This window comes from Xenopus tropicalis, chromosome 7 (assembly GCF_000004195.4).
Source record: "Xenopus tropicalis strain Nigerian chromosome 7, UCB_Xtro_10.0, whole genome shotgun sequence".
Lineage (NCBI taxonomy): Eukaryota > Metazoa > Chordata > Amphibia > Anura > Pipidae > Xenopus > Xenopus tropicalis.
In genome coordinates this window covers 112,162,772-112,295,130 of record NC_030683.2, presented here as the reverse complement: position 1 = coordinate 112,295,130, position 132,359 = coordinate 112,162,772, and the positions used below count along the sequence as shown (strand labels likewise).

The 132,359-nt window shown below is 41.2% G+C and overlaps 1 protein-coding gene across 3 annotated transcripts; it reads left to right on the top strand.

The window, feature by feature from the left end:
* The first annotated feature begins 41,130 nt into the window (after positions 1–41,130).
* Positions 41,131–101,771, top strand: mybpc2 (myosin binding protein C2). Of its 3 annotated transcripts, none has more exons than XM_031905793.1 (30): positions 41,131–41,258; positions 57,352–57,441; positions 62,211–62,240; positions 63,585–63,662; positions 65,287–65,435; positions 67,465–67,582; positions 68,623–68,668; positions 68,751–68,816; positions 69,220–69,416; positions 70,512–70,644; positions 71,807–71,931; positions 72,599–72,704; positions 72,939–73,105; positions 73,701–73,866; positions 75,712–75,818; positions 76,758–76,787; positions 77,578–77,717; positions 78,057–78,216; positions 78,734–78,838; positions 79,490–79,678; positions 80,708–80,842; positions 81,686–81,853; positions 82,257–82,345; positions 82,732–82,927; positions 87,213–87,352; positions 87,901–88,060; positions 89,269–89,405; positions 92,764–92,950; positions 99,766–99,809; positions 100,008–101,771. In XM_031905793.1, exons 1-29 carry the CDS (start codon positions 41,237–41,239, stop codon positions 99,774–99,776), a joined length of 3,447 nt encoding a protein of 1,148 aa, XP_031761653.1. In that variant the 5' UTR covers positions 41,131–41,236; the 3' UTR covers positions 99,777–99,809; positions 100,008–101,771. The 3 variants fall into 3 exon arrangements, with proteins under 3 accessions (XP_031761653.1, XP_031761652.1, XP_031761651.1); XM_031905791.1 differs by having other exon boundaries at positions 41,162–41,258; positions 57,355–57,441; XM_031905792.1 differs by lacking the exon at positions 62,211–62,240 and having other exon boundaries at positions 41,153–41,258.
* The last annotated feature ends 30,588 nt before the right edge of the window (positions 101,772–132,359 follow it).

The window sequence follows — 132,359 nt, the reverse complement described above, 5'->3', positions numbered from 1 at the left end:
CCTTCAGAAATCCATTTTATTTGCCTGTACCCAGGGCAATGCGGTGCAGGAGCAAGGGGAGGCCAGCGGATTGGCTGGTTTAAATGCAGGCTGAGAATCAGCCCCATGTGGCAGTGCTTGAATGGCAATTACCTGTCAACAGGAACTTTAGGAAGGGGTGTTTTGGTGGTAAGTGCCAATCTTAGGTGGCCTAGTGTATGTCTTCCCCCCTGCAATTAGATATTTGTTTGTCAGAACAGGTCAAAAACATTGCCAGAAAATGCACACAAACAGTATGGGGCTGATTCATTTTTAGCCCAAAGTGAAACCAGCACCATATATTATTCATAATTACCTACAAAATTAGGGTTTTTTCCATTTATTCAATATGTCTATGAACCACGAGTAGTCGATATTTATTAAGAAGAAAAATCACCATAAAAAACTCAGAAAGTAAAAGGTGGCAAGAATTAAGGGACGTTGAGAATTGTCTCATAAATAGCTTTATTTATTTTTCCAGTTAGCAAAACATTTGGGGTTTTTAGCCTCATTGAAAATGAATGGCACAATGGGATTCTCATCAGTGTGAGACAAAATGCCCAACGGGAATTTGTTTTGCTTTTTTCTTAAATAAGCTAGCATTCGAGAAGAAAAGTTGTTTTTCTGCATTTTTTGGGGGGGAATTTTGATAGATCTGCCCCTTATATACACTTACATGCTTTATGCCATCACTGGTTTCCAGTCATGTTGCACGTCATGACTATAGGAGCCCACTCTGGGAGCAGTAGGGTTGGGTTTTATTAATGTGACACAGTATGGGATCAATCACTTGGAAATGACCTTGGATCACAGTGGGTTGCTAGAGGTCCATTAGAATAGACAGCAGAATGTTAGTCCAATAAACAGGCCAGAGGTCGGGCAAGGGGGTAGGTAGCTGGGCAGGCAATCCAACAAATCAGGCGGGGCATTAAGGCAAGCAGCAAACCAGAAGAAGCCTGAACATGAGAATCTAGAAAATAACTTTAGGACCAAGGTTGGGGGTTTGGGCCTGACCTCTAGTGGCAGACACAATAGAGACAAAGGAGGTGGAGGATGATAGCAGCAAAAGCAACATAAAAACCCCTCTGTTGACCATCTTGACATGTTCCAGGATTGTATCCCAGGCCTTACACGGTGCAACTTCCTACCAGGGGCGGGCCGAGCCAACCTAGGCAACCTGGTCGGCTACCTCGCCCCTGCACCTACATCGCGCACACCCTGCCCCCCAACCCCCACGTGTTTTGACAAGCATGCACAGTCTGAGCGTGTGGGAGGGGGGGTGCGCGGCGCAACGCACAACTGATCGCGTACTAGGGGTAGGCAGGAGGGGCTCCTGCCTGGCGCCCCCCAATCGTTGCACCCTAGGCAGCTGCCTCTTCTGCCTACCCCTAGTTCCTACTGACTGTTCTTTACATGGTTTGAAAGCGCAGGAACTGGAGGTTATCGAAAACTAGGTTAGGTATTTGCTTGTAATATTTGGAAATTATTTAGGGATATTCCTTATTGGTGCATATATGGTTGATGCTTCATATTTCCTAAAGTATTCACACAGTGATGGAAAAGGGCAGTTCTAGTTATTAACAAGAAATCTCCACTTCAAAACCTCACATAATAGGCAACATGCCCTAAAACCTCCTGTCTGTATTCAGTAATGTCCTAGTCTTTAGGTCACTTCTTTATTGCTCGTAAATAAAGCTCAATTATGGTGGCCTATCCCAAAAATGAAAGCAGCCCATATGTAAAGGACAGTTTCATAAATACAGACTTTTCATATTTAATATATCTTTTAATGCCATATAGAAAAACAGTCATTTTGAGTACTAAGGTCTGCCCCTCTGGCTGGTATGAGGCACTGGGCTCACTCACTTAGATTGTAAGCTCTACGGGGCAGGGACCTCCTTCCTACTGTGTCTCATACCACATGGCACTTATATATATATACAGACAGTTATTAAGCTGCACACCAAAAGTTTTGGACGCTACCTGGGTGCCTGGACGATGTAGCAAAATGTAGGTAAGCAGAGGAGAACAGCACTCACAGGAAATTTCACACCGGAGACATCAAATGGCTTTTAAAAAATGAGGTTCTTTATTAGTCCGTTCTCCTCTGCTTACCTATATATATATATATTTATTGTATTTATTTATTATATCACTTGTCCTCCCTGTGTGTAATTTTGTATATTGTAAGATTGTACAGCGCTGCGTACCCTTGTGGCGATTATCTTTTGGCTAAGTATTTGTTGTATAGCGCAACAGAAGTACCAGAAAGCAGAGACAAGATCAAATTGCCTTTCTTCCTCTGTGTGTGTGTGTTTGTCCATTCAGTCTTATTGTCCCCTCGTGAAATGGTGTTGACTGATGAAACCATCACACTTTCATGCCTGCCCATTGATCAGGTCAGTGCTATCTGATCATAGACCCATTAAAGCTATATAAATATAGATAGTGGGAAGATTCCCTCCTGGGGAGCTGGCCCAGTAATTGCTTTACAGGGCGGTCTGTGTATTAAACTAGAGGACTACTTGTTACTCATCAATGAAAGGAGAACATGTCATGTAACTGCATATGTTCTGAGCCTGCAGACACAGCAAAGACTGGGATAAACACAAAGGGATTTGATTACTGTTTAGTCCCCAAACCATCAAACATGGCAAGTGACGATAAAAAGATAATGGATTGTGACTGAGTCACAGAGAGGGCCCTAGAGATATTTCCTGCCCCTGGTAGTGAGTATTTTATTAACACTAATCCCTCTCTTTCCTGGTCCTTAAACTTGACAGCTCAATTTCCACAGATTTTAACCCTTTCTGTCTCTCTTCTAGAATGCTGTCAAGTAACATGAAAGTTGCTTGTGTAAACATATATATATATATATATCGAGCCAAGGGTGGCACACCGCTTCAATCCTTGTCCCGGGTGCACGGTAAAAGAGTTTAAATATTGAAAAAAGGTCCCAACGGGGACCGAAATGTAATGTTGGCTGTTCATGATTTTTTTTAATACATAATTAATTGTTTGCAATAGCTCCGGTGTTGCTGGTCTTTTTTTCAATATATATATACAGTATATATATATATATATATATACTGTATATATATATATATATATATATATATATATATATATATAAAGTCCAGAATGGGAAGCACACCATATAAAGTTACTATACCTTGGTGCTAGAGCAAAAAATCTTTAAGCAGGAAAAGTGTCAGCACTCTGAGGGTTTTCATGAACGATCAAAAAGGCCATCAAGGCTTATATAATGCAAATGGTGACGTTTATTACCAACGTTTCAGTCCTCACTTGGGACTTTCGTCAGGGAATTCCCTGACTTGTATAGGGTGTGTTCCTCCCTGTGTACTATGTATATATATATATATATTGCTGGAGTAATGCCAGCACACCCAGGGTTTCATACAAGCGTTGAGGCTTGCTATGTTTATTTTGCTACTTTTTTCTCAATAAATTTTATATACACTTGTATGAAACCCTGTGTGTGCTGGCATTACTCCTGCAATATTTTATTTTATATGGCTCTTGCACCCAGGTTTTATTTTTTGTTAGTGGCGTGCACCATTATGATCTCTGTATATATATAGGGAGGTGTACTAGAGCCGCCATATGGGATTTGTGCAGTGTATTCAATATCTATGGCTAAACCACATAAGTGTGGTTATTTAGTCCATGGGCAGGTGACTGCAGAAAATGCTGATTTCCCTCTGGTGGCAAAACTTCCTCCTGTGCCATTACTCAAATACCGTTGCACTGACAATCTCTAAAGTTTTAGGAAGGTGAATAGGGTAATCTGTCGCATGGAAATTATATTCCAGCCTGTAGGGTCCATACAGAATGGGCTTGCTGAAATGGGAGTAGAAGAACCTTAGTGGCCTGCACAGAGCCCTGATCTCAACCCAACTAAACCCCCTAAGGGATGATCTGGAATGCCAGCTATAAGCCATGCCTGATTCCCAGCATCAGTACGCAATTTAGGGTTGACAAATCTTTCCTATATTTTAACCTTCTTTCCTATTAGTGAAGTATCACTTTTACCAGCAAGGTTAGTAAAATACTGTCAAGGTGGCAAACCTAGCCCAGCACTGTTTATGCTTATATGACCAAATGGAAGCAAAACACACCACCAATGGTCCAAATCCAGTGGAAAGTCTTCCCAGAAGAGTAGAGGCTGTTATAGTAGTAAAGGCCAGGGGCAACTTCATATAAATGCCCATAGTTTGGGAATGAGATGTTGTCCAGACAGGTTTACGGATACTTTAGGCCATTAATGCATATCTAATACACAACAAAAAATACAAGTCATATACAAAGTCAGACAGTCAGTCTCAAATGAAATATTTCAGCTGCTGCTGGAAACCCTAGCATAAAGAATGGGTTTATACAGAAATTAAATATTAACTTAAAACGAAACCATATCTGTTACTTCCAAAATTGTTTATGGCAAAAGCATGAGAGGTTGCTCCATTTCCTCAGGGATGCCATTTGGGTATTATTTTAGTTTAAGCCAGGAAGATCACAACTTTTATCAGTTGGCTAATTCTGCAGAAAGAAGAGCTGAATTTTGTTGTCGCAGAGTGACCTCTAGTGTTTATGTTTGAGAAAACAGATTTAGTTTGGACTGGATTGTTGATATGTCCCGGCTCTTTTGCAATGGATTCATTTAAATGTTCCAGCTGATTTGCTAATGTAACACTATTTATAAATGCACTGCTGTGACGCTGTATTACCTGCCCTTAACCCTGCTGGGTGAGGAGAAACTCCCAGCAATTCTAAGCAGAGCAGGCATCACAAGTGACTCTGGCACTCAGAATGGCCCCTCATTTTATTGGTAGATGGCTGCTTGCTCAGTTCAGGTATTAATGAAAACCTTCAGAATAGTACTCACTTGAAAGTGTCCAAACCCATGTACAAGGCCCTCCAAGTGGAGCTTCTGTGGGATGTACCTCTATCCCAAAGTATGTACCAGTGTCGGACTGGTATGTCCTGGACCCAGCCAGCTTTTGTTTGTGTTTCTGAAAAACAGATTTCAGTACAGGATTCTGAGAGACTTTATGAACTGATGCATTTTGAAAAAAACATGTTATCCCATGACAGTATTCCTTTAACCCCAGGGCCGGACTTCCAGTCTTGGCGCCCCGAGGCCCGTGAACAGCGGGTCACCGCGCGCATGCACGGAAGGCCACACTTGCATACAGAGCAGTGGAGAGAAGTCCCCATTGCTCCGTATGGGAGCAAAATTTTAAGATTTTGGTGCGGCGGGGCGGCATGTCGCCCCCAAATTTGTGCGCCCTAGGCCCGGGCCTTTGTGGCCTCTCCACAAATCCGGGCCTGTTTAACCCTACAGTAATACAAGTGTAAAGTGCAAAAATATATGCCTGGTGTTACTTTGTGTGTTGTGCCTGCACCCAACAAACTGCACACTAAAGCTGTTTCCTGTGTCACAATAATTGCATGAATCATAATTTATTGTTCAGTATTGTTAATAAATGTGTTTAATTGTGTTAAATATAGCATTACATTGGTAATGTAAACCCCCCAATATATGAGGGGGCGCAACACTGCACTGGAGTATAACTCATGTTCTTTAAGGCAGCCTACAAGAGCATTTGTGGGCCAAAATCCTGTTACACCGTGTGTGATATTACTTTTATACATACAAGCTAGCTCATCATGTATTTGTATCATTTAAATGGTTGTGATTACTTCTGAGTAAGGAAATGATGTCACATGGGGTGGGGGATTGTGTGGAATAGGCGGGGGAATGGGCAGACTGGGCAGGGAAATAGGTAGACTGGGCAGGGAAATGGGTAGACTGGGCAGGGAAATGGGTAGACTGGGTAGGGAAATGGGTAGACTGGGTAGGGAAATGGGTAGACTGGGTAGGGAAATGGGTAGACTGGGCAGGGAAATGGGTAGACTGGGTAGGGAAATGGGTAGACTGGGCAGGGAAATAGGTAGACTGGGCAGGGAAATGGGTAGACTGGGTAGGGAAATGGGTAGACTGGGCAGGGAAATGGGTAGACTGGGCAGGGAAATGGGTAGACTGGGTAGGGAAATGGGTAGACTGGGTAGGGAAATGGGTAGACTGGGCAGGGAATTGGGTAGACTGGGTAGGGAAATGGGTAGACTGGGTAGGGAAATGGGTAGACTGGGTAGGGAAATGGGTAGACTGGGTAGGGAAATGGGTAGACTGGGTAGGGAAATGGGCAGGGCATAGGCAGGACTATCCTTATAAGGAGGATTCTGGCAGTGGAGAGGGTCAGGGAAGGATTTATAGGGTATTACAAATTTATCAGCAATTACATTGACTGTAAATTTGTAATTTCAGCTCTGATCCTAGCTGGTAATTTACAGACTGGGCTGGTCAAATACCGGCCAGTTAACAGCCCTACCTCTGAGCTAGATCCCGAGGCAGCTTGATGTTTTTTGCTATTCATCTGGTGTATTATTACATGCATTTTCTCTCATTATGGGAGCTTGGGGGTTCCAAAGATCCATTCAAACCAATAGCCATATTATTTGGGTTTTACTTAAAATAATGTAATCATTATTATTATTATCATTAGAACTCACAAGGGTTCTAAAGGATTGGTGTTGCAAATTCCCTGTCATTTTGCTTTGCCCAAGTTAACCTGACCTTTTGCCTGTCCTTAATAGCTATGCTGTCTCTCCCTAGTTTGTCCTAGAGTGCCAGTCTGAGCTCACAGAAAATTCCAGGTGCTATCAGGAGTTCTGCTGTTTCATGGAAATGGAAATAGAGGATCCCCCATGTTCCTCTATGAGGGGGCTGCCATATTTGTGTAGCAAAAGTCCGTTAGCATTAGAAGGTATAACTGACAGTTTGAGAAGGGACAGTCAGGCAGGGCTGGATTTATAAGTCGGGCGCCCCGAGGCCGCCCCCTGTCCATCGTCCTCCCCAACCCCCTCCCGCCCCGCGTGCATGCGCAACCGGTGCGCGCACCCCCCGCGCATGCGCGAACTCGCGATCACGCATGCGCGGCCTATTCAATCGCATACGGAGCAATGGGAGAGAGGTCCCCATTGCGTCGTATACGACAAAAAACTTTAATATTTTGGTGCGGCAGGGCGGCATGCCGCCCCCCAGTTTGTGCCGCCCTAGGCCCGGGCCTTTGTGGCCTTTCCACAAATCCGGGCCTGCAGTCAGGTAGCTATTATAATCAGGTTTAGGAACTTCAAGTAACAATTACTTACAACAGCAGCCCAATCAGTGTTGGAGAGAGAGGAAGTGCTCAGAAAGCTAAAGGGGACGGGACAAGGAAGTCAGTAAAAGAGCTGTATTTCAACTGGCTGTAATAGAGAGACAAAATAAATCTAGATGCAGGGAGAAAGGTATGTTATTCTGGGGGCTATACAGAGTAATTTTTGAGAATTAAAAATTATATATATTTGCTTATTCTTTAATATATATTAAAAGGGGTGTTTACCTCAAATCTAACAGTTGACCTCAGAATCATCCCTCTGCTGATCCTTCACTTCTGCGCTGGGAGGGGGGTCAATATATTCTTCACACTTGAATAATGGGGAGATGACTCTGCTGAGATGATAATAATTATGTTGTAATATGCTTATTGAAATTATTTTATACATTGGTGCCATTTCTATATGTTTTTCTTCACAGATCCTTCATATTTCCAGAGTAGAGAATTTTACAGACTGAATATGTTGGCATATTGCCCTGGCACCAGAAGAGTGAGCATATGGCAAAGTAATTGCATTTATCATCACCCTTATCGAGACAGATCTATTTTTTACTAAGGGCCCATGATGACATAAGGCTGTTCTGCCTTTTGCTATACCCCCTGTTGATATGTATGCTAATGTGAGTCCTCAGAGCTCTGGGCTTTTTATAGCAGAAACCCAAACCCTGACCACAGGGTTCCAAAGAGAAATGTTGTTGGCTTCACTCCATGATGTCTCTTCTTTCACCAGGACCGCTAGTCAGATGAACTCCATTTCTATTGCAATAAAGAGAGTATTCAGCAGGAAAGGCAAAGTTCTGCATAGAGAAAAGAGTGCAGGACCTGTATGACAGGGTTAATGGAAGCAAGATAATCTTCCTTACACTATTTAGCTTCCAGGCCAACCTGTGTGTGATGGTGCAATGCTGAGCAGATAAGCCTTTATTTCAAGTTGTTTCCACTAAACACAGCATGTGGCCAGGCTGGGGTAGGCAGGCAGCTATGCAAGGGGGCAGGAGTGGTGGTGGTCAGTGTCAGATTAATGACATGTGAGGCGCCGGTGATGTCACTGGCGCTCGCCAAACCTGACCCGGCATAGAGAGCTTGGGTTCACATGCGTTGCGTGCATAGATGACCTGTACTCCTTCCTTGCTTAAAGGAGAACTATACCCCCAGGCGCTAAAAGCCCACTTAACTATCACTGCCTTGACTCCCCTCATCTCACCGTTATCGCTTAGTTCCTAAGTTTAAACACTGTCCCTATCGCTAACCCCTAGCTAAAAATGCAGAATAGCGCAGCAGCGTACTTGGCCGACATCTTCTTAGCAACTGAAGACTCTTCACCGAAGCAGAAAATCCACTTCAACTGCACACGTGCAAGCAGGGTCTGTGTCGGCGGTGAGACCCGAAGTGTATTCAGTTGCTAGGAAGGTGTCGGCCAGGTACGCTGCTGCGCTACTTTAGCCCATAAAGCATACATTCTAAATGTTTGGTAACATACAGGCACAAATTGGAGGGTAAAAGTGCACAAGGCTTGGGGGTTGGCTCTTAAGTGCGGGACTAGACAAAATTATTACATAATTCTATAGTCCTCCAGATGGTAGATTCTAAGATTTTGAGAGACTGAAAGATTGTTCCTTACAGAGGAAATTAGGGATGGAATTCCAGAGGTAAGAAACAGCAAGGTAGAGGGGTTAATGATGAGAAATGGCAGCGGGAGTGGATGATGTAAAAAGACGGTGGTTCTAGTTTAGCCATGAATGAATTGTTTTTACACCTCCCTGGATCCTAAGGGTAGAGTTAACCTACAAGAATGTTTTCCAGTAGCATGGGGGCTAACTTGTGGTAGTATTTCAGTTGGGGATGGTTATCATATATGGTATTGGGCTACTGAATGGGGAAGTGGTAAGCAGCCCTCTGCTATAAAATAAATAAATAAGCAAATGAAAGCAGATCTATCTCTAAAACCAACTTTTGGATGAGAAGTTGGGTTCCATCCAAGAAATATTAAGAAACCCCAACAGGTCCATAACAAAACATAGCAAAGGGAATACAAACCATAAAGTCAATCCAGATCCTGGAAGCCATTTGTCAGCTCTTCAGGCAGCCAATGAAACAATTTCCAAATGTGCAAGCATACTCTTTGTGCCAGGCATGAGTAACTCACTAGAGGCAAGCTAGATGGATTGGGAAAAGGAATATATAGCTTTACACAATAATGGGGGCCTGCATCTTTATATGTAGAGTTTTATACGGCACTGGCCACTAATGTATTTATATATAAAGCCTCCTGGTGGCGCTTCTGCTGGGTCCTAGTGCCTACATCCCTACCTGACTCTAAACTTTGCCTACTACTATATTATACTTTAATTCAGTCCTAAAAGATGATGCTATTTCCAGTTACTATACACTCTTTTTCTACCCCAGTCCTTTGTTTCTTTGATCTTTGGATCCTTGTTGCTAAGAAAAGTACATTTAAAACAAATTCTGAAATCAGAGGAGTGTTATGCCAATGTAACTGGCCTGAGAGTTTATGTTCCCAAGGATAGTTGTAATTGGAGGACATTGGTACCATATGTGCTTTCTCTAGAACCAGCACACTGTGTTTCTATTGTTTCCTTTGGGAATGTTTGGGGAATGTTCTTACTCCTCCTGTGAATGGATTGTCTAGCAATGTTATAGAATAAATAAATATTCATGCAGGGCCATCTATGTATAATGGCAGTGTTTAAATATTTATTTTCTGAGAAGCTCACACTTTTCTTTTTATAAAGTAAATCAGAAAAACTTGGGATACATCAGCCAAATTCATGTCCAGTTCTAGCATTGCAGTAAAAGGGAAATAAAATCCCCAAATGGCCTAAATATTGTTAATTAACATGAGAACGTGTTCTACTTGGCCACACTTTGTGATGCAGCATAGTATTAGGAATCTAGCATGGATCTAGTATGGATAAAGTCAAGTGCATATGTAGGTAAGATCTTCCTAGCCTTACCTTATTCTTATTCTTCCTAATCTTACCTTATTGTTATGCTTCCTAACCCTACCTTATTCTTATTCTTCCTAACCTTACCTTATTCTTATTCTATCTAACCTTACCTTATTCTTATTCTTCCTAACCTTACCTTATTCTTATTCTTCCTAACCTTACCTTATTCTTATTCTTCCTAGCCTTACCTTATTCTTATTCTATCTAACCTTACCTTATTCTTATTCTTCCTAACCTTACCTTATTCTTATTCTTCCTAACCTTACCTTATTCTTATTCTTCCTAACCTTACCTTATTCTTATTCTATCTAACCTTACCTTATTCTTATTCTTCCTAACCTTACCTTATTCTTATTCTTCCTAACACAGGGATCCCCAACCTTTTTTACCTGTGAGCAACATTTAAATATAAAAATCTTGAGGGGCCATGCAAGCATAAAATTGTTCATGTAGAATGACAGACTACAGGAGACTCTGTTTGGCAGTACACATAGTATTAAGAATCTAGTATGGATAAAGTCAAGTGCAAGCAAGTCCTTCCCTCATCTGAAGGTAAGATCTTCCTAACTGTACGTTATTATTATTGGTAACCTTACCTAACTATTCAATGACCCTCCAGCATTAGCCATAAGGCAGAAGACAAATCAAATACTGATGAGCATCAATCTATGGTGGAGCAGAAAAATCAAATTTTTGGTGTTTTTTTTTACCCACATTTAAAACATAGTTCTAGGTCTTGGGCTTTTGTGAAATGAAATATCTGTTCTTATCATCATGAGGTAGCATCCAAGCCCCAACTGGTGATGCAGTGCTCGTTTGATCCTCTTGCCAAAGGGCTGATAGCTATGAGGCCTGAGAAGCTTTGCGCCCTGGGTGAGTGGCCATTAGGCTCCTTCCCCCTTTTAACCTGGAAACTATGACCCTCCCCCCCTAGCTGTGAGGTGAAAAAGGGTCAGAATATACTCCCTACCCTGGCTTGTAGGCCTTTTGGCTGGAGGGTTGGGGGCAAAGAAACCCTCACTAGTATTTATTTTATTTAGTATAATTCTTTTCCTCCATGTGTACATTTCTACCTGGCAAGATTGTACAGCATTGCGTATTCATGTAGCAATTTATAAATAAAGTTATAGATACCATACATTAAACATAAGTGGGTTCTGAGCTTACTAAGCTCCTGCTACTCCTGTCCATTATGGCTGGCCAGGGGTCAGCAAATACAGGGTTTATTGCTTTGAATTTCCCAACTGCCCCAATGGCATTTGCACCACATTTAAGTAAACGTGCAGATGTAAAATATTTATTCTCATAGCAGTAATTTGTATGTTATAAAAATGAAGCAGGGGGAAGAAAAAAATATATTAGATAGATATTGGGCTTAAGGAGTCTGCAGGAGAAATGGGACCGGGGCAAAGAACACTGGTCAGTTCCCTTAATTGTAGCTAATTTTGCTAGATCAGATGCACTTCCATTGTACCTGCACTGCATTTGGCCTTGGATTGCTCCAACAACTCATTTTTTTGTGTATACACAGGTATGGGATCTGTTATCTGAAAACCCTTTATCCAAAAAATTTTGCATTAGTGAAGGCCATCTCTTTTAGACTCCATTTTAAAAAATTCATCTGGATTTTTAAAATATATTCATTTTTCTCTGTAATAATAAAAAAATACCTTGTACTTAATCCCATTTAAGATTTAATTATTTTGTATTAAATCCTTTCTGTTTTTTTAATGTTTAAATTATTTTTTAACAGACTTAATATATGGTGATCCAAATTACAGAAAGATCCCTGAAAACCACAGGTCCTGTGCATTCTGGATAACAGGTCCCATACCTGTATTTCCTTGCTGGCTGGGCAAAGCACTAAAGGCAAATGACTCTACAACTGCTCAGTATTGTACATCACTCTAAGAGTAAAGGAAAAGTAAAGGACCGGAATAGCAAAACACAATATGGTTTGTACATGAATAGAATATTACAGTTACACTATATAAATATGTGTAGGGACCCATAGGGTTAAGCTCCCTATGGTGTTATCCCTTATTCTTATCTTATCTGTATTGTTATAGGGCAGAGCCCTCTGATATCAGGTTACTGTTATTAGGCTGCCCTCTATAGGTTTAGCCAGGTTGACCACTCCCCTTGGCAGACTATATAGTGTCTTGCACAAGGAAGTGGCTTCCTCTTTTGGCTGCATGCTGTGTTCTGGACAGATCCCAACTGAGCCTGGACCAGAACATAGGCCCAGAAGCCATTTGTACCCTAGGGGACCACCTACCCTAGTGCTAAGTCGGGGACAGGGCCCCGTGAACGAGGTAAAGCCAGCACAGACAGATTTGTTAATAGCACCCTCTAGGAGAGGTGATTGTAGTCAGTCTATTTAGTAAGGGCAGTCTATAGCACCAACCAGGAGTTGTAAAAGGGTTTAGTCCACCCCGGCTCTGTAGTCGTTCTTTAGGGACCGGTTTTATTAGATGCCAGGTACCAGTGTTAGGAGCTCTCCCCTGGACCACAGTCGGCTGGAACATTCCCTTCTGAAAGGTCTATATCTCAGGTGTCAACTAATCCTCTGTGCATCCTCCAAGTGGGTTATTCTGTGCCTAAAGTGTCACATCTGCTGTACTATCTGTGACCATCATACACTGCTGTGTCTGTGAGTATAACCCTGCTGCACTATTCAGTTGTGCCTTTCAATAAACTGTACTATAGTTGATCAGCAAGAATCCTCTGGCGTCCATCTTTTACTATCTGCACACCACACCTCAGTTAGTTGTAGTTCCACTACACCCTCGCTCCATCCTGATTCTCCCATATAGCGGAGGCTCACCCCTTTGTATTAAGTGTCGCAAATGTAACCCATGCTCTCTATTTACTACTAGCCTGGGTTTATTCCAAATTGGGTCAGAAAAGCGTTACATTTATGGCGCCCAACGTGGGGCCCGAAGGGTTAAATTCATTTTGAAATTATCGGAGCCATTACCTGAGGGGCTGAGTAAAAGTGTGCGTGTTGCTTTAAAACTTGCTGACAGGTACTGCCGGACGCGTTAGGCAAAAGGCGCCTGCAGTCCTGATCGTAATCTTAGATAACTAATTGGCCGTGGGTTCGGGCTTGAGGATTCCTCCCGTTACTCCCATTGGCTGGCGGAGCTGTCAATCACCGCCCTTATAATTTTGGCGCTCTTTTGCTACGAAATCCCGCGAGAGGTGGGTTGTTTGTGAGATTTGGCGGCCATTTTCCGTGACACTGACGTCACGGCGGCCATATTGTGCCTCTCATTTGAGCAGAAGAGACGCATGTGGGTGAGCTCCCTCAAAAGCTGCTGAGTTAACGTGTTGCGCGGCTGCCAACACACTAGAATTACCTGCGCTACCTTTGCCAAAAATTATCTGCCACTGCGGCTGCAGTTGGAACGGATACCTGCGCACACCAGGACCTGCGGCTGCGGCCTGGGTGACATCGCGCAGAACAGCGTACAAAGAACAGTGAGTACCCCACGGCTGTGGGTTACCCCATATCTGCATAAAGAGTCGGATCGCGGCTGCGACCGACATATACAGCAGAAAATCTATACATACCAGTGTCACAGCCTACGCTACTGGGACTGTGCCTGTGCTTAAACCGGATCGCGGCTGCATCCGGATCTACCCAATAATAAATATCTTGCCAAACCCTGTACATTAGACTGGCCAGTGATCCCCGAGCACGCCTACAGGAGGCTCTTGCAGTGTGGGATATTTTACAACAGGGGTTTGCATTACATTGCTGCGGCTGCAGCCATAACTTCATTGGTCCTAAGATGGCGACCCGAGCTGATAGCCCACCGCCACAGAAAAGATACATGTGGCTGGGTACTTTTGGAGTGGAGTATGGAGATGAAGGGGAGGAAGTGGTAGTGCCATACTGTGGGTGCTGTGGACAGGAGGTCTGTACGGCGTTGCAGGATGTGAGAGCCAGCTGCCCTGCCTGCACCAACAAATGCTGGACCGACCCCATAGTGAGGGTGGAGACCCCCCTCAGAGTCAGCACAAGCCCCATGAGGCCCACTACCCCAATTCCTATCCCAGAGCCAAAGGAAATTGTGTCACCACCCCAGGGCGAATCATCTGGGGATATATTACTGTCCTCTTCTGGCCATTCAGGAGAGGTTCTGGACAGTGTGTCTGAGGCCATATGGCCATACAACAGGAAGGCAAAATCTACTGCCAGTTCTGTGGGGGCTGAAATCACCCCTGTGGAGAAACAGCTACAATTGCTGGGGCTCTCTGCCAGGCTAGGCAGAGGCCGTTCTACCATGCCAGATGGGGCTAGTGGAGGTTTATCACCGGGTGGTATCCCAGTACCTGGACAATCCAGGCGCAAATACCCCAAACCCAATTGGAGTGCCATGGAGTTCGGGCGCCCCATAGAGAGAGATCCTCAGGGAGAGGAAGCCACTCCTCCACAGCTGCCCCCACAGGAATCTGAGGCTGCCATTGGGATGCCGGATACCCCGCCACCTCCCTACAGTTTCAGTAAGGATGAGACCTGCTGGGTGGCTCCGGGCCGTGCAGACCCTGAAAAGTACCGGGCTGTTTCCCGGGTACAGAGACTAATAAACTCTAAAGTTTATGAACTCTGGCAATTTTATATGCCTTATGCCCCCGAGTGGGTATACGATGAGGTGGACAAGCACCTTGATGAGTGGATCTACGGGGAGCTGACCCGTAGAGAGAAGATTGGCTTTGGGGGCTTGCTTACCACCAATCCACAGCGACGCCACCAGGATGTGGACTATCTTGCAAACATCGCCCGAGAGTGGTGGTTTGGCCGGACCGTCCTCAAACACCGGGTTCGTTCCTGTGGCAAGTATCAAGAGGACCGAAATTTCTCTTTGTTATCCGACCTCCCCAGTGGAGGCAAGATCGACAAGCCCCATCCGGGCTACTACATCTCTTACGAGGCTACAAAGGCAAGGTTTGACCGCAACCTCCATTAGGTGGGTGGAAAACCCCATGCGGTTCTGGATACCCCCCCCTGATGGGATTTTCCCCCGGGTGGGAGGTGGGTAGAGTTTCCCTAGCTGTTAAAGGGATTACCCACCATATTTGGGCACCCCTAAAGAGACTGCCGTATTTTTGCTGCCATAGGGTGACCCAGTTCTTCCAGTTATGTCCACAGTGGTGGACTTGTTTTCTATTAAGTTGGAACTCTCTCAAGGAGAGACTGTAAAGTTACCAGTTGGGTGAACAATCAAAAGACTGCTGCGCCCCATCCCACTTCAACTTCTATTTTCATCTACCTCATCTAAGGGTGGAACCCACTGCCTGATCCACACCTACGGAGTGCATGTCGGGAGATTCATGAACACTGGGTTAGGGTGGAAGGCCTGGACTTAATAAAGTTGATGGGTGGGGATGTATTACAGTTTAAATTGTGCCCAATAACAGTTTCTTTACAGCCAAGCATGTGCATGGGGACCCCTGAGTGAAGGCAGGATCGTCCTCATGTGTAAGTGTATCTGTCATGCCCCTGTTGCAGGTTACAGGTGGTATATCTAGGATACCTAAGTGTGTGCCTGAGCACCCCTGTTTAGTGGTCAGGAAGGTGACTCAAGATTTATAAGTATTGTGCCTGTTATACCTCTGTTGCAGAGCCAGAAGGTATCTCAAGGATCTATATAAGTAAGTGCCTGAGTGATCCATAGTGACACTCATGTATTGTAAATGGTTTACAGAAACGAAACTAGTAACGAAACAGTTAAAATTTTCTGTGCCTTAAAATTTTCATTTTTTCAGCTATCCATTGTACCGGATACTCCTCAGGAGAGGGTATCAGAAACGGATGTAAGGGTACTGTATTTTTGCACTAAATCAATGCACTACTGTTATTGCTTGAAAAGTGTACTTATTTTTCTATTTACCATTGCCGGGTCGGAATGGATTTTTCCCCCGGGTGAATGTAGGGACCCATAGGGTTAAGCTCCCTATGGTGTTATCCCTTATTCTTATCTTATCTGTATTGTTATAGGGCAGAGCCCTCTGATATCAGGTTACTGTTATTAGGCTGCCCTCTATAGGTTTAGCCCAGGTTGACCACTCCCCTTGGCAGACTATATAGTGTCTTGCACAAGGAAGTGGCTTCCTCTTTTGGCTGCATGCTGTGTTCTGGACAGATCCCAACTGAGCCTGGACCAGAACATAGGCCCAGAAGCCATTTGTACCCTAGGGGACCACCTACCCTAGTGCTAAGTCGGGGACAGGGCCCCGTGAACGAGGTAAAGCCAGCACAGACAGATTTGTTAATAGCACCCTCTAGGAGAGGTGATTGTAGTCAGTCTATTTAGTAAGGGCAGTCTATAGCCCCAACCAGGAGTTGTAAAAGGGTTTAGTCCACCCCGGCTCTGTAGTCGTTCTTTAGGGACCGGTTTTATTAGACGCCAGGTACCAGTGTTAGGAGCTCTCCCCTGGACCACAGTCGGCCGGAACACTCCCTTCTGAAAGGTCTATATCTCAGGTGTCAACTAATCCTCTGTGCATCCTCCAAGTGGGTTATTCTGTGCCTAAAGTGTCACATCTGCTGTACTATCTGTGACCATCATACACTGCTGTGTCTGTGAGTATAACCCTGCTGCACTATTCAGTTGTGCCTTTCAATAAACTGTACTATAGTTGATCAGCAAGAATCCTCTGGCGTCCATCTTTTACCATCTGCACACCACACCTCAGCTAGTTGTAGTTCCACTACACCCTCGCTCCATCCTGATTCTCCCATATAGCGGAGGCTCACCCCTTTGTATTAAGTGTCGCAAATGTAACCCATGCTCTCTATTTACTACTACCCTGGGTTTATTCCTAATTGGGTCAGAAAAGCGTTACATATGTGTTTTCTTTTTCTTCTTTAATTAGTGTTTAATGTAAGTGCTGTTCTTTTGGAAAAGTTTGAGCTTATGGCCATTAAGACAAATTGCCTTTGGCAGATCCCTGGCAGGAGCGCCTAGACCTTTTACAAATGTTACGTGCCTTCCTGAGCATGATCCGCCTGGGAGGCAGCACTCAAATATAGCACATTTTTAGGGCTTAGGGATAATAAACAGTGTTGTTTTAACTGAAAACATGGGTTTCTTAGCATTCAACTAGAAAATTCCCATCATTTGCTAGTGCCCCCAATGTAAGGGGAACTCTTGTACAAAGATCCTTAAAGTGGATTATTAAAACAAATATCAGCCGGCCAAAGTTAGATGCCTTACACTTAATCTGTTTGATGCATGATTTTCCATTTAGTAATGTTCTGTTTAGGTGTTCATCTCTTGGTACAGGTCATGAATAAATATATATTATTCACTCATTTATAATTATGATCTTTATACATCTGAACAGTTAATTCATGACGTTCTTCATTATCTCATTGGACTCAAACCTGGCTCCAGCTTAGGTAGGTATTTCTGGTTACATTCTGATATATTGATGACATATTCATGTTGTACAATAGTATTATCAGCAGTTGCCATGCAGAATGCATTTCCATTTACACATTTTGGACACCTACTCTTTGTTATGTAAGGCCCTGTGTTTGAACAATCTAATTTTACAGGGGAGCCAGCTACCACACTGCCAATATTTATATTGTACCACAAACTATAAAAGGAGGACTGTCCTGCATTCTGACCAAGGGCATGACAATGCTCACACACAGGATGATCTGAAACTGCTCAGGAACGATCCTAAAAACTTGAGGAACAGGCTGATCTATACATCTGTCCATACTGGACCATACTGAGTAACACTGTTAAGGATCGTGGAACATTATAGCACAAAAAAAGTCTAGCCACTGGTAATAGAATCTGTACATAATATAGGAGGGTGAGGAATTTGTGGGATATTGTTGTCCGTACAGATCCTTCACACTGCTATTTGAGACAGCAGGAGACATGGCTTGTGAATCAGATGGGTGGCTGCTTTATATGCACGTTCTGTGGCTCATGTGGAACACTTCAGACTCCTTGTGATGTCAGCATCTCGGGATGCAGCTTTTTTCTTAACAGAAGCTCACTTGTGCATCCACTACTCTCTTTACTTCAGTGACACTGCAGCCTCATTTGTTGTTAAGGTGGCTAGCTCCAAAGGAATTTGAAACAAAGAGCCTATAATGCAGTGATCCCCAACCAGTGGCTAGTGCAAAAGTTTGCTCACCAACCCCTTGGATGTTGCTCCCTGTGGCCTCAAAGAAGGTGCTTATTTTTGAATTCCTGACTTGGGGGCAAGTTTTGGTTCCATAAAAACTAGGTTTACTGACAAACAGAACCTTCTGTAGGCTGCCAGTCCACATAGGGGCTACCAAATAGCCAATCTTAGCCCATATGTTACACCTTCATGATTGAGTTGTTCCCCAGTCTTTTTATATTTCATAGTGGCTCGAGGTTGAAACAAGATTGGGGACCCCTGCTATAATGGATGATAAAGGATTATGATGGAATCCTACTAAGAACAAGTACATGGACACTTCATGCATTGTAAAGGATTATGATGGAATCCCACTGAGAACAAGTATCTGGACACCCAATAGATGGTAAAGGATTATGATGGAATACCACTGAGAATGATTATCTGGAAGCTTCTACTCAAGCTTTAATTAATTACTCTCCATTTTATCAATAGATAAAAGCTAATTTTAACCTATAGGGTACAACATATTTCTTTCACCTCACCAATAAATGTAAAAAAAATTATTATTTTTTCATGGATTATAAATGATGCTATACAGTGACTTAAACGAAAACTTATTCGTCTTGTATAATGTACCTACGTTACCAAGGCTTCATTAGGAACCAGTGCCTTATAGGATGTATGCTTCTTATAACTATGGGATACTTTCATTTTGGATCATACATAAGCTTTTGATTTAGGAGCTCAACATGTGGACCAGTGGAGTATGGTGTTGTACAGTTGCTTTCTGCAGAGCTGGGGGGTGCTGTAGGACTTTGGTTATCAAAAATACTTCTGCTGGTCTCTTCATATGCTCTCTTCTCTTTCATCCTTATAGTTATTCTATGGTAGCAGTCATATGTATCTGATAAGCAGACATAGGAATCTGAATCTTTGTGTTTTCCTGCAGAAGAAATTTGCTTTGATAAAAAATGATTGGAGATGTTTATTTCTGCATCTTCCACCCTTTTTGTTTTAAACAGTTTTAGGGGAAAGGTTGTAAGGTAAGTGTATCTTTAACCTCTGTTCTTTTTTAATAGGCCGTTAGGGTACACTTTGTCTAAGAAACTGCAAATCAGCATGACATACTCTGATTGCCTGGAGAACTCTGTAAATTGTTTACATTCTACCACAGACATTTGTTACCTCTTGTGATTTATTACAGACACATATAGTGAGTTAAAAAGATATGGCACCAGCGAGCTATGTGAGCTTTACTTTAAGTGTAGACCATTACATACTGAAGGCTAGACACAGATACTGTGTTAATTAACCTATACAGGCTGTAGGGTTCTATGGCAGTGTTGGTAGGCCACACCCCACTTTCAGAATCCTTAAAAAGTTGAAGGCAAATATTTATATTCTAATGGTCAGTCTGGAAGAGGATATTTAATAGCAATTAAATATCGCAATTATAGTTTACCTTAAGTATAGTTTGGTGTTCATATGATGTTTGCTTTTGCTTGTTACGCACTAGTCTGCAGTGCCTATTGACACAGCCCTAACCACCAAGTTCAGGGTGGCAGTAGCTTTAGGGTTCCCCTTTGTTAATAGGCACACTTGTGTGTGATTCATTATAGAAGATTGAGCAGGTACTTAGGTGCTTAGTGCAAATACATGGAAATGCAAAAAGCCTTTTCGGACGCAAGTACCCTTAACGAATAGCGTCAATATGTGCAACAGTTGCATCCATTTTAGAGCAATGGCACTTAAGGCTGTGTGTGGCTGTTATAGAAACATCTCTAGTGGTCATTAATAAAAGTATACCACTAAAACAGCATGGAATATTGCCCCTTCATCCCTTTGCTCAACCTTTCAGCCTATTGTGTCAGAGCTATCTGAAATAGAGATATATGTTGCCTCTTTAAATGATAATTCCCTAGAATCCAACTCATTATTTGTCAAACACAGATGTTTTCCCATAGCTCTGCATCCCTTAAATCACTTCATAACCTTCTGTTTGGCGCTCTGTCAACTGCTTTTTCAAAGTCTATATAGAATACATGTTCTTTATTTTCCTAGTCTAAATCCATTCATCTTCTTTCATAGAAATCAGGCAGATTGCTTTAGCTTGCATGGATACTCCTAAATCCCCTTGTCTCTTCCATTGTTGAATCCATCCCCTTAGTAACCTTAAGTAGGCTTCTTTTAAACTATTAAATCTCTAATTTCCAGGTTCAGGTCATGTTCCCATTTAATGACTACACATCTGCTTCCGCCAATCTTGGGCACCATGTCAAAGGCAAATTAAAATAATACTCTGTCTGTTTAAACTATACTTTGGGGCTGATTTACTTACCCACGAACGGGTCGAATGGAGTCCGATTGCGTTTTTTTCGTAATGATCGGTACTTTGCGATTTTTTCGTCGCAAAATGTTCGTTTTCAAGTCGGAACTTTTCCAATTCGGGTCGGATTCGTGGGTTAGTAAATCAGCCCCTTTGTGTGTATGCATGAAATCTAGCTCTGCGGCTCTATTTGTCTTAAAATGATAGTTATCAGAATGTTGTGATTGTGGTTTAAACCACTGTCACATACAAATTAGGGTATATACCTGCTTATGTCTGATTCTTTAAGGGAAGAGGGGCTAGTCTCATCAAGTGATTGCTATTATGGCTCAGTTGGAAAGGGGATTATATTCCCTTAGTTGGATATGTGGCACTCAATATGTGGCAGTGTGCAAAGTGCAATATTGGATGCAATTGCCATTTTTTAACCTATAATGAAGCATTTTTCTATTATTCTAATGTCATTGGGGTCAATGTGCCTAATGCAATAGTGCCCACTGAGTTGAAACAAGTGCATGTGTGCTTTAATACATATACATACATATACATATTTATGTACCATGGAAAAACAGTAGATCAATATCCCTTTACTAAATATTTTGTTGGTGGCATAGAAGTGAAAAATAATCCTAGAATTGTTGATTGTACATCTGCCCATTTTGTTTTGATCATGGGGATAGAAACCTTTTCAGACATTGCTTGATTTCTAATGACTTCTCCCCTGTGCACTTTGCTAACCCTGCGCATTGGGTTGAGGCGTAATGCAACTGACTTGTAGTTATTTCACAAATAGGTAGGTGACTTGTCCCAGTACAACATGGGCACTAATTCAGGTACTGCGATAAAAATCCAGCTTAGTATGGTTTTAATTTCCACCTTTTCTCTCCTTTATATATAGGCCTGAAGAGAAAACAATGTCATCATCATTCCCTCTCTCATTTCTAAGTAATGATGTTGGTCACAGAGTTGCATCAAAGGATCCTTTTGTTGCGTTATTTTCCAAGAGTCTTATGGAAGGGAAAAAGTCACAATGCTGAGTGCCAGCCAAAGGACAGGGCGGCTTAAAGAAGGAGCTCATAGCTCTTACATCATCATGGCTGATCTGATTTAGGGGATGTCAGATACTTGGATACATGAGCATAAGGTGCTTTCTTAAGGGAAAGGAACTAAACAAAGGGTAAGTTCTTTGCGGCCTCCACGTTCTTAGTAATCACTGAGATAGAAACACCACAGGGAGGTGCTATCCAGGTATATCTATAAATCTGTAATGTAAAAGAATGAACCTAAAGGATCCACCAGGATTGTGCTGGCTTCTTTCCAAGGCTGCATTCTTGTCAGGCTTTATAACAGAATGATGAGAGATGCTAGAATGTCAGATTATCCTGGGAGACACACACAGTGTACCAGTTGTGTTATTTGACCCCATCTTGTTTATATTATTTAAAGGATGACTAAGCATTCATTTTAAGATATGCTTAAATCAAATGTCTAGCCTCTGGGGTGGGGCGGGGTCAATGTATTTGCAAATATACATATCTCCCATAAGGAGCTAAAGCATTGTAATGATTGACTGATGTTGCAACATGGTTCGATTTTTGTCCCAGTAAAGTGTAGCAACCAGTAATTCATTTCAGATGGCATTTAGAATCATGAAAGTAAATTTTGTAAATAGATGGGGGCAATTTGCACTTAAAGGAACAGTAACATCAAAAGTGTATCAAAGTAATTAGTATATAATGTACTATTGCCCTGCACTGGTAAAAGGTGTGGGTTTGTTTTAGAAACCCAATTAAAGTTTATATAAACAAAGCTGCTGTGTAGCCATGGGGGCAGCCATTCAAACTGAAAAAAGAGCTTATTAGGTATCTGCTATGTAACATGGGCCTTTTCTCCAGCTTTAATCACTGCCCCCATGGCTACACAGCAATTTATTTACATAAACTACAGTAGGGTTTCCTTTCTTTTAATAATTTTAGAAGCTCAGTGGAGATAAGCTAGGACAATTACCTTGGCATATATTTGAGAAAGGTAGGTACCACTATGAATAGATATTGGTGGCTTCTCCTGCTTCCCCTATTGTTACACCCCATGGATACTAGAAATAGGTTGGTAGCCCAAATCTATGCTTATAGACCCATTAGGTTTTTAATATACATGATGGTTGTTGCCCTCAGTTATGGTGAACCACATTACTAAGCCCTTATCCTAAGTGATCTGCATAAAACACCCCATATCCATGTATCATATAGATATCCAGTATAGGCAGAAAATGTATGTGGGTGAGTGTAGATCACCAGGTCTATAGCCTGTGCAGTAGTCCATTTGTAACCTATGCTGACTAAGGGCTTCATTCTAAAAATAAGGCAAAAAGCTTTCTCCTGTTACATCCCTTTACAAGCAGTGTATTTAATTGGAGAAAACAACCAGATCTAATTTTCCCCCTGTGTTTTAAAAGGCTCTAAATCTCCTGTTGACGTAAATGTGGCATTTGTTTGTATGAATGTGACACGAGAGGCTGCATCTGAGACTCTAAGATTTCACTGCTGGAAAGGGGCCTTAGACGGCTGGTACAGGGAGTAATGTGATGCAATCGGACAGGGCCGGGTACCATGATGTGGTTATTAACCAATGGCAATATGACATTTCCATTACTTGGAGGTTTTACAGTCTATAACAAACACAGTTATAGTGCCAACTGCACAGATGAGAAGGTTAAAGTAAATGAAGTCAGGTTTCCATTCTGCTGATGTAGCTGAACAGAGGGGTCTTATACTGGAGGCTACATGTGCAGGCACATGTAGCCGAGATCTGCCGAAGATAAGAAGTCTCGCGGATATCGGCTACATGTGCCTGCACCAAAGTGTATTTCATTCATTCGGGTGCAGGCACAGGTAGAATCGATTTTCGGCTTGCTGAAAATATACGCCAAACGCCATGTCTGGCATTAGCCTAAAGGAGTTCAGCCCAACTGTCAGTGGAAAAGTGGAAAAAGCTTGTGACTCTTCCCTATACCTGGTCAAGAAATCTTATTGGAGCAATCTTATTGGAGCTATTGGAGCAAATAATATCTGGAACGTTCTGTATTTTTGAACCCCTGGTCTTTCTATAAAAGCACCACGCCTCTAGATAGGCAGTGCCAACTAAAATAGACTGCCCCTGGCCTGTGGCACCAGAAGAGATGCAGAAATTGCTGCTTATTCTATATATAACACTGCTTAGATATAGCTAGAAACCCATCAGTGTTTGAAAACAATGATATATACAATGATATGTTTATGCTTCCACATTTCCTTTCATTGAACAATAAATTACTGTTAATAAATTAGTACAGTGCTGTCCAACTGGCGGCCCGCGGGCCGCATGCGGCCCGCGACCCCCCTCTGTGTGGCCCCCCACCTGTCTGACTGCTTTGATGGCTTACTCTTGTGTAAGCTTTAAATGGTATCAGTACTGTGATTAACTGCCCCCCCTGCATGGTTCTCACCTCAGATTCAGGCTGTAATCAGGCTGTATTGTTTAAATATGTAATCCCCTGTGTTGTTCACACCTTTTAATCTCTGCATTGTTCACCCCTACAGTGTTCACACCTCAGGCTCAGGCTGTAATCACCCCCATTGTTCCCCTGTTCACACCTCAGGAGCAGTAGAAACCCACAAATAATCCCTGCACACTACAAAAAGAACATATACTGAGGTGGTACTTCAATTAAAAAGTTTTTTAATATATAGTTATTGTGCAGACTGTAGGAGCAGTGCCAGCATTGTGTCACTGTAGGCTGCCTGTGTGTGCCATACACACAGGCAGCATAGGGCAAGCCGAGTATGGCACACACAGGCAGGGTAGGGAAGGCAGATTATGGCACACACAGGCCAAGTATGGCACAAACCAGCCAAGAATGGCAAACATAATGAAAGTATGGCACACGCAGGCAGGGTAGGGAAGGCAGAGTATGGCACACACAGGCCAAGTATGGCACAAACCAGCCAAGAATGGCACACACAGTGAAAGTATGGCACACACAGGCAGGGTAGGGAAGGCAGAGTATGGCACACACAGGCAGGGTAGGGAAGGCAGAGTATGGCACACACAGGCAGGGTAGGGCAGGCAGAGTATGGCAGGTTTTTGCTGTACTACAACCATTAATATGGGTATGGTCATGTGATAACATGGGTGTGGTTTCAAGTGGGTGCGGTTTCAAAAAGGGGAGTGGTCAAAACTGGCTTCCATTATTGGCCCTCCACCACGTAGGTCGGAAAAATTCCGGCCCTCAGTACAACAGAAGTTGGACAGCACTGAATTAGTATATATTTTCTAGCCACGCTCATTTATTAATTAATGTTTGCAGTACCTTTCTTTACTCTGTTTTTAGGGCACCCCTGCTCTTCAAATTATTTACTTCATGTGTAATTACCCTGGTGCCAAAAAAATACACACATAAATAAATCATATTCATTAGCTATTTATGTATTATTAGGAATTTTGAAAATGCAAAGGCATGCCAGTAAAAAGACATAAATGTGTAAATATTTATTTTGGCCAGGGTTAATGTTTTTCCCATGTACATGGTGAAGACATCTTGAACATACATCTCGTGGGCTCAATGACAAACTGCTCTGCACCTATTTTATGTCACTCCCATGTGGCTGGCATTTGTGTGCGAGTCAATGTCTCTTCCAGGTGGTGAGTTAGACGGCTCATACCACTTTCGAAGGATGGAAATTGATCTCATAAAATAAAAGTATCATAGTAGATAGAAGCAAGTTGGCCTCTAAAATAGTGAGTATATATATACAGGTATAGGACCCCTTATCCAGAATGCACGGGACCAATGGTATTCCAGATAAGGGGTCTTTCCGTAATTTGGATCTCCATACCTTAAGTCTACTTACAAATCAATAAAACATTAATTAAACCCAATAGGATTGTTTTGCATCCAGTAAGGATTATTTATATGTTAGTTGGGATAAAGTACAAGGCACTGTTTTATTATTACAGAGAAAAAGGAAATCAGTTTTAAAATTCTGAATTATTTGATTAAAATGGAGTCTATGGGAGACAGGCTTTCCGTAATTCGGAGCTTTCTGGATAATGGGTTTCCAGATAAGGGATCCCATACCTATATATACTGTATATATATATATATATACAGTATATATATATATATATATACACAGACAGTGAGCCGCACACACAGGGACTTGCAAAAAAATCACAAATTTATTAGAACAAAGAAAAAGTCCAACGTTTCGAGCACCAACTGTGCTCTTCCTCAGGGACAAACCAACAATATATATATATATATATATAGAAAAAGGCTGAGGCACACACTTATAGGGATTACAACCTGGGTGCAAATCAGATAAACAATGATGCACACCAGGAAAATGTGATAAAAAAAAGATACTTATTTTATTTAGATCAACGTTTCCGTCCTCACCCGGGACCTTTATCAAGATATGTATATATATATATATATATATATATAAAAACTCCCAGACAGACAGAAGTTGAAATAATTTGTTTACTTTTGTACAAATGTTTATTGTGTATTACTATAAGGGGGAATTGAAAAAAAAAAAAAGAATTGAAGACTGAAAGCAATATGTTAATTCTATATTCAGGACTATACCCAGGTAAGTTGTAGAAAAGGCTATGCAATGTAAGTAATAATCCATTGGATCCATTGGCAGTGTGATGCACTCTCAGCCCAGTTACAGGACAATAAAACAAACCCCTGTAGATTTACAAATGTTTAATTGCTAAGACAAACGCACTTATCCCTGATGGAAGGAATGAATGGATTTGTTCCCTTGGGGTTTCAAGTATTTGATCAATGACAATAACTTTGAATGGCAGGGGGGGTTGTAAGTGTTGTTGTAATTTAGAAATGTCAAATAGGTCTGTCTTTCAGCAGAGGGAGCTGATTGTAATATATGTGTGTTTATTATTTGGGCTGCCAGATGCAGTAAGCTGAGAGTTTAATAGGTTTGTTTGCGAGGAGCTAGCACCAACTGTCTGGCAAGGTTGCTAAAATAAATACAAAGCACACAGAGTATACGCACTTGTTAAACATAGTAGCATATCTATGTATCTTTATCTATGTATATATATATATATATATATATTGATATATACAGGCATATATATTTTTAATATATCGGGAGAGAGATACAGATAGATATCTTTGCAATTATATTTTACTACTTATTAAAATATATTCCTAAAAAATCTTTAAAGAAGACCTATAGCATAACTGAAAAGCCCCCTCAGTCTTGTCGGAAATAATGAATAATATATGGTGGTGGTTTTACTTTGGGGTAAATATGATCATAAGAAATGGCTCCTTTATTGGAGCCCCCTGTTAACCTGTTATGTTCCCTGTCTGTGTTTCAAATGAAGGGTGGGTGTGTCCTAATGGTCTCTGCCAGAAGCACAGTAGGAGGGGGATAGCCAATCACAGCCCTGCAGCCAGAAACCCAAAGAAAGCTTCAGTTCCCTATCAGGTCAGATTAGCTGCTGATTGGTTCCTATCCTACAGTGCTGAGTGCTCCTGGAACCCCTACACAGCCTGGGAAAGGAGGCAGCAGGAAGGGGAACAGGTGGAGAAAGTTTTCATTAAACACAAAGTTTTAAAGCGCATTCATTCTATATTTAGTATAGTTTTTTTTTACACTATATGGCTCCTTAAATTAAAAATAAGAGAAAGCTTGGCCTTCTTAGCTAATTACCTTATTTTGCAGGGTGACAGCAGTTTGGCTATACTCATATATCACCTATAGATGTGTCACCACCGATGGCAAACTTGATGGCCCCCTACTCAGAAGGCAAGCAGGCCTGTGGCATCTAGACTAAGGGAATCAGACTTGGTTTAAAGGTAAACGGATTTTGCAGGTGATCAGACAATAGGTTGGTCATTTTTGGAAGTTAGTCAATGAAAGAAATTATTTAATTGCAGATATAATTTTCCTTCTGCAGAACAACACATAGCAGGTAGTGCTGTTCTGTTGCTTTCTATGGAATAGATCTAGTAGTTACTAAGAACAGATGTGCATGCAAGAAACAAAACAGATACAACAGAAACAATCCTTTCCTCTTACAGCACCAAATAACACAGAATATCCCCTATGAGACTCCACCTGTACTCACCCAGGTGGAAACATTATGTTCTTGTACCCGGATAGTCTTGCTCTGTGTAGAGTCAGTCAACACTCCTCTTTGTGTCAACAAAAAGCAGCACTTCATCAGGGAAGCGTCTTTTAATGCTTATGGTGGCTTCATCTATCCTCTCGGGTTTCTGTATGAATGAGAAACTGTTAGCAAACACGGGTTTCTGTGCAATTTCTTTCCTTGCAAGATGGACAAGAGAACTTCATATACAACATTCATGTATTTAAGTAAGGATTGTGCCCAGTTCAGTATTTAGATTCTATCACACTTACATATTTTAAAAATCATAGGACCTTTTTGTTTAAAGCTCCCCTGTGAAATCCATCATTTGTTTTATATAGATATAAATATATATGAGCATTCTCCACAAAATTTCACCATAACTGGCCTTACTAGGCACTGCTCAGAGCCCCAGCTCCATAGTTTGGGAACCACTGTATTAATACTTATATGTTATTATAGGTACCGTATATACACGAGTATAAGCCGATCCGAATATAAGCCGAGGTACCTAATTTTACCTAAGAAAACTGGAAAAATGTATTGACTCGAGTATAAGCCTAGGGTGGTAGTGAGCTGTTTTTTTTTTTTGTTCTATACCATACTGTATGTGTATAACTTTAAATTATGGTAATTAATAATAATAAACAGTATTCACGTGTATTAGCAATGCTGATAATACTGGTAAATACTGTACTTAGAAAACCAATAAAGGCATATTTCAAATAAATACTGTACTTAGTACTGTACTAATTATAGGTAATTATTGATTGAAGTTAAACACACATGATATGTGTTTAACTTCAATCAATTATGATTAACTATAATTAGGATATATACATATCTATACATACCAGTATCTAGCACTAGGACCCTGGAAGTCGAGGCTGGGATTATCTGCAGGGGCGCGGGATGTCACTTCCGCCCCAGGCACTACTGGTACGCGCAGAAGAGCGCAAACAGGCTGTGGGGTTGGAGAGACTTGGCAGCGGGAGCAGGAACAGGAACCAGCGCCGGGACCCCTGTTCCCAGAAGAGTAGCGGGGTAGGGGATGGGTTTTGCATAGAGCGGCTGGCTTCTTCCAGCAAGGAGAACCAGCCGCTTTGTGTGTCCTAAAAACTTATACTCGAGTATAAGCCGAGGGGGCCTTTTTCAGCACATTTTGGGTGCTGAAAAACTCAGCTTATACTCGAGTATATACAGTATGTCTCATGTAGCAACTATAATGAATGGCCACGAAACTTGTCTCCAAGCCAGAGATTTAAAATTGGGACATAAGGAGCAACATCTTAAGGGGTGGTGATAAACATGTTGCTCATAAGCCACTGGTTAGGGATCACTAACCTACGCTAGCCTGCCTACTTGGATACTCTTGGGTATTCTCATATTTAGGTACCTTAGTTTTAACTTTTTTCCTTTCCACTTGTACTGCATTATGCCTGATGTTTAGAACTAAGTGTGAGAACATGTAGGTAGAATTGGATCCAGGATGGCCACTAACTATCTCACTACAAAATGTTTTATATTTCCCAATCCTGAACTACTCACCCTTACTCCATTACAGTAAAGAGTTCCTCCTTGCAGTAATACATATTTGTCTATGAGTCAGACTGTGCTTATCCATAACCATTTCAGCCCTTGCTGAATCACTTAGTCACGTAATCTGTGGTTTAGTGGAGCCTCTTGCATCATTTTTCCCTCTTGAAAACACCTTCCTCCAACCTCTAAGTGATGTTCCTCTCTTAGTTTCCTGCCTGCTGATGAATAAATTGCCACCAACTACCATCTCACAATACATAATCTGTCAGCCCTTATGTTCTACTTGTCCATTCTATTCCCCTCTACAGCAGATTCCCATATATTCCATCTTCCCCAGACATTCTGTTTTGCCCTGGACATCCAATCCACTTTCCGAAAAGGACTTTCCAGTAACTCATAGCAAATGCTATCCCCAGGTGTCCCGGCCAAAAAGTGGACTTTTTAGAGATTTACCTCTGTGCATTATTTAACACTTAAATATTTTAACTGTATCCACAGAAAGCCTGTGTTAAAAATATGCTGCCATATCTATGGAATAGCCATCAGAGCCTACAGATCTTGTTTTATTAAGAACAAGACTCAATTATAAGAGTGCAATAAAAAACAAACAGATACATATACTAAAAGAAACAATACAGTCCTACGTATGTCACCGGAATACTCCAGAAGTCACTGTGGTGCTGGTAGTGCAATAGTAATTAGAGATTGCCCATGACTAATGTACATATGCTTAAAGGAATACTGTAATGGGAAACCATGTTTTTTTCAAAACCCATCAGTTAATAGAGCTTTTCCAGCAGAATCCTGCAATGTAATTTGTTTTTCAAAAACACAAACAGATTTTTTTATATTTAATTTTGAAATTTCACATGGGGCCATATTCTTCATTTCCCAGTGTGCCACAGCCATGTGACCTGTGCTCTGATAAACTTCAGTCACACTTTACTGCTGTGCTGCAAGTTGGAGTGATATCACCCACCCCCAGCAGCCGATCAGCAGAACAATGGGAAGGGAGCAAGATAGCAGCTCCCAGTAGGTATCAGAATAGCACTCAATAGTAAGAAATCCAAGTCCGGCTTGGGACTCCTGCAGTTATATGGGAGTAGGAGAAACAATAGGTTAACTGAAAGCAGTTCTAATGTGTATCGCTGGCTCCTTCTGAAAGCTCAGACTCAGGCACAATGCACTGAGATGGCGCCTACACACCAATATTACAGCTACAAATACATTTACATTTTAAATGGAGAATAAATTATTTGCTATGTTAACAGTGTAATTTACAAATAAAAAGTACACCATAAAAATCATGATAGTATCTCTTTAATGCATGACCATATTTTCATAGGGGCTGTGTTCATTTTGTCTTTATATTTGGGAGCCCCTAGGACCTAGGGTATAGAATAGATTCTCCCACCCTTGGTCACAAAAGATCTACCAACATAGGCAGAGGCTAATGTTATTTTGTTTGCAGAGGCTAAGGGTTAGAACACATGGTATGATTTGTTCCTTCCTTCGCACTGTCCCACAATTAAGCAGAATTGTTGAGAATAATGTAATTTACAAACAGTGATTTTCGGATTAGTGAGGGGGATGGCAGTTTCAGGAGCTTTATTGCAATGGCCTTGCAGATTTAACTGCGGGTGACAAATCTTACCGTTTGCCATCACCCTAAAGGTAACCACACACAGGCTCCCTTAAAGAGATACTGACACCAGAAATTAAACCTTTTTTTACATCTATCATAACATTGTCTTTGTATGACCTTCATTTTTACCATAAAAAGAATTTGCCCAATGCTTTTATATTACCTGTCTGATCCCCCATGTTCCCCTATAAGGGGGCTGCCATATTTGTCCAGCAGGAGGCCGTTGGCATTAGAAGCTATAACTGACAGGCTGAGAAGGGACAGTCAGGTTGGCAAAACAGTCAGGTTTAAGAACTTCAAGTAACAATTATTTACAAAAGCAAATCTCTCAGTGAAAATCAATCAACATGACCTACAGGGAACTTTTTATGTACATTCATATTTTGAGGAGTCATTTTTTAGTGTCAGTATCACTTTAAAGCTAATTTTTAGTCCTAAAATGTGAAATGACTTTGAAGCATGAAGTCCTGGATAATTTAGCATTATTAGTTTATTAATAAATCAGTTGACACTGATATGTATGTATGAACTTGCACCCATCTATGTTATACAGTAACAAACATATTGAAAGACAGCAGCTACTGACATTATATATATATATATATATATATATATAGGCTTATTCTATACAGTGAGAGACAAGGGGTACTGGCAACCAAACACATTGGGTACAATAGGTACTACACACATTTTATGCAGTAAGTTTTAGTGGGTACTGCCCCAAGCAGATTAAACATAATAATAGTTATTAGGTACTGGTACCCCAAGTATTACACACTTGGAACAGCAGACTGTGGCACCACAAGCATGTTAAACAGCATATCCAATGTTGTTGCTTAGTACTTTCTACCTTTCCTTCCTTTTCTACTTCCAGCATTCTTTGTTCTTTCCTGTGCTCTTACATATACTCTTATATACTCCGGTTTGTTCTCCAATTCTCCATAACTTTGTCTGATGCTTTTTTGTGTAACACTTTTCTACTCGGTCCTACCATGTCTCTGCACCCAATTATGCTCTGTTTTCAAACAAAAAATCTGCTCCCTTACTGACCCAGAGCTGTCAACTTACTGTCATAAGGGAATATTGTGGAACATTTCACTCTAGAGAAGCAGATAGGGTGTCAGAGTCTCTTTATTGGCATCACCTTGACAATATCAAGCGTCAAGCCCCAACTTTTTCCTTCTGGATGTGAAGTCCAATTCAGTTGGCAACTGGTAGATCAAGGGTTCTGATCTTGTGAATAGGTAGCTCAACTATTCTTCTAGGATTTTTACTCATTTTTGATGTTCTCACATTACCCCTTTAAAACCAATAGGGATGCAGCGAACCTCAAAAAAAAAGTTCGCGAACCTGTTCGCGAACTTCCGCCGAAAATTGCGAATATTCGCGAACTTTGCGAACCCCATAGACTTCAATGGGAAGGCGAACTTTAAAACCTAGAAAACCCATTTCTGCCCAGAAAAGTGATTTTAAAGTTGTTTAAAGGGTGCCACGACCTGGACAGTGGCATGCAGGAGGGGGATCAAGGGCAAAAACCTCTGAAAAATTGACACACGCCGTTTTTCGAAATGATCGGTAATTTTGCGACTTTTTCGTATTTTCCGGCGCTTTCGTAAAGTTATCGTAAGTTTTGCGACTTTTTCGGAGCTTTCGTACCGTTATCGTAAGTTTTGCGACTTTTTCGGATCTTTCGTAACGTTATCGTAAGTTTTGCGACTTTTTCGGAGCATTCGTACCGTTATCGTAAGTTTTGCGACTTTTTCGGAGCATTCGTACCGTTATCGTAAGTTTTGCGACTTTTTCGGAGCTTTCGTAACGTTATCGTAAGTTTTGCGACTTTTTCGGAGCTTTCGTAACGTTATCGTAAGTTTTGCGACTTTTTCGGAGCATTCGTACCGTTATCGTAAGTTTTGCGACTTTTTCGGAGCATTCGTACCGTTATCGTAAGTTTTGCGATTTTTCCGGTGCCGGCGAACCCAAATTGCGAACATCACGAAAAGTTCGCGAATTTGCGGACTTGCGAACACCCGATGTTCGCGCGAATTAGTTCGCCGGCGAACAGTTCGCTACATCTCTAAAAACCAACCCTATATAAAATTCACATGCTGAATAGTGAAGTAACAATGGTTTAATCTGTAAAGCAACTTGCTTGGGTGATCTGAGTGTGTATGTTTATTCTTGAAATTGGTTAAATCCCCTAAGTTGTAGCAATGGTCAGGGTTGTTACTGACACCTTTTGTATAACCTGCAAGCCCTCTGCGCCAACAGCATGGCATAAGTCCTTATATTACTTTCTGGCACCATAACTGTTTATCTCTAACTAAAGAATTAGATCTGCACAGCCTGAGCAATGAAAGGATACAGGGTGTGAGTTCCTCAGAGGTGACCTATTAGCCAGAGAATGCCAAGGGTTATGAGACCTGGCAACTACTGCATTTAGCCATCAGCTTTGTGCCATCTGTTACCCACTTTCTTCCTGTAAATAATATAACATTTGCCATCTTTATAAAGCATGGCAGAGATGTTAGTTTGTATTTAGTCTTTTTCTTATAATGGTTTAGTGATATATATATACCGGCAGTATTGGAAACCATAAAAATACAACTTATGCACCCCAGGCACAGCTGTGCCTGATTCGCAACAAAACTTACACACACGACTTCCATTTTGGCGAATAGGAAACTGTGAAATATTGAATAATTAACTTATTCAAAAGTAAGACTGCTCCTATTTAAAAGTTTTGTCTTTGTCCTTTTAACCCACACAGTACAATAAGATGGCATGGCTAAATCCCAGCCCTATGTTAAGTGTTTGCCACTGTACCCAAGTTATGGGTACATCGCACGAACCTCCTCATAAGCTCATACAGTGCTTATAATATTTCCTTATGTCAGGACTGTTACAGGTAAAACCAAAACCTATTTGTTCTTTTTTCTTTAAAACATTGATATTTCTCAATTAAAACTAATATGCAATAAAAAAAACATTGTCCTAGTTCTATTGAAAATGGATATTTATTTGTGCCTTTAAATAGAGAGTAACAGTGAGGCAGTAGTTTACGAAGTTTTATAGAAAATTCTGCACATTTCCAAGTGAGAGAAAGCCATTATTGTGGATGTGAGTAAATCAACTAGTAAGGATCTCCACTAGATGGCAGACAAATCAATTTAGAATAAGTAGTGCTTGGGGTAGACCACTAGCGGGAGGTTATGGCGGCCATTGTCCAGGAAGCTTTAAAAGGTTAGTGGTCCTGCAAGTGGGTGGGGCAGCCACAAGTAAATAAAAGGGGGAAAGCACATTCTAGCAATCTCTTTGGACTCATAGCACATCTGGGGAATGTCAAACGTGTGCACTGTGTCACCAATAAAACCTGCCTAGTTCATAAACAGTTGATATTAGAGAGAAGTGTAGGATAGTGAATAACTGCTGCCTTGGGTCCCACTGAGGTAAGTTACATGGATGTCACCCTGCCAGCTAAGTAAGTACCCTTAGTGCTCAGTGTGTGGGGAGTTGGGGTTGGAGACCATGGGAAATAAAGGCCCCTGGAACTGGTGACTAGGGTCCTACTACCACTTAATCCTTTACAGTCAGGTAATGATACTTGCATTATCTTGTGGGAGAACTTTTTCTTAAAGTGGTGTACTTATGTACATACTTACCTACTCTTAGAGCAGATTCTTAAAATGCCAGTGACACCAAGAGATCAAAATGTCCTACAAGAATTTTCCAAAATATGGCAGCACTTTTACAAAGCATGATATTTTCATTACTGCTTTTTGGGGGCAAGCCAAGAATCTGTATTACATAAGGATCCACTGAGCACAGCAGAAGATGGCGAAACAGAGATAAAAGATGGTAGAACACAGCACAGCAGATATTGGGGGCAAGTGCAGGCTAGAAGTACATTCATTCAAACAATGCCATTAGCACCCAAGAACCTGAAATCTTTTGATACCAGGAACCAGGACTGCTTGCTATGGATTATTGGCCCTTTTGGGCAGGGCTCTCTTCACCTCTTGTATCGGTAATTGATTGCTTTATATGTTACTCTGTATGCCCAATGTATGAAACCCACTTATTGTACAGCGCTGCGGAATATGTTGGTGCTTTATAAATAAATGTTAATAATAATAACTGTTGGCCAGATGTTTAGAAGTGGAAGTGTCCTCCCTAGGATACTAAATTCTGGGGTGGACATTGGCATAGTTTTTAAAAGGGAATATAAACCATCTAAATGACTTAAAGTTCTTTTCTGATTGTCCTTGCCTGGATAAAACTAAGCAGGAACACTGGATCAGTTTCAGATTGCTAAAAGAATCTTATACAAGGAGGCAGAGCTGTTTTGGGTTGATGAGAGGCTGCTTTATCTTTCAACAACTTATTCAAATGTCTCTCATTAAGAAAGCCTCCTGCATATTCGGTTTCCCACTGGGCAGCTAATGACAGTCATGGAAAGACTTGTATGTGTGCAGTGATCTAAAATGGAATAATAACTTAATTAAGGGTCCCCCAGAAGTGGCAGAACTTTATATTTGATGGCATAAAAGTGCTTTACAACATATAATGTTGATGGTGTCAGGGGCAGGGTTATTGCATCTGCTGGATTTCTGCCAGTTTTCAGAATGAGGAAAACTGGGCAGAAGGTTTTGGCCTGGACAGCCCCTTAAAAACTAGGCTGTCTGGGTCCTTGCGGACTTGGCTACCTAGGGCAGACCAGTCGCGCAGTACGTGTGTGACTGAATGAACATAAATCTATGATTCGGAATTATAAACTCCCTGAGAAAGTGAAGGAAAAAGAAAAACAATTGGTTAAAAAACCTGGCAAAGAAAAGAGACAAACAACATTGGCCAAAGTTTTTTTGAATGCGGGCATCAGGTTTCGCAACTTAGATGGCAAATATTGGAACATGTTAAAATAAGGGAGGGTCAGGACACTAAGAGAATTCTATTACAAAAAGATCAAAGATGTTATTGGATCTGGGCCTTAAAAACTAAACATCCTAGAGGTCTGAATGAAGAATGCATTATGTCATGCTTTTTACGACTTTATGATGGGATTATGCTCGTTAATTATGTATATCCTTTTCTGCAGATATAAAACATTTTGAATAAGGAATTGTGCAGTATTTCAGGGACAGGTAACCCTTCTTTTCATTGTCTAGAGTTAGTTCATTTGGTAACATTTGTTGACTTTAGACCCTGGGGATTGGTTGTTGTGTACAATAATATGTGCTAAATGTTGTATAGTACCTTTTGGGAAAATGCTTCAAGTTAATGTAAATAGGTGATGTATATAAGGACATATTTTTAAGATTTTTCACATTTTTTACAGACTTGATTGTTACCATGGATTTGATTTTTTCATGGATTTTTGTCTTATGGACTATTGCTCTTGCCTATTGAAAAATGTCATTATGAATCACGTTTTTGCACATTTTAGGGCTGTGACAGATGGGTAGATTAGTCGCCAGCGACAAATCTCCCTTGTCCCGGGTGACTAATCTCACCGAAATGCCATCCCACCGACTGACGAAGGGATACGCCCCCAAAATGTTGCTGTTTTTGCTTGAACAAACACGCAGGGGCTCAGCCCCGCTTGCTGGACTCTCTGGGTCAAAACCAGACAGGTGGCAACTCTCAGTTAAAAGCCTGTCTTTCACAAGACCCTCAAATTCAACTTCAAGGTAAGTTTTGTTTTTGTATGGTTTTTATGTTAAAATATTCCAATATAATAATAATTAATATATTTCCAGTAGGATACACCCTCCAAATTTCCTGCTTCCCAGTAGAGATGTTTCTTATGAGACACAGCAAAGCTGCTGAACAAGCTAAGGAGGCATGGTAGCCTTTCCCAATCAGTTCTGGCCCTTATGTTTTCAAGAACCCTTAGGCATAGGGCAGGCACCTCTGGGTGGTGCTGAATTAAATTCAAGATGCTGTGTTGAATCTAGATCAAAACAATCTTTTCAATCTGGACCTGCCTTCTACTTGGATGACCAACAATACCTAAATTATTATTCTGTAGATACTCTGAAGTTGTTGGTGCCACACATTCAAAGCCCTACTTAATTTGGTGGCTGACCATTACATGGGCATCGAAGATTTCAGAATTAGTTTTGAACAGGGCATGAATTTAACAAGCAGAAAAGATGGTGGATGTATCATCTTCAAGTGGTGGGATAGAAGATAGTTAGTTCCAAGTCTTTGCTAGTTATGGTACTGATAGTCTTCCTGCTCTTTCAAATCTCTTTTTTCTGTTTTTTCTTACTGCCAATTTATTTTTCTTAAATAATTTTGTGGATATACTAATATGTCTCTTAAAACATGCAACCAGTAAATAGCTGATACACGATGGATGAAAATTATCCTCACTCAGGGGGCCTGGGATAGCATTGCAGTCTGGCAGTACTTTGGATTTAATGGTGATTGTATATCCATAGATCTTATCGGATATGTAAATAGCCATGATATTTGAGAAAGACTGATGAGAAAATGGCAGCAGGGTCACAAAGTTGATGTTTGGGGTACATTAATATGGGTTGAAATATGAGGAGCTGATAGAGAAAGACATGCTAAAAATATGCTGGAAAGAGATAAGCAAACATTGAAGAGTGATTTGTCTTGGACGCCAAGAATGCCGTGGGTATGTATGGAGAAAGTGAGAGCCTCACTGGAACAGCAACAAAAAGGTCTAATCACTTAAAGTAGTATAACAAACTAGCTCTTTAGTCATTTTGTTAATCTCTGAGTCCTGTATTCACTATCACTAAGCATCCCTTGGGTTACCATAAACTGGAACTATGTCATGTCAGCTAGCTGGGATTGGTTAGTATATAACATTAACACATGAAAGACATAAACTCCTGCCACATCAGCCACTTCATATGCTACTTCTTTCAGTGTTTCCATTAGTTATTGCCTTTTCTATGCAAATTGGATGTTTATGGAATTATGTTACCATGATTATCCTGTCAGCTAGTGATTATCACCAATGCCCGCCTAGTTATGCTTCAATGATCCAAACATGACTTTCCTATTACTTCCTGGTAGAATGAATTTATTTGAGAGCCTAGGAGCCACAGAGGTCTATTTCTCCAAAATGGAACTACTGTGGGGAATTGGGGCAGCTGTTCTGCATGCTGGGAAGTTTGGGGACACTTAAACAACTCTCTAAAGAAAGCAGAGATTCAAAATCATTATGTGATAGTAATGAGGAGGAAAAGCAGTGACATGCCCTTTTTACAGGTCTTTGGTGCACTTTTGTGGGAGGCTTATGGGCATTGAGCATATTGTCATCCAGGAGTTGAGAAAGGGGCAAGTGCTCAAAGCTGCCTCTCCATCTGTTTTCAAGCAATAAATATCAGTCAAGAACAGGAGCTTTCAGATGATTGTCGTTCAAATATTTTGAGGATCAATTTTGAGTGCTTTGTCCTCCATCCATGAGCTACAAAACCATGAGTTCTAAATGGGTGACTAAATGAGCAAAATCTCTATATGTACCATTGCCCTAATAGAAGACAACATAAGTTAGAAAATACAGAAAAAAATTCTTTGCAAGGACAGTCTTCAAGTAACCAAGTCTTCAAGTGCCATCAAGTAACCAGTGCCCATATAAAAGAGATTAAATGGACAAGAGATTTATGAAAACTGCCAAGGACTGGTGCATTATTGCATCCATGCTTTTTCTTAACACCAATAAAACCAAACAAATATGCTTGTCAAGGGGGTTAAAGACAAGACAAACCTACTCTTGTGTATAGGAGAATTATCTTGCTAGGTGCTCTCATCATCTCTCACCAGGATGTCTCAAGTCAACACTCAAGCCTCACCCATATGAACTATTTCTACTGAACCTGTAGGTGCCTGTAAATATTACTGATTTATACATTTTTCCTCATCATTCCTCATCCTCAACTTTTTTTCTCATCATTCCAAGGTTAATATGGCCAAGTGAAGGAGTTGTGCTTGACACAATTAATTCAGATTGGGCTTGTTCTTTGACAGAATGCTGCAATTTCCAGTGTGTGATGGCAAATTTACCCCTGTGCCCAACTCATTAGGTCTCACATCCTCAGTTCGTATTGATGCTGGCCACAGTGGGAACCCTGGAGCTACTGGTACCTTTGGTGGTGCTAATGGTGGTAGATCCAGGGATCCACTACATCATCAGGCACAATCCATTGGCTTCATCAGACTTCAACAGACTTACTGGATACAATGGAGCTTGGTTTCAAAACACACAAGTGCAAGAAGCGTGTTTGGACACAATTAGTCCATGTTGCTTTACAGATATGCTCAACACTAACAGCATAAAAATGCTTTATTTTTAATGTAAAAATAAGCTTTTGTAATGTAATATATAGAACTTACAGTTACTAAAATTAATGTTGGGTTTAGGCTTGTTGTTTGTTATTGTAAACAATCAAACAAACAAGAAAAATAAGAGATACCTTCTATCTATACTTACTGAAAGAGGGCAGACCTAACTGCTATCTTCTGAGGAGACGGGAGGCTTTAGGTGTGGATCTGGAGCATAACTGCATATATGTGGGTTGGCTGAACCAAGAATGTTATGGGATATGGAGCCTATCACTAAACTAGTCTTTCAAAAAAAAAAATATTTCTGTATGACACTAAAGTTCCAGAAGGTGCCTGTGACTCAAACACCTTTAGTAACTAATAGAGTGCGACAATTAAAGGGGGGGCATTAAATAATGCTCGTTTTTTTAAGTTTGGGTTTTTTGACGCCAAAACCCGTTTTTGTCTCTGAAATTTTTTTTACGTGTCTTATGTGACAAAACTGCAATAAATACGAAAATATAAAATACGCCATCTAAAATCTGACAACATCATGTAGAAGTCAATGGCACATTGCCCATTTTAAAACTGGAAGATTTTTCTTTGCTTTCTGGTTTTAGAAGTTTTTGAGTGTTTTTTGATGCTGGCTTTTGTGCGACAATACGAAAAAGTTGCTTTTTTGTGCGACTAAAAAAAGTTGCTGTTTCCGGTGGTTGGGGGGGGGGGGGGGGATGTGCGATGCAAAGCGACACGAAACAAATCTCAGGCTAGGGGTAGGCAGGAGAGGTTCCTGCCTGGCGCCCCCCAATCATTGCACCCTAGGCAGCTTCCTCTTATGCCTACCCCTAGTTCCAGCCCTGGTCAGTGTGATCCCAAGCCAATAACAGGATAACATAAAATAATAATAAGGTTGCATGAGTGCTAAGTGTTATTTATGGCTCTATCACTATCAAGCACCAGAGGATTGGGTCTAGACTTTCAGTTGCTGCTTCTGCTTCTCTATACCCTGTTGTAGAGTAAAAATATGGGACAAAGTTTAAAATGGTCATGGATGGTCATGTAATAAAGTTATGAACTTAATCTCTGTTATGTGGGATGCCCATGGGGCCACCAACCTCCAGAAACTTCTACAGTACATACAGGGTGGCACAATTCTATGCTGTGTTCTATAGGCACAAAGAGGTGCAAGGTGCAAGGAGTAAATGCATTTATGGCATTTGCACCCATTTTTGCTCTTTGTACCCAGATTTTCTTTCCAGGAAACCCTTCCCCTTGGACAAGGTCTAGAAACAGCAATTATTTTAGCTAATAATTTCATATTATCTTGTGCACGTTGTCCTAAAACAGAATGCGTTTCTAATTCTAGGAGTCCATGCTATAGTTCATTGTGCCATGGGCAATGCAACAGCGTGTCCTGCCATGTATTTCTGGAATGATTTATTAAATCAATTTGAAAGGGAAGGTTAAACCCTTGATTCCTGGATGGGGAATATGTTTATCTTTTCATAAACTCATTCCGAAAGAGATCAGCTGCAGCGACTGCATCCCCCCCTGTCTTTTTCAGTCTCTTCATGCCTATACATACAAGAGCAGCTGGTGCTTCTGTCTTATTTACAGATTATAAATTCGGCTGCAAAGCTCTTAATAACTTTTTCATGGGCAAAATGAGATCCCATCCCCTCCACTGCCTATTACTATTAAGGCATGAAGTCTCCCCCTCTAAGAGTTTTAGGGAAGTTTATGGAACGGTTTAGGAATTTGGCAACCAGTCCCTGGGGTCAGGTGACATTTGTCAACGTCTCCCAAGAGAGGAGAGGCTGTCTTTAAAGAGACAAGGAGACCACTCAAGAAGGAGTTTGTGCCTGGACCCAAGGAGAGGGCGACACAGACAATCATGCCTGAGCCAGCGAAAGCGGGTAGGACAGTTTATCCTGTATGCTCTCTTATTGGAGGATAGTTAGAAGATGGTATCATCATTAAGCTTTAAGTGAAGGAAATGTCTATAGGATTTTACTCTTCATGCAAAAGGAAAACACTGTGTAGATTTTGACTGCATAACTGGAAGACAGGCAACAGGTTTTCAGTACCTTCCACCAGTATTAATTATGACATTTATTGTAGATCCTGCCAATAACATGTATTTGCTGTATGCCTGTGCTGGTGGGATTATATTCTACTGGCATCTCATATCATTCAGTGGCTTCCTGGGGATGCTGGGGCTAGTAGTTCAATTCAAGCTGAAGACCTCTGACACTACAGATTGTGCTGCTTTAAACTTGAGGCTGGTAACTCAGCAGGATGGATAGATTTCAAAGTTATCTTCTCGGCACAGGCTTGACGTGTGCTGTAACCTGCTTTGAGGATTGTCTCAAAATAACTGTTGGGGACTGGTAGAACTTGCTGATTTTTTACTTTAATAGGACATTAATGGGACAGACTAACCATATACACAACAGAATTAAATCTACATGGCTGGTCACCTTTAATTCATGCACTTAACTCTCTTATCCACAAATCTTAATAAGCATGAATGTTAGGTTGGCTTACACTTTAACTTTCAATGAGTTTATCAAAACATATTTATACAGCATACTGCCCCGGCATAGTACTCTCTCTGCTGAAGTTGATGCCAGTCATTCTAGCTGAACATGACCTCAAAGGTCCATATGTAAGAAATATTGGTTTCACATTTCTGGTCTTTAACTCTTGAATAAAGCATCTCCCAAGTATAAGAAATGTATAAATAATAATTTAATGATCAGTATTCAGATCCTTAAAACAAACAGATAATATTTTTTATTATCAGACGGTCATTATCAATATCCTTATTATTATAAGAGACAGACATAACATATTCACTAGATTAAACTTATTTTGATTGCTTTGCTGTTTCTTGTAATAACAGCAGGTATTTTAAGACAGGGTGTAAGAATAATTACTGATTAAAAAAAGATGAATGTTAACAAAAAAGATTTAACTTATAAATGAAGACATTTGATAGAAAATGTATTTTTAATCTAAAATGAGACATCTGGTTTATTATCATGTCATCCTACAGTAATAATATATTTGATTTTACTGGTTATATAGATAGATGCAGTAAGACCAATGAAACATGAATTCTGGTTGGTTGCCACTGATTACTACTACAAGTAAAATGTTTGCGAGTTTGTTAATTCTGAGTTTCTCCTCAAAGGAAGTGGGATAATTACAACTGCGAAGTACTACAAACGCCATGAAACATTATCTTCACTTCCTAGGTCTTTAGAAGCAATGGGAGTCATTGGCTGTGTGAGTTCCATATAGGTAGAAGCAATATTTTGTATAGTGATAGCTTACCCAGTGGCACCATAGAGCTAAATTACAGGGTCCCTCTGCCAAATGTAAGCTGCAATAAAGTATTGTCCTTGGTAACATCTAGATCTCTTCTACATACATTTTCTTGGGAACAGACATTTATAGATATCTATCTATTTAATGCTAGGGATGTGTGAGAAGTTGAGTAGCAATGGAATCTCATATTCAGCAATGTATTACCTTCGGAGAGTGATATATTCATTGTAATATAATTTACTAACAAGTGCATAGTTTGCTCCAAGTCTAGAATCAATCTCAGGGTGGCCAGTCAGATGCTTCCTTTCAAACAGGTATTCAATAATTGCAGCCTAGTGGTCGGTTGTTTATATATTACTAGAACTGGAGCAAACTGTGCAGTTATTATCAGGAATTCTTACCAGTGGAAACCTGCTAAATCAAGGTGTTAAAAACAAAGTACACCTGTTCCTTGCGCTGCTTCATCTGGCAGTAACTGTGTTTGGCAATAGCTCTGGATGCCATGTTTGGTATTATGGAAAGTATTTGTTGTGCGTTTGTAAGGGGATCATACTGCAGTGGTTTGGCATCAGCCTAAATCAAGGAGGTGCTTGTGCATTATACCCCATAGAAAGCCTTATAAAATAAACCCCCCATTGTATTGTTCCATTAAAACATAACAATAGGTTGTCCATGACTTGTATAAAATACCCCTATGAAGTTAGTACAGACATGGGATGCGTTATCCAGAATATTGTGATTTTCTAGATAAAGGTCTGATAAACATTGTCTTTAAACAACTAAATAATTCCTATACAATGCACCTCACTTGAGTAGACTAAGTTGCCAACCTCTCTGGCTTACTACAAGTGCACCCAACCACACCCATTTACAACCAGTTATGCCTCCAGTTTCTCTGACCCCTGTATATACAGTAAATCTGGGGGTCCCCTGGAAAATATAGAAGGGTTGGGAGCTCTGGTAGACTCAGTCCTATCTCAGGTACATCTAACCCAGAATACTCATATTAAGACCATAAACAAGGTGCAAAGGATTTAGCAAATGTACCATTAACATCATAAAATAACTGCCCCCAACAAGCCATATCAAAACAGTTGTTAACCACAGTGGTAAAAACCCGAGTATATGGACAATGGCACATTGGGGAAAGTGACCTGATGTTTTATTGAATTTGTGTCTAGTAACTTATAGTAACCAGTTTAATTGCTGGCTTTCATTAGCTGTCGATTGGTTATCCGTACGTTATCCCGGAGTTTGCCTTCTGCTGGGACAGTTTCTTACTTACATTCCTTTCTTTCAAAAATGTAAACTTTCCATTCTTCCAAAAGAATTCCATATTGACAGAATGCATGCTGTAACATTGTTTATCACTACTATGTATAAAGAAAGGTGCCCATGTAACATAGCTAATCACTACTATGCATTAAAGAAAGGTGTTCATTACTAGAACCACTGGTGGGGCAGTGGGGAAAGACACATACCCTATAGGGTTTGTGCATTGGGATATTGGAGTAACATGGAGTGATGTTGCTCCCAGTGGCCTCAAAATATGTACCCATTTTTACATTTCTGACTTGGAGACAAGTTTTTAAAGCAGGGACACAGTTTTATTCCAAGCAGAGCCTCCTGCAGAGCAGCAGTCCACATGGGGCTACCTATGAACTTTTTTGTGTGGCTCCCCAACACTTTTTACATCTGATTGTGGCAAACATGTAAAAAAGGTTGGGGTCCCTGCTATAAGACACAAACAGCTAATGACATCCATTTGTGTTATGATACCCACTAGAATATTGTAGTCACCGTTGGCACAGATTGCAATATGCTGTAAAAGGTGGCAAAACATTCAAAACAATTCATTGCATAGATATTGCTAGATATTGCTGGAAATGTTGCTTGAAGTTTCTGCATTTAACATGGCTTCTTTAATTAAACCTCTTTGTGCCTACGGGCCTTAATGGCCCTACATTTACCCTACACTGCATTGCCGGCGCGGCTCAAATCCGCGGCGAATCGTATCTCCTGCTTGGGATATCACATGGACATTACGGCACAACAGTTGTCTGTCAGCGAACTGACAAATTATCTTTTATGTTCCACCAATTGTGCAGGAAAACATTGATTAAGAAAACTTTGTCCTCTCAAGAAATAAGCGCGACAAATTAGCGCCGCATTCCCGGCATGATATTTAATTTGCAGAAATACATTGCAAATTGTTGCTCTACGGTAATTAGGTCATGTCATCTGTCATATTCATAGGGCCTGCTCCTCTTTGGCTATAAAAGGGCTGATGTGGTTTTAAAAATAATTAGCTACTATTGATAGTATAAGAGCTGTATAGATGGTTATCATCCTTCCTGTTATAGGATATGGATGACATTATCTCTAGAGGCTGGCATTCCAAGCAGCACAAGAGAAGGCTGCAGCGTGCAGCAAAGGGTGCTCCGAGAGCCTGAAAAGAGCTTGGCAGGAGGATTAGAGAGAAATCAAATATGCCCAAGGTATTAAGGGGTCATAAATCAGAAAGATGGGATTTCAGCTTGACCTGTTTTTAAGACCATTAGGAATATACGCTTGCTCAGCATGTGCAGAATGAACTGCTTTGCAAAGTATACAGCAGTCTGCAGCAGTTTCATTGTAGAAAGAATGTAGATTATTATGATTTTCTGAGTCTAAGTTCAGCAACCCATTGACTAGTATGCCAGTTTATAGAAATATAATTCCAACCCAGCTGGAACAATATAGCTGATAGGTGGTGGTAGGAAGATGAAATATCTGTTGGCCATGACACTATGGAATAACTCTATTGAGCAGGTTCTTTTTCTATTGCTGTTTTGCTTTATTCAGTACCCCCACCCGTATATTCAGGTGCCCCGCAAACTTTACCCAGGGGGAGGCACAATACCCTCAAATTTTTCAGAATTGTGCACAGAGTACAGAGGAATGCCTCTGCTACCAATGGCTTATGGTACTCATTGGTTTTCGCCATGGCCTGCATTGTTGGCAACAATCTGACATTTGAACACTTTAAGAGGATTCACATAGTACCCAATGGGTCAATTTGGGGCAATTCAGTGGTGTTTTACATTTTAGTTTGGGCTACTAAATAAACCCCAATAGGAAAAACACCCCTAAATTGCCCTGCATGGCATTGCCATGGCTGGTTGTATTTATACCATGTTAAAACAAGCAGTCCATAAATACCACTACTCCTTTCTGCAGCCGTTTGTGATCAGAACCCTACTCTCAGAAACTGGACTACAATTGGGAGCCATATAGTAGTGTTTTGGGTCACTGAAACATCAATAAAATCCTATTTGATAAGAATGAATCCCTCTGTGAGAGAAATGGGTTATAGCATGACTTATATTCAGTTCATGTCACCAACTCTTTTCCCCCACATGCACCATTTTACCAACTAAATAAAATAACTATGTATTGAGACAACAGACCATATTACTACTGTATTAAATGTCATGTTTTTAGCATGGTTCTGTTCATTGTTATGTAGGAAAACACAAGCAGAATGCAGCTGTTGCACACTCAGCCTGGGAATATCATATACTGCCAGTATCTGTCAGGTGCACAAAGCCTCACAGCATACACCTCCATATCTCCATATATGACAAATCCATAGTCAGCTTCCACCCCGGACCACCGTAAACACTCCATTATCTACAGCCTAGCCCTAAGCTACAACTGTGTCTGTTCTGACAACCTTGAAAGAGATAGGTACCTATGAACCCTCATTAAAGACTTTTTTCAGAAGAGGCTACAACCCAATAACTGTAGATCACAACCACACAGAGCCACCAAAATCACCCAAACCATATCCTCCAATACAAATAGAAAAAAAGAGATAAACCAAATACCACTTGTAACAACATTTAACCCACTGCCAAATGCCCTCAATCAAATAGGCAGAGGGTAACAGATCCTACTGCATAAAGATAAGAGACTAAAACCCATATTTCCACCATTCCTGGTGGCCATACTTATTTTATTAAGTTCTCTTTCACAGCCCAGCAGTAATGGAACATACTCATTTGAATCAAGAAATGTAATATGTGCCCAAGCATCTCATCAGATAAAATACCTATTCCAGGCACATTAGAGGAATTTACTATCCATGGCTGCTACCATCCAACAATGTGGTCTACGCAATAGGATGCATGAAGGAGGTATTTTGACACGAGGAACTGGGCAAAGCCTTAGAAAAAGGACTAATCACCCTTGGTTCACTATAAACAATAAAAAACTGGACATGCCAATAGGAAAACAAAAGTGGGATTTATATGTTCATATAAATAAATATAGATAGTAATATATAATCTCTATAGCTAAAGGCCTTCATTGATAACCTCTACTTGCATGGCTTAATACATTTTGAAAGAATTTATAGGGATAAAGTGAAGATTGTACTCACAACTTTGCTGCCTCCACTCTGTATAACTCTGATTATGTTCCAGAGTTCAGAGAGCTTGTTGGTTCTATGCAAACAACTCAGTGCCCACCCCACCACCAGGGGTTCCCATTAAATGTGCTCTTGACCCCTTTTTTCTTCTTGTGTCCAATGGGGTGGAAAGTACTAAGCAAAAATCAGAAAAGGGGGCCTGTGCTCCCAGGTATAGCCACACGATGTATGTGTTCAGTTGGAGGGGTTCCACTACTGCAATCTTTGGCGCATCTCATGGTGGAGTAGAGAACAAAATAATAACTGACCATCTACTCTTTAGCTAGGGTGCTTGGCACTGGGGAGCCATATACATTGATTTCAATTACTCAAACCTTGGCTCTTGGGGGTGAGGAGCAAGATACAACCAAAAACAAAATAGGCCTCCTTCCCATGAACCTACAAAACCTGGATAGAGGGGATGCCCCATATCTACTTAAGACACCCTTACTTTTTTTGGGCTGGGTGCATTTTGATGTAGAAGTTACAGAGGTGGCCAACTTTGTATATTATGGGGTGAAGTTGCAGGATTGGACAGTTATTTTATAGGGTTGGACATTCTGGTGTATATTCTGCTTGGAATGATTCAGGGTTATGCAGTTTTCTTTATTGCTCCGGAAAGTGAAAAGGTTGCACATTTTTGTATGTTATGGGGCAAGATGCAGATTTGTGTGTTACTGGGGAAGTTGCAGGGTTGGGCAGGTTTGTGTAGAATAAACACAGATGACAATCAAGCAATGAAAGACAGATTTTTCCAAAGCAATTGCCATTGAGAGTACGGTAACTGCAGTCATTTTTTATGGTCTCTGCTGGTTGTGCAATCTCATAAACGTGCAAACAGACTTGTTACAAGCCATTAGCAGTCCCTGTACAACTGTAAGGATTTAATATGGTGTAGACATGACCTCTCACTTCTGCAGTGTTTCATTTTAACGTGGAGGTGAGTGGTGAAAAGTGGGGGATGGGGAGGACAGGCAGATCTACCTTCAAAAATGAACAGCTCCCTTCTGAATAAAGCTTACGAATGTGAGGATAATACAATTGCAGATGTTCCCTGAAACAGATATAAATATTTACATTATTCCATATGTTTCTGTATTTCAGACATTTGGCCTGCTGAGTAGGGAGACCATGGTCTTCATTTGTTCTGCTTGCTTCCAACATTTGACCATTAATTGCCCATTCATTGTGATGCCTTGGAAACAAAAGCAGAAATCCTATATGTTGTACAAATGGGAGGTGGGGTAAAATGAAGGGTGTGGGGGAGGGATAGAGGAAACATTGTCTTAGACCCAATATTAATTCATTAAGAGCACAAGGAAGCAAGAAAGTTTCAAAGAGAATATGGGGGACCAGTGGTGTAACTATAGAGGAAGCAGACCCTGCAGCCATGGGGGGGGGGGGGGGCTGTGGGGTCACGGGGGGCCCAGTTAGCTTCCTCTATACCCATTCTCTTACAGAAATACTTAAAAAAGAGAATTTTTTGATTAAATTGGTGTCTATGGGAGATGGCCTTCCCATAATTTTAAGCTTTCTGAGAATTTTCTGAGAATTTGGAGATGATAAATAATGATGATAGACACTAACTACCTTTTTATATGAATATAATTATATCCGGCAGGACATTTAGTGGAATTTAGGATGATGCATGTTGATAGTAAGTTAAGAGGCTGTTGAAACCAGAGGTTAAGTGTCAGAACATTTGGATTACCAAGGAAATATGCACTTTGCTGTGAGAAGTGCCTGCAGTGTGGGGGGCATCTCTGATTACTATGGGAAACCATCCCAGGGCAAACTTCACACGCCAGCTGCTGCTGTTGAACTACAACTCTCAGGGTTGCTGGCAGGGGGTGATCCTGGGAACTGTAATATATACAGCAGCTAGGGTATCAAAGGCCAAAGGATTACTTGCACAGACACCACATACACAAAAATATGAACAAGCCCCGCCCCATTGATTATACAACATACACATTTTTGTCAGTTATACAGTGTTTGAAGTAAATAAGTATGTAACATAGGCCAATACCCAGTGAGCAATATCAGTAGCACTATCAGTTCATGTGGTCACTTTGGGATACAGTTGGTCACCTATGGAAAACATATGCTCATTTTTTTACTTTGCAACCCGCCCTTGGGGGCATGTTAACATTGAGACAAACATCATTGTTTTCTAATTTGTAGGTGATCGTTTAAATCTAATTACTGTTTGGTTGCTATGGGCAACATCAGTGGTGAAGTTTGTCTCCAGTGTTAATAAATACGCCCCTTAATGTAATAAATGCCCCCTAGTACATTAAAGACTTAGCACCACAGTAATAAAATATAAACTGAATAGTGGTTCTCACACTGTGTATTGGTGCAAAAAAGGACACACCGGGGTTTCATCTCTACCCTTCCTCAGTACATGGAAATTATTTTCTGTGTACAATCTCTAACATTTATTCAGTAAAATATATAATATATAACTGGGTCTCACAATAGGGTGGTCTCTCATTGGCCACTACATTTTATTCTTGGCTTTCATTCTTCTTCAATGATTCCAGTGGAGTTATCCTTGCTTTTTCCTTGTTCTTCTCTCCTCATATCCAATCAATAACTAAATCAAAATCATGTCACTTTCACCTTAAGAATATTTAAATAATACAATCATTCATTACCCAAAAGCCACCAATATTTAAGGTTGCCTCCGGGCTGGTATTTCACTAGCTGGTAAAATACAAACATACCAGTACTTGTCCCCTTGTCCTCCCAAGATCGCCCCACCAACATCCAAATCCCTTTCCCAGCTTGTCCCTCTACTCTGCACTACTACTGGCCGGTGACATCACAACTTCACCCCCATTGCGTCATGACCCTGCCCTTGACGTCATCAACCCCCCTCTTGTAGACACACCCCCACCCTGGCAGGTATTAGAAGCTACAAATGGTTGCAATCCTACCAATATTTCCATTTACATCATATCATGTATTGCCTATTGTTACTCTCCATTGATTGACCTTCCCCTCCAAAGACTCCAGTCCATAATGGTGTTGCTGCCAGGTTCATACACCTCAACAACCGCTTCTCCCCTGCCATGCTAGGTAGCATCCAACTCTTTCCTAATCTTATACTCATGTAACCTAGAATTCCTTCAGTATACACTATTTGCCACTGACACCTGCTAAGCAGGGCCACCATCAGGTGGGGGGAAAGGGGGTACTCCAGTCTAGGACCCCATGGTAGAGTGGGAGCCGAGAGACAATAAAGCACAATTTTTAGGTCAATATAAGGATAGGATTTATGGAGGTGGGTGGATTTTGTGCATAATAGTGTGTGGTAGGGGTGGATGGGGGTTTGTGACCATGCATAACCAGGAGAATTTCTTCTCATTGTAGCTTTATTCTAACTGTCATCAGCGCCCATAGCCTAGAGGGCCCAGGTGACTGGTGGGCTCCTCCTGGGGGGAAGGACCTGCTAATGTAGTAGTATTTGGCCCTCTGATTACCGATGGCAGCCCTTCTGCTAAGTGTCATATCTCTCACTTTGCTAACTCATGATTTTGCCCAAACCTTGTGCCTTATACTGCCTTATCCTTTAGGACTGTAAGCTCTATTAAACAGGGCACTCTTTAGCTCTTGTATCAATCAATATTTGTATGATATTTGTATGTTTGAGAGATATATATATATATACACCCATCCATTGTACAGCACTGCGGAACATGTTGGCACTTTATAAATACATATCAATACAGGCATGGGATCCACAATATGGAAACCTGTTGTACAGAAAGCTCTGAATTATGAGAAAGCCATCTCCCTCAGAGTGCAATTTCAGCAAATAATTTAAGTTTTTTACAAATTACACTTTCCTTCTCCTTTGAAAAACCCAATGGGTCCATAAGCATGGATTTTTGGTTCTAAATTAATATAATGTACAGGTATCCATTATCTAGAAAGCTCTGAATTATGGAAGGCTATTTCCCATTTTAAGATGATAATTCTAATTTTTTTTAAAATGATTTCTTTATTCTCTGCAATAATAAAACAGTAGCTTGTGTTTGATGGTAACTAATCTGCATGAATCCATATTGGTGGCAAAACAATCCTATTGGGTTTATTCATGTTAAATTGTGTTTTAGCATACTTAAAGGATGGTGATCCAAATTACTGAAAGATCTCTCACCCAGGCATTCCTATCCAATATTCTGGATAATAGATCTTTACCTCATAATAATTGTTGGACTTGTTTACCAACACTTGACAAGTTCGCCCCAGAGCAGTAATCCAAAGCAACCAGAAAACAATTTCCTTTTATCTGCCTACTTTAGTCACAGTAATGAGAATATATTTCAGATTTTCACAGCCCAGTAACTTAGTGAGAATGAATGGAAAAGTCTCATGCTTTTGGAGGGGCACAGACGTCCTATTTTTATGCTTTTGCATAAATATGGTTAAAACTAAAAAAAAAATTATTATAAAATGAGTCAATATTGGACTTGAGACAAGAGTAAAGACGTTTGTTTATCCCCTCAAATGCTGTATAGTATTTTTCTCCGTCATGTGCATGGCCTGACCGATTTTTCATGACTGTTTACCCTCACTCAGTGGCAACAACCAATGTGCAACTAGAAGTGAATGTATCAGGATCTCTATTGGGCCTTTCATACAGTAATGTTAGATCTGCTGCTGGGTCTGCTATAGCGCTGGGCCAAGGTGTACTATTATCTTAGGCAAGTATCTTGTCCCCACTTCTGCTCATTACATGTACCCCCTCGTCACCCCCAGTACCCTCTCTCTCACTCTCACTTCCAAGAACTTAGAGTAAGCCAGGGTGCCTTTAGTGGAGTTTAATATGTAATCATTTTTTAAAGGGTTGGGTAGGGGGTTATAGTGCTGATTAAATGGTTTCGGTCTATGGATCTCAATAAGATTTCATTGGCAGGGCCCTCTGACCTCTCATCATGATTTTGCACTGATGTCAACTGCCCATTCAATACCCCACGTTTTTTTAAGGGTGCTCATCTGCTCTAAGGTGGCATAAACATTTTGTTCTGTAGCGAATTTGTAGCAAATATGGGTAAAATAATTTTTTTCCTCAGAGGAAAATACAAGAATTTTGGTCAGTTTGCCATATGTGTATATATATATATATATATATATATATATGTATATCTATTAGATAACAGACAGATAAATGAAAGGCAAACGAATTGCCAGGCAGGTTCTGCTCTTGGCACCGTCCTGTATAAGACGTGATGAAACTGTGTATACCATTCCCCAAGGCCTCAGTGTTGCTGAATGCGCATTCGTTTAATTGGCCAAGGCCAAGAGCTAATTATATCCCGGCCGCATGTTTAATAAACAGACTGTTGCTCAGCTCCCTGCCCCAATTAGGTGAGAACCCAGAAGGGGCTGTGGCTGAGGGGAGGACACTTCCAGGTGTGGGGACTTTAATTAGTAATGGGCAGATTAGCAAAATATTTCACACATGAGCCTCTCCATCGTGTGACTGGAAATAGAAGAAAGAAGCCACATGACAGTTAGTAAATACTTATGAGACCAAAGCATCACATTGGGGAAAGGGTTTTATGAAGAGATAACAGGTCACACTCTTGGAATGCAAGAGGGAGAGTCACATTTGCACAATGGCTTGTAGCCATGGCAGAAAAGGCTATAAATCCCATGATTTGCACCTCTGCTTCTGAATGTGTCTTCTTTTGGGGTTCTTCCATTTGCTCATCCGTGTTCGTCCAGGCCTAGTTTTATTGTAGGGCAGAAAGGAAATTTGCTCTGGGTCCCTTGACAAATACAGTACATGTTATTTCAATACATATATTAGGTTGGTTAAAGGGGAACTCTGGCTTTCAAACCAAAATTTGTTAGAGACCCACGCAACACAGACACCCCTAATATACCTATCACTGTAATCTGTTCCTTTAAAAAGTATGAATAAATACCATTTTATATGCTGAAATCCAGCTGCAAAACAGTTCTGCAGTTCTCTTTCTGCATCATTTGAAATCCTTCCGGGGGAGGAGGGACTAAAACATTGATGTTACAAATTGTAACAACTTCTCCACAGCTCACAGACAGCATGCAGGAACTACATAACCCACAATGCACTGCACTGTGACGTTCCTTCCTTGACATTGACATCACGTGTGCAGGGAATTGTGGGATTGGGAGGATGCAGGCTGAAGGCAGTCCGAGGACAGTCGACTACTGTTACATTTTTTTTTTAGTATCAAAGCAGTCAGCCAGATCAGCAGGGGAACAGGGGGCGGGGCTTAGGGAACTGTTCCAAACCATATTATTACATTAAAAATCATGGAAAGGCTGCATATTTTTAAATTGATGAATATTGGAAAATTGCTTGAAATTATGTTTACTTTTTATAAAGCTTAAGTTGTGTTTGGTTGAAGTTCCCCTTTAAGCTTATAGCCCTATATTAGTTTTTATAGAATCCTTCAATTCCCATAATATAGTGCTCTCAGGGGGTGGGGGGGGGGACCTTGCTTAGCAAGGACATCTTTTTCTTTAATATAAGCCATTTCAGATCTCAGGCTGCTTCAAAATAAAGCTTTTATGGGAGTACTCCCATGCCTACCTACTATCTCTATTTAGGTGGGAGAGTGGAAGCCAAAAGGTATGGGCCTTCTCAAAAGTGGATGGGGCTTTGGTGGATCAGGATGAACCCTAACAAAAGTTGCAGTGTCTCGGGTGAATCAGGACGTGATCTAAAACATCCTGATTAGAAGATATCTAAAGCTGTATATTTATTTCAGAGATTATTTCAATTATTTTATTATGTGTTTGGGCCCAGTACATACCTGCATTTAGTGCATGATTCACTTGGTACATGTCAGCAGAGGCTACTATAGCAACCTGCTAAGGGAACCTAGAACTACTTCCAGATCTAGGCTGCTGGGTTCCCTTGGGCTAATGTGTACAGTACAATGTGTGTAGTTCATCAAAGCAGGCAAAGGGATGTACAGACTTTTGTTGCAGGTTGCAAAGGAGCATGTATGGATGCAATTTTGAGTCCATTGATCCTTTGCATTTGTATTTGTGCTTGTAAATGTGTCCTTCTAACTACTATGAGGGAGTACATTGCATTTGGCTGCTCACTGCCATGTAACTGCTGAGAGGTTTCCTGTTGTAAAGCAACAAATGATTGTAAGCTATCTGGGTCAGGGACTGCCTTCCTCTTATCTCTGTAACACGTAGCACTTGAGCTTAATTGTATTTTTTATCTATTTGTATTTTATTAACCAATGTCTATTGATTTGATGTATTGTACTAGGTTTCCCTAGTGTCAATGTGTAAACTGCTGATTTTCAGTGCTCTTTGAGAAGAAAAATGCACAAACAATGGGAAAAGAGTACCATTGTGGTGCCATCTTACTTTCTCAGGCATGCCTAGTGCAGGCTTAAGCTGGCCATACACGTGGCGATCTCACGATGTTTCGTACGACCGTCGGTCGCACGAAACATCGTCAGATCCGCCACACACCATTCAGGGCTGAATCGGCAGGTAAGGAGGTAGAAACAATAGGATTTCTACCTCCTTCTGCCGATTCAGCTCTGAAGGGAGAATTTTGGTCAGGCGCCTTCTATGGCGCCCGATCAAAATTTTCTAACTTGGCCGATCGGCGAGCCGACCGATTTCAGCAGCTTCCTGCGATATCGGTCGGCTCGCTGACATGCCATACACGCACCGATTATCGTACGAAACGAGGTTTCGTACGATAATATCGGTGCGTGTATGGCCACCTTTAGACTTGCACATGCCCAGTTTAGTTCCTTCAGAGATCAGCTGACAGGAAACAATGCAGCTCTATCTGTAACAGGAAGTAGTGTGGGAGTAAAAGACTGAACTCTGTCCATTAATTGGCTGATGGGAATGTCAATCGTATGATCCCAGGAGGCGGCCCTTAGTACTTATAATTGCAGTTTTCTAGTTAGGATTACCCAACAGCACATTCTGCTAAAAAAATGTACATTATTATGAAAATGGTTTATTTAGATGAAGCAGGGCTTTACATATAAGCTGTTTATGCAATATATTGTTATAGAGACCGACATTGTTTGGGGGTCGAGTTTTCCTTTAAAGGTATAATAATATTTTGGAGCAAACAAAGCTTTTTCAGTAAAAAGTTTTATTACATACACTGTGCACTGGCACAAACTATAAAATTCACAATCTTTCTTCCACTGTCGAAGTGGCCGCTAAACAGTTTCCATGGCGGCAGTAACCATATGAATTTGTGCAAAGGAAAATTTCTTCTTCATTTTTGCATTGAGAATATTTTTTCCATTACCATAGCCATACTGATGGACACCTGAGAAGCATAAGAAACATGGTGGCAGAGCACTGCGTTACTTTTGTCTCACTGTTGGCTTTTGGGTTCTGTACGAATGTGGTAGATGGCATCCTCTTTCCTTCCAAACATAATATGCCCCAGGGGCCTTTAATCTCTGGTTATGAAATTAGAAGCATCTGGGGTATGATAAAGTGTCATCTCAAAAATGTAAGTCTGAATCCAGGAGGCAAACACAGACACACAAACGCCAACAGCTGCCTGTGGGCTTGGATATCTCTACAAGAAAGGAGGCTCAGAGGGAGAGATGAGAAGGCCTGCAAGGGAATAGATCTTCTCCTTACTGTATGCCGAGTTTCTGGAAGCAGAATCCTAGCACGCATACCAGATCTTATTTAAGCACTGTACAAGGGTGTGAGGCAAAGTGTGGGTGTCTTATGAGAAGCGAGTAGCGTTAATACATCCCTCTATCTGATGGCTCAGCGTTATGTTAGATTGGAGAAGCTATATTAGGCACAGGGCTATTTTATGTGGATATTCCAGTCATTATACGTCTCCCAAGACAAGTAAGGTCAGTGCCTAAAAGGAGGGGTACAAATAAAGTGTGGTTAAAAAAAAAGTGCACATCTTCAGCCATAAAAAATACTAGAATGATACAAATTGCCAGTACAGGTATGGGACCCGTTATCCAGAATGCTCGGGACTTGGGGTTTTCCAGATAATTCAGATCTCCTACCTTAAGTCTACTAAAAAAAACTATTTAAACAGTAATTAAATCCAATAGGATTATTTTGCCTCCAATAAGGGGTAATTAAATCTTAGTTGGGATCAAGTACAGGTACTGTTTTATTATTACAGAGAAAAGGGAATCATTTAACCATTAAATAAACCCAATAGGGCTGTTCTGCCCCCAATAAGGGGTAATTATATCTTAGTTGGGATCAAGTACAGGTACTGTTTTATTATTACAGAGAAAAGGGAATCATTTAACCATTAAATAAACCCAATAGGGCTGTTCTGCCCCCAATAAGGGGTAATTATATCTTAGTTGGGATCAAGTACAGGTACTGTTTTATTATTACAGAGAAAAGGGAATCATTTAACCATTAAATAAACCCAATAGGGCTGTTCTGCCCCAATAAGGGGTAATTATATCTTAGTTGGGATCAAGTACAGGTACTGTTTTATTATTACAGAGAAAAGGGAATCATTTAACCATTAAATAAACCCAATAGGACTGTTCTGCCCCCAATAAGGGATAATTATATCTTAGTTGGGATCAAGTACAGGTACTGTTTTATTATTACAGAGAAAAGGGAATCATTTAACCATTAAATAAACCCAATAGGGCTGTTCTGCCCCCAATAAGGGGTAATTATATCTTAGTTGGGATCAAGTACAGGTACTGTTTTATTATTACAGAGAAAAGGGAATCATTTAACCATTAAATAAACCCAATAGGGCTGTTCTGCCCCCAATAAGGGGTAATTATTTCTTAGTTGGGATCAAGTACAGGTACTGTTTTATTATTACAGAGAAAAAGTAAATCTTTTTTTAAAATGTGAATAATTTGATGAAATCTATGGGAGATGACCTTTGCGTAGTTCAGAACTTTCTGGATAATAGGTTTCCGGATAAGGCGTCCGATACCTGTACTATAATATCTTTTAATATCTAGTATTTATTTCAATATGGTACAGAATTGGCCAGTTCCCCCAGCTTTCTCAGGTACATAGAGGCCTTTGAGATTTTGAAAGTGCATATCCCAACTCCCAAGAGTTCCATTACCAGGATATTACCTTGTGCATTCTTTAGTCATATTTCAGTATGGAATGTTCTGTTATGGACTGGTACATAAATAAATATGAATTAAAATGTATAACAAGTACAAAAAAAATCTAAAATTCATCCTTTCCTTTAGCAGGTAAAAAGGGGGTAGCAGCCCCAAAGCAAGCTGCTAAGCCAGCAGCAAAAGAGGCCCCAGCACCACCGCCACCAGAAGCACCTCAGGGTAAGGCTGTCACTATATATTTACTTGCTGTAACTATCATTTTTCTTTATATTTATCTAGCTAAATCTTTCTATAAGAATAGATTAAAACCTTCTGTAATGAAACTGCTCATTTTTTATATGCATTAATTGTGCTGATTCTTTCATAGGGTAACCTCCAGCTGTTGCACCGTGCAGCAATTACTGTACATGTCTGTCTTGTGTCTGTCTGTGTATATTATTACTATGTATTATGTGATTTATGTGTATCAGTGCTTTATGCAGTCTGTATGTATAATGTCTGTGTGTCTCCATCTTGTTTTTTTGTTAAAAATGTGATTTAGAGTTATAAGTTGGCATGAATCGGCAATCAGTATAGTATTCTGTACTTGTTAAGTCTGGCAGCAGGCCACTTATTGATAAGATATGAAGGCCTTTTCCATTTCAAATCCTGTCCTCTGCTGTCCTGGGTAGGAGGTTACTGGGCAACAAGGACATGTCGGTAGGCTCAGCTCTTCCACTCTTCTGTGTAATTCAAGTACTGTGTTTGCCACATTATTATTTATTAACATTTATTTATAAAGCGCCAACATATTCCGCAGCGCTGTACATTAAGTGGGTTTCATACATTGGACATACAGAGTAACATATAAAGCAATCAATAACCGATACAAGAGGTGAAGAGGGCCCTGCCCAAAAGAGCTTACACTCTACAAGGAGAAAGGGTTGAGACACAAGGTGTGGGATTGTACATAATTCATTCAATTGCCCACCAAGTGGGCAGAGTAATTGCACTGTATGGGATTTTGTTAACAACGAGTCTTGTTGCAGAATAATCCAGTCAATCCAGTAAATGAACCCATTTCCAAAAGTTGTTAAAGGGCAACTCCACCCTAGCACAACTTAAGCTTTTTGTAACAAATGCAACAGTAGTCTCCTGCCTGCCTTCAGCCTTCACCCTCCAAATCCCACAATTCCCTGCACAGGTTATGTCAATAGAGTAAGGAACATCACAGTGCAATGCATTGTGGGTTATGTAGTTCCTGCATGCTGTCTGTAAACTGTGGGGAAGTTGTTACAGTTTGTAACATCAATGTTTTAGTCTCTCCTCCCCTGCCAGGATATTAAATGATGCAAAAAAAGAAGAAGCTGTTTTGCAGCTGGATTTCAGCATATAAAAATGGTATTTATTCACTTTTTGAAGGAACAGAACACAGTGAAAGTTTATTAAGGGGTTTCTGTGTTGTGTGGGGCTCTTTAACAAATTTTGGTTCAGAAGCTGGAGTTCCCCTTAAGGAACAATGTATCTACCAGGTAAATACACAGATTTATGTACTTCATTATCACATAAACACACATCACAAAAAAAACCATGAAAATTAGGTAAGCCAAGGTTAGTCAGTGTGAGGCCTCCCTTGAGGCCAAGCTTCAGTCAGGGCCCCCTTAGGGTGAGGGCAAACTTGATCTGAAGATCCGCTCCTATACTCTCCTGTGTGTAGCTGCACAGACAGGCACAATGCTGCCCTGAGTGCAGCTACAGGGAGTAGAGATCAGCCAGAAGTGCGTAAAAACTGATCTGATCACCACTCTGTGTAGATGCACTCAGGTCAACACTGTGCCTGTTGGTGCAGCTACATACAGAAGCCTACAATAATCAGGCAGAGAGAAGCACACATGCAACCAGTGTGCCCTCACCCTTAAGGTGGCCATACATAGTAAGATCCGCTCACTTGGCGAGGCCATCAAGCAAGCAGATCTTCTCCTGATATCCCCACCTCCGGTTGGGTGATATCGGGCTAATTCGGTTCAAATTAAAATGGCGGGCATGTGGTTCGGGGACCACATCAACAAGCTGATTCCGTACCTAATCCGACAGAAAAATCAAACCCGCCCAAACGAGACCTGCCCAATTTCAAGCCAGATGTTGGTCGCGGAGGCCCATCGTTCGTGCCCATACATATATATATATATATAGATATATAAAAACATAGGTGTTTCAGCAATTCAGTCATTGTTCCAAGAATAACTGGGACATTAAATAAGGGTCCATCTTTCCCTAATTGCCCTTCAAGCTGGATTTACAGATGTGAATAGGAAAGGAAACAGACTTTCTTCCCAGTGGTGTAACTCAATGTTACTGAGTTACCCCACAGCAAATTCAATTTACAATTAGAAATGTGTGATTTCAGCACAGGTCAAAAGAAGACTTTAAGAACCCTCAGTTTCTCTATATTCCTTTGGCGTAACCCTCAAGGGTAATAAACATTGTGATACCAACTGTTTCAGAGATACAACTACAGTCATTCCCAAACTTGGGAGGTTCTGTCAACAGCTGCTGCAGCTAATGTAGCCTTGAATATCAAAAGTTTGAAAATCAATGTCCTGCTGACATCCTAGTTATCGTTATCCTAAGCTCAGAGGAATGTGTTAGTAAATCTATAGTTATGAAATCAGATTCATGTCTTCCCCTTAGGCCAGGAAAATAAAATCAAGTTTTTAGCTGCTCTTCAAGGTCCACTGCAACTTTTCCATCATTTTTTGTGTGTATTTTTTTTTAAAAAAGGGAATGAAATAATCATTTTCCCAATTCTCTGTTTTCCTGAACTTCCTTGAAAGTCTTACTGGCTCTACTTGCAGCTTCAGACTACAAGAGTTCATTGTTTTCTGTCTGCCTACAGATTTCTTGAATGTCACTTGCTCCTTGCATAAGTGTCCGTTGTTTTCTATCTGGTTATACATTTTCTTACTTTGGCAATAGCCCTCCTGTACCATGAAAATCCCTTTACAAAAATACATTACCTTTCCACTAATAAGCTGTCGCCTGACACCAGCCGGGTTTGGCCAACTAGTGTGGTCATAGCAGCTAGAATAACACCTAATACGGCTTACAATATGTATTATCTTTATAAATCTAGCCCTGAATATCCTATATTATTTGTTTGTTGGTTTGTTGGTTTGTTTTATCAAATGTTGTTGTCTACACAGTACATTGTAAAACTGTAATGAATAAGGAAAGAACACATAAAGCGGATTAAACATATATACAGCTTTATATTCAATACAAAGGGACTCTTCCAGCCTTACTTTTTCTTCTCCTTTGTAGTAGTCAGATATATACAAGTACAGGTATGGGATCCCTTATCCGGAAACCCTTTTCCAGAAAGTTCCGAATTAAGGAAAGTCCATTTTCCATAGACTTCATTATAAGCAAATAATTCTAATTTTTAAAAATGATTTCCTTTTTCTCTGTAATAATAAAACACTATCTTGCACTTGATCCCAACTAAGGTATAAATAATCCTTATTGGAGGCAAAACAAGCCTATTGGGTTTATTCAATATTTAAATGATTTATAGGAAACTTAAGTCCCGGAGATCCAAATTACAGAAAGATCCCTTATCCGGAAAACCCCAGGTCCCAAGCATTCTGGATAACAGGTCCCATACCTGTATATATATATATTTTTTTCTTTTTAATTTTTTGTTAATCGTGCATTGTTTCCCTAGCTTCTATGAAGGCATGACTGACGTAACTTAAAGGAACAGTAACATCAAAAAAATCAAGGTGTTTTTGCTACAGAAAAGCTACTATATAAATAAGCTGCTGTGTAGCCACGAGGGCAGCCATTTAAGCTGGAAAAAAGGAGAAAAGGCACAGGTTACATAGCAGATAACTAGTAGATAAGCCCCATATAATGGGGGTTTATCTGTTATCTGCTAAGTAACCTGTGCCTTTTCTCCTTTGAATGGCTGCCCCCATGGCTACACAGCAGCTTATTTATATAAACTATAGTAGTCTTTCTGAGGCAAACACCCCAGTTGTAGCAATGCAGGGCAACAGTACATTATATTGTTATTACTTTTATACACTTTCATTTTTTGGTGTTACTGTTCCTTTAACAACCAACCCCATGGTGTAAAAAAATCCCTTTACAAGAAACCAAATAGCCAGATGCAAACACATAGTAATGGATTCCAGGCATACTTTGCTTTTAGCCTCAACAAGAAGAGAGTTTGGCTAAGAGATTAAACTATGTCAACATAGTTATTCCCCTCCACTAAGCACAATTCTTCATGGAAGCTTTTAGAGCAGCGGCAGCATTTATTGGTCACCTGTTTTAAGGCAAATATCTTATTGGTTGCAATGGGTTACTAGGCCTGGCCTAACTTAGAACCTTTTATTACATTAAATGACTCCCCTTCATAAAATGGCATATGATATAAAAACATTCAATTACAACATTAAAGTTATGCTCTAAAGGGAAACTATACTGCATTTATAATAAAGCTTCAGGTTTTTATCAATTGTACATTACATCTATAAACTTTATCAACAGCATTGTTCCTGGTGTGAGTTTGGATGTTCTTTGTCATTTCATACTTATCAGTTTGTCTTGGTTTAGTCCTGTTTCTACATTGTTTGCGTTTTCCATGTCAAGTTATGTGCGTGTCTGTTTTGTCTTGTTTATTTGTGTGTAAAACTAGTGGAACAGTCACCGTGCGAGTGATCGAAGTTCCAAAAAATGGACGGTTTGGGAGTGGCGGTTGAAGAGCCATTTTGCTGCGGCTATGAATGGCATCTGGTGTCTTTCTCAAGGACATTGAAAGAAAGCCTCAGCATGCCAGAGAGTCTGTGGTCCCTCAGCGTGACACCGCTGAACATTCACACCGTCCGTCATGTAATACGAAATAAAATAAGATAAAATAATGGAACGTGGTAGAAAATGCATTGAATAAATCTTTACTTTCTGTACTTATTTATCTGTGTCCATTTTCATTTTCTGATTTACAGACGCCCTGGATGGGGAATTGCCACCAGACGGTAAGTTTGATGGAATCAGATCAAAAAAGGGCAAGTCTCCTGGATGGAAAATGATATTTCCAACAAAATGTAAACACAAGAAATCCATAAAACAAGGAAAAAAGAAAGTCAACAGACTGAAATGAGGACACAGGAAGAAAATGTTTGGAGAACATCAAGCGGTCAAGATACAGATAAATCCAAAATACATTTTTGTGGTGAAGGAGAAGATGATCCAACTCCAACCACAAAAAAAGCTACATTACAACTGATGTCGGAATTCAGCAGTGGACTGGTCTATCAATTTATAACAGAAGAAGGAGTCAAACTCAAGTTCAACCAAAGCCAATTTCAAAAGTTGATGGCTTCCTCATTAAGGACCATTTGTTTTTTTTTTGTTTTTTTAAAACATGGCAACCAAACCTACCTCCTCCATATTGGCTACATTCTAAGAAGAGAACCTCCAGTCACGGTCTATACTGTGGTTAATAGAAACTTATTCGGCAACGTCAAGACTTAAAATAACAGCACTAGCAAGAATCACACATTTCATATATGAACAATATTGCCACTTACTAACAAGTCATTATGAAGATTTTTTTTTATCCAAAACGAATTACCCTAACTGTGCTGCTTGCATTGTGTGTTTCATTTACTGGAAAAATATATTCGACTGAATCTTTTCAACCTATAGAATGTGCATATATTTTAGCATATCCCCCAAATATCCAAAAATGATATCTTTCAAATGGCCCACTTATTTTGCTGTGGACCTATGGATAGCAGGATAGGACGGGATGTTTCTAAAATACTTTGAGAGCCCACCATCACAATTCCTTGCTGAGTTTATCATTGGTATATATTATTGCTATAGCTTCTGCTAAAGCATTCTAGAAAATTCATTTTTACAAATTCAACTCGAAAACTCAAAAAAGTAAGTAGCTTTGATGTTGAATATAAACCTCCAATTGAGTTCTATGGAAGCCTGCAAGGCTTTAGTTTCAAATTTTCAAGATTTATTCAGGTGATACATTTTGGAAACTTCACTTATGGAAAACATGATGTAAGATTTGGTTTTGCCCACAATAACCCAATTTGCAGATCTTGTTGTTGTGGTCCTCTGTTAATCCACAATTGGCCTTGTGTTGACCACATCCTGGAGATGAGTAAATAGACTTTATCATGTATTGGGTGTCAGGCTACAGATGTACCACAGGACTTTGGTTTCAAACTATAGAGACCAATATTGCACATAACTGAACTTATGACAGTTGTTCCAAAATTTCCAGTAAATGAAATAACACATCTATATAATGTTTTGTTGTTTAAAGGAAATAATCTTTCCTTGTCTTGTTTTCATTCCAGATACCAATCCTGAAGATCGTACTCCTGAACTAACAGGGCTGTTTATAATAAAGCCAGACAATGTCACAATAGAAGCAGGTATATATATCACCTGATTTGATAATGTCACCTTTTGGAAATAGAATTAAGAGCTAATGACATTACTAAGCAGCATAGTAAAAAAGTAATACAACATTGGCCACACTCAGGGCGACGTTGGCATACTTTACATATGGCATTAACTGATCCCTAACAAAATAGTACACCTAAGTTATAGAGTTAGTTATAAAATACATGTATACAGCATTTTAGGATCTCTGCAGATTTGACAGTTCTTTATGCAGCGAGTGCATTCTGTTGGGCAGTGTGTTATGGGGTTGGACAGCAGGGGACTGGTAGGGAATGTTAAAGAGAGTGCAATAAGTTAGCAGGGGCTCAGAAGAGAGCCTAAAGGAAAATGAGTTCCTTACCCACCATAAATGAGCAGCACACTTATTTAGACTCAGTTATACTGTATAAATCTCTCTTAAGATTTTTAGTTGTTCTTCTAAAATCCTCATATACAAATTGAGTTCATGGATAACATTTGTCTCTTTCCTGCTAACCTAAACCATTCAACTAGCATGCAATGCTTAGCAACTGCCCACTCCTTGTATAAACCCTGAAATAGCAGGCCAAGGATACTTGTATATAATATCTGATTGCTAGGGTCCAATTTAACATAGAAACCAGATAGTGGCTTGAATGAGAGACAGGAATATGAATAGGAGGGGGCCTGAATAGAAAGATAAATAATAAAAAGCAACAATTAAGTTGTAGCCTCACAGAGCAATCCTTTTTGGCAGCTGAGGTCAATGACCCATATGTAAAAGCTGGGAAGAGGTAGAACAGGAAGGCCAATAATTCAGAACCTATAAAAAATGAAGACCAATTGAAAAGCTGCAAATAATAGGTCATTGTATGATACACATAGGGGCACATTTACTAATCCACGAATTCGAATCCCGAACGGCAAAAATTTGGATTAGAATCGAAAATTTCTGAATTTTTTTCGTCGCCATTGCGACTTTTCGTATTTTTCACGACGTTTCGTATTTTGCGCGACTATTTCATCGCAAATTTTTTGTATTGAACGATCGTAAACGCTGGGAAAACCTTTCTGACTTTGATCCTTCAGTGCATGTCCGCATGGGCTCGATTGTGCAATGAACGTTCTTTCGTTCAATCCGATAATTTCGCTAAGGTGACGAAAAGTCGGTGAGAATACAAAAAATTTGTGACGTCGACGAAAAAGTCGCAAAAATGCCGATCATTACGAAAAAAAACGCATTCAGCGCATTCGTGGATTAGTAAATGTGCCCCTTAGAGTTAACTTAAAGGTGAAAAACCCCTAACTATCAATTTAAAACAGAAGTAATCAAATGGTGTAAATAAAACCACAGAAGGTAAATATTGTTACGAAAGGCTTAGCTACCTTAATATGTATTAACTAAAGAAAAGAAAGTAGGTGTGGGGTGTGACTGAAACCTCTCTATAAAGAATCACTTAGAATAAGGAAATAAATCAATAATAGAGACAGTACTTATAACATATAACAGGCAAATCCCAATATAAATATATTTTTCATACATGTTAAAGCATGTGTCAGCCTGTCATCCAATGGGCTGTTTCATTTCACATTGTATAATAATTCTTCCAACTGTCTAATGTTTTCTTTTTCCAGGTAAAGACATTGTTTTACTAGCTAGTGTTGATTCCAGTCAGCTGACCGTGAAACCCAATATTAAATGGTTCAAAGGGAAATGGTTGGAACTGGGAGCCAAGAGTGGAGCACGGTTCCAGTTCAAGGAAACGTTTGACAAAGAGAAGAAGGTGAGAGTGGATGGCTTTGAAAAACCTAAGGAGGACTTTACACATCATGTGGCTCATATACATGTGCTGATACTGCCTCCAAAATAGCAAAGTATGAGAACAATTTGCCTATAACAGACAAAGGTGGTGCCATTTTGGTGAGCATTGGCAATGCATTGCAATGGATAGCACTGACAGGTAGTTGGGCATTTTGATCATTCTTGATGTTTGCAAGAACACAATGGCAGTCAAATGGCTCCATGTACCTTAGTCCTTAGAACAGAGTGAATATAGAAAATGAAGTGAGGTATGTAGTGCCTTAATGGGAGAATCATTTAAATTAAGTTGTTAAGGGACACTGTCAATTTTATTTACACTAGTTAAGATTCCTTTAAACCATTAGCATCCTTTTTATAATACTGTACATAGTTAAATTTAACATTATTTAGGGCAGGTATAATGACAGGCAGGCCTGGACTAGCAATCTGGGGTTTCTGGCAAATCCCAGAGGGGCTGCTGTAAAATGCCATAGACAGTCACTATTTATTGGGCTGGTGGGGGCTGTTTGGGCCTCTGTGTACTTGAAATGCCAGGGCCTATTATGAATCTCCAGTCTGGACCTGATGACAGGGTTCTGGTGTGGCCTGTGCCTAGAAGCACAAGTTAGCTTATGGGTAAGAGGCAGGAGGGGCCTTTCCCCTGTTTAAAAAATGACACTGAGTGATCCTGTGGTTGCAGTGAAATGATACTATTAACAGTTATGGATACCCTGGCACAGGGATGGTGCCCAATGACAAAATATTATCACCTCAGTATGTTATTCAGAAATGTTATTCATTCTCTAAGTATTTGAAGCCAAGGCATGGCTAGGGGCTAGGAGAACTCTCTAGCTTGGTAGTTAAATAAGAAGGAGCCTAGTGTATAAATGGTATAAATGTGGGTGAAAATGGTTGAATCAGTTGAAAGTATAATCTCGGGGGCCAGTTGTGAGGTGGGAAAGAGAGAAACCTGCCAAACATGTTCCCTTTGTAGGGCTGCTAAGAAAACCACATTGGATGGTGGAGGGAAGGGAACAATTCATGCACTACAGTAGTCCAGCACTCGCCTACTATCCCCACCCTTTGCCTCTCTGTATCTGGGACTCATTCACCATGAAATTCAACTCCAAGTGTGAATCTTGGGGTGCATTTCAAGATGGTTTTCATGGCTTAGAGACAATGCTTCTATTGCAAAGGTGCAGAGCAGGGGCGCGAGGTGCAGAGCAGGGGCGCGAGGTGCAGAGCAGGGGCGCGAGGTGCAGAGCAGGGGCACGAGGTGCAGAGCAGGGGCGCGAGGTGCAGGGGCACGAGGTGCAGGGGCACGAGGTGCAGAGCAGGGGCACGAGGTGCAGAGCAGGGGCGCGAGGTCCAGAGCAGGGGCGCGAGGTGCAGAGCAGGGGCACGAGGTGCAGAGCAGGGGCGCGAGGTGCAGAGCAGGGGCGCGAGGTGCAGAGCAGGGGCGCGAGGTACAGAGCAGGGGCACGAGGTGCAAAGCAGGGGCACAAGGGATCCCTCTAAGTTACACCTGCTATTGACCAGGATTTAAGTACAACGCTCCTGTTGCACATTGCCCCAGAATGCAGTATTTTGATTTGTTGTGCCCACAATATTATGCCCAACTGAGGGGAAAGTACACAAACATGGCCTACCTACATGACTTCCATTTTGGAGCAAATGCATCACAATGTGCAATTTACAGTGACATTTTGGATGCAAATATGCTGTCCCTCCCCAGTGCTCCACTGATTATGCACTCTCCACAAATTGCTAAATAAGGTCCTTTATCACAAAGCTCATGTTTGCAATAAGGCTAAATCTGCCAATGGTATTGTGATTGTCTCCTACGGCCAAAAGTTAAATCATGTTCATGCCCCAAGCCCAAATAGAATGCAGCTCTATACATTAATAATAAGTATGGTTCCAGTATGTGTAGGACCTGGTTACTGCAGCCAAGGTGCCACAGAAAGCTGACCCAGTCATTAATGTATAAATAAACATGTATTCCCTGTTAGGTGTACAATTTTGAACTGAGGATTAACAAAGCAACGGTAGCAGACAATGGCGGCTACAGGTGTGAAGTCATCTCCAAAGACAAGTGTGACAGCAGCATGTTCAATATTGAAGTGGAAGGTAAGAGAAAGACAAACCGAAATGTGAGAAACGTTACCAAAAAAATGTGTGAAAAATTATTTCTTTCTTTCAACTATCCCACAGCCACAGTCCCTTCCAAGAGGCTATTATCCCACTGCTACTATAGGCACCATCTCTCCCTACTATACCTGCTATCCCACAGCCACAGTCCCTTCCCAGAGGCTATTATCCCACTGCTACTATAGGCACCATCTCTCCCTACTATACCTGCTATCCCACAGTCCCAGTACCTTCCCAGAGGCTATTATCCCACTGCTACTATAGGCACCATCTCTCCCTACTATACCTGCTATCCCACAGCGCCAGTCCCTTCCCAGAGGCTATTATCCCACTGCTACTATAGGCACCATCTCTCCCTACTATACCTGCTATCCCACAGCCCCAGTCCCTTCCCAGAGGCTATTATCCCCCCACTGCTACTATAGGCACCATCTCTCCCTACTATACCTGCTATCCCACAGCCCCAGTCCCTTCCCAGAGGCTATTATCCCCCCACTGCTACTATAGGCACCATCTCTCCCTACTATACCTGCTATCCCTCAGCCCCAGTCCCTTCCCAGAGGCTATTATCCCCCCACTGCTACTATAGGCACCATCTCTCCCTACTATACCTGCTATCCCTCAGCCCCAGTCCCTTCCCAGAGGCTATTATCCCCCCACTGCTACTATAGGCACCATCTCTCCCTACTATACCTGCTATCCCACAGCCCCAGTCCCTTCCCAGAGGCTATTATCACCACTTTTGCTGGCCATTCTGCACTGCCTGCACAGTCAAGAGATACATTTTACTGCATTCTTGAGTCTAAAAGTAATCCTTAAACTTGAGTGTGGTATATAACACTAACATTGCTTCCTTAGTTCATATCCTCCTACATATTTGCCTTTCATGAGACTGATGTACTAGATTGTATAAATGTAAATGTAAGGCTGCTAGATTGTTCTGATTCCATGTCAAAAATAAAGGTAAAGCCAAGTGAATATTCTGAGATGGACGAATTAATTTGTACTATTCTTTACAGCGGCTGGTAAAGAGGATGGAAACCTTTTGCATTCTTTCAAACGAGTGTAAGCAATCACTTTCATTCCAACTTTAAAAACTAGTGTGTAGAGTTTTACAGAAAACAAAAATGTTTTTGCCTTATTCTAGTGGGGGAGAAGGAAAGAAAGATGAAGATGCTGGGGAGCTTGACTTCAGTGGTTTGCTTAAAAAAAGGTAATGGTTTTGGTCTTTAATGAAAAGTATACAATAATTGGATAAAACACAAACTTTGAGGTAGGAACCAATCACATTTATGCTTTCAGGTGGCCAGTAAGTTGTACATGCTAACTGGCTGATGTGTGCATACTCATGTTTTCTTTGTAACTTTTATTTTACATTTTTAAATATTTTATACATACACTTGATTAGAGGGCCCCAGTTCGCCCCAAATGTCTGGACCAATACACATCCTTAAATGGCATCATATTTCTAATATTATCCAAGGTCCCAGATAGTTGATTGCCCTACTACATCGAACTGGTCTCTCAAGAACTTTATAGTAGATCTAATTGTTTTAAAATTGCAATACTGTTGATTTTAAAATGGCAATTCTTTTTTCAAAATGTGACCCCCATAGAGTGGAAGATAAGCAGAAGGAACAGAAGAAAAAAAAGGATGATGATGACTGTGGCATTCCTCCAGATGTCTGGGAACTTCTGAAGAACGCCAAGCCAAGTGATTTTGAACGCATTGCCTTTGAACACGGCATCACTGACCTTCGAGGCATGCTTAAACGTCTCAAGAAGGTGAAAAAGGAAGTGAAAAAGAGTGAAGGTAAATGTAACAGGGAGAAAACCCTAAAGAAGATGTTTTAAGGGGTGCTTTCTCCTACATTTTACACATTACACTCATATATTTGGCTTTTCACTCTGCTGTGCATATGCACCCAGTGCAAAGAAGCAGCAAGTGCATTGCTCTTTCCAGCAAGCACCACGGAGTGATCCTCTTCTTTAATGCCCCAGGGCAGATCCATGCACGATATCATAGCCTAAAGTGTACCAGGGCAGTTTTCAATCCGGGGTATCATGTAAATGATCACAATCACTGGGGGTACCTAACATTTGGCACCCCCTAGTGATTAAACCTTTCCTTCTTCTTCAGGCTCATTTATGTCTAGTGCAGTTGGGGTCCCCACACTTTTCCTGCAGTCAGTTGCACATAAAACCACTTTCATTAATGGTACTTTCCCTTCTGTATAGCTAAGCTTTGCACCGCTCGGTCCTTCCTGCCTTCTATTCTGAACTGAGCACTACTGTGCCTATTGATGCAGGGGAACCCTGGTTCCCTTCCTTTGCACCCAGGGTCAATAGCACACTTGCATCTAAAGAGTCAGGCATATGTTACTCGTATGCAGAAATGACACCAGGCAGACCTGTGACATTGCATCTAATTTGTGACAAAATGTGAGTGCAGTTGAGGACACAATTGTGGAAGTACATATACTTTATTATTTTTTATGATATTAAATACAATACAATACAATTTTTCAAAACTGGGTGCTTTATCCAGTTTATCACTTAATACTCTATATACAATAGTACAGAAAAAGTTGATTGACCTGTAGAAAAGAAATCATACAATAAAGCCCCAAGAAGATACACTGTTTTAGACCAGGTTTGGACTAGGTTCCCCTATAAATAGAAAAATATCTATATATTCTGTATATTTACAGGGAGAGAGGTACAGAGTCATCAAGCCTTTTACCCCCCTAGTGTCAGTGAGTGATACTGGATACAGTAAAGGGTTGATGGTCCTTTATTAAATCAAGCAAAAATATAAGCATTTATTTCCCCTCTCTAGGTAAATTATGTAATACAAGCTCATTATTAGAAAGAAAAAATACAATTACTTTTTTTACCCTATCAACAGCATTTGGAAAGAAATTGGATCCTTGCTACTCAGTAGACAAAGGCAATAAAATTAAAATGCAAGTGGAAGTCACCAATCCCGATGTTCAAATCAAGTGGTTCAAGAATGGGCAAGAAATAAAACCCAGTGCTAAGTAAGTGACAGCACTTCCTTCCCGAGACTTTTGTTCTGGGTTGGAATTTCTAATGGTCAGTTTGGAAAAGTATCTTCACACAAGGGCACGGTACCAACAGTGATATTATTGCACCAGGTATGGATTATTGGCTTATACCTTTAGAAGTAGCTACAGTTGAACAGTGATCCCCAACAAGTGGCTCGTGAGCGACATGTTGCTCCCCAACCCTTTGGATGTTGCTCCCAGTGGCATAAAAACCAGGTGTACAGCCAAACAGAGTCAGAGTCAAACAAGTTGACATTTTTTTATGCTTGCATTGCTCCCCAACTCAATTACAATTAAATGTGGCTCACAGGTGAACTAGAGGAACAAGGTACTCGGTTCAAAATTAGGTTCCTCCTCACCCCCTGTCCTCCAAAGATTCATTACTGTTTAATCCCAATCCTCAATAATTAGTTAAATCTATCAACCATGCATGAAATGGACATATAGTCAGAACTTGGATCTAAACCCCAAGTATATCTGTTCTGCAGGGACAAATATAGCATTTTGCAAATGTCTGATATAAATCCTTATCAGGACCTACTGAAAGCTGCTCTATTGATCGGTGTGAGACCCCAGTAAGGGTTTGGAGCTCCCCATATTTACATACTGTGTAAATACACTCTTTTCCCCCTGTATTTACAGCCGTTGCAAATGGTTTGTTTTCAGTATTGCAATTTATTGCTCCCAGTGGCCTCAAAGCAGGTGCCAACTTTTGAATTTCTGACTTGGGGGCATAAAGACCATCTGTACTGCCAAACAGAGACTCCTATAGTCTGCCTGTCCACAATGGGCCACCAAATAGCCAATTACAGTCCTTACTGGTCACCCCTAGGAAGTTGCTTCCCAACTTTCTTATATTTAAATGTTGCTCATGAGTAAAAAAAAGGCTGGGGACCCAAGGTATAAATGAAGTGGCAACAATAGTGTCCCATTTCTAAAAGACTATGCTCATAGACGTTGCTTAAACTGCTGCCTTGGGTCAACAGAAGCAGTCTATTGAGAACCTGCCCTGACATGAGTTCCCTGAGGCAGCCGGAGCTTGGAAGTAAGGAGGACGCCTGAGCAGGGGACCACTGCTAAATGATGGTTTGCGTATAATACTACTTTTTATTGCTTTCTTATTTTTGTTTTGTAGGTTTGTATTTGAAAACATTGGCCTTAGAAGAGTCCTGACCATCAATAAATGCACTTTGGCAGATGATGCAGCATACGAGTGTATTATTGGTGATGAGAAATGCTACACTGAACTCTTTGTTAAAGGTGAACTTATTAGAATACATGTAACTGCTTTTTATTATTTACTATAGGGCGTTGGAAATGTATTGGGCTGTATTTGCTTTCCTTATGTTATGAGTGAAAAAAGATTATAAAAACAATTTAAACCATCTAACAATCCAACTTTGCAGTAACTATGCTTAAATGTTTGTACTTAGAGGTCCATGTGTTGCCTTTCACATGTTTCCTTTTTTATTGCCATTTAATACAAGCCCTACACGCATAGGCCTGCTCATTTGGCAAGGTGGCTAAGCGAGCATATCTTCTAATTTGGCTGAAGGTTTTGTTAAGGGCTAAACCAGGATGATTTAGTCATTTTGTCTTCAAGCCAATGAACAAATCACAACTGGGGCCTATGCAGACTTCTCTTGAAAGCCCAATATCTACATCTTAATGTGATCCTCAACCAAAGAGGTTTTCATACCTTTCTAATAAATATTTCATATCCATGGCCAGGCTGTTGAGCCCCTTACACAGGCCAACAAACTCACAAATTGGTCTGGGTATAAAAGCAAGGTTCCGTAAGTCAAACTCATTGCTTCTCAGTCTATGATTTTGAGTACATTTGATATTTCTTAAATACATTCCTCTTTAAAATGAACTCTACTTATGCCTTAGTCAATCATCCTTCTTTATTCCTGTGTTCATCTAGAACCACCTGTTTTAATTACCAAGCCACTGGATGACACACAAGCATTTGTCGGAGACAAAGTTGAATTAGAAGTTGAGGTTTCAGAGGAAGGGGCACAAGTAATTTGGTGAGTCTTTCCTGCTATAATCTATGAACTTTGCAAGAAAGCAGTGGTTTCCAATCAGTGGGGCTAACCTCCTCCTTGGGGGACAAAAGTGGTGGAAAGACGGGTCCAGTTTAAAAGGTTAGAACTGTCAACAATAGGGGGTGACTGCTACAGTGATATTTTGCAAAACTTTAGGCTAAGGGGGCTGCTCAGCAGATATTGAACTGAAATGTGCATTTTTCATTCTGTGCCTAGGATGAAAGATGGAACTGAGTTGACTCGTGAGGAGACCTTCAAGTACCGCTTCAAAAAGGATGGCAAAAAACACATTTTGATCATTAATGAAGCAACATTAGAGGATACTGGACGCTATCAAGTTATGACTAATGGTGGAAAGTGCGAGGCTGATCTTCAAGTTGAAGGTAATACACTGCATTCATCCCATATCATATTACTGGCACCCCTGCTCTACCATAAACAGAAAAATATACTTGGACGGAAATAATAAAGAGGCTGCAATATGAACTCAATACAGTAAGAGGCAGTTGGCACCTTAGGTGGGTACCTGCTGCCCCTTTCTGCTCCATAGTTTTAGACTAGGGACACAATTGGTGTGTCCTCTGCTGCCATTTTTACTCCGATCTGTTGCCTTCCTTCCTGTGGAAGGGTGGAGGGGATTTTGGAGTGTTATGCAGATTGTCATAAAACCAGAAAAGAAAATCAGTTGTCTTGTAAAGTCTAAAGGTGCAAATCTTCCCTTCCAGAGACAGTAAATTGTATACCAGCAGGTGCAAGTTATACCTACCATGTAATGCATGCCATTGGGATAGGCTATCTGTTTTCCAGGTAATTCACTATGCACAAGCAGGAACATTTAAAGCCCTGACTAAGCCATGCATTAATAATTTTGCCACAACAGTGCCACCTGCTGGTCAGGTTTCGACCGTGATCCAGTCGAGGAAGTTGTCACTTTATTCTCTTATCAGATATGAACTCTCATTCTGTTCTTTCTCACAGAGAAACAACTAGAGGTGCTCCAGGGCATTGCTGACCTGACAGTGAAAGCAACAGACCAAGCTGTATTTAAATGCGAGGTGTCTGATGAAAAAGTGACTGGCAAGTGGTATAAGAATGGAGTGGAGATTAAACCCAGCAAACGCATCACAATGACACACAAGGGCAGGTAAGGAAAATGCTACACCCCAAGCGGTATAATATGGACTGTTATAACAAGGGCTGATAACAGAAGAGCCTTGCACAACATGCTGCCCTCCAAATGCTGTTTCTTTAAAGGAACAGTAACACCAAAAAGTGAAAGTGTATCAATGTAATTAAAATATAATATACCGCTGCCCTGCACTGGTAAAAGTTGTGTATTTGCTTCAGAAACAGTACTATAGTTTATATCAGTAAGCTGCTGTGTAGTCACGGGGGCAGGCATTTAAACTGAAATAGGGTTAGTGGCAAAAGGTTACATTGCAGATAACAGATAAGCTCTGTAACACACCATTGTACTCTACAGAGCTGATCTTTTTCCTGCTGTGCTACCTGGGCTTTTTCTACTTTTTTTTTCTAGCTTGAATGGCTGCCCCCATGGCTACCCAGCAGCTTTGTTTATATAAACCCCAGTAATGTCCCTGAAGCCAACACACAATTACAGGAATGGGATCCGTTATCAGGAAACCCATTATCCAGAAATCTCCGAATTATGGAATGTCCGTCTTCCATAGACTCCATTTTAATCAAATAATTAAGAATTTTAAAATTGATTTCCTTTTTCTCTGTAATAATAAAACAGTACCTGTACTTGATCCCAACTAAGATATAATTACCCCTTATTGGGGGCAGAACAGTCCTTTTGGGTTTAATGGTTAAATGATTCCTTTTTCTCTGTAATAATAAAACAGTACCTGTACTTGATCCAAACTAAGATATAAATAATCCTTATTGGGGCAGAACAGCCCTATTGGGTTTATTTAATGGTTAAATGATTCCCTTTTCTCTGTAATAATAAAACAGTACCTGTACTTGATCCCAACTAAGATAGAATTACCCCTTATTGGGGGCAGAACAGCCCTATTGGGTTTATTTAATGGTTAAATGATTCCCTTTTCTCTGTAATAATAAAACAGTACCTGTACTTGATCCCAACTAAGATATAATTACCCCTTATTGGGGGCAGAACAGCCCTATTGGGTTTATTTAATGGTTAAATGATTCCCTTTTCTCTGTAATAATAAAACAGTACGTGTACTTGATCCCAACTAAGATATAATTACTCCTTATTGGGGGCAGAACAGCCCTATTGGGTTTATTTAATGGTTAAATGATTCCCTTTTCTCTGTAATAATAAAACAGTACCTGTACTTGATCCCAACTAAGATATAATTACTCCTTATTGGGGGCAGAACAGCCCTATTGGGTTTATTTCATGATTAAATGATTCCCTTTTCTCTGTAATAATAAAACAGTACCTGTACTTGATCCCAACTAAGATATAATTACCCCTTATTGGGGCAGAACAGCCCTGTTGGGTTTATTTCATGATTAAATGATTCCCTTTTCTCTGTAATAATAAAACAGTACCTGTACTTGATCCCAACTAAGATATAATTACCCCTTATTGGGGGCAGAACAGCCCTATTGGGTTTATTTCATGGTTAAATGATTCCCTTTTCTCTGTAATAATAAAACAGTACCTGTACTTGATCCCAACTAAGATATAAATAATCCTTATTGGAGGCAAAACAATCCTATTGGGTTTAATTAATGTTTTATTGTTTTTTTAGTAGACTTAAGGTAAGGAGATCCAAATTACGGAAAGACCCTTTATTACGGAATACCCTTGGTCCCGAGCATTCTGGATAAGGGGTCCTATACCTGTACTTGCTTTTATTTTTTGGTGTTATTGTTTAGTTAACACGCAGTTAAACAAGTCTTTAAAAATGCAATATGGGTAAAGATATTAGAGCTGTATAACCAGAAATAAAGCTCACAGATATTTAAGTGATTTTCCTTTTCCTTCCAGGATTCACAAATTAGTTATTGATGATGTGAGACCAGAAGATGAAGCAGATTATACATTTATCCCAGATGGATATGCCTTGACTCTCTCTGCTAAACTCAACTTCTTAGGTATTTCACCCACTTCTTTTTCTTCCAAGATGGAAAGTTGTGCTGCCATTATATATGCTCTGATCAGAAGTCATTAAGGGAAATGACTTGCCATGTGTCAGTTAAACACTTATTATTTTTAGGGTGCTTTGTCGCCAATGGGAGAGGAAAATTCCCACAGACAGAAAACTCCCAGAGTGTAATTGCCCTAAGCGGTTCTTTTTGTCAGTACAAAGAGAACCGCAGGGGCTACTTGATTGGAGAACAGCTCCACCATGTTTTTCCTGCTCCCAGGTATCCATTCCACTGCCCTGGCAGGTACATACACAGTGTACAGCTTGTTCAAATCTTACTGTATTGGATAAGCCTAAATTTCCCCAAGGAAGACCTTTGAGCAGAGAAACATGGTGGCACTAGGCCTAATGGAAAAATATACCAGGCTGGTAAGTAGTGATGAGCGAATCTGTCCTGTTTCATTTCGCCATAAAATTTGCGAAACAGCAAGAAAATTAGTGAAACGGCAAAAAATTCGCGAAACACATTTGTTGCATGATTTTTTTGTCGCTCACGTCTAATTTTTTGTCGCACGCGCTTTTTTGACGCGTGACAACAAAAATTCAACGAATTTTTCAGTGGCAAATTTCTTCGGAAGTTTCGCAAAACAATTCGCCAATGGCGAAATGCAGAAATTCGCTGTGAATCGATGCCTGGCGACAAAAATTCCCTCATCACTACTGGTAAGTTTAAAAAGCTGAGTTGAATTGGTTTTGGGTAAAAGGTCAGTGTTTTAATTACTATAGAGTGCCTTACTAACTGTCAACTCTTGCTTCCAGTCTCCTTTAATTTGCGGGTAAAAATTTCTTCTATTTTTTTGATTAACCTTCAGTACATTGTGGTTCTCTGTTATGGCACAAAATAACATTTCATTACTTTAATATCTTGCTCTCTTTTTTTTTCCAGAGATCAAAATTGTCTATGTACCAAAACAAGGTAAGAACGTCTTACTGCTCTATATCTCAGTTCTCTATTTTGATGTTGATTGGTGCCTTAGTCTCAGGAATGACCAGCCCATTGGGGTTAGCATTCTTTGACACCCGTAACATTTTGGGAAGTGGGAGTTTAACTAGAGATCAAGTCCTGGTTAGGTTAACTAAAGATGGAGTATCAGAATTTCACTATAGGTGTAACCACCTCCATGAAACTCACACCAAAGTCCAGAAAATACACACAAACACCTTCTTGTCCTTTCTCAGTTCCCCTTTGTGCTTCCAGATCTGTCAGCTACGGCTCCAAAACTGAGTATGAATGAGTGCAAATAGATGTGCCCGACAGTAAGTAAGGAGGTAGTTAGCGCTTGCACCTACAAGTCCTACTTTTGTCTCATAAAAAAGTTGCAAAGAGCAATAGCTGTGAGCTACAGGATGCATAAGGCCCTCTGCTTAATACCTGCTACAAAGAGACAACAGACCCAAAGCACAAAGCACACTTTGCACTGCTAGTGGCAGGTCTTAACTGAATTGCTCTCTAACGGGTGCACTCTTTAGCAGAAAGCCAAAAGGTACTAGGATCAGACTGGCAATCTGCAGATTCTGCCAGATAAAAAAGGAGCTGCTGTAAGATGCCATAGGCAGGCACAGGGATGGTGGGGGCTGTTTGGGCCACTGTCTACTTGAAATGCCAGGGCCTATTTGGAATTCCAGTCCAGGCCTGAAAGGTACAGCGAAGTCAAAATTACTGTCCATAATCTGATAAATGCTGTAACAATTATTCTTATCTACAGAACCCCCCAGGATCCATCTTGATTGTTCCGGTGGCCAACACGTCAACACCATTGTTGTTGTAGCTGGAAACAAGTTACGGTTTGATGTGCCAATTACTGGCGAGCCAGCACCAACTGTAGCATGGTTCAGGGGAAATGCGGTATGTAGACAATGCTGAGATTTCTCCTATCCGTGTAATCTAATCCATCAAGTTCTTATATATCCTTTAATAAAGTAGAATTACATTAGGCTTTAAAGAGCTAATTTTTACCTACAAAGTAGGCAACTGCACAACTCTGTGCTCTCCAGCTTGCTTGCCATTTTCCAGGATGGCCATAAGTTGACGACTGCTTAATGTGTTCTCGGATGCCAGTAAATGGGGTATCATGCAAACAACAAAAAAAAATTCTCTCCCCTTACTAATGAAGTTTGTGCATTACCCAAGATCCAAATAACTGTTGCCTTTCCTATGCATCTGACCTCCCTTCTTACTTGATAGGAGTTCAACGAGCTTGAGGGGCGAGTGCATGTTGAGATCAGAAACGAGATGAGCAGCTTTATTATTGAAGGTGCAGAAAGGGCAGATGAAGGAAGTTATAACATTGTGGTGACCAACCCTGTTGGAGAGGATAAGGCCACTCTGATCGTTAAAGTTGTAGGTAAGGTTAACAAATCTGTTCCATATTATTACATAGTTACATAGTTACATAGGGTTGAAAAAAGACCAGAGTCCATCAAGTTCAACCCATCCAAGTAAACCCAGCACACCCAACCCACACCTACCAATCTATACACTCACATACATAAACTATATATACAACCACTAATACTAACTGTAGATATTAGTATCACAATAGCCCTGGATATTCTGCTTGTTTAAGAACTCATCCAGGCCCCTCTTATAGGCATTAACAGAGTCTGCCATTACCACATCTCTAGGAAGGGCATTCCCCAACCTCACTGCCCTCACCGTGAAAACCCACCTACGCTGCTTCAAATGGAAGCTCTGTTCCTCTAATCTAAAGGGGGGGCAGTTTGCTGCCCAGTTTTCCAGTTTTGTTTTTTATTGATGATAACGTCTTTCTATTGATGTCTTTCTATTCCCTTCCAGTCATGATTCCATCACTCTATATGTTTCCTCCATGTGCAATTTGTTGAATTTTCTCCAAATTTTAGATGTTCCCGATCCCCCAGAAAACGTTCGTATCACAAGTGTTGGTGAGGACTGGGCTCATGTTATTTGGGATCCCCCACTATATGATGGAGGACAGGCAGTAACAGGTGAGCAATGCCTTCTATCACTTTAATACTATTGTAAGTTTAGAGTCTTGCCCTATGAAGCTAATGGATGTGTAGTATATATCTTTCCAGTGCTGAACATCATCCCCGTTGCACAAACAAGGTAATTTTTCTTTAAGTAATGGCACGTTTAAGTTGCCTGTTGTAGTCTTCAGATGTAGTTGTGGAAATTGCACTGTCCTTACTGGTAATAACTTATCCTTTGAGGGACTGACAGTACATCTTTCCACTCCACAAATAGACAATCGCATAAAGATAGATAAAACAAAACATATTTCAACATACAAAAATATAACTTTAAAATATGTTGTTTAGGGGCAGGGTCAGACTAGGCTGCCAGGGAATATCCCAGTGGGCCACCATTCTGCTGACTGTGTTCTACATCCAAGCAACACCTTGTTATACAACTTTGTTAAGCTTAATTTGCCACTTTAACATCATCAATAAACCTTTCTATTTTCAGTAGATAATTAATAGACATTAGGTTTAGTAACACCAAAAATAAAAAAAAAATAATAATAATATATGGATATTGTATGTACCATTTAATTTAATCCAATATGTTCAGTTTGAATCCAGTTCCCAGAGCTCATCTAGCAAATCCATTCCAGTTTACTTTCTTGCCCTCTGTAGGTTATCTTATTGAAAGGAAAAAGAAGGGCAGCCAGCGCTGGATGAAGATGAATTTTGAAGTCTTTACTGGCACTGAATACGAGTCAGTAAAAATGATTGAAGGGGTCTTGTATGAGATTAGAGTCTTTGCTGTCAATACCATTGGCATCTCTCAACAAGCCAATACCTCCAAACCATTCATGCCAATAGGTGAGTGGATCTAGAACTGGCAATTCAGTACACGCTATTATCTGTTCATTATTTGTGATGTGAATAGTTAATATGTTTGTCAAGGATATGTAGTTTGGTATAAGGTTTGTGTAGAAAGGTTACAGATATAAGACAATGCTGTTGTGCTAGTAACACTACTAAAGTTTTAATAACGATACAGTAAATTACAGGCTAGTGCAATGAAAAGAGTAAAGGAGTAAACATTGCCTATTGCCAGGGTCAGACTTGGCCTGTGGGTCACCAGGAAAATACCTGGTGGGCTCGCCTGCCCAGGTCCGCTCCCTGCCTGGAACTTGTTTGCTCCACCCAGCCACAAATAAATTAATAATTGGCGCTGGGAGTAAGAATTCACGATTGGGGTGTGGACCCTTGGTGGCAGCCCTGGTGGGCCCCAGACACCCCAGTCAAACACTGTCTATAGCAGATGTTTCTTATCAACCAGTTGACCTGTAACTGCTACAATTTTATAATTATCGTTACTTTATATTATTTATCTTTCTATTCAGCACCTCTACTATTCATGTATCAGTCACTCTCTCAATCCACTCCCTGGTTACTAAATTAAACCCTATCAACCATATAACTAATAAAATTCCTGTTATAATTGATAGACAACAATTTTATTGTAAGGATATATTGATAACATACTGTTTTGTGTCGTCAATATATCCTTAGTTTGATCTTGCCTTAAGAACCAAAATGTGCAGTATTGAATATACCCGCAAGGTAATAAGAATATATTTACTGCACCAGCAGTCATCTGAGCTATGTCTAAATCATATATCTGAAACCTAATCCTAAACTCTATATGAATAAAATGAGAAAACAATTAGCCAGAAGTAGAGGAAAAGCAAGAATAGAATATATTGTAGGTGCGGAAGCCCATATAGTGCAATGTTTAAACTGTAAATATGGTGTCTTTATCTTCAAATATGATTATTTGTTTTAGTGGATAGGCAACAATGTTATCATAAGGATATATTGATGACATGCGGTTTTGTGTCTTAGCTCCTACAAGTGAACCTCTACATATGACGGTTGAGGATGTGACAGATACCACCTGCACTCTGAAATGGAGGCCACCCGATCGTATTGGCGCTGGAGGAATTGATGGCTATCTGATTGAGTACTGCAGAGAGGGCTGTAAGTACAATGGACTTTTACATTTAAATGTTACGTTTAACCCCCTTCTTTTACAAGAATTAACATACCCTCTGCCTAGGAGTTCCATGGATATGGAACAGCTCATTGACTTTGAATATCCTTACATTTTACAGTAGGGAAAATGTTTTAGGTTGTATAATACAGTATATGCTTAAATAGAGATAATTATTCCTTCATTTGACGTCTTTATTTCCTTTTTGTAAACCAGTCGTGTTTCATCAGATCTACTATGATGTGGCTCTGCTCAGAAAATATAGTTGGTGGACATTTCTCTGATTAGGTCGAAGCTGGGCAACATCCCAATACTTTTTTCTGCTCACTAACTTAAATTTCTGCCAACTGTGGCCATTTTGTGGCATGATACTGGTTTAGTACAATCAGTAACTTTCTTGATGATGCAAAGAAACAAGCAGGGTCGAACTGGGGGGTGAAGGGCCCACCGGGACTTCCACCCCAGGGGCCCTGCAGGTGCCCCCGCCGGCCATGTCCCCTAATTCCCCCCTGCCCCCCCTTGCAGGGGCCCCCCTGACCCCCCTCGCAGGGCCCCTCACCAGTCGTCCTCCCCGGAACGCACGTAATTTAACGCGTCGGTGCAGGAGCGGTCGGACAGGGGAACCGCAGATAAGGGTCGAGTCTGGGCCGCAAGGGCCCACTAGAGCTGGGGCCCAAGGGCCCACTAGAGCTGGGGCCCACCAAGATTTTTCCCGGTGTCCCGGCCCAGTCCGACCTTGGAAACAAGTCTTGCGACAAGGACCTATTTAATAGATTTCTTGAAAGTCAAACATGCCTGATATTGTATTCTTTGGGGTTGGATTTTTTCAGCTGATGAATGGATTCCGTCCAATAAAGAGCCTGTAGAAAGATGTGGCTTCACTGTGAAAGATCTCCCTACTGGAGAAAAAGTCTCATTCCGAGTGCGTGCTGTGAATATCGCTGGACTTAGTGAGCCGGCCGTCTTGGCCCAACCAGTTACAATACGGGAAATTGTGCGTAAGTCCCCTGTCTTTTTTTCCGCACCTTTTCCAAGTGCTAAAAGGTGCAGTGCTTTAAAAAAAAAAAAATATCATAACACATAATATTATGTTGACAAAAAGTGTGCTTACATCACTTGAGTTCAACATAGTTTTGAGCCCTAACTTGGTTTAGTGATGGACGTCAACACCTACTGAAATTAATCAAGTCCATACCAAACAGACTCCATCCACTTATAAATCATAAGTGGGTGATACACATGACTATTATGATATATATATAAAATATCCCTCAATAAGAAAAAAAACACATCTGTAAACAAATAATCTTTTTTAAAATGATGCATGTTTGACCCACCTGGGCCAAGGCTGCTGCACCCATACAACGTTACAGTATAACAAGTCTTGTTTTCCCTTTACAGAGCAACCCAAGATTCGCTTACCCCGCCATCTCAGACAGACGTTCATTAAAAAAGTAGGGGAACAAGTCAACCTAGTTATTCCCTTCCAGGTGAGAGACCAAGTGGCTATGTGCAAAGATGCAGGGGGGAATGTTGATGTGTACAACGCTCAGTCCGAAAGGACGAACCAATTTAAATTTAATAGGAAATTATATTCCCAGCTCAGTACTGGCAAGAGTGATTACTGATCACTGTTGCATTAGAGCTAACTGTTCATTTTGAATATCTGATGGGCTTCTGGCTTGCAATAGTAAAGGTGCAGGTTTATTAGCCAACCTGGAGCAGAATGGGCTGTGCTGGCCAGTTGATGAGATGTCCTCAAAAAATAAACAATCTTTATTGGAACAACCAATATCTTTATTGGAACTTGAGATCTATAATAGAATGACTGGAGATTTTATTTGTATTGTTTATATTTCCCTATCAATACTTCCAGGGAAAACCAAGGCCAGTGGTGACATGGGCAAAAGAGGACAAGCCTTTGGACCCTAAACAAGTCAGTATCAGAACCTCAGAAGTGGACTCCATTCTTTTCATCAGATCTGCAGAAAGGGCTCACTCAGGAAAATATGTACTCTCTGTGAAGATTGAAAACATGGAAGATTCCGCATCAATAAACATTCGCATTGTGGGTGAGTTGTGAGTTACACAAGAATATTTTAACTTGAGAACTTTGCAGATGTCCCACAACTCAAGACTTTGCCTATGCATAGGCAGCCATCGATAGCTTCTGGTTAGCAGGTTCATTCATAATTATCTTGAGAAATCAGGAAACTGTGGTTACTGAATGGTTAGGAAAAAATAAGTTAACTTTATAATGCAGAGATAATCTTGCTGGAAGCAAAGCTAATGTCACTCATTGTGAAGCCTAGCTAACTATGGCCTGACATGATCATTCAGCCTGACTGTCATGTCCGGTATCCCAAAACCCAGAACAGATGCCAAGGTTCCAGTCATGGCTCACGTTTCTGCCTATAACAGTCACCTTTCACGTCGGGAGGAGCCCTTCTCTACTCAGATGCCACCAAGTGAGAGAAGCAAGGCAAAGGGAAGGGAATTGGTATGTGTGTCAGGAGGAAAAGGGCAAGAGTAAGCGTAGCTGTAGATCAGACCTGGTACAAAACCAGAGAGACAGCGCAGTACAGGATCAGGAACTAGGAGCGTAGTCAGGTAAACAGGCCAGGGTTAAAACCAAACAGTCAGCGAAGCACAGAGTCAGGATCCGGAAGAGTCAATAACAGGCAAAGGTCTGATCAGGCAGTGATACAGTGGTGGTCAAGGACAGGCAAGGGTCAAGGAACAGAGAATCAGACTATAAACACACCCAGGAACTATCTAGAATAGAAATCATTGAAAACGATTTTTAAACAAGTCCAGTTGCTTTAGATTTGTTTATACTAGATATACCATGACCTGGATGAATGAAAATCTTTATAGTCATATCTAGAATAGACCTATGTTGGGGAATGGACAAATGGTCATGGTGCCTTAAAATATTTGAATTTCGTGCCAGCACAATGACGCAAGGCAAATAAAAAGATGTGCGCATCAGACACAGGAGAATGTGCTTGATGGCGCAACACAGGAGAAGGAAGCTGCGGGCATGCACCCCACTAGACCACCAGCTATCATTACACGGGCTTGGCATGCCTAGACCAGCGATCCCCAACCAGTGCCTCAGGAGCAACATGTTGCTTCATGTGCACAGAATAGCTAAAACCTCACTCACTGGCTTCATTTGGACTCTTCTGGATCCTACACGGTTCTAGGTTTTGGATATAACTGCACCCACAAAACTGAGAAGGGTCACAAAGACTGGACATAGCTCCAACTTGTCCTTTTATACCATGAGTGGGTGTTCAGCCCCCATACCACATGGGATTCTAACCCATCTATAGGATCAAAGCTGATGAGTCTGCCCTTTACCATTCCACAAGAAACCCCTAGTGCTCTACTCAATAGGGATGGACTCATCAGGGAGAATTTAAATGATCACCCTGGACTGTGGTACTGGCAGCCATGTGATTGCTGAATTTTGACCAAATGTAATGTTTCCTAGCTACAGATTAGTATCAGTAACACAAAATCTCTTGCAAAAGACCTTAGTTCGATTCTTTGTGGCAACTCCTTGTTATTCTAGGTAAGTCAATCATGGCTGAAAATTGCTATAAAAAAATATGAATTCTTAAAATTAGCAATAAGGATCCCTCCAACCAGTGTGAGAAAACAGAAAATGATTTATAACTTCTATTCTAAATAACTACAATAAGAGTTATATATGTATTTTTCTCTTGTAAGTAGATCCGGCTTGGGAATCACATTATCTTATCAGTTTATCCGGGAAAACGATTGCTCTTATTCCCTCTTGCCAAAGAGATATTGTTTGAATTTTCTATTTTTTGGAAAGACATTAAAGCGCTAGTTTATTTGAGGAGTTTCAGCCTACACCCAGACCTTTTTCCTGAATCCTGAACTTATAGCTTAGCTTGGCCATAAAACAGAAAAAAAAACAGTATTACCAGTTCTCAGCCAATATTGTACGTAATATCCCTTTTGATCAGTGGGAAGGAAATCGTTATCATACATTTAATTAGACTCTTTCAGCAGCTGCTGTCAATATGGGGTTTTTATAGCAGGGGTGGATGTGGGCTCTATGTTCTGCTTCTAAATCATTTTCATTCCCATTTAAGGACATTCCTTGCCAGCACTAAATTATCTTGATAAAAGAGTGAACTGAAGTTTCAACACATTCAGTGACTGGAAATATTTTCCCCTGAACAAAAGTGACTATTTCCATGCAGGGTCGTGTTTAACATTCTTTGGAGACAAAACTATTTTCGGTGATCAAACAAACGAGGCCTCTGCTCTATCAAATAATCTTAATGGCAGTTAGCAAATTAAAAATAAGAAGATATTGTTCAGAGTCAATATTATACAGGTACAGGACCCATTATCCAGAATGCTCGGGACCAAGGGCATTCCAGATAAGGGGTCTTTCCGTAATTAGGATCCCCATACCTTAAGTCTACTAAAAAAATCAATAAAACATTATTTAAACCCAATAGGACTGTTCTGCCCCCAATAAGGGGTAATTATATCTTAGTTGGGATCAAGTACAGGTACTGTTTTATTATTACAGAGAAAAGGGAATCATTTAACCATGAAATAAACCCAATAGGGCTGTTCTGCCCCCAATAAGGGGTAATTATATCTTAGTTGGGATCAAGTACAGGTACTGTTTTATTATTACAGAGAAAAGGGAATCATTTAACCATTAAATAAACCCAATAGGGCTGTTCTGCCCCCAATAAGGGGTAATTATATCTTAGTTGGGATCAAGTACAGGTACTGTTTTATTATTACAGAGAAAAGGGAATCATTTAACCATTAAATAAACCCAATAGGGCTGTTCTGCCCCCAATAAGGGGTAATTATATCTTAGTTGGGATCAAGTACAGGTACTGTTTTATTATTACAGAGAAAAGGGAATCGTTTAACCATTAAATAAACCCAATAGGACTGTTCTGCCCCCAATAAGGGGTAATTATATCTTAGTTGGGATCAAGTACAAGGTACTGTTTTATTATTACAGAGAAAAAGGAATCATTTAACCATTAAATAAACCCAATAGGGCTGTTCTGCCCCCAATAAGGGGTAATTATATCTTAGTTGGGATCAAGTACAGGTACTGTTTTATTATTACAGAGAAAAGGGAATCATTTAACCATGAAATAAACCCAATAGGGCTGTTCTGCCCCCAATAAGGGGTAATTATATCTTAGTTGGGATCAAGTACAAGGTACTGTTTTATTATTACAGAGAAAAAGGAATCATTTAACCATTAAATAAACCCAATAGGGCTGTTCTGCCCCCAATAAGGGGTAATTATATCTTAGTTGGGATCAAGTACAGGTACTGTTTTATTATTACAGAGAAAAGGGAATCATTTAACCATTAAATAAACCCAATAGGGCTGTTCTGCCCCAATAAGGGGTAATTATATCTTAGTTGGGATCAAGTACAGGTACTGTTTTATTATTACAGAGAAAAGGGAATCATTTAACCATGAAATAAACCCAATAGGGCTGTTCTGCCCCCAATAAGGGGTAATTATACTACAGAGAAAAAACAAATCAGTTTTCAAATTCTGAATTATTTGATTAAAATGGAGTCTATGGGAGACAGGCTTTCCGTAATTTGGAGCTTTCTGGATAACCGGTTTCCGGATAAGGGATCCCATACCTGTACTTTGGTTTAACACTACCACCAATATTTCTGCAGGTAAAATTACCCCTCCAAATGGTACTATACATTTAAAGGGATTCTTTCACAGGAAAAACTTTTTTTTTACAAATTGTATCAGTTAATAGTGCTCCCATTAAATTTTAAAGATATATTCTTAGTTTTCCAAGTGCCCTTAGTCATGCAACTTGTGCTCTGATAAACTTCAGTTACTCTTCACTGCTGTGCTGCAAGTTGCCTACACACCAATATTACAACTAAAAAAATAAATTTATTGGTTTAAGAATAACATTTTAAATGGTAGAGTGAGTTAATTGCAATGTACAGGGTATAATTTAGTAATAAAAAAACCACACCATAAAAATTATGACAGAATCCCATTAATAAGCTTTACTAAAGGGCCAATATATTCTACACCACTATAGTATTTATTCTCCATTATTATTTACTTTAGTTTTGTACCTTATTCCTATGAACCTATGAATGGTTCCTATCATCCTTCATTTCACTGTCACTGACACCACTGCAGACAATAAAGAGTATACCGTATATACTCGAGTATAAGCCAAGGGTGCCTTTTTCAGCACATTATTGGTGCTCGGTTTATACTCGGGTATATACGGTATGTTATATTTAAGGATTTATGGTAAAGAATATCACGGTTATGTTTCACAGAAAAACCAGGTCCGGCTCAGGTAGTTACAGTCAAGGAAGTCTGGGGCTTCAATACCTTGCTGGAATGGCAACCTCCCAAAGATAATGGAAACTCAGAAATCACAGGCTACACCATACAGAAAGCAGACAAGAAGACAATGGTGAGATTTTCGTTTTCTTCAAAAGTCACATGTAGAAAATGGTCACCTGATCCTATAATAAATATGTCCTTTCGTAGTCGATTTAATGAACAAATATTATACTTACGCAACTTTTTCGGATTATTGTACAAATGACAGCGTCAAAAAACCCAAAAACCTCTAAAACCAAAGCAAAGAAATATTCCAGTTGTAAAAAGGACATCTGCCATTGACTTGCTATGTGATCTTGGAAGGTTTTAGATGGCGCATTTCTGTATTTGGATTTGTCGCGGTTTTGTCACATAATAAATTGCCAAAAACTCTTGGCGATAAAAAAAAATTAATTGTGAAAAAAATAATTGAGAGTTAGTAAATGTCCCCTGTTATATTATATTGTGCACAGAATATCATTTTCCCAACAGACAGGAAAGTGTTGATAAGTGGGGAAAATATAAAATCCTTAGGAATCTCCCATTTAGTATTTTTTAAGTCTGCCCCTTAATTCTATGGTAAAAAGCTTATCTATTCTGTAATCCTTAATCCTTTTGTCTCGCTGAATGTTTTTTCAGGAATGGTTCACTGTCTATGAGCACAACCGCCAGACCCGCTGCACTATCTCTGACCTCATCATGGGGAACGAATACTACTTTAGGGTGTACAGTGAGAATATCTGTGGCCTAAGTGAGACCCCCGGTGTCTCCAAGAACACAGCATATATTCAGAAAACAGGTAGGGGTGTGCTGCATGGTTCATTCCTCATCCTTTATACATCTCTTTGTTTATATGGCTTGTACCTGGCTATCCAAGAACTTAGTTCCAGTAAAAAAGCAAGAGGTTCTTCAGTTGTGTTATGGGGAAGCACGGAGGATGGGCTAGACAGATAAACAATCTAATCATTACTAATACTGACATGTTCCTATGGATTTTCATAGGAATGTGTCAGTATCGTTTTGAAGCTACTACTATAGGCACCATTTCTCCTTATTATAACTACTATCCCACATCCACAATTCCTTCCCAGAGGCTATTATCCCACTGCCACTATAGGCACCATCTCTCCCTACTATACCTGCTATCCCACAGCCCCAGTCCCTTCCCAGAGGCTATTATCCCCCCACTGCTACTATAGGCACCATCTCTCCCTACTATACCTGCTATCCCACAGCCACAGTCCCTTCCCAGAGGCTATTATCCCCCCACTGCTACTATAGGCACCATCTCTCCCTACTATACCTGCTATCCCACAGCCCCAGTCCCTTCCCAGAGGCTATTATCCCCCCACTGCTACTATAGGCACCATCTCTCCCTACTATACCTGCTATCCCACAGCCACAGTCCCTTCCCAGAGGCTATTATCCCCCCACTGCTACTATAGGTACCATCTCTCCCTACTATACCTGCTATCCCACAGCCACAGTCCCTTCCCAGAGGCTATTATCCCCCCACTGCTACTATAGGTACCATCTCTCCCTACTATACCTGCTATCCCACAGCCACAATCCCTTCCCAGAGGCTATTATCCCCCCACTGCTACTATAGGTACCATCTCTCCCTACTATACCTGCTATCCCACAGCCACAGTCCCTTCCCAGAGGCTATTATCCCACTGCTACTATAGGCACCATCTCTCCCTACTATACCTGCTATCCCACAGCCACAGTCCCTTCCCAGAGGCTATTATCCCACTGCTACTACAGGCACCATCTCTCCCTACTATACCTGCTATCCCACAGCCACAGTCCCTTCCCAGAGGCTGTTATGCCCAATGTGCTACAGGTATCATCTGCCCCTATATTATGCCCCATCATATATTTTAAGTCTTTACGCCTTTTCAGTCACCCTTTATCTCCTTTTTCCTTACTCACTTGCCTCCCCTGTTCTATGGGACAGGAAACCTCAATGGAAACAAACCATTTTTGTTCCTTTTTAATTCACAGGACTTGTCTACAAACCTGTGGACTACAAAGAACATGACTACAGCTTTGCTCCTAAGTTCCTCACCCCTCTGATAGACCGCACTGTTGTGGCCGGGTACAGTACAGCCTTGAATTGTGCTGTAAGGGGTCATCCAAAGGTAGGCAGCTGTTTCTCGTAAGCCATTACACTGTTTAGCAGCAGAGTTTACACAAGGGATAACAGTTTCTCAGATGAAGAACATGCAGCGCTAGAACTTTCTGAAGCATCAGATATAAAATGTATTACTTGGTACTGATGTGACATGGCTCTGTGGTGGTTATTGTTTCAATTTTAACCTTATTTCTGTCTGCTCTTTTAGTGCGAAAGCATCTACAGATTCACTAGAGCTCACTAGTATCTGATCTTAGTCACCCTGGACCCGCTGCAAGTCAGACTGACCAGCCCGTAGGCATAACGCATACATGCGGGGTCAAATTTCACTTACTAAAATGTTCAGTTGAGTAAGGAGACTCGATAAGAAACGAGAGGGAATGGTAGACTCTGCAAGTTCCGCTGCTGTAGATGATCCATACATGATACAATGGGATCATGGTTAGACTGACCTGCCAGGATACCAGTCAATCTCCCGGTGGGCCCAGGCAGGCCCTTCTGTAATTCTGATATTTCTCCTCAATTCTTTATTACATACATTACAGAGCCATAGCACTTAACATGTTGGACCTTAGTGCATGACAGACGGCATCACGGAGTGTTTTGAAGCTGCCTCCTAATAAGCCCATACATATAGTAACAGCTGAGCAACAAAGCTGAAATCTGACCACTGCCCATCCATATTGCTTTTTTCACCAGCTTCATATGTAAGTAACCCACACATGGAAAGTTGTTGTAGTTTAGTCAGAAAATGAAAGTCCAGTGATGTTACTTTGCCATAGTGAGTGGGCATAGAAGAGATTTCTGATTTTTCTCCAGTCAGTTCTAAGCAGAGCAGCATCACCGACCAAAGGTGGCCATACCTTCAGAAAGGACTACCCAACTGAATCTGGCCAAGATTTGGCCAGATCTCGATCGGGAAGTATGATTTTCCGTGGATTCGGGACCTTATTAGTTTGCTGATGCTGTCCTTATGCCCCTATACCCACTGTTTTAATTTCGGCCAAACAATCACATTATCCTAATATCACCCACCTAAGGCAGGCATATTGGGAAAAGATCCATATGGCCACCTTTAGGGTGAAGAAACACAGAGTTACTAGTAGCAGCTATTTGTCACGGCTACTAAACACCAGAAAATACCTTGCCATAGACAGTACTGAGAATTGCCTCTGCAAAATTTCATGGAAGTTTCACGAAACAATTCACCAATGGCAAAATTTGGAAATTCGCTGTGAATCCATGCCTGGCGAAAAATTTGCCCATCACTATCAGTAAATGATCAGCATTGTCTATTTTTGTAGCCATGACAAGTTGCTACTAGTAGCTCCGTGTATGTTTACCCTTACTCAGCTTTCTTCTGACTGTAGCCTATTGGCCAAAATAAGCAGCGGACTGTTGTTTCAAATTCATTATATTAGAATGTAAAAGCTGCTATTATCCTGAAAATAAATATTGCAAATTGCAAAAGTGCTTAGAAGAGAGCTCTGAGCCATTCTGCATTCATTTGTTTTGCTGGTTTATATTTGCTTTAAATTGATTTTTGCAAAGATAGGAGCCTGCTTGACTCAGACCAGAAATCATTGCATTCCAAGGCAAACACAAACAGCCATGTTGGACAGGTTATTGAACCCGGGCCACGCATACCAAGCAATAAACGTATAGCAATAATTATTATAAAGCGCCAATATTTCCTGCAATGTAGTGACCATCTGCATAGGGGTATTAGAGCTCTTTGTGCATAGGGGTATTAGAGCTCCTTGTGCATAGGGGTATTAGAGCTCCTTGTGCATAGGGGTATTAGAGCTCCTTGTGCATAGGGGTATTAGAGCTCTTTGTGCATAGGGGTATTAGAGCTCCTTGTGCATAGGGGTATTAGAGCTCTTTGTGCATAGGGGTATTAGAGCTCTTTGTGCATAGGGGTATTAGAGCTCCTTGTGCATAGGGGTATTAGAGCTCCTTGTGCATAGGGGTATTAGAGCTCCTTGTGCATAGGGGTATTAGAGCTCTTTGTGCATAGGGGTATTAGAGCTCTTTGTGCATAGGGGTATTAGAGCTCCTTGTGCATAGGGGTATTAGAGCTCCTTGTGCATAGGGGTATTAGAGCTCCTTGTGCATAGGGGTATTAGAGCTCCTTGTGCATAGTGGTATTAGAGCTCCTTGTGCATAGGGGTATTAGAGCTCCTTGTGCATAGGGGTATTAGAGCTCCTTGTGCATAGGGGTATTAGAGCTCTTTGTGCATAGGGGTATTAGAGCTCCTTGTGCATAGGGGTATTAGAGCTCTTTGTGCATAGGGGTATTAGAGCTCCTTGTGCATAGGGGTATTAGAGCTCCTTGTGCATAGTGGTATTAGAGCTCCTTGTGCATAGGGGTATTAGAGCTCCTTGTGCATAGGGGTATTAGAGCTCCTTGTGCATAGGGGTATTAGAGCTCCTTGTGCATAGGGGTATTAGAGCTCCTTGTGCATAGGGGTATTAGAGCTCTTTGTGCATAGGGGTATTAGAGCTCCTTGTGCATAGGGGTATTAGAGCTCTTTGTGCATAGGGGTATTAGAGCTCCTTGTGCATAGGGGTATTAGAGCTCCTTGTGCATAGGGGTATTAGAGCTCCTTGTGCATAGGGGTATTAGAGCTCCTTGTGCATAGGGGTATTAGAGCTCCTTGTGCATAGGGGTATTAGAGCTCTTTGTGCATAGGGGTATTAGAGCTCTTTGTGCATAGGGGTATTAGAGCTCTGAGTGAGTTCCTACATTCAGTCAGAGGAAGGAAGCAGATGACCTTGCCAAACGCTTTCACATTTTGCTTTTACTGCAATAGGGATCAGATAACATTGAATTTGATTTAAGGATTACTTACGGGTGTGTTAAGTTAAATAAGGAATTACAAGCAAACTAAGAATTTATAAAGGATTCCAGAGTTATAAAAATATAATATTTGACATTCTGGAACTCAAGTAGAGCATACAATGGCGCTGTGCTAGGGAAACGGGGAACCGGGGAATCTGAACATCTAGCACATTGCTTTCTTTGTGGAGGGATCACTGGGGGATACAGAAACACAAGGAAGGACATACATACAAATTGTGTTGAGCCTTAATCAAATATGAAGGCAGCCCAGTCATGGATGGTTCAGCTTTATAACTTGTAATAGATCTGCCCAGCTGGAGAGTTGTTGGATAAATGTGGATTCTTCAAGATTAAACTAGTCCAAGTTCTCAATAGACTCTGCATTTCTAATAATAATAATAATAATAATCAGGCTCCCTGAGGGCAAGTGGTCACTACATGGGGAAAGTTAGTATAGAGAGTCATGGCAATGAGGTGCTTTCATGGTGCTTATGGGTCTTGTTCCTCATTCCTCTTGCAGCCTAAAGTTATCTGGATGAAAAATAAAGTAGAAATTAGAGATGATCCCAAATTCCTCATGAAACATAACCAAGGAGTCCTTACCCTGAATATCCGGAAGCCAAGCCCCTTTGATGGTGGAACCTACACCTGCAAGGCCGTCAATGAATTGGGAGAAGCCGAGGTGGTCTGCAAGCTGGAAGTCAGAGGTAAAGCCATCCCTCTGTATTTATCCACAGCCTTATAGATTTGGTCAGAATACATTCTACCTCTTGTTTTAATTTACAAAAATATCTATATTTTTCTATGGATGGGTATGGGATCTATTACCCAGAATGTTTGGGACCTGGGGTTTTCCAGATAAAGGATCTTTCTGTAATTTGGATCTCCATAACTTAAGTCATTTAAACATGAAATAACCCAATAAAATTGTTTTGCCACAAATATGGATTTATGCAGAAAATGGAGTCTATGGAAGATGGCCTTCCAGTAAGTCAGAGATTTCTGGATAATAGGTTTTCTGGATAAGAGATGCCATACCTGTACAAAAAGTGCAGAGCCACTGAGGGAGGAGGAGAATAATTAAATCAGTTTACCATTCTTAAGGTCCCCATACACCTTAAGATCCGCTCGCTTGGCGATTTCACCTATGGGTGGGCGATATCGGAAGAATCCAGGCTAATTCAATCGTTTTACGATTGAATTATAACAATGGGTATAGGAAAAGTCGGTCCGGGGACTGCATCAACGAGCCGATTCGGTCCCCGATTCGACTAGATTTTTTAACCTACCTAATCGAGATCTGCCTGATTTCAGGTCAGATATCGGGAGTGCCCATACACGGGCCGATTAGCTGCCGAATCAGTCTAAGGGACCAATATCAGCAGCTACTATCGGCCTGTGTATGGGGGCCTTTAGTTAACCCATCTGAATTATTAACTCCTCTGTATCTGAAAGCTTGAGACAATGGCAGCAATAAGGTGAATGAAGCAGATTGTGTTTTTGTGCACAGCTGAGGAACACAGTGGCTATGAAGGGAACACAGTGGCTATGAAGGGGACACAGTGGCTATGACGGGAACACAGTGGCTATGAAGGGAACACAGTGGCTATGAAGGGAACACAGTGGCTATGAAGGGAACACAGTGGCTATGAAGGGAACACAGTGGCTATGAAGGGAACACACTGGCTATGAAGGGAACACTGTGGCTATGAAGGGAACACAGTGGCTATGAAGGGAACACAGTGGCTATGAAGGGAACACAGTGGCTATGAAGGGAACACAGTGGCTATGAAGGGAACACAGTGGCTATGAAGGGAACACAGTGGCTATGAAGGGAACACAGTGGCTATGAAGGGAACACAGTGGCTATGAAGGGAACACACTGGCTATGAAGGGAACACACTGGCTATGAAGTTAGATATTGGAACTGGGTGCCAGTGGTATTGCACCAACAATAAATATAATGTGTGTACCTTCTAAGTAATGAAATCTCAAGTGTTGCCCATTATGGCGTAGACTTAAAAAAGCTAAGAAATCACATGAAAATATAACTTAATTAATAAAAGGAATAATTTGGCCTTTATATTTACACCAATTTATTACATTTTAATTATATTTTTCTGTTTGCATTCTCCATTGTGCCTTTAAAGTTTAAACTATTAAGTTGCCCTTTATTTTGACAACTGTGCCATCTTGTGGCTACTTGCCTGCTCTGCAAGGCTCAGAATCCATTGGATATCCCTGCTTCCCTGGATCCTTCACAGTTAACATCAGCCTCAGGCTGTCCAGTTTGATCTTTCACAGGGATCAGCAGTTCTTTCAATGGAAGCATGTGATTCCTGCGCTTCTGTATGTGACAGATGACTTATGCCTGGGAAAGGGCTATAAAAACAAGGGAAGATTTCACTTTTATAACGTTCCCTTCATTTTAAGCCACATGAATGTTGTACATTTACAGTCAAGTTTATAATAATATAATAATAATATTATTTAAGTTAATTCAACCATAAATTGTTGGAAAAAATAGATCCACTAAAGGGGAAGGGATAAAGTATATGCAGCCGATCATATCCTGAGTATTTTTCCAAAAGGAATAAATATAACTGGGTTTATTTTGTATTACTGGGTGCAATTGTTATACACATTACAGGGCACACAAGCTTGCCTCAATATACATATTACTTGTGCCTGAACTACTGCATCCTGCAGCCTTATGCCTGCTGCACTTCATTCATCTTTCTCTGCATATTTGCATTTATGTATGTGGGTGAGAGTTGTTATATTGTTTCAGTAGGCACCTGAGGCAATGTTTATTGATGTATCTGGCTCAGATGCCATACACACAACTCATCTCTACTCCTTTATACATAGTGATTGCCACTACTACATCAACCAGACTAGTGGTTTATCTCACTGCTTTGGCACCATCTCTCCCTACTATACCTGCTATCCCACAGCCCCAGTCCCTTCCCAGAGGCTATTATCCCCCCACTGCTACTATAGGCACCATCTCTCCCTACTATACCTGCTATCCCACAGCCCCAGTCCCTTCCCAGAGGCTATTATCCCCCCACTGCTACTATAGGCACCATCTCTCCCTACTATACCTGCTATCCCACAGCCCCAGTCCCTTCCCAGAGGCTATTATCCCCCCACTGCTACTATAGGCACCATCTCTCCCTACTATACCTGCTATCCCACAGCCCCAGTCCCTTCCCAGAGGCTATTATCCCCCCACTGCTACTATAGGCACCATCTCTCCCTACTATACCTGCTATCCCACAGCCACAGTCCCTTCCCAGAGGCTATTATCCCACTGCTACTATAGGCACCATCTCCCCCTACTATACCTGCTATCCCACAGCCACAGTCCCTTCCCAGAGGCTATTATCCCACTGCTACTATAGGCACCATCTCTCCCTACTATAACTGCTATCCCACAGCCACAGTCCCTTCCCAGAGGCTATTATCCCCCCACTGCTACTATAGGCACCATCTCTCCCTACTATACCTGCTATCCCACAGCCCCAGTCCCTTCCCAGAGGCTATTATCCCCCCACTGCTACTATAGGCACCATCTCTCCCTACTATACCTGCTATCCCACAGCCACAGCCCCTTCCCAGAGGCTATTATCCCACTGCTACTATAGGCACCATCTCTCCCTACTATACCTGCTATCCCACAGCCACAGTCCCTTCCCAGAGGCTATTATCCCACTGCTACTATAGGCACCATCTCTCCCTACTATACCTGCTATCCCACAGCCCCAGTCCCTTCCCAGAGGCCATTATCCCACTGCTACTATAGGCACCATCTCTCCCTACTATACCTGCTATCCCACAGCCCCAGTCCCTTCCCAGAGGTTATTATCCCACTGCTACTATAGGCACCATCTCTCCCTACTATACCTGCTATCCAACAGCCACAGTCCCTTCCCAGAGGCTATTATCCCCCCACTGCTACTATAGGCACCATCTCTCCCTACTATACCTGCTATCCCACAGCCCCAGTCCCTTCCCAGAGGCTATTATCCCACTGCTACTATAGGCACCATCTCTCCCTACTATACCTGCTACCCCACAGCCCCAGTCCCTTCCCAGAGGCTATTATCCCCCACTGCTACTATAGGCACCATCTCTCCCTACTATACCTGCTATCCCACAGCCACAGTCCCTTCCCAGAGGCTATTATCCCCCCACTGCTACTATAGGCACCATCTCTCCCTACTATACCTGCTATCCCACAGCCACAGTCCCTTCCCAGAGGCTATTATCCCCCACTGCTACTATAGGCACCATCTCCCCCTACTATACCTGCTATCCCACAGCCACAGTCCCTTCCCAGAGGCTATTATCCCCCCACTGCTACTATAGGCACCATCTCTCCCTACTATACCTGCTATCCCACAGCTACAGTCCCTTCCCAGAGGCTATTATCCCACTGCTACTATAGGCACCATCTATCCCTACTATACCTGCTATCCCACAGCCACAGTCCCTTCCCAGAGGCTATTATCCCACTGCTACTATAGGCACCATCTCTCCCTACTATACCTGCTATCCCACAGCCCCAGTCCCTTCCCAGAGGCTATTATCCCACTGCTACTATAGGCACCATCTCTCCCTACTATACCTGCTATCCCACAGACACAGTCCCTTCCCAGAGGCTATTATCCCCCCACTGCTACTATAGGCACCATCTCTCCCTACTATACCTGCTATCCCACAGCCACAGTCCCTTCCCAGAGGCTATTATCCCCCCACTGCTACTATAGGCACCATCTCTCCCTACTATACCTGCTATCCCACAGCCCCAGTCCCTTCCCAGAGGCTATTATCCCCCCACTGCTACTATAGGCACCATCTCTCCCTACTATACCTGCTATCCCACAGCCCCAGTCCCTTCCCAGAGGCTATTATCCCCCCACTGCTACTATAGGCACCATCTCTCCCTACTATACCTGCTATCCCACAGCCACAGTCCCTTCCCAGAGGCTATTATCCCACTGCTACTATAGGCACCATCTCTCCCTACTATACCTGCTATCCCACAGCCACAGTCCCTTCCCAGAGGCTATTATCCCACTGCTACTATAGGCACCATCTCTCCCTACTATACCTGCTATCCCACAGCCCCAGTCCCTTCCCAGAGGCCATTATCCCACTGCTACTATAGGCACCATCTCTCCCTACTATACCTGCTATCCCACAGCCACAGTCCCTTCCCAGAGGCCATTATCCCACTGCTACTATAGGCACCATCTCTCCCTACTATACCTGCTATCCCACAGCCACAGTCCCTTCCCAGAGGTTATTATCCCACTGCTACTATAGGCACCATCTCTCCCTACTATACCTGCTATCCAACAGCCACAGTCCCTTCCCAGAGGCTATTATCCCCCCACTGCTACTATAGACACCATCTCTCCCTACTATACCTGCTATCCCACAGCCCCAGTCCCTTCCCAGAGGCTATTATCCCACTGCTACTATAGGCACCATCTCTCCCTACTATACCTGCTATCCCACAGCCCCAGTCCCTTCCCAGAGGCTATTATCCCACTGCTACTATAGGCACCATCTCTCCCTACTATACCTGCTATCCCACAGCCACAGTCCCTTCCCAGAGGCTATTATCCCCCACTGCTACTATAGGCACCATCTCTCCCTACTATACCTGCTATCCCACAGCCCCAGTCCCTTCCCAGAGGCTATTATCCCACTGCTACTATAGGCACCATCTCTCCCTACTATACCTGCTATCCCACAGCCCCAGTCCCTTCCCAGAGGCTATTATCCCCCACTGCTACTATAGGCACCATCTCCCCCTACTATACCTGCTATCCCACAGCCACAGTCCCTTCCCAGAGGCTATTATCCCCCCACTGCTACTATAGGCACCATCTCTCCCTACTATACCTGCTATCCCACAGCTACAGTCCCTTCCCAGAGGCTATTATCCCACTGCTACTATAGGCACCATCTCTCCCTACTATACCTGCTATCCCACAGCCACAGTCCCTTCCCAGAGGCTATTATCCCCCCACTGCTACTATAGGCACCATCTCTCCCTACTATACCTGCTATCCCACAGCCCCAGTCCCTTCCCAGAGGCTATTATCCCACTGCTACTATAGGCACCATCTCTCCCTACTATACCTGCTATCCCACAGCCCCAGTCCCTTCCCAGAGGCTATTATCCCCCCACTGCTACTATAGGCACCATCTCTCCCTACTATACCTGCTATCCCACAGCCACAGTCCCTTCCCAGAGGCTATTATCCCCCACTGCTACTATAGGCACCATCTCTCCCTACTATACCTGCTATCCCACAGCCCCAGTCCCTTCCCAGAGGCTATTATCCCACTGCTACTATAGGCACCATCTCTCCCTACTATACCTGCTATCCCACAGCCCCAGTCCCTTCCCAGAGGCTATTATCCCCCCACTGCTACTATAGGCACCATCTCTCCCTACTATACCTGCTATCCCACAGCCACAGTCCCTTCCCAGAGGCTATTATCCCCCACTGCTACTATAGGCACCATCTCTCCCTACTATACCTGCTATCCCACAGCCACAGTCCCTTCCCAGAGGCTATTATCCCCCCACTGCTACTATAGGCACCCAATATTATTGTTGTTTCAAAGAACGGCCCATGAAACTGGAAGCCCTGTGGCCATGTGGTTGCTGCCTGTGGCAGGGCTGTTGGCAAGCTCCACTGAAACTATTGGTGTGGGTTGACCCACAACAAATTATATCATTATGTATGACTATTTGTTATATTTAATGATGTACCAATAAATCGTTTTATGAGCATGTTCTTCCTTATTAAAACAATAAAGGTAAAGCAACAAGGTATTGTGCAATACTAAATTGTTTAATATATTCTTTAAAATATTAGCAATGTTCACCCAACAGTGAGCCATACCTTAAAGGATAAGTAAACCATTAAAATAAGTGAATGTAAAATTGATGAGAGCGCTATTCTAAGCATGTTTGCAATTTACATTCATTCTTGTTTTTAATTCCAAGATATTAAGGGAAATATGTACTGTTAATATGAATGAATTTTGTTACAACAGCGCCACCTACTGTTCAGTTTCTGACCAAGATCCAGTCGAGGAAGTTGTCAGGAGAAAGAAAGAGGGCTGGGCTGATGTTCTTCTGGTTAGGGAAGACAATAGAAACCTCAGATAACTTTTCTCACAACTTTCCTAACCAGAAGAACATCAGCCCAGCCCTCTTTCTTTCTCCTGACAACTTCCTCGACTGGATCATGGTCAGAAACTGACCAGTAGGTGGCACTGTTACATATTTCCCTTAATATCTTGGAATTAAAAACAAATAATGAATGTAAACTGCAAAGGTTTTTTCGAATAGCACTCTCATCAATTTTGTATACACTTATTTTAAAGGTTTTCTTATCCTTAAGACATTTGTGCCTGTTAAGCATACTCTATTCCAAGTTCTTTGATGAATGTAACCCCCCTACACCATTTCTCTTTTTTCTCCTTGCAGTTCCCCAGTAACCAAGCCTGTGTTGAAATGAATGGAAAGTGGCAGTAAGTATAATGCTTGGAATTGTCAGTTGTCCTCTTGTGATCTTTTACTGGTGAAGATTAGAAAGAGCTCTAACCACCCCATTGCCTCAAGGCAGCCGAGCAGACTCAGACTTAGGAATTGATAGGATGACACCGCTCTATCCCAATATCATTTCTCCATTGGATTTGCTCTCACCCTTGCCTCTTGTTTCTGTTCAGCATTACAGGTTTTGGATGAGTTGGCTGCAGTTTGACTCCATCAGGACATCAATGGAAATGGGACTTGTCTCCACCCTTCTGTGTTGTATGTGAATTCTGCTTCACCCACCGTGCATCTTTGTGCATTTGTAGACTTGGGCACATGAGCGACTATTGTGGCAACTCGTTGAGTGTCTCCTTTTTCTGTTTGTTGTAACTCAGATGTTGTTGAAAAAATATAGCTAAGTGCAAACATGCTGTTCACATAGTAGGATCATGGAATGATCATAGCCCCGCTTGCTAGTAACAGTGATACTGGTTTAATATTGGGATCTCAAGACACTTTTCATTAAAACGCTTTTTAGGCCTATGCTGCTCTTATAGGAGGCAATTTATGAACATAGGTGCATCTACCCTTAGCAACCAATGATATCTCTGCTTTTATTTCGTAACTTGTAGTAGACTGCTTAAAGCTAATTGTTGGTTGGTTGGTTGCTACTTGCAACTGTGATGTGTTTATCATCATTATCTTCATTATCTTTACATAAAGAGCGAGTGTCTTCTGTTATTGTGCATCATATACTCACTTGTTGTAATAGAACTGGGGGGGGGGGGGGGGTTACCAGAAGCATATGAATGTACTTCATAGATGGTCTAATAAGGCAAAATGTATAGCAGAAAGTAGTCACCAAAAAGAAATGTAAAATAAAATGGCTGCATTGGCTACAAACTTAATTATAATCAGCTTTATAAATAGTGCTCTATATTGTGGCCTTTAAAGAAGTCATAACCAAGAACAGGGGAGTTGGACATGGAGCTCTTGTTGACATGGACTCCAGGCCAGCTATGGACCTCCACAAAATGCCAGAGAGCTTAGTAGACTACATTGATGACACATGATTGAAAATCATTGAATATAGTATGTCCTGCCACATGGAATGAATTGGACAGCCCTAGCCTCCATCAAGAATAGTGCCGTAGTTGGACATGGAGATCTTGTCGACCTGGAGTCCAGCTGAGTAGAGCTAACATTCTCTCTTCAGTTAATTTGTCTGGACTATTCAGCTGAAGGCCCTGTGACCAGCCATAGACCTCCACAAAATGTTGATGGCCTTCAGCTTGTCAGAGAGCTCATATTGATGACATATTGTTAGATATCCCTGAATATAGATGTCCTGCCACAGGGAATGAGTTAGACAGCCCTGGCCTTCATCAACAACCCCCTGAGCCAGAATAGTGCAGTAGAATGGCCGGTGCCTGTATCACTATGACACAGATGGTCTTGCACGTGTTGATAAGAGATTGATCACTGATAATTGGAATCACCACCTCTGATAGTAAAATGTACGACTCACAAAGGACATTCAATGAACGGGTTAGAAGTGTAATTTATAATTTATAATGTAACTCTTTCAATGGGGAGTCTGCAGAGTGTGTTCTTAATTAGAATCCATTTGCATATTGTGAATATATTTGTATAACATTAGCAGAGTATTGGTGACTGGTGGCATGTTAAAGTGATGATTGTCAGCCATCCAATGGGCTAGCGCCATTCATGTTCTCAAGCACATGTTTAGAAGCTTGCTGCTTGCCATTGTTATACACGGCCTCAGTAATCCTTCTGTCTTTACTTTTATTGTCCTAGAGATTTATCACTTAATATCAGAGCTAGTTTCATTCGCAGCCTGCACTGCTCGCTGGGACTTTTTTTTTCTGGAGCCGTATTACTCATCTGAAATGTATGCTGCAATGCTATCAATGTCTGTCAATAAAACCTCATCCGGACTCTGTGTGGCTCTTTATTCATAGGAGCCTGGAAAGCAAGGCTGTCGTCTTCTTAATAGAATGTCACGTCATGCCGTAGGTAACAGAGATTTCATTGTTGGGGAAACAAGTGTAACCAAGAGTACAGAGAACATTCTATCTCGTGCAAACAGCAAGATCACGAGAAATGCTCTTGTAGAACAACCGGGCTGATCTGATTAGATACAGTTATGGTCTAAAGGTGACCCAACAATCTCTGCCATCTCTACATGGACCTCGCCATTTTGCAACTTGTCTTGATTTATTTTATATGTTTTTTTATTCATTAGCCCATCTATTTTTCCTGACTGGCTGCTGTAAGATGGCATAGACAGTCACTATTTAGTGGGCTGGGGGGCTGTTTGGGCCTCTGTGTACTTGTAATGCCAGGGCCTATTTTGAATCCCAGTCTGGATGTGGGTTGAAGTACTGTATAGGCTGGCCACTTTTAGGCTTGAAATTTAGTTGAGTAAGTTGCCAGGAGAAATAAAGAGGGCTGGTTTGATGTTCTCCTGGTTACAAAAAAAACATCAGAATCATCAGATAACTTTCTTAAGGTCCCCATACACGGGCCGATTCTAGCCGCCGATATGGGTCCCTTAGACTGATTTGGCAGCTAATCAGCCCGTGTATGGGCACTACCGAGGGGACTGCCCGACCGATATCTGGCCTGAAATCAACCAGATCTCGATCGGGCAGGTCAAAAAATCTAGTTGGATCAGGGACCACATTGGCTCGTTGATGTGGTCCCGGGACCCGAGTCCCGGGTCGTTATAATTCGATCATTTCGCCCCAGGGCCAAAAGATCGAATTACCCTGGATTCGCCCACCCGTAGGTGATGAAAAAATCAAAGCCTCGTTGTCAATATATTCCTTGGTTACTGGGGCCAATGACCCTTTACTAGATATCATTTTCAGTTCCAGGCTGAAAACAGGAAAAATAGATGGGCTAATGAACAAAAAAACATATAAATTAAATCAAGACAAGTTGCAAAATGACGAGGTCCATGTAGAGATGGCAGAGACTGTTGGGATGTGCCTTTTGTCACCTTTAGACCACAACTGTTGTGTTTTATGAGAATGATTGCATTCACAAGTCTATAATTATAACTGTTTACATTTTTCCTTTTTTTGTGTACAGAACTAGCCTGAATATTATAGGGTTGACGTGCAAAAATATTTGGGCCAATGAAAAGGGAGCAAGGCAGGTGCAACCCATCCCTTTGCCGCGGGGTGAGACAATAAGCGCTGTGTCTATAGGTAGAACATACTAAGTGCTTGCTTGGGTGGAGGAGCACGCTAGAAGAATTTAGGCTATGCATAGGGAAACACAGGCAGGAAAGGGCCAGGCCAACATAAACTCTGGGTCTTCAATGTTAAACGGAATGTTATCTAGGGCTTAAAATAACCAAATACAACAACCACAATATTATGGGGTGGAGCCACCAAACTGCTACCAGCAGTAAAATGAATACATTCCATTCCATACTCTCATTTGTTTTTGTCACTTATAATTACACTTGCTTGTCGGAATTCCTTTGTGCGCACAACTGATTTTGTGGAGTGCCCGGTTCTGTCCCATAAACAGAACTGGTTTTTTAATGCAGATAAACAGCATGCATAACCTACAGAATTTCTCTTAAACCGGTCACAAAACCACTGAGAGCAAAGTCAGAAGAGCAACTATGTGCTGGCCTTCATTTATAGCTTCTTATAGTCAAGAGAAAAGGCTGAACATTCTCATTGACTGATGAATAATACAGCCCGGCCCGGACTGAAAATCTGTGGGTTCTGGCAAATGCCAGGGGGGCTACTGTAAGATGCCATAGACACTCACTATTTCTTGGGTTGGTGGGGGCTGTTTGGGCCTCTGTACTTAAAATTCCAAATACTTTGAATACGAGTTGTATTCAATATTGTATACAATATGAGGATATTAGAAGTTACCTTGTAGTTCCATGTTCTGTATCATATGGTCATATAACACCTTTTAATAACTTCTAATAACCTTATATTTTATCATAGAAGGTACATTATTTTCTGCCTACGGGTAATTACCACTTTTATCCAAAGCACACTAAACACACAGGGTGGGGCATTTTCAGACTGTAGATAAAAGACAGTTGGACACACCAAAACTAATAACAAACTTACTGTAATAAAAGGCATGATTTATGCCTCGGACACCTGTTTTAGGGCCCTGACACACAAGGAGATTAGTTGCCTTGCAATGAAACTTTGGGCAACTTCGGAAAGCTTTGTGCACAGGCACAATGGACATGTAAATGAAGAGCAGACGGTGGGGGGACAAGGGCTTGGACTAGGGGTAGGTGAAGAAGGAGGTATGTGCCTAGTGCCCCCCACCTTTGCGCTCTAGGCACGTGCCTCTTCTGCCTACCCCGAGTTCCAGCCCTACCTGTCAAAGAGATTTGTCACAGACGACTAATCTTCTTGTGTGTAAAGGGCCTTAAGGGGACCAATGACACATAGATCTAAGCACAGCATTGTTCTACAATTGCCCATATATATATATATATATATATATATATCATAGCTATGTCATTGCTCTTCCATATATAGGCAACAAAGGTTTCAGAGGAAAGAGAGAATTCCCTGAGTCACAGTCACATCATAGGACATGAGAGAGAAACTAGAAGGGCAGGAAGCTGACTGTAATTATAGGGGATGTGGCAGCTTCCTCCTGAGTCATACATTGGTTACATTAGTACTTACTCTTACTATACTCTTACTATATGACACTTGTGCTTATTTTAGTCTTTTTTTGCCTCATATCTTTTCATTTTTTACAATACAGTGCCAGTGTTGATGCACATCTCTGATCAGTGCTGGGCAGGTTCTATCACAAGATATAAACAGTTATTCATTTAAAAAATATACTTTTAAAATTATAAATTGCTATAATTTCTAATCTTAATCACTTTTTTGATTAATCTTGTTGGACCTTAAATCCTGCTGCACCTCTGGACCTTGGGCCATTGTGCAGAACCCTCTGTGGCATGCTGGGAGTAGCGCTACAGAAACATGTGTTGTACCTGCCCTACAGCTGAGCTTGGGATAACCTCCCCAAACCAAATTCTGCCCACACCCTGGCCATATCCCATCCAATCCAGATCAAATCTTGTTATGTAGATCTGTACCATGTACACATTACAGTAGACATTTCAAAATACATGTGGGTTAATATCTTTGTGCACTTAAACTAGTTTGTGGTACCCACACAAAGATAGCATGTTATGGAAGGCTGGGCACACATGGGAAGATCAAAGTAGGAACGTTACCTCATTTGGGCAGCAAAACAGTGGGACATCAACAGTGGTGTACTGGTATTCTTTTTGAATGCACACACCTGATAGGTTGCTATGGGTTACTAGACCTGGATTGAACTTTATAGCTTTTATTACATTACCGTATTTATGAATGCATGAATCAGGTTCTTATTTCCTATTTCCTCCTTGTTTATCCAACACAAATGTTAGCAGACAGAAATACGTTGGTTTAGTCATGTCTTTATTTTGCAATTCTTATCTGACAAAGCCAAGGTGAAATAGTTTACAAAGCTGAATAAATACCAGTTCTCCGCAGAAGCACGATGTGAATAATATGCAGAGGAATGTAAGCAGACCAAACATTTGCACTTTTTTTGCAGACTGGAAATTCTCTCATTGCACTCAGTATTATTATAAATCGAATGGGTTACAGCTCCGCGGGGTAAATATGGGCAGCCATAGACCGGCCTGGTGGTATCTGACCATTCAGCCTGTGGGGTCAACAATCTGTCCAAATAGCATTGATCCATTTGTTCCTTGGAATGAGAGGAAGACCAACTGACTTTCACACCTGAATGTTTCTGATTCACCTGCCAAGAAAAAGACATCAGAAAACTACATTTTTAACTTAAACAAATCATCTCCAACCAATAAGATATCAGAACTGCCGAACTCTCCTCCCAACACATTTAAGGTTGACACTTTTGTTTATGTCTATACCAGCCTTGGAGCTAGTATAGGGGTGGCACATGGGGTGGGGTAATAGGTGGAGTGGGCAGGGGAAATGGGCAGAGTAGGTTGGGAAATGGGTGGAGTGGGTAGGGGTAATATGGCTGAGTAAGTTGGGAAATGGGTGGAGTGGGTAGGGGTAATATGGCTGAGTAAGTTGGGAAATGGGTGGAGTGGGTAGGGGTAATATGGCTGAGTAAGTTGGGAAATGGGTGGAGTGGGTAGGGGTAATATGGCTTAGTAAGTTGGGAAATGGGTGGAGTGGGTAGGGGCAATATGGCTGAGTAAGTTGGGAAATGGGTGGAGTGGGTAGGGGTAATATGGCTGAGTAAGTTGGGAAATGGGTGGAGTGGGTAGGGGTAATATGGCTGAGTAAGTTGGGAAATGGGTGGAGTGGGTAGGGGTAATATGGCTGAGTAAGTTGGGAAATGGGTGGAGTGGGTAGGGGCAATATGGCTGAGTAAGTTGGGAAATGGGTGGAGTGGGTAGGGGTAATATGGCTGAGTAAGTTGGGAAATGGGTGGAGTGGGTAGGGGCAATATGGCTGAGTAAGTTGGGAAATGGGTGGAGTGGGTAGGGGTAATATGGCTGAGTAAGTTGGGAAATGGGTGGAGTGGGTAGGGGCAATATGGCTGAGTAAGTTGGGAAATGGGTGGAGTGGGTAGGGGTAATATGGCTGAGTAAGTTGGGAAAGGGTGGAGTGGGTAGGGGTAATATGGCTGAGTAAGTTGGGAAATGGGTGGAGTGGGTAGGGGCAATATGGCTGAGTAAGTTGGGAAATGGGTGGAGTGGGTAGGGGTAATATGGCTGAGTAAGTTGGGAAAGGGTGGAGTGGGTAGGGGTAATATGGCTGAGTAAGTTGGGAAATGGGTGGAGTGGGTAGGGGCAATATGGCTGAGTAAGTTGGGAAATGGGTGGAGTGGGTAGGGGTAATATGGCTGAGTAAGTTGGGAAAGGGTGGAGTGGGTAGGGGCAATATGGCTGAGTAAGTTGGGAAATGGGTGGAGTGGGTAGGGGTAATATGGCTGAGTAAGTTGGGAAATGGGTGGAGTGGGTAGGGGCAATATGGCTGAGTAAGTTGGGAAATGGGTGGAGTGGGTAGGGGTAATATGGCTGAGTAAGTTGGGAAAGGGTGGAGTGGGTATGGAAATGGGCAGAGTATAGGTGGGTCTGGCCTTATAAGGGGTAATCTGTCAGCAGAAAGGGCCAGGAAAGGAAGGGAATTACATTGCCGGTAAATTTGTAATTCTGGCCCCGGCCCTAGTTGGTCAAATACTGGCCGGATGGTAACCCTAAACACACTTGACCAAATAAGTTAAACTGGCAGAGCCAAATCTGGATTCCCCATTTTTTTAAAATTGTAAACTCTGGCAAACAGGGACCTGTTATCCTACTGTTTTATTATTTATAGTGTGACCCCTGTTTCTTATTAGTTATAATGTTTTACTTAAATACCTTCTTATTGGTTGAATTCTAGAAACAAAGAGTGAAGCAAATAATAAACACCACATAATAAAGTGTCTGAACTGTTTGCACTTCTCAAGGGAAGAGTGATTTATTTTGGTTTCACCCTCCACTGGGCTTGTTTCAAACCTCAGGTATTCCTTTTGCTGGCCATGGTGAGTCAAGCATGTGTGTTTTACATTCCTGTGGATTCTTGGTTTAGCTGAGTGCCGCGCCAACATATACACAGTTTGCCTAGTTGGTACATTATATCCCACATAATGCCACTGTAGCCAGTTGCTGCTCTTGTTTATAGCCCTTGTTGTGTGGAGAAAGGAGTATTGGGTAGGCGGAGAAAAACTGAACACCAGTTTGCAAATTAAAATTGTGAGAAACTGAAAAGGGGAAAAAAGCAGAGAAATGTCAGAAAATAAGTGCCCAGAACACAAATGGAAGCTCGAAAATCAGAGCTGCCATTCATTTCCCAGACCTATCAGACTCCAATTGGGGAATTATGGGCAGCACATTGGCTATGGGCAGCACGGTGGCACAGAGAGAAGTGCTTCCGCCTTGCCGAGCTGGGGCCTGAGTTTGATCCCTGCTTGGGCACTACCTGCAACGAGTTTGTATGTTCTCCCTGTGTCTATGTGGGTTTCCTCCCACACTAAAAAACATACAGGTAGTGGAAATGTGCTACATGGTGCACTGGGGGAGCTTTGGAGGTGGCAGTGACTACAGGGTCCCTCTACGTCAATAGGCAGAAAAGCACTTGATTTGGAACAGGAAGGCAGAGGCTGTAAGTGCCTTTAATGAATGGGGTTTTACACTCAATTGACTGCGGGGGAATTTGCACAAACGCAGCTGTACTTGCAGTCGTAAATGCCCCCTAATGATGGTTAATTTAAAAGGGTGTTTAAATTAAAGTACATGTTCCCATTTGCTGAAGCCAGAGAACTATCCTGCAGACTGTTCATATAAATGTTCTACAGCTCATAAGTACTGCCTGAAGAGTTGTAATGTACTGAGTCAACATACTGCTATTGTGTCAATATTTAAATAGCAAGTATATACCGGTATTGCAGTGTGAGACGTAACTCTACTGATACGTTATTCGCTGTATAGAGCATTCCAAGTAACAGTATCTGCCATTATAAGCTTAGATTTTATGGCTTACCTGTACCTAGTACAGGGGAATTGAAATGCTGGCACAATTCTGTGATATTTCCTTATATAGTCTCTGAACACATGTTCTTGCCAGGGAGAGCTCTATTTATTGCCCATTTAAGGATGGTCAAGATCCAGTGTTGTACAAGCATGTGAGACCATACCTGGCCTAGTAGCCATGTCACTCTTATTTGGGTAGCATAACATAACAGAAGCAGATGTGGAAGGTTGGCAAGACTAGAGGACAGTGGAAGCCAGGTCCAGAGTCTGATTCAATGTAGGCCATATAGCTACTAGCTATACCAGCCATATATTGAATTTATATCCTGCATGGCTAATTAGCAATTAGTTTAGATGCCTGCTGCAGGCTGAACTACTTTATGTGCAGTCATGCAGCATACATCTACAGTGGCTTGCAAAAGTATTCGGCCCCCTTGAACTTTTCCACATTTTGTCACATTACAGCCACAAACATGAATCAATTTTATTGGAATTCCACATGAAAGACCAATACAAAGTGGTGTACACGTGAGAAGTGGAACGAAAATCATACATGATTCCAAACATTTTTTACAAATAAATAACTGCAAAGTGGGGTGTGCGTAATTATTCAGCCCCCTGAGTCAATACTTTGTAGAACCACCTTTTGCTGCAATTCCAGCTGCCAGTCTTTTAGGGTATGTCTCTACCAGCTTTGCACATCTACAGACTGAAATCCTTGCCCATTCTTCTTTGCAAAACAGCTCCAGCTCAGTCAGATTAGATGGACAGTGTTTGTAAACAGCAGTTTTCAGATCTTACCACAGATTCTCCATTGGATTTAGATCTGGACTTTGACTGGGCCATTCTAACACATGGATATGTTTTGTTTTAAACCATTCCATTGTTGCCCTGGCTTTATGTTTAGGGTCGTTGTCCTGCTGGAAGGTGAACCTCCGCCCCAGTCTCAAGTCTTTTGCAGACTCCAAAAGGTTTTCTTCCAAGATTGCCCTGTATTTGGCTCCATCCATCTTCCCATCAACTCTGACCAGCTTCCCTGTCCCTGCTGAAGAGAAGCACCCCCAGAGCATGATGCTGCCACCCCATATATGACAGTGGGGATGGTGTGTTCAGAGTGATGTGCAGTGTTAGTTTTCCGCCACACATAGCGTTTTGCATTTTGGCCAAAAAGTTCCATTTTGGTCTCATCTGACCAGAGCACCTTCTTCCACATGTTTGCTGTGTCCCTCACATGGCTTGTGGCAAACTGCAAACGGGACTTCTTATGGTTTTCTGTTAACAATGGCTTTCTTCTTGCCACTCTTCCATAAAGGCCAACTTTGTGCAGTGCACAACTAATAGTTGTCCTATGGACAGATTCCCCCACCTGAGCTGTAGATCTCTGCAGCTCCCCCAGAGTCACCATGGGCCTCTTGGCTGCATTTCTGATCAGCGCTCTCCTTGTTCGGCCTGTGAGTTTAGGGGGACAGCTTTGTCTTGGTAGGTTTACAGTTGTGCCATACTCCTTCCATTTCTGAATGATCGCTTGAACAGTGCTCCGTGGGATGTTCAAGGCTTTGGAAATCTTTTTGTAGCCTAAGCCTGCTTTAAATTTCTCAATAACTTTATCCCTGACCTGTCTGGTGTGTTCTTTGGACTTCATGGTGTTGTTGCTCCCAATATTCTCTTAGACACCCTCTGAGGCCGTCACAGAGCAGCTGTATTTGTACTGACATTAGATTACACACAGGTACACTCTATTTAGTCATTAGCACTCATCAGGCAATGTCTATGGGCAACTGACTGCACTCAGACCAAAGGGGGCTGAATAATTACGCACACCCCACTTTGCAGTTATTTATTTGTAAAAAATGTTTGGAATCATGTATGATTTTCGTTCCACTTCTCACGTGTACACCACTTTGTATTGGTCTTTCACGTGGAATTCCAATAAAATTGATTCATGTTTGTGGCTGTAATGTGACAAAATGTGGAAAAGTTCAAGGGGGCCGAATACTTTTGCAAGCCACTGTAAATGTATTGCTGACTAGCCATTCAGAAAGTGAACTCAATATGTGGCCAGTATTAAAGAGGTGAGGCGACAACCCTCGCCCTTGCATTTTAAGTACACAGAGGCCCAAACAGTCCCCCACAGGCCCAATAAATAATGACTTTCTATGGCATCTTACAGCAGCCCCTCTGGTATTGGCCAGTCCTGGTGGCAGTAATACCTTGATAGAATCTACTGTTGAAAATGCAGCCCCTAATAATATTGGCTATAGTTATAGTGTTGTTTATTGTACTTTAAACAAGTTTTATTCCAGTTTATGCAAGTCCTGTCAGTTATTGCTGAAATAGGGTAGGATGCCAGTTAAGGCTGTGTTTATATGTACTCCATCTGAAACGATCCCAGGCAAAGCAGTTGAGGGTTAGGTATGAGGACAATTTATAATACAGAGTACACAGGCAGGGGCCAGCTTAGAGCAGAACATCTGAGGATCCAGACAGTGGCAGAAAGCTGATAAAGAACTAAAAACAAACTAGAGGACATAGTTGTGCCCACATTTTGTTGTACAGATACATGTCACTGGCAGAGTAGATTCTAACTAAATAACAAACAACCACAGTCTATTACATTAGGCAATCAGCCATATTTGAATTTGTTTAGATACGGATCTACACCTAGTGCACGCACAGTTACCTACAACATTTTCCAACTTAGTTACAATTTCTGCTACAGTTTCATCCATTCTTTAGTGCTCACTTGTACAGGTATAGGACCCATTATCCAGAATGCTCGGGACCAAGGGGGGGGATAAGGGGTCTTTCCGTAATTTGGATCTCCATACCTTAAGTCTACTAAAAAATCATTAAAACGTAAATTAAACCCAATAGGATTGTTTTGCATCCAATAAGGATTACTTAGCTGGAGTCAAGTACAGGTACTGTTTTATTATTACAGAGAAAAGGGAATCATTTAACCATTAAATAAAACCAACAGGGCTGTTCTGCCCCCAATAAGGGGTAATTATATCTTAGTTGGGATCAAGTACAAGTACTGTTTTATTATTACAGAGAAAAGGGAATAATTTAACCATTAAATAAACCCAATAGGGCCGTTCTGCCCCCAATAAGGGGTAATTATATCTTAGTTGGGATCAAGTACAGGTACTGTTTTATTATTACAGAGAAAAGGGAATCATTTAACCATTAAATAAACCCAATAGGGCTGTTCTGCCCCCAATAAGGGGTAATTATATCTTAGTTGGGATCAAGTACAGGTACTGTTTTATTATTACAGAGAAAAGGGAATAATTTAACCATTAAATAAACCCAACAGGGCTGTTCTGCCCCCAATAAGGGGTAATTATATCTTAGTTGGGATCAAGTACAGGTACTGTTTTATTATTACAGAGAAAAGGGAATCATTTAACCCTGAAATAAACCCAATAGGGCTGTTCTGCCCCCAATAAGGGGTAATTATATCTTAGTTGGGATCAAGTACAGGTACTGTTTTATTATTACAGAGAAAAGGGAATCATTTAACCATTAAATAAACCCAATAGGGCTGTTCTGCCCCCAATAAGAGGTAATTATATCTTAGTTGGGATCAAGTACAGGTACTGTTTTATTATTACAGAGAAAAGGGAATTATTTAACCATTAAATAAACCCAATAGGGCTGTTCTGCCCCCAATAAGGGGTAATTATATCTTAGTTGGGATCAGTTACATGGTACTGTTTTATAACAACAGGGAAAAAGGAAATCATTTTTAAAATTCTGAATTATTTGATTAACATGGAGTCTATGGGAGACGGGCGTTTCGCAATTCAGAGCTTTCTGGATAACGGGTTTCCGGATAACGGATCCCATACCTGTAATATGACCAGCTAGAGAACAAGTAGCCCGCTGATTCCAGAACTCATTGGAGGGCCTAAAGTAATGGATGAGCAAATCCAATGTAAGTGCTTATTAACTCCCTGGAACTATAGCAAAGACACTAATAATGACTGCATTTGCAGATATTTGTAACCTTGTTATATGATGATGGGGGCCCAACCACATGGTGGACTGTAAAGGGGGGCCTGAATCCAAAAAGTCTGAGGTAACTTGATGTGAGTAGGAATTAAGTGACCCTTGGCTGTTCATGGCCTCCCCTTCACTGGAAATTGTAGGAAGATCAGTGATGTTAAGTAGCGGTGGGTGGGGCAGTTTTGTAAACCTCAGTTTGGCGCAACAGAAACAAAACCTGCCATTGAAACCACACAACCAGCAATCTATGCTGAGCTAGCTTTTCTGGCACAACTATAAAAACAACAGTTTTTTCAAAAAAATATAAATTATATTCCCCAATTCATATTCATAGCGCACACATTCTTCCACCAAACAAATGGGATCCAGCTTGAGTCCTCGGAATGGATCTTCGCAGTTCCCAGAAACCAGAAATGTTTGTTTATAGAGCTCGGTTTCTTTTGAATCAGAAAGGTTGTTGGCGCAAACAGTTGTTCCTCTGGTAACAGAATCCATCTGGAAGAGGAAATGAAGAAACAGTAAAGGGACCAGAGTATCAGTGAAGTATGCCTGAAATGTATGGACAACTGTTGGGGAAAAGAACAAAAAAAATGAATTATTTTGATGATGAGTGAGGGATGGGGATGGAGGTTAGGGAGATGGTGAAATTGCTCAATCTCTTCTGATTAAAGGACACTGGCATTAAAAAATAAAGTGGGTGCCTAGCAACAACAAGGAATGTTATGTAAGTTGGAATACATTCCATTAAACATTGAAACACTGAAAAAAAAAGTTTGTGCTTGGATAGTGTAATACAGATCAGCTACTTCTTCTTACTTTCTCTCTCAGTAGTGCTGCCATGCTGTATGGCTCAGACTCCAGATCAGTCGGTGTTGGACTTTTCATGTTTATCCTCGACACCTTAAGCTGGCCATACATGTACCAATAATATCTTACGAAACCTCGTTTCGTAGGATATTTGGTGCATGTATGGTGGCTCGGCGATATCCATAGCCTTTTGCAGATCGGCCAGGTTAAAAGATTTTGATCGAGTGCAATTGAAGGCGCCCAAGTAAAATCTACGTTTAGGGCTCAATCGAATTTCTATTGTTTCTACCTCCAGTTGACGATTCAGCCCTGAACATCAGTGGAGGGTGGGAACGATCTTTTTATGGTCACAAGAACAATTGGAATTGCTACGTGTATGGCCACCTTTAGGGTGACTAATCTCCCCGTGTGCCAGAGCCCTTACACTTCCAACCAACTTGGTCAGGGTCTCACATAGCTCATAACAAGGTTACAGATATAGGAAAACATTGGCGTATCAGTCATTCAGCCAGAGTTCCAATAATATCTACGGCACCAAATAAGTGTTTGAACTTTAAGGTGTATCTGGAAGATAACGTAGGCTTTCTTCCAAAATCTCATCCTAAGGGCAATGGCCACGGGGAGATTAGTTGCCTGAGGTTAATCTCAGCAACCAAGGGCAACTAATCTCCCTGAAATGCCTTTCTACTGGCCAGTGGGAAGGCACACATATCACTTAGTTTTCTTGCTGAACTTCATGGCAGCAGCGCTCCTGGTGGGAAGGCATTTCAGGGAGATTAGTTTCCCACAGTAGCACAGATTTAACTACAGGTGACATAATGTGCCTGCTTCTTTAGTTAATCTTTAGTTCTCCTTTGAATCTGTTTTTCAGTATAAAATGTTATCTTTGAGACATTTGTTCCACTTATTATTACATGAAACAATTTCATTTTCATGCCAAGGTGGCACTGCAGGGGGGGCATCATGGAAGTCACCTGCTAACACAGAACCACTGGCAGCCTGCCCAGGCCTTTATCTCCTCACCAGACTCCATGTAAATCACATTGACTGGTTCATGGGAGTTTCTCAGCAAGCTGAATTAATTTCTTCTAGGGATTTCCAAGCGTTTCACTTTAATTCAAGCTCAGTGGCGGAAGCCCTGGCAATTCATTTAGCTCTAATGAAAGAATTCCCTCGGGGCAGTTTCATGACTGAGGCTGAGTGTTTATGAAACTGAAAGATGGGGCTTCCCATGTTAGCATTTCCTGTCATGTGATCTCAGTCATGGGCACAGACAGATAACTGTGGTGGGAAAGAGGCAGAGATGTGTTGAACAGCTACAGGCTTAATACTGTAAAAATACAGCAATATTAGTTTGTCTATAAGAAACGCAATCATACAAAAGCTTAGAGAATGGAATGAGAAAAGTGTAATTGTAATGGTGGGAGAAAATTAAAAGCATTTATGAGATAAATGTGTTTGTTATTACTGCTTTTTCCCATCATTTGGCACCATGAGGGGCTCTAAAGGCCATTACATGAGGGCAGCTGTTGGGATTTTAAAATAAATATATGGCGATGATTGTATGTTTTATCAATATAAATTATATATGTATACAGTTATTTTTACCACAGCAACGCTTACACATAAACAAATATATCTTAATTAAATACATTCACACATTTAGATCAGTATATTTATTTTATTCATGGTTATTACAAATAGGTGTCTCAAAGACATATATTTCCCAGTAGTTTACATGCGATTTGTGTAATTGTGTTTGTTTTGACACAACCACCACCGCAGGGAATGTTGGTAAAAAAACATGACAATTTGCTTCTGAAAACTGAACTTTGCATGCTGCATTGGATTTGTAATTGACTCTTCATAAGTGCCTACTGGACCTACGGCACTGTGCCGGGTTAAGCCAGTTGTTCTGCTGAAGGGAAGTTGCTGGCAGTGAGAGCTGATACACTGTGCCTAGCTTTGGAACCAATGGCGTAACTACCATACAGCAGACCCTATGACCATGGGGGCGGGGCCTAGGGGAAGGTAGGTATGGTAGTTCCATCTCCTAGCCCTTTATACCTTCTAATTTTTGCCGTCCACAAGTGGGCAGGCACACAAGAAGCCAGTAATAGGATATTAGAGCCTGATGCAGAACTCCAAGCACCGGGCCCTCCAAAGGTATTCTTGCAGGGGGACCAGCTAATAGTTGTTATGGCACTGTTTGTAACTTTCCAGATGCCTCTGGGTATCATGAAGTTACCCGTATACAGGTATTGGACCCCTTATCCGGAAACCCATTATCCAGAAAGTTCAGAATTACAGAAAGGCCATCTCCCATAGACTCCACTGTAATCAAATAATTCATATTTTTAAAAATGATTTCCCTTTTCTCTGTAATAATAAAACAGTACCTGTACTTGATCCCAACTAAGATATAATTACCCCTTATTGGGGCAGAACAGCCCTATTGGGTTTATTTAATGGTTAAATGATTCCCTTTTCTCTGTAATAATAAAACAGTACCTGTACTTGATCCCAACTAAGATATAATTACCCCTTATTGGGGGCAGAACATCCCTATTGGGTTTATTTAATGGTTAAATGATTCCCTTTTCTCTGTAATAATAAAACAGTACCTGTACTTGATCCCAACTAAGATATAATTACCCCTTATTGGGGGCAGAACATCCCTATTGGGTTTATTTAATGGTTAAATGATTCCCTTTTCTCTGTAATAATAAAACAGTACCTGTACTTGATCCTAACTAAGATGTAATGAATCCTTACTGGAGCCTAAACAATCCTGTTGGGTTTAATTACTGTTTAAATAATTTAATTAGCAGACTTAAGGTAGGAGATCTGAATTATGGAAAGACCCCCTTATCCGGAAAATCCCAGGTCCTGAACATTCTAGATAATGGGTCCCATATCTGTATAACTAAAACATGACTAAAATAACTGAAGAAAATACATTTAATTGGCTATAAACATTTATTTCAAAAACTATTTCCACGCAGGCAGCCCCTGGCACATCCACATAACTGTTAGGTTGCTCAGTACCACAGTAATGCCCAAGTTACTGTATATAGGAGATTCAGTCAACGCTTCCATTTTTCGCCCTGAATTTCTTACTCATCTGCACCTACATTTGCCTTGGCATTGGGCTGGTCCCTAACCCTTACCCCCGGGTATTTGCATTCACCTAGAAAGAATATGAGTTTTCCATTTAGAAAATCCTGCTTGGTGAAACCGCAAGCATTACTCAAGCGGATCTGTACATCATTTGGAAAGTATGTAGGGCAAAACCGTGGCTATAAATGCGACTGTGTACTCGCTGGAGTTGCGCTATAGATTCACAAAGACCCATTGTTAATGTATGGAAGTTGTTAAGCACATGTCTTGTCAGAGCCAGAGTATTTTTATAGGAGTGGAGATGAAATTCCAACGCCACTTGAAATTTTTAAAGGAGCAATAATACCATAAAATGAAAGGGTTTTTATGCTTTTAAATATAAGGTACTGTTGCCCTGCCTAAAGTAGCGTGCTTGACAAACAGGAGTCAAATGCCATCCATGGCTCCCTATAGGATTACAGACTGATATCCTTCCTCACATAAAATAGTACAGGTACAGGTATTACCAAGAAATAGTATGTTGATAAATGGATACAAACCTTTAAATGTAAAAAATATATTTTTGACATTTAGATGTTGCTGGTACTTCAAGGCAATAAATGCTACACTTTTACAATGACCAACTGGGGAAAAACTGGCAGTTAAGTAGTTAACTACGCAGTTAATAAAGACCACAAGTAAGTATATATATTTACCCATACCTTGTTAGTAAGTGGCAAGTTGGTATTCAGTATTTAATTGGCGGTTAATTAGGTTTGTGGAGCCAAAATTATAGTATAGTTAGTTAAACTCTACTGGGCAAGGACTCCTTATAAATAAAGGATAAAAATAAAAATACTGAATGTCCTTCATTACTTTTGCTGTTTAGAAACATATAATGATTTATATTAAGCAGACAAATGCATGGCCTAATGAATTAATCACTTTCTCACTTACACACACAGCACCCAACACAGGCTTCCACCTTGGCCTCTCTTGATATAAAGTAGCTGGCATTGGCCCATGTACGTAAGAACACAAAAGGATGGCCTCATCAACTGATATCTATCTATTGGGGCTTGGGCAGATATTAACTGGGATCACTAGAAAATCTTGTTAGGCAGCTGATGTGGTCCTTGTTAAATGCTCCATGAGTTTAGTCGGGAGCCAACCATTTCCCAAGTGAACTTACCCATGTATGGCCAGCTTTACTCAGCTTTACTCACTCACATATTGCAGCACTGATAGAAAGCACAATCTGTAGATATTAGAAACTTTAGCTCCTACAGAGTTACAAAAATGCAATACAACACCAAATACAGAACATTATTTACAAATAGGCACTTACAGTCTCTCTGTTGCACTTGTAGAAGACTTTCCCTACCCCTACTCCTATGGCCCAGGGTCTGGTACTGGTTTCTGTACCATAGGGGGTACTAACACCACTAAAAATACTTCATGAAACTTAGGGCTGTTTAGCTACCTAGAATTCTCTATTTAATTCTACTTGAGCCTAGACCAATACTGTGACCTACCTGCCCAAGGTGTTGAATCTCACCTTAAAGCCTGGTTGAATACAAAAAACTGTTTTGACAATTACTCTCACATATAAAATCTCTACAGGTGGTACTGCCAGCACCTTACACCCTCTAGCTTGTCCGTATCAATTACACAAAACCTAAGGGGCATTTCAGGGGACAAGCTTGTGCTATATATATATTAATACTCCATCCTAGGAATGCACTGGGCTAGTACTTAGCACCTCAGGGAGCAAACAGCTAAGCATATTGCAGTAACAGCTGTTTCACAGGCTCCAATCTGCTGGGCTAGTGCAAGGTACCTTTGGTAGCAAACTGCAGGACAAATTTCTTTGCACCTTGTCTGATACTAAATAACGTAGATAATGTTTGATTTAAGCCAAGGACTGCCCTTTGTTTTGCAAAGAAGAGTACAAAATATACAAGGGTCCTTTTTTTTACAAAAAAGGATAGGTGCAAGGGCACCCTTGTGTGACCCCCAACCAGTGGCTCATGAGAAACATGTTGCTCCCCAACCCCTTGGATGTTGCTCCCAGTGGCCTCAAAGTAGGTGCTTATTTTTGAATTTTTGGCTTTGAGGCAAGTTTTGGTTGATTAAAAAACAGGTGTACTGACAAACAGAAGTTCCTGTAGGCTGCCAGTCCACATAGGGGCTACCAAATAGTCAATTACAGCCCTTACTTGTTACCCCTGGAACTTTTTTATGCTTGTGTTGCTCCCCAACTCTTTACACGTGAGTGTGACTCTTGGGTAAAAAAGGTTGGGGACCCCTGGGTGAGGGAGAAACCTGCTCTTAACACTTACCATGAGCTGGCTTTAATAACAGGGCTCCTTCTGTGCATATAGGTGCACACCCATGTGTCACTTTTAACATGGTAGGCCTTTTTTTGAACACAAACATGTGCTATTGGCTAGTTTGGTCCCAATGCCAGAGGCTGCAATAGAGTTGGAATGTTGAGAAATAAGAGTGCATTTTGGGTTAAAAAAAATGGCGTGTTGCACCTAGTATAGGGGTTGTTTTCAAAAATCCATAAGGAAACCGTCAAAAGGTTCTCTGAGCTGGAGCATTTCCTATCTTTATAAGATGTAGCTGTTATGTGTCCCCCCCACCATTGTGTTCCTATTCCAGTGAATGCAATGCCTGGAAGTAAAAGCAGGATTAGTTTCGGTGGCTTCCCAGAGACTCAGCACGCTATAGAGCAATTGCTAAGTCTGCAGCTCAGAGCTATAGGGATAATGCAGAACAAAAGTCTCTTGTGAAAGGTGGAAACACAAATACGTGCTTGGCCTTGGGAACCCACAGCCTGGCACACGTCATTTACAAGAAAGCTGCTCTTTCCTATTCTTTTGATCAGATTGCCCCTTTCCTGGCAAAGCAGATGCCTCGGTGCTATTGTGTCAGTGAGTGATTCATGCCGAGGAGTGAGTCTCGACCAATGAACAATTTATTATTGCTCGCAGGGCAAGTCTTTTCACCCGGATATTTATATAACCATTTAGCATTAAGAGGGACAAAAAGTAACTATTTTAGTCATTTAGTTGGGATCCAAGGCTATTAGGGGAAAGGAAATGGGGCCTATTACATAAGTGTTTATAACAGGAAAAATAAATCCGCAGAGGCCAAAATACAAGGTGATCATAAATGAGTCCCAGTGACACATCACTGTGTGAAAGTCTTGTTACATTCCAAGAAACTAATATATAGGATCTGATGTTTGGATCCAAATGTAGGAAAATTCCTTTTCTCAATGTAAACACTATGTCAGATCTTAAAGGGGCAGTAAAGTAAATTCATATAAAGAGGCCATAACATGATCTATTTCTGTAAATATGTATGTATATATTTATTTAATTATATTGATAACAGACAAAACCATTTTAAAGGAATCAAACAGTTAAATTGGTTTGCTTTGTTGCTCTGATACAGGGTGATTGTCCCAGACTTTATCAGTGAATTCCAACTTCACTTCCAACTATTAATGCTTTTGCGTTGCTTATTTAGTGTAAACCTGTATTTAAAGATCCGCTTGCTTGGTGAGTTCACCAAATGGGTGGGGGGATTCCACGCAATGACAAGTGGAAGGGCAAGAGGGAGTGTACTGGGGAAGGCAGGACAGGGACCAGTCTGGCGCCCCCTCCTGGTTGCACCCTAAGCAGGTGCCTCTTTGCTTACCCCTAGTTCTGGCCCTGAAGGCCGGTCACCACAATTACCAGTCTGGCTGAAAGAATGATAGCTTTCTGTTTTATATTGTTGGATATATTGGTGCAGAACCACATACCACTTTGTTCAAGCAAACCAAGCTGGGTGTATTGCAGCCAAATGGCGCGCCCCTCTCTCCCTTTCCTCTCTGACTTACAGCAAAGCATTGGCTGGCTGCTGCTCTCCACCCTCCTCAGCCCACAAGTCAACTGTCACATCAAACATCTAACATTCTCCTAAAACAAACTCTACTATACCCTGCCTGTGCAACTACGTGGAGAAACATACCAACACATAAATAAGATGGCATTTATATTTAGTACTTGTGCCCAGGCCCAGACTGGCAATTTGTGCATTCTGGCAAATGCCAGAGGGGCTGCTGTAAGATGCCATAGACACTCACTATTTATTGGGCCAGTGTGGAGCGGATTGGGCCTTATGTGAAAGACAAACAATCTCTTAGCTCTTCTTTCAAAACATATAGGTCCCCTTTAAAGCAAACAGGCTAGAGCAAAGAATAAAAACCACGGAGGGGATTCAGTTTTATCTACTTAGTTATTGTATTCTAAATGCAATAGAAACCTGCTAGATTGCTTGCCTTGGCTGAGGCATCTTCCATAAACAGTAATATAAAAAAATCTACTTATTGACGGGTCATTTTCTGATCTCTGGGGTGCAGAGTGCTAAGGTGTGCAAGAACACAGCCCTTACTATTTATTAAACAAGCCCTTGTGCCACGGGGAATGAGCACTCTGCACTGATTGCAGGCTCAGGGGGGTGCAGGCCAGTCCTGTCCATTGGGGAGGCAGTAAGGATAGCACCCTCTGCTACACCTTAACTTGCAATGACACTCAATTAGGTGGCAGGTAGGGGGCAGGAGGGTAGGCACTTATGGGTCTCCTCCCTTCCACTCCTCACCAATACAGCACTGACTGCAGCACTTTGCACACTGCATTCTGTGTGTTTGGATGCACAAATGGCAAGTGGATGCGCTTTGCCTTTCTATCGCGATACCTCTTACACCTCTTATAAATAAGGTGTCCTTCCCTCTTAAATAAACAGTTTTTCCCTTGGTATTATACTGATAGTGAAAGTCGTGGACTTTGTTTTTGCATAAATATGACTATTACCGTAACTGGGTAACTGTTATCTTGTGCAACAGTCAGTGGCCATATCTGTCACTCCAAGAGACACTTCCATTGGTGAGAGTGTGCATCAGAGCAGAGATTTTGGGAGGGAGCCAGCATCACACCCCCTGGTTGCGCTACGGAATTAAATCCAGATGGCAAGAAGGTTAAGCACATTCCCATTTTCGCCTCTTCTTTTCTCATTGCTTTTTTAGGATTTTGATTACTTCCCTTCCAGCCAAGCCCAAAATTTCACTTTACACAAACCCATCACTTTTATACATTTCCATGCTGCTTCTCTTACCACGAGGTAGGTTGCAGGTAAATACGTGGCATTGCCACATGACATTGGGTTTAAACCCATAACCTACAGAGATGGCATGGTGGTAATTTTATGGAGGCTCCATATGAAGGTGAATGACATTCCAGCTTATGTGGATGTGCCACAATTCCAGAAAATAAAGCACAATTCAAGGTTTAGGATCTTTATAACATGCCCTATAATCTGATAACCTACTTTCTGGGCTTTAGAACAGAACTAGTGTGAGCAAAATAGTAGGTAGTTGTGGGAAAGAACCCACAAAAGTGCCTCAAACTTTTCCATTTTTAAAGGATAACCTTGGTCAATTTTATGACCCCCCCCCCCCAACACAGACTGACCTGATACTCAGAACAACCACTATCAGAGTGCTGGGTGAAATCTTCTCAAACAACAGGAAACAAACAAAGTTGCCCCCACCTCGGAAAGTTCTTGGGTTAAAATTCTGCTTTCATTGCAAAATAATTAAAACCACTTCTACTCTGCTTCACACTCATAGGGCCCTTTATCATTATCATTAAGGTCCCAGTGGGTCTGAAACTCAGTAGGAGAGTTTATTTGCCTGGTATTCTTTTGGAGGTGTAGGTGACTTTGTCCATGACCAAACAGTCTTTCATCTAAATTTTATTTTAATCAGGCCCCATCAAGAATGATGGTTGGTTCTTGTCCAGTGGGTCTGAAAGGTTGTCGAAGGGAGTACTGATCAGATAGGCCACAGAGCAGTTCCATACTCCGTGGGCCTCATTAGAGTAACACAGATTTTCTACTCAAGATATATACAGACCCAGCACCAAGGATGCCCAGAATCAAGATAACTTGTATTCAGATTTCACCAAAATGGACTAAACTGAACTGAATCTGCTGAATGTTTATAAAGACAACATAATGACATGTAAAATGATATATAATTACACAGAGAGAAGTGATGTGAAGCAGCACACAGCTGCCCTTCACACTTTATGGGAGCAACAATGAATCTTTGGGAATTCAGCCAGCCAGGCTTAGCCAATTACAGAGATGGCCAGACACAGAATGCAGACCTCTCGGATTGGGAGGGGTGACAGATCCCATGGACTGCCTTTGGCTGTAGCACAACATATAGAGTGCCATAGTAAACAGACCGTGGGTGGGGCAGTAATATTTACCCCAGACTATACTATATTTTGTTTTACTTAGAGAGCCCAAGAACTGGGTAGAGGAGCCTATCCTAAAGACAGTTGGGGTGAAATCTGGGTGTCAACTTTCTCCCTTAGATGCTTCTGGGTGCCCAGTTTGAAGGGGAGCAATTTGGTATTGTTAATATTCTTGATACTATGGCTACATTGCTGATACAGTGATGGTTTTATTTATGCTATATCTATGACGGTTATGAGCTGAAGAAAGCCCTGACCAAATGTTAGACCTCAAAATCGGACTTGAACCAAAAATGTCAGAAAAAAAATCTATATTAGGTGCCAGTCAGTTGTGTGTATAGGTGCAACAAGCAAAGGAAGCCCTGCAAGTACTCAAGGCAGCAGTTTAATTCAGGGTTCCCTTGCATCTATGTGCCCTGTACTCTCCACATTGTACGTTATTAAGCAAAGCAGAAGAAACTAGTGTTTTATAATGCAGGCTGTATAGATAAATAGAGTTGCGCTGGCATTGGTAAATTAGCCCTGATGTCCAACAAGAGCAGAGTGCTGCATAGAAGGCATTGGAATACAGGGCACCCCTACAGCTGTCAGGGTGCCATACTGATTGCAAAGGATGAGTGCGTTTCCAACAAACTTTACTTCAAGGTATGTTCTGCAACAGCAATAAAACACCAATGTATGTACTGTATGTATAACTTGAGAAAAAGAAATATAATAGTCGTCCAGATTGTGAGCCTCCATCCGTTTGAACTCAAACTCCCAGCACCCCTTGCTGATTTGTAGTGCAATAACAGCTTGGCTCCATAAGGCAGACACGTCTGGAGTAAAGAAGACCAAACAATGACCAGACATATTAATACCCTGTAATATATACTCACGTCGGGAACATTTTCTGCCAAAAGCAAAAGCTACTGAGTAATGGACCACGTATGCAGTGTGGGGGCAGCATTTGTTATCCCATAGGGCACGCAAACTTTTTATTGTCCAGGCTGGCCAAAACGGATCCATTAGCTGTGGCTCATTTAGCGCTGGGTGAAGGTAACACAAAGCTCAGGACCACCGGGCAAGCTGAAAATTATTTCTGCAGTTCTAGCTTACTGGGAAACATATTATAATGGCTTTGGCAAACAACATGAAAAACAAATTGCATTAATATTAAAATAAATATATAAACGTGTGTGTATGTGTGTGACCCTTAAACAGAGAGGTGCCCTGTTGGCCAGGAAAGTACCATATAACAGCTAAATATATTACAGCTATAGGATCTGTTATCCAGAATGCTTTGGGACCTGGGGTTTTCCGGATAAGGAGTCTTTCTGTAATTTGGATTTCCATATTAATAAAAACTCATTTAAATATGAATTAAAGCCAGTACAGGTATGGGATCCCTTATCCGGAAACCCGTTATCCAGAAAGTTCCAAATTACGGAAAGGCCGTCTCCCATAGACACCATTACAAGCAAATAATTCTAATTTTTAAAAATGATTCCCTTTTCTCTGTAATAATAAAACAGTACCTGTACTTAATCCCAACTAAGATATAATTACTCCTTATTGGGGGCAGAACAGCCCTATTGGGTTTATTTAATGGTTAAATGATTCCCTTTTCTCTGTAATAATAAAACAGTACCTGTACTTGATCCCAACTAAGATATAATTACCCCTTATTGGGGGCAGAACAGCCCTATTGGGTTTATTTAATGGTTAAATGATTCCCTTTTCTCTGTAATAATAAAACAGTACCTGTACTTGATCCCAACTAAGATATAATTACCCCTTATTGGGGGCAGAACAGCCCTATTGGGTTTATTTAATGGTTAAATGATTCCCTTTTCTCTGTAATAATAAAACAGTACCTGTACTTGATCCCAACTAAGATATAATTACCCCTTATTGGGGCAGAACAGCCCTATTGGGTTTATTCAATATTTAAATGATTTTTAGCAGATTCAAGTTATGGAGATCCAAATTACAGAAAGATCCCTTATCCGGAAAACCCCAGGTCCCAAGCATTCTGGATAATAGGTCCCATACCCGTATTACTTTTTTGCCTACAATAAGGATATATCTTAGCTAGGATCAAGTACAAGGTACTGATTTATTATTACAGAGAAAAAGGAAATAACTTTTAAAAATCTGAATTATTTGATTAAAATGGAGTCTGTGGAAGATGGCCTTCCCTTAATTCAGAGCTTTCTGGATAAAAGATCCCATGCCTGTATTTTTAAAACGAGTCCCCAGTTTTCCAAGGGCCCTTTCTTTATAAAAGAATAAAAAAAGAAATAAAAGAAAGGCAGAACTAAACGGCAGCGCAAGTAGAGAGAAAAGCTCATGGGAATACAAACAAGCTGCGTGTATACAGTTTCCTCTCTCTGCAGGTCAGGGACTGAAGGTCACCGGCTCTGTTTGGAACAGGCTCAGTAACACAACTCGCTGAGCTGCAGCAGCGTTAGTGGCAGCATATGGAAGGCCTCTCTGCACATTATCATGGGCCAGATGTCTCCTGGAATCTGGAGTGAAACCAGCTGCCCCATTGCTTCCTCCTTCCCAGCCAATAGCCAAGCCAAAGGAGGGCCAGCCATATGCATCCCTGTGTGTATATACTGTATATATATATATATATATTCTGAAACTTCCACTGGCAGCAGAGCAGGGAGAAGGGCAGTACATTGCTTGTGTACATGAGGGATCTAGAGGGCCTGCTAAGGCTCACACTGGTGTTTATAATCCCACTGCTCTGTTCTCTCATACGTTTGTATTCAGTTTGTCAGGTGTGTATGTGTATCTCCAGTCCCCAGTGACACAACACCAGGATTATCCATCACTGTGTAACCTTAAGATTAAAGGGCACCCATTAGTGTGTGTGTGCAAACAGTCAGACTCTATTTCTTCAACAGTTTGTTGTCACTATGAGTGAAACCATAACACCCTACTAAGGCACCTTCCTTCTGGTAAATGCCAGAGGGGCTGCTGTAAGATGCCATAGACAGTCACTATTTATTGGGTTGGTGGGGGGGCTGTTTGGGCTTCTGTGTACCTGAAATGCCAGGGGCAATCCAAATATGATTGTGGGGATTCACGGGGCAAAAGGGGTCTGTTCAAAAGCAGAGCCATGGGGGTTGCTGGGAATTGTCATTGGCTTGGGTCCACTAATATCTGGGCCCTTGGGGAGATCCTCAGATCTGGCAGTTCAGTATAGTAACAAAAAGAAAACAGTCCTAAATGTGCAATACAATTGTGTGCAATTACGTAAATTATTTCTCTTTTGCTATTTATATCCTACACTGGGAAGAAGCAGCCATTTTGTTTGTCAACAGCTGCTACAGTAAATTTGTCTGTCCAGCAGTGGGGGCTCCTGCTAGAGGGACCACTGAAAGCAGCATTGAACCCTCTGCTCTTATTGTATGTATGTATGTATTTAAATTAATATAATTTATATAGTGCTACACAGCCCTGTGGACTGTGGGCCATATAAGAAGCCACCTATCTTTCTTTTTAGTAAAGGAATAAGGAACTAAAATCCTCAGGCAATGGTCCAGTGCTGTATATGTCTGCCTTTGCCATGGGGACCCATGCTGAGTTCTTGGAAACAGCTCTGGCAGTTTTTTACCAGAAGTACTGACCAATGGCTGGCCAATAAGTATAGCCTTAAATGATGTAAATTATATTTCTTTTTGAAGTAGTCTGGGAATTTTTGCTGAGAAGCCACTGGTTGTGATCCAGCTTCAGGGGTTATGTCCCAGGGGTCTGCCCTCCAGCGCCCCATCCCCCTTTCCTGCCTCCGGATGGTTGCAGTAATGTCACACCAGGCCACTAAACTCACAACAAAGTAAAGTTAGGCCTGGGGCAAGACAGTACTTCTGGGGCTGATTTATTTATATAAAACATACCCTTCAGGTATCAATGAGAATAACTCCATCAACAACAAAAGGGCATCAGACATAAAGCCAGAGGGGCTGCTGTAAGATGCCATAGACAGTCACTATTTATTCAACCAGTGGGGGGGCTGTTTGGGCCTTTCTGGATTTAAAAAGACAGGGCCTATTTTGAATCCCAGTCCAGACCTGGTGTTTATTTTATATACCTGCTTACACAACTGATGCTTAGCAGGGCCCTGATCCTCATTTGAAACCCCCAAATTGCAGAGGGTGACAAAAATGTAGAATTTTATGCCAAACTGGCATGGCTACGAATTACCCAATATTATAAACTGCTTAAAATAAAAGATAATACCAAATGTAACTTGCCCTTTAAGCAGACTGGGAATCTTAGCTGTTAAATGCTTAGTCAGGCAAAAGAAATTCTATATATCACTGCAGATCCCCACGTTCTCCTTTTTCCCAAACATTCACTTACTCTGGTTACGGCTCTGCCATATGTTTCCAATTACTCGGCTCATAGGGGAGTGCGTGGCGGAGGAAACTGCAGCCTAGCCCTGTCCATTACTTTCTGTATTTCTATTAAATGACTTTGTTACATCCGTGCGGATATCAGCATCATGTTTGGCTTTCAGATACGTCTCTAACAGATGTGGCCCCATGTCCTGATATAAAAAAAAAAATAAAATCTCTGTGCTCTTACAGGTGTGCAATCGTTTTAATAATGGGCCTTTTCTCTTCCCACACACAAGCTCCTTGTAACGTATTGGGTATTGCCTGTAGATCCTTTATAGAGAGGGGGGAAGCAATTACCTATAAGCTAGGAAGGATCTGTGATGATGTAGTAGACAACATGAACCAGGGTTAGGTTTCCTGTGGCCCTTCAGCTGTCGTTAAAAAATGAGGTTTTGAGATTTTCTGGTTTGAATTATTTGTGGTCCAACATTTTGATGGACCCCATAGGTCATAACAAGGTTTTAAACCATCAGTGTATCAGCCCCAACTAGTATAGATCAGGAAAATTCAGTTGGGCCAGAACCAGTCCTTGTCTATAGCTGCTCATCATACAGTATGTATAGGACCAATGTATGGCCCTTTCCACACCCCCACCTCCGGCAGCACCTAGATGTACAGCTGCAAACCACCCACAGCCCACCTACATGGACAGCCATTCTAGCTGTGTGAGCTAAGCTTTAGTTGTATGTTTATATGTATAGCATTATTTATATATATTAGAGGGATTAAAGGGATTATATACAATCCAGGGCAGTATATATTGACAATGCATTCATTACAAGATTAATTGGCACATATGGCTCATTTATGTCCACGAGCACAGTGGGCAACATGCACTTTTTCCTGCAATGAGTTGCACATAACGCCACTTCCACTTCCGAATAGTTGCACTTGGCACCACTTAGACCTTCCATTCTGAATCAGGAACTGCTGTGCCTATTGACACAATGGAACCCTGGAGCCACCGGCACTTCCTAGTGATGAGCGAATCTGTCCCATTTCGCTTCGCCAAAAACTTCTTGAAACTTTGGAAAAATTCTCAACAATTTTTGTGTCAATTGTTTTTGGCACGTGCCATTTTTTTGACACACACACAATTTTTTTGACAAGCGCGTTTCATGTAGAAATCCGCCAAAAATTTTGTTCATCACTACTCCTGACCATAAGGTGGCTCTAATGTTCCCTTTGCACCCTGCACTAATAGATGCAGCACACTTGTGCCTGAAGAATTGGGCACAGGCATTGCTTGCACCCTAAACGCCAGAAATGACGCCAGACTCCTACACAATTGTATCCTATTTGCATTGAAATGCACATGCAGTTATATTAATTTTGCCGAATTGGACACAGATGCGCTAGATGCAGCACAACTGCATGAAGCGCAATATTCGCTTGCTGCCACATTGACACTTGCATTCTGGGAAAAAACCCTGCATTGTGGGAGGAAAAAAAATGGCAATTGCTCTCAAAATTGCACTTTGGTCACTGTGTCCCCAGGCATAAATGAGCCCTATAGTTGGCATGTAAATTGCATAGATAAATTGTCTGAAACTTTTATTTTAAAAAATGACAAAAAGAGACAAAATCTAAACGTACCATTAGCCTGAGTCAGTTATATAACAACAAATTAAACACAGAGGAAGAGCTGGTATTTCATTCCCACTCTGCCCCTGTCTTGCAGAAAGTGTATTGGTTCTAGTTAGAGTCAGACGAAGCCATTGACATTCATGTGGCTGAATAATAAAGGCATTGTCACCTCTCTATTTGCACCACACACGAGACTTGTGAAAGACGGCACAGATCAGCTTTGCTAATGGGACATTAGAGACCAGGATGGATGGCACCCACTGTGAGCCCTTGAAGAGTTGATAGATTATGGTGATCAAGAGATAATGTCCTGCTGATGTCTGACTACTAGCACAGCCCTCCAGCAAGAATCCAGTTAGTACCCTGTAAATCATCATACCGTGTCTACCAGGAGAATGTGGCTGCAAGATGCAAACTTTGGGGAATACTATGAAAGCCTGAGACAGGAGCAGGACCATTCTGAGATCAAAGCAAGGAATTATGTCTGATTGCTTTCAGACATTTAGGGAAAGGACTAAACATATGGGAAAGTAGCACTTGAGATGTGTGCATGGAACTGCTTGAGTAGTTTGAGGCCTATTTTGACCTTAATGCCCAACCATCTGGGCATGTATCAGGGGCAGGTATGACAGACCATTTGGTAATATATTATTTCCTACCAAGAGCAACAAAAATCCCACAATGCCTCATGCAGGCCCATTAATTAGGGGCTTCACTGTACATGTGACTGGTACAATAGCTCTATTATGCATATCTTGACATGGTGGAAGCAAATCTTTATAGGCAACAATTAGGGCAGTGCCCTTTTTTCACTACAGAGTGCAGAGTTTGACCATGCTGACTGACCATTTGGACAATTATGTGAGACCAAAAACCTATGGCACAGGCAGATGTACAGGAGCTGAATGTTTGAAAAGTGTGTCCATGTGCAGGTTTGATTTTTACATTGGATCGAGACTGCATTGGCTCATTGATGCAGTACCCGAACCAATGGTTCCTATGCCCACAGTTTTAATTTGATTGTTTGGGCATCTTGGGAGAAGATCAGTGTATGGCCACCTTAAGGACATCACACCCTGCATAGGTTTAGTTTGTGCCACTGGATTTGGCTATAACTTACAAGTCAAGAGAGTCAAGGTCTCTTTAGGTCTGGGCTACACTTGGCCTAGTTGTAAAGATAAGATGGCCCCAAGCACTAGAGATTGTACATGGTACAACGTCATTTCCAAAGGTCGGCCAGATAACTTGAAGGCTCAGCCACTGTACGGTCACAGTGCTGTTTAGTTACATTGCAATGAACAGTCTGATTATTGATTCTGTTTAAATTACAGGCTTCCCTGATAGTTGAGACTAGTGTTTAACATCAATGAGTAGACAGAGGACAGGTTTCCACCAATGATATATATATATATAGTCATAAAGCCAAATTATGGTGCAACCCAATACAGTAAACAAACTTTGCACACAGGAAGAGAAGTTAATGGATAGGAAGATGGATAGCAGTGTATTGTGTCATGCAAAGATGGGATAAAAGGCCATAGCACCATCTCTTTGCTGTTTAGATCTGCTCATTTGGGCCATTAGCCAAACAAATAGATCAATGCTGTTTGGTCAAATGTATGTGAATGGCCAAGCAATCCAATATCTAAGAGATCAATCCATGGGCTGCTTTAGTAGGTTGCATAATACTAAAGTTGTCCCATGTATGGCAACCATAAAAACCTTTCAGAAACCTTCCAGAGGCCAAACTTCCAAAGTTTCTGTCACTTATAGGACCCAAATAAATGAAAGGTTGTTGATCTAAAGCTGGTGTGCAGGCCTGGACTGGCAATCTGTGGGTTCTGGCAAATACCAGAGGGGCTGCCACTCAGGCAGTCACTATTTATTGGGCTGGTGGGGCTGTTTGGGGCTCTGTGTACTGGAAATGCCACTGCCTTTTTTGAATCCAGTCTGGACCTTATGATGTGTCTCCTCAGCCCTTGGCCAGGGTGCTATGCATGGAGGCAGCATGTGCGGTTTTGCAAAACTGCTCAGAGGAGCACTCTCTAAGTTTATACAAGTTATTAAGTTTAAATTTTTAAGTTTAGATGCATTTTAAAAGAGAAAAAAAATCCTCTCTTATCTTTTGTCTGGGGATAACAAACTATTTGTTATAAACAATACAGGACATTGTCTTCCTAGTGTAGGATCCTGTCTGTATTCCAAACAAATGCAATGTTATTTTATCCATAATAACAAGAGAATATCTTTGTCTGTCAATATACTGTGTGTTTTTTTTTTCTAAAACTTGCTTCCTATTACCCAAACTTTAGCTGCCTCCCCCTATTATAAAGTAAGGCTGGCAGAGAGAGGGTTAACATAATGCAGAGCCATTTGGTGCCGCTTTGATTAAATTAATTTTGACTTTAGGAGAGGCCCCGATTCCTATCTGTGAAAGCCCACACAAACAATGCCGACTTGTCTGCACACCAGACGCTGCTCCTGAAAGGCTGTTTTACTCCTAATGAGGAGAATGGACATAATACAGCTACCCAGGCGTCACTGAATAGTCTTATACCCCGGCAATTACTATCCATCTGGCACTTCACACCAAGTACAACATTCTGCCTTATTATGATAAAGAAAGAGCAAAGCCGTTGAAAAACGGAAAATAGTTTGTTTAAACAGGACTCTATGGGAAACGGCCTTGCTGGATTTCTATACTTCCTGGATAACAGTTCCCATATCTGTATAACAACATACATTATTAGAAAATACTTTATAAGCCATCATCATTATTGGCATTAAACAGCAGCAGTATTCTACAATTTACTCCTTTTTTTAAGTTACGTTTGTGGATTTTGTAATAGGTGTCTTGTCATTATGTGTCACTCCAGTTTGGAACTGTTTAAACTGTTATCTGGATGCTAGGGTACATCTTACCTAGAAACCAGTTATTTCAATGGCAGACTGCAAGATAGATAGGTGGTAGATACATAAATATAAATACATAGCCGCCAGTTTAATCTGCTTGGTGGTTGCCGGTCTGTACTCTGTGCACTGCAACTATTCCACTAAACATATGTTAGTTAGGAGGCGGAATGTCCCTTTATACTAACCAGTGTAGATGAGCGTCTTAGTAGTTTCCTTTACAATTAGAGGGCTGTCCCAGAGGCCCAGGCAATCTGTGGCTTTGGGCAAATGCCAGAGGGGCTGCTGTAAGGTGCCATAGACAGTTATTATTTATTTGATTGGTGGGGGCTGTTTGGGCCTCTGTGCACTTGAAATGCCAGGGCCTATTTTAAATTCAAGTCCTGCAATACAGACCCTTCAAAAGCTGACTGAACTGCCTGAATGTCACCTTCCCCCGAGCAGGAGCATGGGGTTCAAGTGCTCGCTCATTACCAAATTCTACCCATATGTACACTCAACACTCCTAATTTGTCCCTTTAATCAAATAATTTCAACTTTAAAGATTCCCTTTTCTAATAATAAAACAGTACCTTGATCCCAGCTATGATATAAATAATCCTTATTGGATGCAGAACAGTCCTTTTGGGTTTAATTCATGGTTAAATTTTTTAGTATACTTAAGGGTATGGAGATCCAAATTACAGAATGACCACTTATCTAGAAAACCCCTGGTCCTGAGCATTCTGGATAACAGGTTCCATACCTGTAGTATAGTTTTAAAAAAATATATATTTCTATTAATTTTGAAACATACACTGAGCTGGAATTCACTCCCCCCAT

What these genes read in the sequence shown, in the direction of transcription:
- mybpc2 (XM_031905793.1), top strand. Translation starts at nt 41,237, where the DNA reads ATGCCTGAGCCAGCGAAAGCGG. An exon ending in TTGCATTCTTTCAAACGAGT is followed by an intron (nt 68,669 to 68,750) that starts GTAAGCAATCAC and finishes GCCTTATTCTAG; the next exon opens with TGGGGGAGAAGGAAAGAAAG. An exon ending in ACCTAGTTATTCCCTTCCAG is followed by an intron (nt 82,346 to 82,731) that starts GTGAGAGACCAA and finishes CAATACTTCCAG; the next exon opens with GGAAAACCAAGGCCAGTGGT.